General features: G+C 35.7%; 4 protein-coding genes across 5 annotated transcripts; 1 reads left to right on the top strand and 3 right to left on the bottom strand.

Moving 5' to 3' along the window:
* Positions 1–7,965: 7,965 nt before the first annotated feature.
* On the bottom strand, positions 7,966–51,009 carry LOC103500868 (vacuolar fusion protein MON1 homolog). Its single transcript, XM_008464312.3, has 14 exons — positions 50,291–51,009; positions 35,595–35,674; positions 35,424–35,495; positions 35,256–35,295; positions 23,655–23,756; positions 23,340–23,461; positions 22,688–22,820; positions 22,504–22,595; positions 21,303–21,384; positions 11,708–11,772; positions 10,684–10,983; positions 10,465–10,556; positions 9,792–9,856; positions 7,966–8,239 (listed from the first exon to the last, which is right to left on the bottom strand). The coding sequence occupies exons 1-14, from the start codon at positions 50,828–50,830 to the stop codon at positions 8,144–8,146; spliced, it is 1,881 nt and encodes a 626-aa protein (XP_008462534.1). The 5' UTR covers positions 50,831–51,009; the 3' UTR covers positions 7,966–8,143.
* LOC107992036 (uncharacterized) lies at positions 27,364–30,228 on the bottom strand. 2 transcript variants are annotated; one of them, XR_007815778.1, is made up of 3 exons: positions 29,122–30,228; positions 28,226–29,033; positions 27,364–28,125 (listed from the first exon to the last, which is right to left on the bottom strand). XR_007815778.1 is itself a non-coding variant. In XM_017047616.2 (2 exons), the coding sequence occupies exons 1-2, from the start codon at positions 29,336–29,338 to the stop codon at positions 28,735–28,737; spliced, it is 516 nt and encodes a 171-aa protein (XP_016903105.2). In that variant the 5' UTR covers positions 29,339–30,228; the 3' UTR covers positions 28,220–28,734. The 2 variants fall into 2 exon arrangements, 1 of the variants encoding a protein (XP_016903105.2); XM_017047616.2 differs by lacking the exon at positions 27,364–28,125 and having other exon boundaries at positions 28,220–29,033.
* Positions 51,010–63,591: 12,582 nt separating the features above from the next.
* Positions 63,592–70,602, top strand: LOC103500857 (pescadillo homolog). Its single transcript, XM_008464300.3, has 13 exons — positions 63,592–63,835; positions 63,961–64,046; positions 64,653–64,907; positions 65,019–65,144; positions 65,329–65,413; positions 65,500–65,610; positions 67,796–67,889; positions 67,990–68,246; positions 68,597–68,704; positions 68,811–68,932; positions 69,475–69,694; positions 69,811–70,035; positions 70,341–70,602. The coding sequence occupies exons 1-13, from the start codon at positions 63,794–63,796 to the stop codon at positions 70,422–70,424; spliced, it is 1,815 nt and encodes a 604-aa protein (XP_008462522.2). The 5' UTR covers positions 63,592–63,793; the 3' UTR covers positions 70,425–70,602.
* Positions 70,603–129,123: 58,521 nt separating this feature from the next.
* LOC103500846 (uncharacterized) lies at positions 129,124–130,168 on the bottom strand. The gene has a single exon (XM_008464291.3). It carries the CDS (start codon positions 129,964–129,966, stop codon positions 129,463–129,465), a length of 504 nt encoding a protein of 167 aa, XP_008462513.1. The 5' UTR covers positions 129,967–130,168; the 3' UTR covers positions 129,124–129,462.
* Positions 130,169–144,179: the final 14,011 nt, after the last annotated feature.

Consider the following 144,179-nt stretch of genomic DNA (forward strand, 5'->3'; position numbering starts at 1 on the left):
GAGATGAAAGGTAGAGATATCCCACTAGGTGTGCCAATTTGTTCACACGAGATTTTCCACGAAATTTGATTCGTGGAGTTGAACTTGTGTTGATGTTGTATTTATGTTGATTTGATGCGATGTGGTTCGATCTCTAGATTTTATTCCTTTTATTCTGCCTCGGTTGGACGCTTACGATTGATTTAAGGAAGCGAGTGGAGCACGTGATGTTCTTGAAGTTGGAGTCTTGGAAAAAAGTTTAATCTTCGAGAGTGGTCGACTTCAGGAGTTGAGGAGTCTTCTATCTCTTTGAGAGAATTATCTTTAGACCTTCTAGGGTCAAAAATTTCCAAACCCCACAAATAACGAGAACTCTTCTATTTAGAGTTTTCTTGGGGCTTTTATGGACTTGGGCCTGATCAGACCAGACCCATAGGCTCAATCACATTACGCTCAATCACATGGTGGCTCAATTAAATACGCCAAGTAAATAATATTTAATTAAACCAAGTTAATTAATTTGATTCAATTGTCATAATAAAGACATGTGACGTCATAATAATTAATTTGATTCAATTGTCATAACGCCAATTTGTCTTTAAATTTAATTTGAAACACATACTAATTTTTAGTTAATACCAAATGGAATTATTTTAATAAATCACGTGGCAACTTGTGATTGGTTCCAAAATTTCTTATTCAACAACATCCAAAAGCTATATCTAATAAAGTTAATCAATACCAATCAGATTTCATCGATAATAATAATAAATATTGAACCGTAGTACAAATGGATAAAAAAACCTTAATTCTTTACAATTTTAAATATATTATAATTCGTTTTTTAATTCTTTAATGATATATTTAACATTGGCAACACAATTATTAAAAAAAACAATGGTGCAAAATACTGAAGTTATTAGCAAATAAATTTATTTGCTATGATTTTTCTTTTTTGTTCGATTCGAAATGAATTTCAAAATTACGAAGTCATAGTCATACTTTTTTTCTTTCTTTAAGCTCTTATTTGTTTTCTCTTTCAATTATATCTTTGGTTTTGTTTTAATTTAAGAGGTGGCTTAAAAAAGAAGTTATGGATCCTTTTTGTCATTACAATTACCTCTACTGCCTTCCTTTCTAAAATCTTTTTATTTTAATAAGTGGTTTTTTCATTATAAATTATTAGCTCGGTTGTCTATGCTCGCCTTCTCAATTACTTCCTCACGGTGTTCTCAATCCAAGGTTTTTGTTAATAATACCATTCAGTTTAGTTATTTTTGTATTATCCTTTATTCTTTTTTTTTTTTTGTTCTCCTTTGATTTTAGCATCGTGTTGTATTTTTAAGCAATATTCTCTCGTCATTGTATTCAATATAATGATCTTCATTGTTTTGTTCATCGCAGGTGTGTCAAAAAATAAAAAAAATAACTCGAAACTTATGGCCATGGAGACTACATTTTTTTGGTATTGTCGACCACCAGTTATAGGTGAGATTTGGAGCAAGTCAATATTTGGCATTTACATGCCACGTGTCATTGACTTACTTGTGCTCTCTATTTCTCACACGCTTCTTCTCGCTCTATGTATCTATAGAATTTGGCTCATCTTCTACGAATTTAAATCACAAAGGTTTTGCTTCAAGTCTAACATCTTCAACTATTTCTTATCTTTGTTGCCTACTTACTTTGCCTTTGTGCCTTTGTTTAAATTGATCGCCAAAATTTCAATCTTCAGTTTAGATGCCCAACAACCTGGATTTGTCCCATTTGAGGTATACCTAATTTTCTTTTCCTTCTAATACTATTCTAATTCCTTTTTTTTTTTTTTTTATTTTACTTCAATGAATAGGTTAAGATTTATTAGCTAAATTATTTCACACAGTTTGATGGAAAAAAGAAAAAATAAAGAATATACTTCAAATATGAGAGACGAAAGAGAAGAAAATTGCTTGTTTCTGATTTTCTTTTTGGTCAGGTCAATTTGAATGAAAAAACGTCTCAACCTATTTACACACCTACTTTAAAGTTCAAGAATCAAATAAACAAAAAGTTGAAAATTGAGAGGACTAAATAATTAATTATAAGAAACTTAAAGATTTTTGAGTTAGAATTTTGTCCCGATTGGTTTCTACTTTTTTTTTTCTCTTGTTCGGTAGATAATCAAACCTATGGCCTCAAATATAATTGTATAAGTTTTATGTCAGTCAAATATGTTCATATGAGTTGTTGAACATTTCACTAACTTGATGGGGTGAATTTTATGGTATTGAACCGACCAATATTAATTAAGCCATTTCTTCTTTTTATTATCTCAGGTGGTTAACTCGATAATTCAGGCTCTTATTAATTAAGCCATTTCTTTCACTACTTTTTATTATTATCTCATGTGGTTAACTCGAGGATAGCAAGAAATTTGGTATTAGAAAGATAACCAACTTGATGACTTCCGATATTGCAGCACTTGAGGTACATTCCAATTTTTTAATTGAATTATAGTAATGCATTTTGCTTTAGTTACCTTAGGACAGGGTCATGCACATTATTCAGTATTTCAAAAGTTTCCTCACATTAATGCTTCCATAAAAGTAATGATAATTAACGAAAGTGAATATTGGTGCTAAATCGAGTTATAAAGTCTAGAATTAATGTGTTGAAATTAGAAAAGTTGATGTATGGGGTGCAGAGATTTTTAAGATAAAGTTTTTCGATAAATGTGAAAAAGAGATAAAGTTGGTAGTAAATCACTTTCCTTTTTGTTAGTTTGAATCATGCACATGACGATACTCTTGAAACAAGAGTTTGTGTGGTGAATGCTTTGATGACCATGATAAATTCTATGGTATGGATGTGTGAGTTTTTTTAGTACTATTTTTCTATTAAATTTGATCTTTTGTTTTTTTTCTTTCTATTTTTTATGTGAAGAGAATGTGTAGAAATAATTTTTATTATCAATTGTTATCTTTTTCTTCTTGTGTTTCTCATTGAATAAATTTCTAACAATACTTACAAGGGTAATTCAATATATATCCAGAATATGACCAAGTCACTTCACGAATTATGGTCATCTATATTTCGTATAACAGATGCAATGGTTCTCATTTACCAACGATTAGGGGTTTCATCACTTCTTGGTGCATCATTGCTTATTCTTTATCGATGTTCAAACGGGACGTTTTTAAAGCATTAAAATTTTGAATGCTCAATGTGTAAACCTGTAAGGACATTTAGGACCCTGAGTTTGTCATTATAATCTAAGGGTTATAATAGTTTAACTATTTTAGTATGTAGAAACGACTTTGACCCACTCTTACGATTGTAAGGCTACTTTTGTCTAGCAGCCTTGTTCATCTGTGATTACTTCTGCATGAAAACAATTATATTGTTTAGTTCTTATACATATTAAAAGTTTAAATCATAATTAATCATGACAAGTTGTTCAATTGTTCACCTGGAATGCACGGCTCATGTAGTGGTCGCAAGGAAGTGTCAATCCTCATCACGTCCCACCAATAGGTTGGGTAGGTTGGCACTAAGGGTAAGCATCGAGCGGTCGGGTCGGTTTTCCAACTAAACCACCCCCGAACCGACTACAAGTCGGCACGAAAGTTGGAAAACCGGCTTGAGCCGTCGTTTCCAAGAAAATCAGCCAGTCCAATCGTCGATCGGTTCGGTAGGTTTTTCTTTTCCTTCTTTTTCTTTTCTTTCTTCCTTCCTTCCTTCCTTCCTTCCTTCCTTTCTCTATGTGTTTCTTGCTTTCTTTGATAAACGATTTTTAAAAATAAGAATGACTTATTTTTCTTTTTAATTTCAATAGAAATATCTATGTCTCTAGTCTCTATGATATATATTTTATATTGTCTTAAAATCATATATTTATGTAAAAAATATAATCTAGTTCTATTTATTTCAATTCTTAGTTCATAATTCTTACACAAATCAATAAAATAAACAACATAAAAATAAGAATGTAAACTAACATACTACCAAAGTGAAATAAAAAATACAATTAAGAGTTACAAATACATCATAGTTCAATTCACTTCACCACATTACTATTAAGAGTCACAAATAGTCAAACATAAACAAACACTATGATAGTCTAGTAGTCGATAGAAATATTACAAGTCTTGAATCATAATTAGTTAGTAATCGCCTAGTCGGTAATTGATAATTTATCAAAATCTGAAAGGTCTTCAAGTTCCTTTTCATTTTTCATAACCACCCAGAATCCTACATAATCAATATCAAGAATTTATTAAATAATTTAAGATTTCACTAAAGTTACACAGTACAACTACAAAAGATATCATGTAAAGATTTGAATAATACCTTCTTCAAATTTTGAAGCCTCTTCCAATTCATGCTGAATTTGAAAATCTATTAGATCAGAATTTTGCCAATTTTGAGTACATATGAGAGCCTCCACTGTTTTAGGAGCCAATGAGCAACGTGATGAGTCAACAACACGCCCTCCAGTACTAAAAGCTGACTCAGACGCTATAGTAGAAACTAGAATAGCAAAAATATCTCTAGCCATACGACCAAGAACCTCAAATCGATCACTGTTCATCTTCCACCACTGTAGTATGTCAAAATCACCTTTGGTCCTAACATTGGCTTCCAACAAGTAGATATCAATCTCCGAAGACCCCTGTTCGAAAGGTGTAGTAGCATCATCTTCAAATTCCTCAACAATCGTGTCGTAGACAAAATCTTCACCCACGTTTTCATTTAAATCAAAATCAATATTAGCATCCAAGCTTGAAACAGTTTGTGTACTAGTTGTACTAGTACTAATACATCTTTCAAATGTGCTCTTAGTTGCTAATACATACTAGACGTTAATTGAGTTATGCTCATTTTGACTATAACAATAATATTTATGTACATTGTTGTTAGTAATCTTAAAAGTGTTAAATCACATTTTTCACTTATTATCATTCCAAAATATATCATTAATCACCCCAAATGAAAGTAATAGTACACTTTAATAATTGTGTTTTAAAGACATAAGTGGATTGTCGTAAAAGAACTGAGATAGTAAGGACTAAAATTATTTATTTTAAAAACAATTAGGGAAGAAGTAAATATTTTAATTCCTCGCGAACTTGGACCTTTAGATACTAAATTAAAGATATAAAAATAGAACAAATTTATAAGTTTTGACAATTAAAATAAAACTTAAACTTGAGAATAATATCATTTAACAGCGTGTCAAAAGGTAAAAACAAGTAAGTAGTATACTATAATTTAATATAGACAAAAGTGAACTTAATTCGATAGTAAGTATATGTCCTTAAACCTTAAAGATGGAAGGTTCGATCTTTATCACGCAATTATCGTTGTAAGGACAAATTGCAAAATTCATCTCTCAAGTATGCTGTTATTTGCAATTACATTTTTAAACTTTCAATTGTGAAATTAAACCACCTAACTTTTACAAGTGTTAAAATGGGACTCTCAAATTTATAATTATAGTAAAATTGAAAATTGGACACATATGTCGTAAAATTAAACTCTCAAACTTATAAAAATATTATAATTTATTATACGTAAGTTTGAAGATCTAATTTAACTCAATTTAAGAACTAAATGTTTTAAATTGAAAGTTGAAGGCACTACTATAGTTTTTAGAATTGACCCAATATTTGATATTGAGTTGAAGAACGAAGGAACGTGTAAAATAAATAAATAAATATGCGAAAAAGAGAGCAATTAATGAAAAAGTGATGGGATGCAAATTAATGATTTGATGGCCTCACCAGTAAACATTGGAGAAACGTTGGAATAGTTTAGTTCGTTTTTTGGTTAATTAAGACACCGCAAACATGGGTGTGCAACAATCCTCCTACCCTCCTTCTTACTTTCCAATTACATCTCTTATTTTTTCCTCTCTTCTTTATAACGTTGGTCCCACACACAAAGAATATGTTAATATCTTTAAAATGAAATCCAATTTCTCTCTCCGTCAACTTTATTCCCTAATGATTAAAGTAGGTTAAATTATGATTTTCTTGAATTAAATTGAAAACCAATTCATTTTAATACAATAGTGGTAGAAAAAAAGGTGTAGTTTATTATCGTGAAACTAGTCTCCCCTTTAACAAATTTTTAGATTAAAATCAATACGACTATTAGTTTAAAAAGCCTCAAAAACTATATAAATTGAAATATTCTCCAAGATTTTAAATTCATCCCTAAGGCTTTAGTTGTGTCCATTAACTTTCAAAACTTTCTAACGAGTAAAATTTAGGATAGGTCAAGCAATGAGTGAAAGAAAGGTTTTAGAAAACTTATTGAACCCAATGTTAAAAGCAAATATCCTTGTTCCCTTGAGACATACTTGAAAAGTGCTACGGTCTGTTAAAAACAATATTGTAAACTACATAGACTAGAATTAGATACACAATATTGATTGTAAACTACATAGACTAGAATTAGATAGACACAATCTTAAAAATTTAGTAATGTCTTAAAAGCTTCTTACAATAATGAAATTTTCTATTCAGATCATCAAAAGCCAAAGGACCGAACTTGTATGGTGAAGTTTAATAATCACATCATCCAAAACTAACAGGACCAAACTTGTATAGTCTGACCTTAATAATACTTCTTAGTAGATAATTTGATTTTGTTATACTTTAAACCAATATGATAGCAATATTTCGTGTTTGCAATATAGATTACAAAATATTGCTTGATTAACAAGCTCTCAATAGCTGGATGACAATAAATTCTTAACCAAACCTATTATTGGGTATGAGAATTCAATGAATCCTATATTGCAAATTTACAATTAGAATGATATATGCCTTTTTATCTTACTCATGAATTATTGTTAAAATCTTAACATATGATCAATAATAATTTCATATTCGATTATATAACTTCTAAGTTTGAATTGAAATCACTAGTAATGTATGACCTTTTAACCAAACAATTCAGCTAACAAAAGAAGAAAATAACATAATAAATAGAAAATAGAAAGAAGGGAGAAAAACAAGTGAGCTACATATGTTTTTAAAAAATAATAACAACTACATGAGGTTAATGATGTTACTATCGTCCCCAACAATAGCACCATTATACTTGTTGGACATACCTTGTTGATTTGACAGAACATAACAAATAGAGAATAAAAAGAAGAGATTAAAGAAGTGGGCAAATTGAACAAAATAAAGTGACAATTCACACTTTTTTATTACATACACACACATACACACACACACATATATATATATATATATTAAATTCATTGTCCCTTTACTACTGTATTCTATACCTTTTTCAAAGCCACAATTACTATCACACAATAAATTTGAGTGTTTAATTTATTGGTTAGAGTGCCCAATGAGAACTTCAAAAACAAGGAGAAAAAAAACATACACGTATTGGGTGCTCCATTTTAAAAAGAAAAGTCCTTTTTCAAATATTGATAGATGATCTTTAAATTTCTAAATTTATGGGAAATACTTCTTTTTCAAAAAGGCAGATTTAAGGTGGAGGTTCGGATCCTTTTGGCAGGCTAAAAAGCAAAGCAGAACCAGAAGTTGACGAAAACCCACTTAAATGTTCAGTTCCAACAATCATAGAAAGGGCAAACAGTAGAAAGGATTTTGTTCTCTTGGAAAGAAAAAAGAGTTGAACTAGAAATCTAATCCCCCAAGTGAAAAAAAGCTTTGTAACTCAGAGCCATAGGGGGGGACCTGCATTTACACACTTGTGGTCCATAACCTCTACATTTAAATCATCCGAACTCAGATGAGATTTCGTGTACAATCATCAACTTTAACGTACATTATTTCAACTCCAGGTTATAACATTCTCCCAGTTCTAATGACTTCATACCACATGCATTTCAACAGATTTAAACCCTCCATTCAAAATTGGAGGTTAGAGCATAAAGATGCTTAGTTTTTCCCTTTTTCTATTGTTCAATGTCTAATTGGTAAGAACTATTGGTAATAAACCTACCTGTATAATACATAGCAAAAGAGCTCTTCATTTCATAGATTTTCACTAATATAATGTATACCTATTTTTCCAATAAATGGAATTAAATTGAATACAAGTTTTTTATGAGCTAGCCTACTCTACAATAATAAAAGGCAAGACCGTGGATGTGTATAAACATGAATACAAAAAAACTATAGTACATGGAGTGTTACCATGAAAATGGGCTCGCACCCAGAAGAAAAACTTCGTTTTCAACATCCTTGATCCATTGACAAACTCGATTGCAGATCTTTATTGCCAAAGCCTGTGAAATCATAAGTTCTACAATCAGAAAAGCTTTTTTTCTCCCAAAGGAAAACAAATTCACATTACCAAGGGAAACATAATAAAAAGGCAACAGGCATACACAGACAAATAAAGGGAACAGTACGGGGGAAAAACAAAAAATTAGAAGGGTGAGTTCCAGTGGACAGTAATAGAGAGAAAAAAGGAAAAAGCAAGGAAGAGTTAAAGAACAAGGGAGAGGCTCCAAACTCTCTCATTTAAGTCTGTCCTAAAATGTCCATTTGAGCACAAACAAGAGCCCGCGAAGTTTTCCTTTACTATGAAGGAGGATTCAGAAAACCTCTACCAGATCGCCATCATCCCAATATAAGCAGGGTCAGAATCAGAGTAGCATTAATAAGAGTGTAGGTACACTGGGTGTTTTCCCTTGTTTCCAAGGATAACGATCTTCACTTACTGGTAAGCTTTGTTGGCGCCAAGACCAAACTTATTATGGATTAACACAGTTTTTTAAGTCAACAAGCATGAATTCGGATGGATTAGTGCACGGAAAGCTTGATAATCAAAACTATGGTTGGGAAGGGAGAGAATCTAGAAAAAAAAAAAAAAAAGCATCTTCAATGGATAAATCTTTCGAGTCCATTAGATTTAAGTCCTCCTCATTTGTTCTCTTCCCAAATCTTTAGTTGATTTTTCTTTACAAGAGATATGCTTAAACTGGAATGCCTTTTATTTCCATGGTAATAGTATTTCTTTACTCCCTTGCGGAGTTTGTAATTTTTTATTTTTTAGCACTATTAATACTTTAATGTCTGAAAAATTTTGTTTTCATTCTTTTCTTTCTTGTCAAAACAAGTTAGAGTGTGGGCGCAAAAAGTCGGCGAAAGAAATAGTAAAGTACTAGTGTGGGTGCAAAGTAAGACTTGCTGCTGTATAACAAAGTACGCAAAAGAAATAGTAAAGATGACAACAATGTACTTATCAAAGCCTAATATTGAACATGGATAAAACCGAAAAAGCCATGTGTCTAATATGAGTGAACAATCAAAGAGATGGAGTTTTATTTCTTTTCGCAGATAATGAAATCAGAATTGACGACAAGAAAACTCCAAAAGGTTGATCTGTAAAAGAGACTACTCAAATTGGAATCTCTATAAGCAGATAAGCCAACTAGATACATGAAACAGAAACCTCCAAATAACTCATAAGGTCTCCAGAATATCTTTCAAGATTCTTATTTCTTCGATCTTTCATTCCCTTCATTTCAAGTTTTGAAGGACAAAAATATTCATTCACAAAGACCATGTATGCTAAACCATGTCCAAGCACCGTTTTTTAAATTAGGAGTTAATCTAATTATACTGTTCAAGTATTGAAGAGTTGAGCTCCTAATAATTAAAGTTCATCTTGTATTGTTAGCAATTTCGAGTTTGGAACTTCCAAACATCAATCAAAATTGCTGTTCTTTTTCTTTTTAACAAACTAAGATCAAATCAAAATTCCCCATAACGACATTCAAGAAAGAACAAGAAGTAAGAACATGGTCGCCATAAACCAACAAAAAGAAATACCTTATCAGCCAATGGATCAAATGCTGCATAAAGCTCAAAATCTTGGGTGACCCAGCAGAGTAGAACTGTAAATAAAAATCATCATTAGAACTTGAATGCCATTGTGTTCACATATCTTTATATCTAAGCAAATAATGGGTTTAAAGCAGCTAAAAGAGACACGGGCTACTCTTTCCGCTATTGCATATTTCAAACCTAAGCATACCCCTGATACAAGATTCTGCAAATTAGAAGGTATTGGTTCTTATTATATAAATATCTGTCAGATGTTAATGCCACATTAATAAGATGTTGGACTTGGAGCAGACTTCAATTAAGGCTTTGGAAGGCTAAAACTCCAATAAAGATCAAACTTCTTATCAAGACATTGGATTGGCGGTAAACGAGATGTAATAAACAGAAATTGATTGAGATGGATTATCAAAACAAAAATATAAGAGACAAACTCAAGTCAAAAGAAAACATCTGTTCTGATGTAAAGAAATACAATGACGAAAAACAGATATGGCACTGTGGCAGAAAAAGTTATGAATTTTAAAGAAAAAACAATAATAATAATAAAGGAAAAGAAAAAAAACCTTACCATCAAGAGTGCAAGTGCAGTACCAATTATGCAAAAATAGATTATTAAATGAATCCAATTGGAAATGTCAAAGGAAAACAACAAACGTACCATAGTTTTCATCTCTTCTAAACTGGGTCTTGTGAGGGCCAATTTCTTTATCATGCATAGAAGCATAAATATTTTGGTATGCTCTGTACAATCTGCAACAATAAAGAAATCGAAACAAATGCGTGAAGAAATAAAATTTATCTAAAAAACCCTTAGTAAGAAGGGCTTCAAAAAGTATCGAAGTGTTACTGTATGGTCTTCGAAATTTGCCAAAAATACCTCTTTTGTTGTTGACGGCTGGTAATTGGAGATGAAAATTCAGAAGATACATACTGATCGAGATATATACTGCGGTAAATGAAATGCCACAGACCACCAGGACCACCCATCCCAGCATTAGATTCCTTGAATCTTTCCGGAAATTCTGATGGAGCTCTTTGTTGGCCCAAATGAGATGTAGTTCTATAACGAGGTAAAGAATCGACAGGCACATCTCCAACATGCATCCCACCATCTAACATGGATCTCTGAACTTCACTAAGAACATTGGACTTCAAAAGGACAGTCTCAATACGAATCCTTTGTTGTCACCATTTTTCAAAACATGCATAAAAGGGAAAATAGTATCAATTATCAATGATTGAATAAGTACCAACAGAAGTCTTTGAATAACAAGAAAGATTGCAGTAATTGTTGGTTCGAGTTTAAAATAATCAGAAAGGCACAATGAGGTTATCGTTGGCCAAAATCTAGACAGAATTTTTAGTTGTCATTCTATGTTTGCTTCAATATGCATTTTAATCACGGTATCTTATACAGTGCATCACCCTAACTTAAATACATGATAAAGAGGATCAGATAAAATTTTTCTTGATAAGAATAAAGTAATTTGCTCAAAGTTAAATGCAATTTAGAGTTGGCAGGACAGGACTTCCATGGTTTAAAGAAAACAAGAACATTATAGTTGGTAAAAACAAGTTCCATTTTTGCCTAAGTTGACAGCCAAATGAAACTCTAAGGAGATGTTTGGGGAGCTGGAATGCAACTGGGATTACTAGTAATTTGAGGGGTGTTGGAATACAGGAAGAGTCCAGGGCAAAATGAAAATAGGTTGTGAAGCGTGAAAACGGTAGAAAAAAGATCGGGTTGAAAACAGAAGGAACGGAATAAATTTGGTATTACAAATCAGGCCCAAAATGTTCAGTCAAACATGGGTTTTCAATTACATTATATTACAAACCCTTTACATTATGAGCCATCCAAACACACTCTAATCGTACAGATACATGACAATCCAATTCACCTGCATTCTTTTAAGTGATAGAAGGAATCTGAATTAGTTGTAAGGAGCATCAAGTAAGTGTTAACCTGCCACAAGACATTTATTCCGTCAATATGCAGTGAGGATAGTATATAGAACAACATAATTACTCATACAAACTATAAAACCGATTAATTAACAGAGCTCAATCGATGAAGAACAACACAATATTTGCATTCTTCCAAATGACAGCAGTTTACCCAGGAAATAATTAGACACTAGTGTTAAATAAGAGTGAAAAACAAACATGGTATGTAAAGTTCTGTCTCTCCTCTCCTCTCTCCTCTCTCCTCTCTCCTCCCTCCTTCCTCCTTCCTCCTTCCTCCCTCTTTGACTTCTCTCTTTCTGGTGACAGCTGCCCTCTGACCATGCACCAAACTTCTCTGGCGAGCGCAAGACAGTTCATAATTCTGGCGAATTTCAGTTTATTGTTTCTGTGTATTCAAAGTTAGAAATGGATGTCGAAGGATGCAAAATAGACAACCTGTCCTACATTTGGCACAAGACTGGTATTTTCTAGGTGGAAGACGTCAACGCCAACAAAAATCTACCAATTTTGAACCCACAGCTTATTTGGTTTCTTGAGGTCATTTCAGAATGGAGTTGAAGATCAGAAGATTCTTATTTTTATAAAAAAGAAAAAGTTGAAAAGGGAAGGGTAGAAGTTTCTAAATTCAGATCTGAAAAAGGCTGGATATTGAGGTGCCTTGTCTTGCCTCATACTCGCGGAAGATCTTTCATTCATGTCCTTCTATGTGCAGATGATAAGAGAGGTAACATACTTTTACATTTTGGTGGTATCTCATCAATCAATCCGCCCAGCAAGGTTTGTGGAGATCTCTTCATATATGATTTTTCCAATCCTGTAGATATGGTTTGTTTAAATCAGGTTATGATTGATGAAGAAATTCCTTGTCAAAAGTTAGGTTTCCATCTCCCTTCAAGGTTGAACTCGAACCTTCAAAGGAATCCTTAGAAGGTTGATACAGACCTCATCGGAGTTTCACCAAAAGTCCAAGGAAGATTCTGATTACAGGGAGCAATCTTGTCAAATCTCCAGCAATTGTGAACTCCGTTAAAGGTAGTTTGCTGTTATTCGCTAAGGCGTTAAGTAATTCAGATGACCGTTCAAATTCAGAAGGGAGCAAAAGTATGGAAGATGAAGAGGTGCAATTAGTGAGAAAAGAGAAAAATCCTGCTGTGCCACCTGTCTTACCCATTGAATTCCAAGAGCCACTCGTGAGTAATGATCTGCTGGCTAAGTCCTTTTCGGTACCTAATAGGAAGTTAAGAGTTAATTTTGCAGCTAACAAAAGACTAAATGCCAAAACGCCCAATTTTTTTAAATTTTCAGCAAAGGTAGCCTATCAGTCACAAGGCCCTCTTACAAACACTTTGAGCTCCTCCTACAGCAGATCGTTGCCCCCAAGTTTATTCAGTTCCGTTAGTTCCTCGATCATTTGACACTACAAAATCAAGCAAGACCTTGTCCAGAAAACACTCAAGTAGCTCCTCCTCTTCCCTCTCAAAATCTTCTTTGTCTTCTTCATCGGGCAGGGATACCTCAAAACAAAAGACCAAGCGCCAACCAAATGTGAGGAAATACTCACACTTATTCAAGCCCTTCCCGAAGTATTTTTGTTAGAATTAGTAGGGCTTTGCCCTCATAGTATTTTTGGAAAGAATAATATATAAGATTTTATTTCCTAAATATTTCCTAGATCTTTTCCTTTCTTACTCCTATTGTACTCTATTTATTCTCTCCTTTGTACCTATTGTATTCGTTCATAAGAAAAATAATAAAAACTAAAGTATCGTGATTTTTCTCCCGATTCTCGGGTTTCCACGTAAGTCTCGGGTTGTTGTTAATTGCTTTCAATATGGTATCAAAGGAAAGCAATAACGAAACCCTAGAAACTAAAGAATCGTGACGATGAGACTGAGGTTAGAATAGAAACCAGTAACGATGAAGATGAATAGAGTCATACAAGGAAACTTGATGAGTATGATCCCTCTCTTGACATTCCAATTGCATTGAGAAAAGGTACCAGATCATGCACTAAACATCCCATTTGCAACTATGTTTCCTATGATAATCTCTCTCCACAATTTAGAGCGTTTACAGCAAGCCTTGACTCTACCATAATACCAAAAAATATCTACACTGCTCTAGAGTGTCCTGAATGGAAGAATGTTGTTATGGAAGAGATGAAGGCTCTTGAAAAGAATAGAACTTGGGAGATCTGTGCTCTACCCAAGGGACATAAAACTATAGGATGCAAATGGGTGTTCTCTCTCAAATACAAAGCAGATGGTACGCTTGATAGACACAAGGCAAGGTTAGTTGCAAACGGATTCACTCAGACCTATGGTATTGACTATTCAGAAACCTTTTCTCCAGTTGCTGTGAACAAAGATTGGCCTCTATACCAGCTGGATGTTAAGAATGCTTTTTTGAATGGAGACCTTATGGAGGAAGTCCACATGAGCCACCCGCCAGGATTTGAAGACCAATTTGGTTAGCATGTGTGTAAACTCCAAAAATCCCTATATGGTTTGAAACAGTCTCCGAGAGCATGGTTTGACAGATTCACTACCTTTGTCAAGTCCCAAGGGTACAATCAAGGGCACTCTGACCATGCTTTATTTACAAAGGCTTCCAAGACAGGGAAGATTGCTATTCTAATAGTTTATGAGGATGACAGTGTTTTGACTAGAGATGATCAAACAGAAATCAGTCAACTAAAGCAGAGAATGGGTGATGAATTTGAAATCAAGGATTTGGGAAATCTGAAATATTTCCTTGGAATGGAGGTGGCCAGATCTAAAAAAGGTATCTCCGTGTCTCAGAGAAAATACACCCTTGATTTGCTAACCGAGACAGGTATGTTGGGATGTCGTCCTGCTGATACTCCTATTGAATTCAACTATAAACTAGGAAACTCTGATGATCAAGTTCCAGTTGATAAAGAACAATATCAACACCTTATAGGTAAATTAATTTACTTATCCCATACTCGTCCTGATATTTACTTTGTTGTGAGTGTTGTCAATCAGTTTAAGCAGGCTCCCTATGAGAAACATATGGAAGCTGTTAACAGAATCCAGAGATACTTGAAAAATACACTTGGTAAAGGGTTGATGTTTAGAAAAACAAATAGAAAGACCATTGAGGCATATACTGACTTAGATTAGGCATGATCTGTTATTGATAGAAAGTCTACCTCCAGTTATTGTACCTTTGTTTGAGGCAATCTTGTAACTTGGAGGAGTAAGAAGAAAAATGTTGTGGCCAGGAGCATTGCCGAGACTGAATACAGTGCTATGAGTCTGGAATATGTGAGGAAATTTGGCTCCAGAAAGTCTTGTCAGATCTTCTTCAGGAATGTGAGACACCATTGAAGCTTTTTTGTGATAATAAAGCCGCTATTAGTATTGCTAACAACCCAGTTTAACATGATAGAACTAAATATGTTGAGATTGATCGACATTTCATCAAAGAAAGACTTGACAATGGAAGCATATGCATTCCGTACATTCCTTCAAGCTAACAGGTTGCTGATGTTCTTACCAAGGGGCTTCTCAGACCACACTTCGACCTTTGCGTTAGCAAGTTGGGACTCATTGATATTTACGTCCCAACTTGAGAGGGAGTGTTAGAATTAGTAGGGCTTTGCCCTTAGAGTATTTTTGGAAAGAACAATATATAAGATTTTATTTCCTAAATATTTCCTAGATTTTTTCCTTTCTTACTCCTATTGTACTCTATTTATTCTCTCTCTTTGTACCTATTGTATTCGTTCATAAGAAAAATAATAAAAACTAAAGTATCATGGTTTTTCTCCCGGTTCTCGGGTTTTCACGTAAGTCTCGGGTTGTTGTTAATTGCTTTCAATAATTTTGTTAGAAGAAAGAGACCAAAGGAAGTAACTAAATCGAGTCCCATCAAGGAAAAGTTGTTCCCTGAGCTGAATCATGGTGTTTTAGAAAATTATTGTTCTAAAATCCAAGCTAGCTAATAGGTTAGATTCTTATTCCTCTCATCTTCAACACTTTGAATACTCTAGTTTCTTAATGCCTAATTGATGTAACAACTTCAAGAATGCAATGTTTTTTCTATCTTTTTATTATTATGAAAGGGAAGCCAAATGGCCTATTTATACAAAAATGGAGGGCTGGTTGGTTATCAAGAAACCGTACAAAAAATAAAACTATATGTTAAATAACTAACAATTAATTACAACTCCTACATCAACTCCACCCAACCAACAGAAACAAACTCGACTCTGAGTTTGATTAGGCAAGTTGGAACTGATCCAGGGGATGGTAAGGCTACATGTCGAAAACGTTGAAAGTAGAACTAATCTTCATGGTTGGAGGAAGATCAATGCGGTAGGCATTTGGACCCAACTTGGCTAAATTAGGAAAAGGACCAAGCTTTTCGTTGGTGAGTTCAGAATGTTGTATGGTAGGTAAACGGTGCTTTTTTAAGTGAATCATAACGAGGCTCCAACCTAAAAAACGGCTGGCCGATGATGGATATCTGCCTAAAGTTTGTAGGAGGCAGTAGAAGCTTCTAGATGTCAACAAACTTCTTCGTGAATTTGTTTGACACGATCAACCATAAGGGTTGCTTCAACACTAAGATCAACACAGGTATATTGGCAAGGTCAAGTGTGAGGCGGGGCACTTGGGTTTAGAAGATTTCAAAAGGGCATTTGCCCATGGAGCGGTTGAACATGTCGTTGAAAGCAAACTCGACTTGTGCAAGAATGAGATCCCATTGACGAGGCCTATCTCCACTTAAGCAACGAAGTAGATTACCAAGAGTACAGTTGGTAACTTCAATTTGGCCATTCGTTTGGGGGTGGCTAGTGAAGCTAAAAAGAAGGTTAGTGCTGAACCATTTCCATAGGGAGTGTCAAAAGTAACTTATGAACCTAACGTCCAGGTCAGAAACAATGCTCTTTGGTATGCCATGTAAGCAAACAATTTCCCTAAAAAAATATTAGCAACATTCAAAGCATCATAAGTCTTCTTACATGCTAGAAATATGCCATTTTGCTAAAACAATCGCAACAACCGAAATAGAATCATAACCACGTTGGGTTCTAGATAAACCAAGGTCAAAATCCATAGAAAGGTCTACCAAAATATTTGTGGGAATAAGGAGAGGGTAGTAAAAAGCTTGGTTGGAACTAGATCTTTTAGAGCTTTGGCATATGAAACATCGTTTAACAAAATTAGCAACATCCTTCTTTGGTTGAGGGCAAAAAAAATTTCAGGCAAGTGTTGTTAAGGTTTTGTCTCTACCAAAGTCGCCAGACAAACCACTAATATGAGCCTCCTTTAAAAGAGATTCCCTAAGGGAAGTTTGTGTTATGCACAGAGTGTCGTTTTTTAAAAGATAACAAATATGAAAATCATTAGCCGGAAGGTGATTGGAGCATTTAGACCAAATGTATTGAAAATCAATATCAGTTGAATATAAATCTTTGATGTGAGAAAAAGTAATAATTTCACTCTTAAGTAAAGTTAGAAGAGCACCTTTGCAGCTTAGGGCATCATGTAAGTGGTCAACATGGGAATCATGAGTTTGGCTATATATAAGAATATCATCAAAGTAAACTACAACAAACTTATTCAAATATTAATTCATGAGGCGCATAAAGGTATTATGAGCATTGGATAAACCGAATGGCATCACTAACCATTCGAAGAGACCCTAATTAGTTTTAAAGGTTGTTTTCCGTTTGTCCCCTAGTCAAATTCTGATTTGGTGATACCCACTCCTAAGGTCTATTTTGGAGAAGATAGAAGCTCCCCCTAATTGATCTAACAAATCGGGTAGTCCAGGACTTGGAAAACGATATTTGATAGTAGTTTTGTTAATAGCTTGACTACCAATATAAAGTCTCCGAGAACCATCCTTTTTTGGGGCAAGTAAAGTTAGGACTGCATAAGAGCTAAGGCTAGGTTGTATATGACCTTTGTCCAAGAGTTTTCGGATTTCTATGTGGAAGGTGTATTCATTAGAACTCATTCCATAGTGGGGCAAATTAGGTAAGGTGCTACCCGGTATAAGGTCAATTTGATGTTGAATATTTCAAAGGGGAGGTAAGTTAGTAGGTTCATCTAAGAGACGTTGGGAGACCTGAGGATGTAGTTCTTGGTTGGGGTGTGATGGAATGGCATTTTCTTTGACTACAAAGGCTAAGGAGTAATGTGGTTTAAGAAGTAGAAAATCTTTACCTTGAGATAAAAGAAAAAGTGGTTTAGAGGAAGAAAAGTGTACCTTATTTGGCATTATGGTTGTACCAAGGAATAGAAGAACAACTTTCTTTCCAGTCCAGCTGAATTCATAAGTATTGTCATGACCATTATGTATAACATTGTTGCCATATTGCCAGGGATGGCCAAGGAGAATGTGGCACACATCCATTTCCAAAACATCACCAACAAGTTGATCTTGGTAGGGGTTGCCAATGGAAAGGGGAACTATGCAAATTTCGTAACTGTTGTTTCTCCTTTCTTTGTTATCCAATTTACCTTGTAAGGATTGGGGTGTGGCTCGGATGTGAGATTAAGAGCATTGATCAACTTTTTGAGACAATATTTTGCTTCCACTATCAATGACCACTTGGCAAACTTTCCCATTAATTGTGCACCTAGTGCAAAAAAGTGCATGTCATTGAGAAGGAGTTTCAGATTTGGGTGTGATGAGAACGCGTTGGAGGACACAAGAGAGCTGATCACCATCATCGGGTTGCAAGAATTCAGGGTCATCCAAAGGGTTAGTTTCATCAAGGAAGTCCTCCCAACATCAGCCTCTTCAAGTGCGATAGTTTTCCTTTGAGGGCACTCATTAGAAGGGTGTCCTTGCTGCCTACAACGGTAACATTTTCCAAGAATGGTGCGCTGATAAGGATTGGTTGTTCATTTGGCCGCAATTGCATCATTTCCCTTAGGATTGACTTATTTTTTAATACCAACAGCTGTCTTTGATTGTTCTAGATCAACTGCAGCGTGTTGAGTTTGCCAAGGGGTTTCCGCTGAATTTCTTCGAAAAGGTTGAGATTGCAGCTGTTGGTGATCCCAAGGTTGCCTTTTTTATAGGTTCTGATAACTTTTGGAGCAGAGCTTCTTCAATTGTAGTGGCTAGAGAAATTGCATCGGATAAGTAGGCAATGGAATGTAATTTGACAACTTTTTTAACCTCATCTCAAAGGTCTAGCACAAATCTTGAGACCACATGTTGTTCTATTTCAAGCAAGTTGTTTCGGGCTCCTAAACAATGGAATTCTTCCATGTAGTCAAAGATGGAACGATTACCTCGTTTGCAAAGTTAGTATCGATAATATAGTTGTTGTTGATAATTGATAGGAAGGAACCGTTTCTTCATTAGTTTCAAAAGTTTTGGCTAAGATTTGATGGGAGACTTACCATGGTAGTGACGATTGATTTCTAATTGGTCCCACCAAGCCGAAGCACCTTTTGAAACTTAAAGGCCACCAATTTAATTTTCTTGTCATCAAGAATGTGGGCATATTCAAAGAAATTTTCTACCTCTAAAGCCCAATCTAAAGAATTCTTCCGTATCCATTCGGCCGTCAAAGCTAGGAAGATCAATCTTCATCTTGTACTCCATATTTTCTTGATGAAGGTTGTGTCTCCCTTGATTCAATCCCATTCTACCACAAACAGTATGGTAATAATTATCTCCTTCACTTGAAGAGTTGGAATCTTGCATTGTAAGTTCTCCCCGAATGTGTTCTTGTGGTAGGAATCTTGCATGATACAAGTTTCTTGGATTTGGTTTGTCTTCATCCTTATTTCTTGAAAGCAAGCTTCACCAATCTTGTTTTTTCCAGGGTTTCTTGTAGGATTTTCATCTTTATTAACCGCAAAATCAATGTTGGCAGCTCTGTCATCACCTGAATCTTGCTTTCCTTGGATTCGAATTCCACCTTTTAGAGTTGTTTCAGCATGCTCTCGGTTGATTTTACCAGATTGGATGCTCATGTTTTTCAGAATTTGTCCCAACATGGAGCGGATTTCACCTATCTCATCTTGTATTTCACTTACTGACTTCGCCACATTTGTCAATCTAATATCCATGGTCTTTACTGAAGAGGGAAGCTCCCACATCCATGAAGATTGATCCAAGAAAGAATGCGCAATGGATCTTCGCTCTGATACCAATTGATGTAACAACATCAAGAATGATGTAACAACTTCAAGAATGAAATGTTTTTTCTAACAAATTCTACTAAGTCAGTTTCTAACTCCTCTCATCCTACGCAATTTAAGTACTCTGAGTTTTCTTTGTCCAACTCGAAGGTGAAATTTTTAGGGGCTCCCCGACCCTCTAGAAAGAAGGGTGAGTACTCTTTCGACTCTCCTTTCAGGGTTAGTAGTGAGGAAATGGAGCATATTGATAATCAGCCGAGTTTGAGAGTCAGAGACATTTTGAGTCTTTAGAAACAGATCTTAATGCCCTATTCCACTGCAAGGAAGACCTGAATTTTTAAAAACTGCTTCCTGCTACTCGCCCTTTTCCCTAGTCTTGCGAAATACAAGATCATCTAAAGCCAATAGTTGCTGATTGCGGATTTATTCTAGTTTGATTCTCCTGGTGTTCATCATAGTCCCTCCAGTTGTTAGACCAACTTCTGTCTTTCCCTGATTTCTCCCGAATGGGTTATTGAGTAAAGCTTTGTTGTTTGTGGTAGCTTGCTTGATATTGTTTTTGTGTTTTGTCTCCGTTTTTTTAGCTTGCCAAAGTGGAGTATCTTCTGAGTTCTTTTGGAATCAAGTTCTGTTTGTTTTGGAAGATTTATTCAAGTTCCTCTGGGTTTTGGATGGCATTGACAAGACAGTTTTGGGGCAGCCGGTTGCTTCTCTTGGCGCTTCTCTTTCTCATCTCGTCTTGAAGATTTGGGCATGCAAGTTTTTATAATCGAATGGGCTTCACTTGAGAGAGTTTTTAAGCTTTGTTTTGTATTTAGCTTTCTACAGATGTATCGTCTCGGAGAGGCTTTGTTTTGCTTGTTACTTTTCTGTTTGAATTCGTTTTTTAGGTTGCCATTTTTTGTGTCGCCTAAGTTTTCATCTTAGACTATATTCTCCCTAGTTCTTCTGCTCTTAGTATAATACGAGCATAATACTCTTGTACTCTGATAACTTCCTTAGTTCTCTCTTCCTTCCTTAGCCTAAAGAGGCTTGTTTCCGTTTTAAAGAAAGAAAAAGGTATGCTCTCTTCTCCATCTCTTCTCCATCACTAACGTAGTTATAAAATACCCCCCACACTTGCATCGCAAAACTTTCATGACAATATATTTCCCTCCTGACATGCTCATTTTGGCCAAACTTCAAGGAGAAATTAGAAATCAAATTTAAATTGGAGGAACCAAACGTGTCAATTTTGAAACATCAATGACCAAATAGAAACAAAATTCATATCTCAAGGAACAAGAGTGTTACCTATTAAAACTCGGGGACCACATAAAAAACTAAATTTAAATCCTAGATGAAGTGTATTTTACCCAATAAAATTTGAAGTATTAGTCTCACTCACATCAAAATAATGAACATATGCATACAAAAATGCCATAGGATTGTATCTTGGAAGGCATATTGGAGAGAAAGACTCGGATGTCCTGCATTACAAGGGAGGAAAGATAAAATGAAAAAGTAGTCACTTTCTAAATGAAAAAAAAAAATGCATGAGAATACAAAAAGACAAGCCCACAACTAAGAAGAGCTTCAATTACCAGAAGGGACTCCACAGAATAGTGTCTAAGTAACCACTTATTTATTGATAAGACGTGTCAATTTAAGATATTCCACATCAACCAAATCGAAGATATCTAAAGCATCCACAGATCATTTAGTCAATGACATTTACACATCAGAAGAACCTAACATGCAGTTGTAAAAAGACTGAATCTTGACAAACAGGGGAATGGAATGTAAAACAGAACAGACAATAGAAGATGGTGAAGAAACCTGTTCGGAATTTCAAGAAGACATCAACGTTGCCTTTTAAATCAAATGAATATCTCATAGTAACGAAAATAGCTTAAATCTAAGAAAACGGGAAACTTCAATCTATCATGTGATAATGTGCTTGTGTATTCACATGCATAGATATAAGCATGTAAAGCATGCATGTGTATAAGAAACGTTACAATCTCTTACATGGAGTAGCAAAGGTGTCCAAAGACGGCAAAGAAATAAGGACAGAACATTACCACCACAACTGTTTTTATATTAGAAACAGGACCATGTCACAAAAAGGAAAGCCAAGGTGCAGAGGCATGAAGCCCCTCCCCCAAAAGAACTGAAACATCAAGGCCTTCCAATTGTGGAGAACTTGAGCAAGACCATAATTACCCAAGAAGAAAAAGAAAAAAAAAATTCATGTCTCGAGTCCATAAAGCATGAGGCTTTTTTCCCCTTTTTTATAAGAAACCTGAAATAATATATTGAACAAAAAGAAAACAAGGATATCCTAAGAGCCGAGAGCAGATGACTCCCCTCAGAAATAGAAGCAAAATACAAAAACACCAATCATCCTGAAGGATAATGGATAAGAGCAAGTTACAGAAGATTTCTCGTAAATCATGGCACCACCCTCACCGCACATTGTTACAGAAAATAAGAAAATAGATAGACTTACCAAACTTGTGCCAAAGTAAATTTATTGAGCTTACATTGGATGCAAATTTGGTTGTCTAAATGACGGAGAATAATATAACCTAAAATTTGAAACTTACCTAAAGGATTCTGTCGACATCACAAAGTTGGCAAGTAGTAACATATCATCAGGATGGAGAGAAGCTTTTTGAGCACCAACAATACTGATAACCTGCAATCTAGATCTAATTCTTATAAATTCTATGGAGAAAATGATGTGTGGAGCCAAGGGACACCAAGGGGGCCAAGAAGATGAAAGATCACCTTATGTTTGCACATTAAAATTGCAAAAAGAATGCCTGAATCAGCAACATCTTGCAATATTGCACCTGCAGCTTGTCTTGTACCATAAGCAAGAGGAAGACAAGTGTATGCATGAAGAAAAGTAGCAGGGTTCCTGAAGTTGGATGAATCAATTAGAACTAAGGAAAAAAAAAACATCCAAAATGAAATTCTACTGCCCCTCACTGATACATGATATCAAAAAGTTCAACCACCCGAACAATACTTGATGATAAGAATAGTTGTAAATACATTTTATATGGAGAGAAAAATAGAACTAATACACTGACTCAAAAAAATAAATAAAAGCCAAAAAGAGGGGGAAGTTGCTAGGTTACGTGTGTACATAATAACATAGATTATCTTAAAATCCATATACACTGCTATTGGTATTGACGCAGAAACTACAATATTTATTTAACAAAAATGTGAAACCATGTCCAATATTTCCATTCAAAATCCTAGTCAATAGATGCCTTGTAACACTGGAGAGGTCTGGATGGTTCCATCTTTTAGCATAATGCAGAACAGAATAACAGTTCAAAAAAGAGCAGCAGTTTACATGGAGAAAAAGAACAGGCTGTGTTTCCCATCCAGAAAAACATATAGGTAGGTCAAGAGTGCTGAAACTAACCAACCAAATGAATGGATGAGAGAGGAGAAGACAACATCCGTTCCTCCAAGAAGGGAAGTCATATCAAACTTGGGATTTCTCTCAAAACATCTATTTACAGACTTTGTTAGAATAAGTATCATCTGCATGCACGTATTACAATATATCAAATATGTGAAGAAACCATGACGGCAACAAATACTTCGTTCATAAAAACTTAAGCATACAATGAGAAAGATTATCACTTGAGTTGCACAGAAAAGCAGCATGTACAAAAGCTAAAGACCAAAGAAAAGAAGAAATATTTCAATGGGTTACAAGCAAAACCAAAGTTACCTGACCATATATAAGTTCCAACTGGCCTCTTAATGATTCATAAGGCTCTTCTGTGCAGCTGATGCAAACCAAGTAAATTGGACCCTTCACAAGAAAAACAACCTGGAGATGGGGAAATAATAACCGTGATTTAATATAACAGAAGCAAAATATGAAAGTTGAAAGAAGAAGAAAACAAAACAAAATAAAAACAGAAAACAGGATCTGTTCCTCCAATTTCCAGTTTCACTACAAAAGTACATTCGCGCTAGAAGACAATTTTACAAGCATAGATAATTCTTTGAAAATGAAGAAACAACATGTGCATACGGATAATTTAAAAGATACGGCGTACCTACAAATTTTGCACACACATACATTACTCTGGTTGATATTGGTGACAATGCGAACACCCTTTTTCAGGTTTTAGTCCATCTTTTTACTTATTTACTTATTTTTTTTAAAAAGAAACACACTCGTACATTAATAAAAATAAGAGCTAATAGCTCATAGTACAAAAGGATTATACAATGAGCAAATGCTAAGAGAAGGATCAACAAGTGCACCCGGACATCTCAACTAGGTTGACACCCGCATAGTGTCACAATCGTAACCTTTCAAACACAGAACGGGCGATTGTGCGGCACTTGTTCTAACTAGGTGAACAAGTCAGCTGTATAAAATCCGAAAGTCGCGAACAAACTCACAGTATGATGTAGCCTCCCTTCACGTTTTGAGAGAAATTGGTTTTATAAAACATGAGAGAAAGAAAAGCATTGAAAACATTGTTAAAGAAAGCAGTGAAGACTGTTAATTGCAAAGAAAACTCAGATTGCAAAGAGTACAACAAGGCTTGGTCGAGGATTCAACTACTATGTCTCCCCTATAGTACATTTTAAACTTTTTTAGCTTTGACATACTTACATATGAAAAGTACAAAGTGCCACACCCTAGGTCAGTGACAACAAAAGGAAAGCAATAAACTAAACTAAGTACAAAACATAAAAATAAGGTGATTTGAGAATGTTCGGGCATGTGGCCATAGGCAAACAACGCCTTGGACAAGCATGCTCGTGATATTCTCACCTACTTAAACAATTAACGACCCTGTCCACTGGCGAAGCTAGAACTCTTCAATCTTCTGCTTCCACGTCAAGGTCTTCAACACGTTTCCAACTTGTTTCTTACATGGGGAGGTTCTTCGTACACAATCGTTGCGCTGCTTGTCGTCGAGGTCTTAATGGTAGGTTTTGAGTTGCTCACATGAATTACTGGATGGATTTTCATCCATGCAGGCAACGCCACCCTATACAATGCATTTCTATCTTCTTGAGGACTTCCACAGGTCCCTCATATTTTCTGACGAGACGTTGGTGTTTATACCCTTTGAATCGAACTTGCTCCGCTTTCAGCTTGATGAGGACTTGATCTTCTGCACGAAACTCAAGAGGATGCCTCTTCTTATCAGGCCACTTTTTCATACTTTTCGAGGCTTTCTCTAAGTAAGCTCGAGTGATATCTGTCGTCTACTTCCATTCTTTTGTAAAGTTGTGAACTTGTGGATTTTTCCCTGCATAAGGATGGTCAACAATATGAGACAATAAGGGTTGTCTTCCACTTACAATTTCAAAGGGACTCTTCCCCGTTGACGAGTTAGTTTAAGCGTTAAAACAAAAAGAGCCACATCCAATAACTGGACCCAATTCTTTTGTCTCACATCAACAAAATGATGCAGATACTTCTCGAGCACACAATTGAATCGTTCAGTCTGGCCATCAGTCTAAGGGTGGTAGCTTGAGGATATGTCCAAGCTCATCCTCAAGAAAGCAAATAACTCAGTCCAAAAGGTACCAATGAATCTACCATCCAAGTCGCTCACGATGCTCGTCGGGACTCCTCACAACTTCACGACATGCTTAAAGAATAATTGTGCAATAAATTCAGCAGAACATAGTTTGGTAGTGGGGATGAAAGTGGTGAATTTAAAGAACCGATCAATGATAACCAAGACTCAAGGTCACCCACCTTTAGGAGATGGGTAATGAAATCCATGGAGACACTCTCCCACAGTCTCGTCGAAACAGGCAAGGGTTCTTCCTAGCAACTTTCGCTTTCTCGACCTTATCTTGTTGGCAGATGAGGCACGTCTTTGTATACTTCATGACTCATCTTGCATATTAGGCCAAAAGTAGCCTTTTTTCAATAGCACATACATCCTTTGCCAACCAGGATCGCTTGCCCACTGTGTGTAATGACACGCATGCAGCAACTTTTTCCTCAGGTCACCTACTTTCGGAACATACAATCAGTTTCCTCTCGTCAATAACAAGTCTTCTTCGACCCAAAACTGCCTTGTTTTACCATCTTTGGCTAGCGCAAAAACAGCTTGGGCAGAGAGATCCTTCTGGATAAATTCCCTAATGATGTCGCGCATCGATGCATCAACTTTACTCGTATGCATAGGGGCTAGCAACACAGGGCCGCATGTTGGCCTTTACGATTGAGAGCATCGGCAGCTTGATTGTCAGTTCCTCTTATGTGCTCGAACTTGAAGTCGAATTCAGTTAAAAATTCTTGCCACCTCAATTGCTTAGAGGTCAACTTAGGTTGGTTGAAGAAGTGACAGTTATCGCTGTTGTCAAATTTCAGCACGAATGGTGAACCCAGTAAATATTGCCCCTAGGCCCTCAAGCAATGGACCATTGCAAGCATGTCTTTCTCGAAGACAGTATACTTCCTCTCAGCACTATTAAGCTTACGGCTTTCTTAAGCTATTGGTGACCCAAGCGTGTCGATCTCAATTACAAACGACTTAGATACGTCAACCAATCTGAGGACACGACCCCACATCACCTTTAATTCGTTAAAAGCAGTTTGACATTCGATTGGCCATCTCCAAGTCGTACCTTTCTTCAACAACTCAGTCAATGGTGCAGCCCTTCTAAAGAATACTTCAATGAACCAGTGATAGTAATTAGCCAATCCAAGAAAGGAACATAACTCTGTCACGGAAGTAGGGGCTCTCCATTCCTTAATAGCTCGCAACTTATCTTCATCATTTGAATCTTTCCACATTCGATGACATGACCTAGAAAATTGATACATTGTTGAGCAAAAGCACATTTCTCTTTCTTAACATATAACTAATTCTACTAGAGCTTGTGAAAGACTAACTGAAGATGGACCTGGTTTCTTCAAGGCTAGAATTGAAAACCACAATATCATCAAGATAAACCACCACAAACTGATCTAAATACTCGTGGAATACCTGATTCATCAAGGTGCAAAAGGTTGCAGGGTCGTTTGTCATGCCTGACGAGGAACTCGAAGGCCCATACCTTGTTACATAAGTAGTCTTCGGTTCGTCCCCTGTGCTTTCCGAACTTGGTAATAGCTCGACCGAAGGTCAAGCTTTATAAAGTATTGAGCTCTATTCAATTGGACAAACAAATCATTCATGATCGGGAGAGGATACCTGTTTCAAACTATAGCCTTGTTTAAAGCTCTGTAGTCTATACACCGTCGGAGCAGTGTTTTTAAAGGCTCAAGGCGCACTAAGGCACAATGGTCCTTTGGGGCCTAGGCGCAAGGCGCACAAAAAGGCGCGGGCTTTTTTTCATGAGGCGCATTATATATATATATATATATATATATACACATACATACATACAAAATTGAAAGGACAAACAATGTATAAAATATAAGTAAATAACCCATGTAGAAATGAGAATTAACTCTAATGTATAAAATATTATAATATTAGTTTTCTACCCAAAAAACAAAACACAATAGAAAACTAGTCAGAATTCAACAACAATCAAAATAAAAGTTCATTCCTAAAGATCAAACTCATCATCACTAAATTGATGCTCATCTTCATTCACTCCTTCGTTGGACTTATAGCCATCGGTATCTTCTTCTTCCTGATCAGAGTCATCCAAATTTATTTGTTTGGGTGTGGGTTGTGTAGTAGACGAGGATGAACATGAAACATTAGTCGCTCCTGAGGCCCTAGCTCTAGAATAGAAGGTTGGTTCTTTTGCTCCGACAGCTCTTGAAACATCACCCCACGTTAAAGTATCATCGTCAAATACCAGCTCACCCTCCTCCTCAAAATCATCATCCAATCTTCCAATCAACCATTCGTTACTATCATCAATATCTCTTAAAGAGATGGGATCAACGATATCTCGAAGGTTGTATCGACGTTTTAATGCTCTATTGTATTTGATGAACACTAAATCATTCAAACGACTTTGAGCAAGCCTATTTCATTTCTTACTATGAAGCTACAAAATTAGAAAATTTCATTGTCACTGTCAGTGAATCAACAAAATTACATTCGCATGTAAAGGAGAGGAAAGCTAACTAACCTGCTCAAACACACTCCAGTTACGTTCGCATCCAGAAGCACTACAAGTAAGACCTAAAATTCTCATAGCAAACTTTTGCAAGTTTGGAGTTGATTGTCCAAAATTATCCCACCATTCCACTATAGGTACAAGGTACAAGGTACAACGTACAAACAAAAAATATATATTAATAAAATAATTATTGTTGAGTAATCGACTAATCGGTTAGTTGAAATTTACCTGGAGATATTTTGTCCCTTTGTCTGATTGCTAAAGGTTGTCCAAACAATGCTTCAGCTCTCTTATACTTGCTTAGTTCTGCAAGTATTTTATCTTGGACGTCTAATGAAGCAACCATTTTTGTTATGCATGAGTAAAGCCCGTTAACTATTTCATCATCCTCTTGGATGCTAGGATTCGAATAATAGAATGACGGGTTTTAATAATACCCCGCTGCATGCAGAGGACGATGCAACTGAAGCTCCCATCTTCTATCAATTATGGTGAAAATGTCCTTGTATTTTTCTTCATTATTATTGAACGACTTAGCAATAGTTTCTTTAGCTCTATCCATGGCCTCATAAATATATCCCATAGGTGGCTTCTTTTCGCCATCAACCAACCTAACTCGAACTAGTGGGCCAGATACTTTAAGAGCAAACACAATTGTAGTCCAAAAACTAGCCTACAAAATAGTCTGAACTACTCGCCTTCCTTGTTGCTCCTTACTCCATTTGCTATCCTTCCATTCATCTGAAGTAAACATCTTCCTTAAGTTGTTCTTTTGATGATGTATACTCGATAATGTAATGAAAAGCAGTAGCAAAGCGTGTCTTGGCTGGTCTAACTAACTCCTTTTGGTTAGTAAATTGTCGCATCATGTTTAATAATCCAGGATGAACATAGATGAAGTTGCTAATCTCCATGCCTCTTTTCAATGCTTTGCGAATATTGGAGATCTTGTATATATCCTCCAACATCAAATCTAAGCAATGAGCAGCACATGGAGACCATATTAATTGTGGTCGCTTTGCTTCTAACAATCTCCCTATTAACAAAGAAAATAAGTATACATTTAGCATAGAACTCACTAAATCTAACAATCTCCCTGTTAGCATAATAGTTTACATTCTTACCTGCCATCACATTTGCTGAGGCACTATCAGTAACTACTTGTACAACATTTGCTTCTCCAATGCGCTCTACAAAATTGTCAAGTAGCTCGAACATCTTCTTTCCATCCTTCACATAAGATGAAGCATCGATGGACTCAATAAACATGGTGCCCTTAGGAATATTAACTAAAAAGTTAATCAATGTCCTATCTCTTCTATCGGTCCACCCATCAGCCATAACAGTGCATCCAACCTTAGCCTGCTTTATGGCTGCTCATCAACTCATTTGTTGCTTCTAATTCCTTCTTCAAACATGGGACTCTCAACTCATGATATGTTGGTGGTTTCAATCCAGGACCAAATTGCCCAATTGACTCAATCATAGGGGCAAAACTATCATATGTGCAAGCATTCAAAGGCACTCCTGCATCATAAAACCATCGAGCAATTCTTTGGATGGTGCTCCCTCATTTCCTTCTTGTACGCTGCATTCAACGAAGTTTGTTTTCCTTTGTCGTTCTATCTATTTTGAACCCCAGTTTCTAGATTGGGAGTAAAAAATGCATCCATTGAACCCTTTCGTCTTGACATCTTCAAGCTCGAGCCACTTGATGTTGCTCTGTTATTTACACTAATACTCCCTTCATCTTCATCCTCGATACCGTAATCTTGTACATCAATGTCCACAATCAAATTTCTTTGTTCTTTGATCTCCTTTTTCTTGGACATGTAATCTTTAATTTCTTCCTTCACATGATCCGGACATTTTCTACAAGCTGTGGCACTTCTATAACCACCAACGAGGTGTTGTTTCAATCGATACACCCCTCCTTTTGTTACTTTCGAACAAAATCCACAGACAAACGTATTTATATCTTGGTCATTTTGCAATCGACCATATTTCCATGCTGGATCTTTTTTAGAACTTTCATCAGCCATGTTTTGAATTCTTTGTCTTCTCTTCTCCTTTGTTTTTGCACCAAAAAACAGAGTAAGGGCAGCAGCAACACCAAGGATTGTTTTTTAATAAGATTGGATGGAAAAAGAAAAAGAAGCACCAAAAAACAGAGTAATGGCAGCACAGCAGCAGCACCAAAGGAATTTTTTTTAATAAGATTGGATAGAAAAAGAAGAAGAAGAAGAAGAAGAAGAAGAAGGTGGTCGGTGTCGTGGCCCTTGCCGGCGCCGCCGCCGGTGACAGAATTTCCGCAGAAAGGGGCAGAAATTGTACAGAAAGGGGCGGAATAGCAATCGAGGAAGGAGTTCAACGAAGGTCGTTTCGTTGTCAGCCGCAGAAAGGGTCTTGAAGTCGAGCCGTCGTTTCGTTTCTTCACACCCAAGTTACACGTAATAGGTAAATATAATATGTAAAACGATATAAATTTTTTTTATTTTTTAATTACAGCCCAGCCCACATTATAAAGCCCGCGCCTACTGCGTCTGGAGGAAGGCGCGCACCTCTTCATCGTCGCCTCGCCTCTCCATAGGGCACTTTTGCAGGTCTGATAAATCTGATAGCCAACAACTCGTACGGTTTCCTAAGCTCAGCTAACTCAAGTGGAGCTATTCGATAAGCATTCTTTGCTAGGGGGTTTGGTTCCTGGGACAAGCTCAATCTCATGATCAATCCCCCGTCGAGGAGGCAATGACTTTGGCAGTTCAAGTGGCATTATATCAACATATTCATTCAAAACTTTTTGGATCTCTATTGAGACAGTCCCAGTTTCAATTTGTTCATCCACCAACTGGATGGCCATAGAGGTCGACTCTTCTCTACTGAGTCCCTTTTCAGTTGCAGAGCTAAAATCATTCACCCCACTCGGTAAGACCACTATCGATACTGCTTGTTACTACCATATATTAAGCCAGAGGCACGGGAATGACTTTATTTTGCAAGAGGAATTCCATATCGAGTACTACGTCAAAGTCATCCATGTGAACCACGACTAAATCAACATCTCCTCTCCATTCGCCTAATTTTAGAGATACCCTTTTCGATACTCCAACAATTAGCAAGGCTTTGAAATTAAAAGCTTACATCTTGCTTGTGTCTTTTTCGATTTTCGACTCCAACCGACATGCTTCTTGTTCATAAATGAAATTATGAGTTGCATCTGAGTCTACCATGGTGCTCTTTGCGGGTTTGGAGTTTACGATCACGTCGACAAACATGAGTCCCTTTTTAAAAGCATCCTTTTCATGAAAAGCCTTATTTTGAATTGCTTATAAAATTTTAACACACCCATTCAAGGGGTCTCCCCTTCATCTTCCCTTTCTACTTCTTTTTCTGCCTTTAAATCGTTAGAACACTGTAAGGAGGCTTGTAAAGCTGTCAACGAGCCTCGGTGTGGGCATTTGGCTACACATAGGGGACTCCACACAAGAAGCAAAAAATATGTCTCGTCTGATTTGAATTTGACTGATGTGCTCCTTGGAGTACTAGAGCTTGAGGTTTGCGATTTCTATTGTTAGTAAAGTTTCTTAAGGAATTAGGCTTAAAGACCTTATTCCCAAGATTTGGTGTGGTCACATTCTTCTTTTGGGACCCTTGGTCGCCACCATAGTCACACAATCTCTTTGCAACAAGAGCAAAGGCAAGATCTTGAACTTTCTGTTCTTATAACTTAATACTGGCCCACAGCTTAAGCCCTTCTACGAAGCAGAATACTTTATCATTTTCCGACATGCCTCAAATGTCCAACATAACATCAGAGAACTGTTTAACATACTCTCTAATGGTTCCTGTGTGTTTAACTTCCCGCAGTTTTCTTCTAGCAATAAATTCAACATTTTTAAGGAAGAATTAAGCCCTTCTTAAGGTCTTCCAACATATCAATGGTACATCAACCATTTCAAACGTCGTTAACTTTCAACCTCCACCAAAGCTTTGCATCTTCAAACAAATGCATGGAGGCTAATATCACCTGAGTTTCTTCAGAGTTAGTTCCACTGGCCTTAAATCACTATCCCATATCAAAGATGAAACTTTCAAGCTCTTTAGCATCGCGGTTCCCATTAAAGGCTTTGGGTTCCGGGATTTTGAACTTGCTCGAAACACTATATGCTTGATTCGAGATCTGGTTTCCCACTGCTCGCATCGTTAAATTCACTTGCACTTTCATCTCGGCCATCTCGGCCTTGATTGTCTCTATCGTTGCTCTAAAGTCGTCTGGCAAATCATTAAACAACTTTAGCATGATCTTCCGTGAACAGTCAAGTTCTTCAACATGCTCATCCATGAGTGCGACAGAACTTGAAGAGCTACTCCAACATTCAAAACTACCCGCTTGGGCCGTTTTATGTTTATCTAATTAACCCTCGACGTCAATTCATTTATGGGTAGTCCATCTACCCGGGTATTTAATGCGTCTATTTCTCCGACTTTTTCTTCCAACCCCTCCAGCTAAGTCTGGAGAAATCTTACTTCGTCTGGCAATTCTCTCAGATAAAGAATTGCTCTTCAATCTCAGTCAGTCGCTTAGACCGCGACTTCGACAGTTGTTTCATTGCCTACATAATTACGTCTCACTTAGCCAAGGAGCTAACAAAGCTCTGATACCACTTGTCACAATCGCAACCTTTCAAACACGGGACGAGCGATTGTGCGGTACTTGTTCTAACTTAATGAACAAGTCAGCCGTATAAAATCCGAAAGTCGTAGAGAAACTCGCGGTATGATGTAGTCTCCCTTCACGTTTTGAGAAAAATGGGTTTTGTAAAACGAGAGAAAAAAAAACATCGAAAATATCGTTAAAGAAAGCATTGAAGACTGTCAATTGCAAAGAAAACTTGGATTGCAAAGAGTAAAACAAGGCTAGTCGGGGATTCAACTACTATGTCTCCCCTATAGTACATTTCGAACTTTTTGAGCTTTAACAGGTTTGCATGTAAAAAGTGTGAAACGTCACACCCTAGGTCAGTGACAACAAATGGAAAGCAATAGACTAAACTATGTACAAAACATAAAGACAAGGTGGTTTGAGGATGTTCGAGCATGCAGCCATAGGCAAACAAAATCTTGACAAGCATGCTCGTGACACATAGCACCCTTATCATATCAAAAAAAAAGGAGACCAACCTAACTAATTAAACGTCGAAAGGCTACAAGCAGCCAATACAAACCAAGCAAACATATGATCAATCCGGCTTAAACAGAGCCACTACAACTCAAAATAATCTGAAAAAATATGAGAACAATACAAACAGATACAGAAAACTGGAATATAAAACTGGAAGAAGGAGACAGCCATCATAAGGGTCATCTAAAGCCAAAGTCCAGAATGAGAGCTTCAGTCAACAGGGAAAGATGAAAGCTTTCCAATTTAGCAAAATATCTTGTAGAGAGAAATCTTTGAATTGTTTACTGAGCGAGCACCACGAGGAGGCATTCAACCGAGCCAATTTGAAATTGTCCTTCCAGGAGGAAGATTTATTATGGAAGACCCGTTGGTTTCTCTCGAACCATATTTCTGCCAAGATTGCTTTACTGCATTACTCTATAACAAGGATATTGATTTGTCCAGAAGCGGCCCAATAAGAAGCTGTCTGACATTATTTTTACATTCTTTATCAAAGGACCAGCTGAGATCAAAGATATGAAAAAGCTTGTTCCAACACTTAGAAGCATACTCACAATCAAATAAAATATGTTGAAGGTCCTCTTGAGATTTGAGATAAAAAGGACAAATATGGGGTGATAAATAATGGGTGGGTAGTTTCTTTTGCAACACTGAGGAGCCGTTTAAGCTGCCAAAAATCATAACCCATATAGTTATATTCACCCTCCTAGGGCTTTTGGATTTCCAAAGGCACTTAACCAAGAGAGGATCCGATGGAGAGGCGGGAGCTAAATGTTCTGAAAGTGACTTTACTCAAAATTCCCCATGATGTTCCAAAGACCAGCTTCTTTTATTGTCCATATTGGTTGGTCTTCTTCCGTCTAAGGATTCAAGCAGAAATTGAAAATCAGAAATTTCCTCCTCTTTAAGCAGACATCTAAAAATAATGGACCAAGAGGAGGAAGAGGAGTCCCAATAATTTGTAACCGATCCTTTGGGAGGTAGGGCTATTCTGTAAAGGCGCGGGAATTTGATCCACAAAGCAATGCTGTTCATCCATGGATCCAACCAGAAAAGGATTCTATCTCCCTTTCCCACCTTAAAAACTGCCAATATTTCCACTTTACGCTGCTGCCTAGAGATGCTTATCCAAGGGCTTCTTAAACTTGAGGATTCTTTGCCGCTTGTGTGCCAAATGAAGGTGTCACTATCGTGGATGCTTCGAACTACCTTGCACCAAAGGGAACTAGGCTCATCCAAGAATCTCCATCTCCACTTTGCTAGGAGAGCCATGTTTCTAATTTTCAGCTTGTCCAGACCGAGTTCTCCATCACCTTGGCTTTTGGTTACTAACTCCCATTTCACTAGGTTGTTTAACTTGCTGTCTATATTGCCTTCCCAAAAAAATTCCTCATGATTCTTTCAATGGAATTAATAACTTTTTCTGGCATGAGAAAGGTAAACATAAATAGGTGGGGAGGTTGGAAAGAACGGATGAGCAGAGTATAAGTCTTCCCCCTCTGGATAAATTGAAACGTTTCCATTTATTTAACTTTTTTTTGTACTCTATCCAGAACGGGCTGCCAAAAATGACCACTTTTTGGATATCCTCCCGAAGGAAGACCTAGGTACATGAAGGGAAAATTTTCTAATTTGCAATTTAACATAAATGCCACAGTGGAAACCTTGCTGTACATTATATTAATACCACAAATGGCTGACTTCTCCCAATTATCTTTTGACCGGAGCACCATTCAAAAATTCCGTACGTCTTTTGTAAGTTTTTAAGCATATCATCATCAAACATGCCAACAATGAGGATGGGAATGGAATTTATTCCCTTTTTCCACTGGTAAAAGAAAGATATTTCAGAACTACTATGATTTCTTAAGTTGGGTCCCACTCTGTTAGCACATTCCCTTGTGGCATTAATGAAGTGAACATCAAGAGGGCATGGCATAGATGCTTTCTAACTCCTCTAAATCACCTAAAGTTAAAAGAATACGCTACTCAAATAAGGCGAAAGCCAACATTGAAATTAACCAATTAGATATACACCCACACATATAAATAAAATTAAAGAAAAAGAAAACAGACCTGGTGTTTACCAGCTCTAACCCATTTGACACGATCACCCCTGAAAAGGTAATTAATTAATCAGAAATTTGAAACATTGATTCAGGAAACATTACTTGACATTTTGAATATCATAATGCTTAATAATTGTAAAACTCATTGATAACATAGCAAAGTCCAGCAACTTGCCCATCCTCCACAAAGGAAATGATTGCCTGCAAACTGGCTGAAAAACCTGCTAGTTTGTGCTCGTCCCCGTACCTGGACGCCATTGATTACATTTAAATAAGCTCCCAGTAGAAGGATGAAAATTATAGTGCTTTGGAGTTTAAACGGATAAAACTGTTTACAAGAACAAACCTGGAATAAATAGGCTTTCCCGAATGGCTCAAAATAAAGAAATGCTTCTTCCTTTTCCTCCACGATATGGAAGCATCATCCTGAACTTAAAGAATTAACTGATCAGGGAAGTTGTAGTAACAATAATCAATGTCTGTTAGGTTAGGTCAGTCACCGCAATGAAGCAAAAGTGATGATAGTCTTTCTTGGTAATTAGAACGATATAATCAAAGGGGCTATACTTTCAAAGCCTGTACGTACATTAATAACTACTGATGACTAGGTTTAACTATAAACAAAACATTGCTCCATGCCACATACAGTCAAGTCAACATGTGTGTACGAGACTCTCCAAAACACTCAGTAATAGATTGACAAGTAAAATTTCAGCACACTACCATCATTCGAGAGGGTGCTCTCTCAAAAAAGACTAAACCAAGAGAGTACAAAAACCTGTCCTCAGCATCAACAGCCCAACCCCTAAAATAGTGTTATTCACCGCCTTACAAAATGATTGGCAGCTGCATGCCTAACACAAGACACTAAACAGTTCAAATTACCCGTTAGTTTGGTGCAGAGGATGGTGAATTCTCATTTCTACCCCTCCTTGCATAAGAATGTAGTACTAGAGGTCTAACAATACCCGGGGTGAATGACTTCCTTGTCCTCAAAAGGAAGAAGTCAGGAAACTGGTCCTTTATAAAATCAACACTTTCCCAAGTTGCTTCATAAGCTGGTAAGCCAGTCCATTTAATCAAAACTTCATCTTCATGAGAATCTTCGTTAACACGGTAGGCAAGGAGTTCCTCAAGAACTGCTTTCCATTCAAATTCATCGGTAAGTTGCAGAGGTAATGGTCTGATGGGTGCAACACTACTTAGTGCTAGCTTTAGTTGAGACCGTTAAAAGCAATAAAGAAAATAGACATCGAGTTATGTGGAAACCCGAGCACTGGGAAAAAAACTACGATCTGACATTCTTATTAATTTCTCATATTAACAAAAGATACAAAAAGGAAAATAAATAGACAACAAGCTTATGATAAGAAAGGAAAGGTAACTAGGTAAATTCTTCCTTGTGCTAAGCCCACTAACTCTAACAAAGACATATGGAAACCGCGATGGATTGTTGCTTCCTCCGGTCATTGTAATTTACAAGCAACCTTTCCATATTTCCCAATGATCTTGTAAAGGCCAAAATACTTAGGTGAGAACTTCTCGTTAGGACATTTGGCCACTTTGGTTTGTTGTTAAGGTTGAAGCTTGAGATAAACCACGTCGCCAACATCATACTCGACTTCCCAGCAGTGATGATCAGCATGATTTCATTCGACTTTGTGCCTTTTGGAGATGATCTTTAAGTTATTGCAAGATAAGATCCCGCTCTTATGATTGTTGATCTAACAAAGCGTAGGTTGCCTTTTATGAGCCATAAAAAGTGTTAGAGTTAGTAGCGTTTTGCCCTAGAGTACTTTTGGAAAGAATAACATATAAGATTTTATTTCCTAAATATTTCCTAGATCTTTTCCTTTCTTATTCCTATTGTACTCTATTTATTCTCCCTTTGTACCTATTGTATTCAGTTAATAAGAAAAATAATAAAAACTAAAGTATCGTGGTTTTTCTCTCGGTTCTCAGGTTTCCACGTAAGTCTCGGGTTGTTGTTAATTGCTTTCAATATGGTATCAGAGCAAAGCAATAACAAAACCCTAGAAAATAACCTAGGAGAAACCCAGATCGAAACTGAACCCGTCACTGCCGCCGCCGCCATGGAGAAACTGCTCCAGAACCTACAGAAACCGCCGATCTACCCAATGGGAGTGGTTCCGCATCCGTACGCGCCGCCGTCTGACCAGAAGGTGATGCACGCGCCGCCCGTGTCCGGCTTGTGGGCCCACACGCCGCTGCCGTTTCACGTCACCACCCAGCCCGTTCTCTTCTACGCGCCGTCAGATGTCCAACCGTCAAACCCCTTCGGCCATCCGCATCCTCACGCGCCGCCTATGAGCTCCGGACAGCAACCTTCAACCGTAAATCTGTCAAATCTGTACAGTAAGCATCCGCTGTACGTTGACTCTTTACGACAACCGCTGTTTTCTGGTAACGGAATTGATCAACCCCAGAACAGATCGGACAATGAAGCGGGCGAACCTTCGACGCATTCCAAACCAACCGAGTTGCCGATGTATTCCAAGAACCCGATAACTTCGTTCCCTAATTTACCGTCAAATTATATAACTAGCTCTTTGGGTTCGTCTACAGGGAATTTTTCAAGAGAAAAATTAAATGGTCAAAATTATTTTTCTTGGTCCCAATCAATAAAGATGTTCCTCGAAGGTCGACACCAGTTTGGCTTCTTAACTGGAGAGACTGTACGTCCTTCACCAGGAGACGCCTTGGAACGACTCTGGAAAGGAGAGGACTCATTTATTCGGTTCATGCTGATTAATAGTATGGAACCACAGATCGGCAAGCCTCTACTATATGCAGCCACAGCAAAAGATTTGTGGGATACAACTCAGACCATTTACTCAAAACGACAAAATGCCTCTCGGTTATATACACTGCGAAAACAGGTCCATAATTGCAAACAAGGGACTCTGGACGTAACTACCTATTTTAACAAGCTCTCTCTCCTCTGGCAAGAGATAGACTTGTGCAGGGAGACAGGCAGCAAGATCACTCGTGAGTCGCATTGTAAAGCTATCTTCTTACCTGAATCGGTTTATTTTCAGGACATGAGCTCGGGGAGGACGATTGGCACTGCCCGACATAGCAGGGGACTTTACATCCTTGATGATGATACCTCATGTAGTAGTTTGTCTAGGGTTCGTTTACTGTCATCCCACTTTAGCACTTCTGAACAAGACTTAATGTTGTGGCATTTTCGACTGAGCCACCCAAACTTTACATATATGCAATATTTATTTCCCCACCTTTTTTCTAAACTTGATGTCTCTTCTCTATCTTGTGATGTGTGTATCCGGGCTAAACAACATCGAGTCTCTTTTCCCTCACAACCATATAAACCTACACAACCGTTTACCCTCATCCATAGTGACGTTTGGGGTCCTTCCAAGGTCACCACCTCTTCGGGAAAGCGGTGGTTTGTAACTTTCATTGATGACCATACCCGTCTTACCTGGGTCTACCTTATCACAGATAAATCCGAGGTTCCATCCATTTTCCAAAACTTCTATCATACTATCAAAACACAATTTCATACAAAAATTGCAATTCTTCGAAGTGATAATGGTCGGGAATTCCAAAATCATAACCTTAGTGAATTTCTAGCCTCCAAGGGGATTGTTCACCAAACCTCGTGTGCCTACACTCCTCAACAAAATGGAGTGACCGAACAAAAAAACCATCACCTTGTGGAAGTAGCCCGTTCACTTATGCTTTCCACTTCCCTTCCATCATACATGTGGGGAGATGCTATTCTTACAGCCGCTCACTTAATCAATAGAATGCCTTCTCGTATCCTCCACCTTCAGACTCCCTTAGATTGTCTTAAGGAATCTTACCCCTCTACTCGTCTTGTTTCTGAGGTTCCTCTTCGTGTGTTTGGGTGCACCGCTTATGTCCATAATTTTGGCCCTAATCAAACCAAATTTACCCCTCGAGCTCAGGCCTGTGTGTTTATTGGGTATCCCCTTCACCAACGCGGTTATAAATGTTTTCACCCGCCGTCTAGGAAATACTTTGTCACTATGGACGTTACTTTCTGTGAAAACCGACCCTACTTTCTCGTTAGTCATCTTCAAGGGGAGAGTGTGAGTGAAGAGTCTAACAGCACCTTTGAATTTGTTGAATCTACTCCTATTACCGTGTCTGACATTGATCCTCGTCCCATAATCTTACCCACAAACCAAGTTCCCTGGAAAACATATTACAAAAGGAATCTCAGAAAGGAAGTTGGGTCCCCTACTAGTCAACCGCCGGCTCCAGTCCAAGATTTCGAACCTCCTCGAGACCAAGGTATGGAAAACCCTACAAAACCTTGTACTAATAATACGATGAGTGAGAATGACAAGTCTGATGTTGCTGTTCTTGAAAATATGGAAGAAAAGAACCGTGAGGATGAGACTGAGGTTAGAATAGAAACCAGTAACGATGAAGATGAATAGATTCATACAAGGAAACTTGATGAGTATGATCCCTCTCTTGACATTCCAATTGCATTGAGAAAAGGTACCAAATCATGCACTAAACATCCCATTTGCAACTATGTTTCCTATGATAATCTCTCTCCACAGTTTAGAGCGTTTACAGCAAGCCTTGACTCTACCATAATACCGAAAAATATCTACACTACTCTAGAGTGTCCTGAATGGAAGAATGTTGTTATGGAAGAGATGAAGGCTCTTGAAAAGAATAGAACTTGGAAGATCTGTGTTCTACCCAAGGGACATAAAAATGTAGGATGCAAATGGGTATTCTCTCTCAAATACAAAGCAGATGGTACGCTTGATAGACATAAGGCAAGGTTAGTTGCAAAGGGATTTACTCAAACCTATGGTATTGACTATTCAGAAACTTTTTCTCCAGTTGCTAAATTGAATACTGTGTTAGAGTCCTGCTATCTGTTGCTGTGAACAAAGATTGGCCTTTATACCAGTTGGATGTTAAGAATGCCTTTTTGAATGGAGACCTTGTGGAGGAAGTCTACATGAGCCCCCCACCAGGATTTGAAGCCCAATTTGGTCAGCATGTGTGTAAACTCCAAAAATCCCTATATGGTCTGAAACAGTCTCTGAAAGCATGGTTTGACAGATTCACTACCTTTGTCAAGTCCCATGGGTACAGTCAAGGGAACTCTGACCATACTCTATTTACAAAGGCTTCCAAGACAGGGAAGATTGTTATTCTAATAGTTTATGTGAATGACATTGTTTTGACTGGAGATGATCAAACAGAAATCAGTCTACTAAAGCAGAGAATGGGTGATGAATTTGAAATCAAAGATTTGGGAAATCTGAAATATTTCCTTGGAATGGAGGTGACCAGATCTAAAGAAGGTATTTCCGTGTCTTAGAGAAAATATACCCTTGATTTGCTAACCGAGATAGGTATGTTGGGATGTCGTCCTGCTGATACTCCTATTGAATTCAACTGTAAACTAGGAAACTCTGATGATCAAGTTCCAGTTGATAAAGAACAATATCAGTGCCTTGTAGGTAAATTAATTTACTTATCCCATACTCGTCATGATATTTCCTTTGCTGTGAGTGTTGTCAGCCAGTTTATGCAGGCTCCCTATGAGAAACATATGGAAGCTGTTAACAGAATCCTGAGATACTTGAAAAATACACCTGGTAAAGGGTTGATGTTTAGAAAAACAAATAGAAAGACCATTGAGGCATATACTCAGATTGGGCAGGATCTGTTATTGACAGAAAGTCTACGTCCGGTTATTGTACCTTTGTTTGGGGCAATCTTGTAACTTGGAGGAGTAAGAAGCAAAGTGTTGTGGCCAGGAGCAGTGCTGAGGCTGAATACAGAGCTATGAGTCTGGGAATATGTGAGGAAATTTGGCTCCAGAAAGTCTTGTCAGATCTTCATCAGAAATGTGAGACACTATTGAAGCTTTTTTGTGATAACAAAGCCGCTATTAGTATTGCTAACAATCCAGTTCAACATGATAGAACTAAACACATTGAGATTGATCGGCATTTCATCAAAGAAAGACTTGACAGTGGAAGCATATGCATTCCGTACATTCCGTCAAGCCAACAGATTGCTGATGTTCTTACCAAGGGGCTTCTCATACCACACTTCGACCTTTGCGTTAGCAAGTTGGGACTCATTGATATTTACGTCCCAACTTGAGGGAGAGTGTTAGAGTTAGTAGGGTTTTGCCCTAGAGTACTTTTGGAAAGAATAATATATAAGATTTTATTTCCTAAATATTTCCTAGATCTTTTCCTTTCTTATTCCTATTGTACTCTATTTATTCTCCATTTTACCTATTGTATTCAGTTCATAAGAAAAATAATAAAAACTAAAGTATCGTGGTTTTTCTCCCGGTTCTCGGGTTTCCACGTAAGTCTTGGGTTGTTGTTAATTGCTTTCAATAAAAAGTAATAACCGGAGAAAGTCTTCCATAAAGTGCCTAGTACGGAGACATTTACAACGAAACATGGAATGTGGTATTGTACCATAATTCGGTCCAATATAAGTACTCTGCCCAACTTGTTGGTTTTTCTATGCAAAAACACCTCTAATACGTTTCCTGTTCCTTGTTAACGATCTATGTTTGGTCACCTATTTTGGGATGGTAAGTTGTAATTCTTAACTTTGTACCTTGGACATGAACCATTTCACTTCAGAAATGACTAATAAAGATCTTGTTGTGCTTCTCGAGGTAGTTCTTCCTCAGCCTATATGCCATTGCTCAAAGTTCTACCATAAATCCTTGATCTTAGGTCTCCACATCTTTTGTAAGGTGATGTATTTAGTTGGTTATGTTTTAACTGTGTTGGTTAACATTTGACTGCTTTAAGTCTTAAAAAATAGCTGCTGGAATTTAATTAGATTTTGTTAGCTGGTTGTAAAGGTGATAAGTCACTTTCTGTCCTTAGTATAAAAGAATATTAATAAAAGAATAGAAACTTCAATGTTAGTTGTTCAAGACTTCTCCAAGATTCATTGACTTAGTATCAAAGCTATGTCCTGGTCAATCATCTTGGCGAAAGGTCTAGTGGGACATTTTGGCATTGACAAGACCTACCAACTCCTTAGCGAAAGGTATTATTGGCCACAACAACGTAGGGACGTGACAAAATTTGTCAAACGTTGCTATACATGCCAAACTACAAATGGACAGCAGCAAAATAGGGGCCTTTACACCCCATCACCTATTCCCAAAGGCATTTGGGAAGACTTGTACAGGGATTTCATCCTAGGCCTGCCAAGAACTCAACGGGGGGTATAATTCTGTGCTTGTGGTAGTTGACTGATTTAGCAGGATGTCACTCTTTTTATCTGGTAGGAAAACTTCGATTGTCGTTTATGTAGCAACCTCTTCTTTGAAGAAATTGTACGTTTGCAAAGAATACCTAAATCCATAGTGTCCAATCGTGATGCAAAATTTCTAAACTATTTTTGGAAGACTCTAGAAAAAATTCAACATGGCACAAAAATTTAGCACTACAAGTCACCCACAAACAGATGGCCAAACCAAAGTCACCAATAGAACTCATACAGCCTCATAAGATGCATTGGTGGAGACAAACCTAAGCAATGGGACCTTGTCTTAGCACAAGCTAAGTTCGCTTACAATCACATGAAGAATAGATCAAAAGGAAGTCACCATTTGAGATTGTTTACAATAAATTACCTAGATTAACCATAGATCTTGCTAATATTCCTTCTAATGTTGATCTTGGTATGAAAGCCGAGAACATGGCGGAAAGGATGGCAAAATTACACAAAGATGTAGCAAATCAACTTGAGAAGATGAATGAAGGCTACAAGAAACAAGCCAGCAAACATAGAAGATTCAAGGAATTCAAAGAAAAAGATCTAGTCATGGTATACCTTCGAAAAGCAAGATTTTCAGCTGGAAAATACAACAAATTACAACCAAAAAAGATAGGTCCTTATAGAATAGTGAAGAAGTTCGGCGACAACGCATACAAGATTGAATTACCCAGTCACATAAACATCAATCCTATCTTCAAGATAGTCGATATCTTTGAATATTCTCCCCTTGGGCAAATTTCTACTTAAACTTGAAGACGAGTTTTCCTTAGGGGGAGGCAATTTGATCTATTTAGTTGGTTATGTTTCAACTGTGTTGGTTAACATTTGACTGCTTTAAGTTTTAATAAGTAGCTGCAGGAATTTAATTAGATTTTGTTAACTGGTTGTAAAGATGATAAGTCACCTTCTGTCCTTTAGCATACGTAGCTGCAGGAATTTAATTAGATTTTGTTAACTGGTTGTAAAGGTGATAAGTCACCTTATGTCCTTGAGATAAAAGCTTAAAGCTTAGGCTGTCATTTTTCAATTCAGAAAATATTAATAAAAGAATAGACTTCAATGTTAGTTGTTCAAGACTTCTCCAAGATTCATCATAAGGTTTTCAAGGTCACTTCTCGCTTCATTAATGCTGGATCTCCCTTTACTATCACCTTTTCGTGTCCACTCCCAATGATTAACACTAAATTTTCATTAATGTTGGATCTCCCTTTACTATCACCTTATCGCGTCCACTCCCAATGGTTAACACTAAATTTTTCCAATCCACGGTTGTCATTCCGAGCATGCACAACCACTGCATTCCCATAATGAGATCAATTCCACCAAGATCCAGTGGTAGAAAGTTCTCTTTTAATGTAAGGTTCAGTAAGGACCACCACTTACCGGCAAATTCCTTTTCCGTGAACTGCAGTACCCGTGCCCATGATTACTCGTAGTTTGTCGTCTCCACCACTGGTAGTTTAAGACGCTCAACTAGTCAACATGCTAGAAAGTTGTAATCGTATCAGGATTTGAAATTCCAACCACAGTATTGAGAGATAGCTCGACTATTTTTTCCACCATCTCTTCTTTTGACTTGTCATCATGTTCTTCCTCTACTTCCACCTCCACACTACGTTGTCTACAACCAACAATCTCAACTCCTTGCTTTTGCAGTTATGGCCAACTGTGAATTTCTCATCACATCTAAAACACAGTCCTCTCTCTCCTTGACTGTAGCTTGACATCCGACAATTTCTTGAAAGGATTATCTCCCTTTTGAGTTGGCGGTGAACCGGATAATTACCCATCTGCCAAGGGGACCCCCTTTCTCCCTTCCTTTTCCTTCTTGTAAGTTAAGTTTTAGTAGTCATCATCAACAATCTCCGCTTAAATGGAAATATGAGGGTTTTCTTGTGGGTAAGGATTCAATCCACCTTCCCTTGCTCCAATTTGCCAATGACACCCTCCTTTTTTTGCAAAGAGGATGATCAAATGCTTCTCAAGTTAAAGATGCCATTAAACTCTTTGAATGGTGTTCGAGCAGAAGGTTAATCGGGACAAATCAGCCCTTAGTGGTGCAAATTTAAGTGAAGATCACTTGTTTCAAATAGCAGCCTGGATGCAAGGCAGAAAAATTACCCATCCTTTACTTAGTTCCCCCCCTAAAGGCTACCCTAGGCGAAGGGAGTTTTAGCGACCTGACATAGATAGAGTTCACAATAAATTAGATAGATGGAAGACCTTCAATATCTCTAGAGGAGTTAGACAAACCTTATGCAATGCGGTCTTGGCTAGCCTTCCTATATACTATCTATCTTTGTTTGTTATTCCAAGTAATGTGGCAATTCGTTGGAAAATTCACGAGGAACCTTTTGGGAAGGCTTTGCTGGTGGCAAGATCAACCATCTTGTAAAATGGAGCTTGGTTTCCCTTCCATCAAAGGATGGGGCCTCGGTTTAGGGGGCATTAAAATTCACAATTCAGCTTTGCTTGCTAATTGGGGTTGGAGATATCAAAGGAGGATTCAGCCCTTTGGAGGAAAATTATTCATAGCATCCATGGCAAAGATGCATTTGATTGGTTTACTTTGGGCAAGTCTGAAAATAGCATAAGGAGTCCTTGGGTTAGTATCTCTAGAATGTGGAGGTTGATGGAGCCACTAGCCCTCTTTAAACTCAACAAAGGCAGCAGAATTGGCTTTTGGACAGACTTATGGGTTGGTTCCTCTACTCTTAAAGATTTTTTTCCATTGCTTTACAAAATTCCTTTACTACCACACGGCTCAATTGCTGATCATTGGGATTTTGTTACCCTATCTTGGTCCCTCTCCTTTAGAAGCTTGAAAGAAGAGGAAATAGCAGAATTCAGCTCCTTATTCGCTCTCCTTGCACCAGAAAAAGTGTTCAATTCGGAAGACTATAAGGTTTTGTCAATTGGCCAGCAAGGTAGATTCTCAATTAAATCTCTCTTGGCCCACCTGATTTCAGCCCCCTCGATAAAAGGTTTTTTAAAGCCCTTTGGAAGTCAGGCTGCCCACGGAGAGTAAACATTCTGATGTAGATCATGCTTTACGGGTCTCTAAATTGTGCATAAATTCTCCAAATGAAGTCCCCCAATAGGTGCCTCCAGCCTTTGATATGCCCTCTCTGTTTGAAGGGTAATGAGTCATTGCTCCACCTTTTTCTGCGTTGTCTCTATTCTTCCTTTTGCTGGAACAATATCTTCACCATCTTTGATATTGCATGGGTCTTTGATGTTTCCCTTAGCTCCTCGGTGCTTCAGCTTTTGGAGGGTCCGTCTCTACCTAAGAATCCTCAGATTATTTGACTAAACATATTAGAAGCTCTTCTAGCCGAATTGTGGTTTGAACGTAATCAACAGATCTTTCACGATAAGCAAAGACCAAGATCAAAAATTTTCTGCTCCGCAGAACGCAATGCAACAGCTTGGTGCTCTTTAAACAAGGAATTTATAAATCACTCCACTCAAGATCTTTGTCTCAACTAAGCAATCTTTCTATCTCAACCAGCCCCCTAGGCCCAATTCTGATTTGGTGTTTCTTGACTGCATTTTGACAGCTTCGTTCTTCCCTCCCTGGCCGGCCTCCCTTGAAGCATAGTTTTATGTTTTTCTTTTGTCTTTGTTTTACACAGTAGCAGCTTTGTTTTGATCTATAGGCTCAGCCTTTGTACTGCATTGTTTGCCCTATTTTCTTTTCTGTACTTCTCTACTTTCAGATTTCTGTACTAGGCTGGACTTTGCCTCCATTGTATTTTGGCTCTTTATTTCTAGTCTTAATTAGAGTATGATGTTTTCGTGCTAAGGGGGTGTCAACCTAGTTGAGATGTCTGGGTCCACCTTTTGATCCCCTCGCTTTATCACTCTCTAGGCTTCTTTATTTCACTCATTATATAATTCTCTAGTACTTTGAGTTTCTATCATTAATAAAGAACTTTGTCTCCGTTTCAAAAAAAAAAAAAAAAAAAAAAAAGTGAAGAAGTGTATGGACTGCCTCAATGACTTTTGTTGAGTCTCCTAAAACCGACCCATAGGGTGCCGCCTCTATAGCTTTGATGGGCTTCCCTAAAATTGGTCCAAAATTGTAGTTTGATTTTGACTGGGCTAGTTGGATTTTCCAAACCCAAGTCGACTTACCATAATAATGTTTTTGTCCTCTACTCTTTGGGTCGCTCTCATTATTTGTCCCAAGCCCATGGGCTCGTAACAAAACACTTCAACCCTAATTTCTAGACGAAATCCATTTAAGAAGGTGCTTTCCAACATTTCATTAGTCAAATAGAGTAGGGGCGTCGACAGAGCTTCAAATTGTTTGCGAAGCTCCGACACTATACCATTTGTCAAATGCCCAGAAATCGTTCACATAGAAATCCTGCTAGGCCCCCAATCTTATTCACGTATAATAGGAGGAATAAGAAAATACATGAAGCCAGTGAGGGAGAAACACGTGGAAGTGGGGCGAATAGCCATGAAACCAATGAAGAGGATGCACGTGGAAGTGGGGAGGAAAGCAAGGAGATCAGGGACTAGCAGGTGGGGACCACAAGTTAGTTAGTAGTGGGAAATTAAAAGGAGCAAGGGGGAGCAGAAGGAGGTACAGAAATTTTGGGTGAAGAAGAGAGAGGTTGTAGTTCTTCCTTGCGAAGAAGAAGACAGAGTCCAGGTTCCTTCGTTCTTGGTTGCGTTTTCATTGTTGGTTGTTTATTGTTTTGGTTTCCCAGATCGTTATCTTGATTTGCTGTTTTTATTATTCTGAACGTTGTTGTTTACCGTGTGGTTGGTAATTATAGTTGTGTTTTCCTGACTATTATCTTGGAGTTGTGGTGTCTTTTGAGCTTTATTTTGATTTAGATATTAATAGAGGTTAAGGAACCAATTGGTATCCTAACCGATCCCGCCTATGAAGGTCAAAACTTATCCAATAATCGTCTTTTTAAATCATTCCAGTCAGTGAAAGATTCTCTATTTCCAGCCCACCGGTACGAATGCAATGCCACTCCAATGAAGCTTATGGATGTTATGGTTATCTTCTCTGATTCTGATAAACTATGAATATCAAAATACCTCTCTACACAAAATAGCCATGTGTCTGGATTTTCTCTATCGAACACTAGCATTTCCACTTTTCTGAACTTGCTACGGTCTTCATATCCTTCTTCAACTTTGGAGCATTGGCTTCCTTCTCCTTCTAAATATTTTCTTTTTACTTGCAATGGTTTTTCTGTTGATGGCTACCTTGCACTCATTCCTTTTGCTAATGAGGATATTGCCTTCTGGATATCTGTTGTGATGACTCTTTGATCCTCGAACTTATGGAATATCACCCTAATACTCCGTTGTTGTTTTTTAATTACCTTCCTCTGTTCTTCCAATTGTGGAAGAACCCTTCCCTTTCTACCACTTCCTTCATTGTTGCATCCAAATCGGGTAGCTTATTAATTTCTTCCCTTGATTGGCTTATAGTATGTTCTGCAACTCAATTCTTTCCTGGAGTCATTTTTGTGCCATTTTATTTGATTTTCCAAGGATGTACCGCTATGATACCAATATGAAAACCTTTATTTTTTTGGATGAACCTCATATGATACCATTGTACGATACTCTCCAAAAATACTCGGTAATAGATTGACAAGTAAAACTCAGTACACTCCCACCATTCAAGAGGGTGGTCTCTCCAAAAGACTAAACCAAGAGAGGACAAAAACCAGTGCTCAATATACAACAGCCCAACCCCTAAAATAGTGTCATTCACCGCCTTACAAAACGATAGGCAGCTGCACGCCTAACACAAGACATTAAACAATTCAACTTACCCATTGGTTTGGTGCAATAGATAATAAACAACTACACATGTGACACAAAATAGTAAACAACTGAAATCACACATTAGTTTGGTGCAGAGGATGGTGAATTCTCATTTCTACCCCTCCTGCATAAGTATAAAGTAGTAGAGGTCTAACAATATGCTAGCTAACTCAATGACTTGAAATTCAAGTGCATAAAGTTAGGTTCAAAGAGGTAGTTATCTAGAGTCTAAAAGTGAATAGATGCAAATGAGTGTTGAAAACACAACAAATATGTGTAAGTCAACAAAAAGAAAGAAAATGATAAATGATAATAATAATAAGGGAGTATGTAGAAGGGAAATAACTAAGCAATTTATTCATCATCCATGAAAGACAACACTGAACAATTCCCCTCAAGATAGCAAGAAAACTAGCATGTCACGAAATAATATCCTGATTATAAACAAGGTTATCGATTATTTTGATGAAGCTTCACAACTTTTAATGAGGAGGGAATCGTATTATGCTAGTGAAAATGAAACCTTATAAACCTTTTTTTCTTTTCGATAAATTCAACAATTTTCATTGAGAAAGAATGAAACCTTACAACCCTTAAATCAGAGAGGATTGATGCAAAGGAGGTAAAAGACATTCTTTCAGCTATACACTTGGCTACCAACCCATTTAAAATCATTGCTAATAGGACTTAAAGTGGCCATTCCCTTTCTTTATTGAGAAAACAAACATTCACTGAAATGATTAAAAGAACAATAAAGAAAGCCAGACAAACCCACAATGAAAGGGAGCCAACATAAGAAAAACAAAGACTATCAAATATTACAAAGTGAATTAGAACGACACCTACCCTAAGAGATCCATCAACCCTTCTAAAGATTTTCTTGTTTCTTTCAAGCTAAATGATCCACAAAAAAGTAACAAGACAGAGCATTCTTCTCTTATCCTGAAATGGCAGATGAAGAAATACATCATCATCTGCTACACTTTAAGCTATCCTAAATCAAAATTGCAAATTAACTACTATTGCTGAACAGCACGTTGTCCAAATCTTCTTTAAACACATTTTCACAACATGCACTACCAAGAGCGAAGAGCCAAACATTAGTGACGAAGACCTTTGGTTAAAGTTGTGAATCCACCAAATTTTTAAACTTGGTTTATACCCTCCAGTGCAAGGGAATAGAAGAGAAACGTATGGAAATGAAGGGCACTCGACTAAGATAAAAATGATTTGCACAAGATAGAGGGTCATAGTTCCGTACAAAGGTACTCCTAAACCTAGGGCAATGACTTAACCCATGAAGAAGAGAAAACAAAAAAAAATACATCAAAACTTTCTCATTTAAAGAATGGTCTCCTAAGATCAAAGTTGCACAAGGTGGAATCTACATATAAAGAAAGAAAAAAGGCTACAAAAGCGTACTACAAAAATGAAAGATGAAAAAGACAAGGGAAAAGAGAATATGAGGGACCTAAACAATGGTCTTCCAAAAATTGAACGAGTAGCCCATCCACGATGGAAAATTTCCCGCACTTGGAAAAACAAGGGCGACCCAAAGAGATTTCTTTCAGCAAGTTCCTCAAGGTCCCTTTAACCACACAAACCAAGACCCACCCCAACATAATATCACCCATATTTTCTCACTATAACCTTTCACTAGAAAGTATTCGATTCTAGAAGGAACCACCATAGCCATGTAGCTAGAAGAGCCAAATTTCTAAGCCTCAAATTTCCTAAAAACCCAGCCCACCCTCCTCACAAGATTCAGAGACAATGTCCCTTCTAACCAAACATATAATGGAAACAGTTACCAAGCAAGTCACAAACATCAATATCCATTCATGATCTACTCTAATGACAATGAGAGGCATGGAGTTCAAAATTCTCCAATCAAACAGTCGTCAACAAGTAGATAAATCACAGTACCTCATCACCATGCCGCTTTCCAGGAACCCACGAGGGTACAGAATTCGAATTCTCACCATCAGAAGCGTCATCTCTCAGCTCCTGTATCTCATCCTCAGCAACTCCATCCATCTCCGACCTCCCGCTACTAGCACTGCTGCTTCCTCTTTCACCTGCATACCCACTGCTGCTAGGACTAGCCGGTCTATCCACCTCAATCTCCGAATTGGTCCTCCCCCACACAACTCCAGCACCATCCGAACCCTCCGTCGCCCCCTCAACCACCGAAACTGAATTCCCCCCAACATGTTCTTCAAAAACTAAGCCGACCCTCATTTCCTCGTCACTCTGTTGAATTCCAAACATAGACCTATCGGCCTCGAATCCATCTGAGACGCCATTGACATCATCTTGGTCAGAGAGGAGCTGGGGATGTGGTAAGGTCAATGCTAGAGATGCCAATTCTTCTTCGAGAGGTTTAGGTGGCGTAGAGGGTGATGTTCTGGGGTTAAAATCGTCGAGTTCATCACTGGATGATAGTGAACTCAACCCACAAGACATCTTTGGGAATAGAACTTGAATCGTTTTCCGATGGAAAGCTCTAATTTTGCTGATCAAAGAGAAGGAAATTGAGTGCGATCAAAGATTCGTGAAAGCCCATCGCTGAGATTTTCGCCACTTGGTGGGAAGGATCCGAGTGGCACTGTTTCGGGTCGGGTCCATTTGCCCGTACCCACTTCCCATTCCCCTATATCTTCCTTTTTCAAAGAAATCTTTGCCTAATATTAAGCCTCATGTTTTCAAATATATCAAATTTAGAATCTATAAATATAGACTCCAGTTTTGGAGTATGGGGAGTTTAGATTCTGTTGTATAATTTGGAGTTATAAAGTCTACCTTTGAGTGTTAGTTGTTTGGTCTAAAGTTATGAAGTATGTGTTTAGGATGAGAGCTGTGAAATCTATATTTTAATTCTGTTTTATTGTTTTTATTAGTTCTCTTCTTTTTCCGCTTCTTTTTATAAACATGGACTATAGAAATTTTGATGAATATTACTATATTTTATAGATAGTTTCAATATTTTGTTGTTTGTTTTTTAAAATGTCCCTTATAACCTTTTGATTTCTTAATTTATTTTCATTGTGTCAATTTTATAACTATTCAAGTAGGCATAATAATTAAGATTACAACACAAGTTAGATTTAAAATACTCCTCTAATTGTTTAATATCTGGGGGCAATAAAAGACGATTACATTGTCATTTTAACAAAATATGTTTGTATTACAAGTTACTTTCACAAGTTTGTAATATAAATATATAATTGCCCAAAGGATGGAATTACATCAACAAGAAAAACTACTAAAATATATAGTGGCAAGGACATATAAATAATTATATCCAAAATGATTAAAGATGTAAATGGTGGAAGCCTTTCCAAGTGTTCGATGTAACTCTCTAAATTCGAATCGCCTTTGTTCTAATAAGAAAGATCCACACACGAACTAGAAATTCGATTTTTCGAATTTGGAATTTTTTTTTTGAAAGGTATTGTATTAAATGCAATAGAGGTTTGAACTCGGGACTTTTTGTCCACAAATACATACAAGTGCTAGTTGAGTTAATCTCGTGTTGGCAATCTCATGGAATTTCGACTAGTGGAAATTTCGACCCTCGCTTTTCTCTCTCTATGTCGAACAAATTTTCATCTTTGGCATATTTCTCAAATAAAATGTCTAACGTCTTATTTATAGGTTTCCTAATAAGCTTCCAATTCTCCAATTGCGCTTATTAATTACCCAAAGAAAAATGTGAGCTAGTTCTTTCGTGTGTGATCCGTTAGGTTAATTTAATATGACAACGACTCATAACTCGTTTTATAGCCCATAAGTCATAATTGGTCTCTAGCAATTATGGCTACCCATATTAAATTAAGTCGTTGATTCAACATAACTTAATATAATCATTACTTCAATCCTTTTATCACGTGATATCTATAATTGAATATAAGATATGGACAAAATCACTTTATCTAATTCAATTGCTTTCTCGATCAATAAGCATACCGAAATAATAAATGACATTAATACTCTTAGTAATTCATTTATAATACGACCATGCATTTCCACAGTCAAGCTTAATTGAGGGACCCAGAGATATCCCTTCGTAGCAAAGGGATAAATTCCATCTTGACTAATCATTGTTCACTACATAATTTATAATAAATTCGAGTACAGTCTTTATAATTATCTGATTAAATATAACGTTAAATTGCATCATAATAGATTAATTATGTTTGACACTATTATAATCTCGGGTCTAAGGATAAAAAAAATCAATTATTTGTGACATGTGTCCATGTAATAATCTAAAAAAAATGTCAGTTCAATTCTTATTTTCTGATAAGAAAATATGATTATAATTTATGTCTCTATATATATATTCATCCCAGGATTATTAATTATAACTCATACTAATTTTAATTTATTATTGTTCCCACAATAATAATATATTAGGGATATTTAGAATATAATAACATATTCATGGATATTATTATACAATAACATGCGGTTATATAATAATGAGAATTATAATTTTTATTAAATAATTAAACAATAAACCAATTATCCATAAAAAAAAGTTATAGAGCACAATAAAAAATCGTCAGTTTGCATGCACCTGGTCGTATGAAAAAAAAAATCTAACATTTTAGTGTGGTAAGACGTTTGTTTTTGCTTCCCTGTTGGTTGAAGATATTGCTCCTATGACTTATGCACTAGTTGGTGTGTTGAGCATTTCTTTATCGTATGCATGGGTCATGCTATTGACTTTGGGGGGCATTGGGACATAATAATCTTGTGATTCTTCCCTCATGTCTACATCATTTCGACCCCAATTATCTCCAACATTAGATGTCACGCTACTAAAACTTGTACATCTGCTCCAGTTGCTCTTTCCTTTCCAAATACGAATGTCAACTCTTGAAATCGAGGGAATGACTTGTTCAGTAGTCCTTTTGAACTAAGATGACTCTAAATTAGTATCAACTTCCGATACTACTTTTATTGAATTTAAATTTGTAACCCCACCTTCACCCAATCATTGAATACTTACTTATTCACCTCAACACATTTAAACTCGTCGTTCCATATGAACCCCTACAACTTAGTCCAAGCATCTATGAGATTGCGTTATAGCATTTCTTTAAGCTTTTTTATCCTACATTTAATAGTTTTCGTTGATACGATAGTACAACCTAGTAGCTTATCTCTCAACAATCGATGTAGATGTTGCAAATAGTTGGGTTGAAATGTTCCATTGTTTGACCTCCATCAACCATCCTAGACCATTGTGATAAGACATTCCACCAACTTTGCATCCTAAAGATTATTTCATGTAATTTGGATTACTAATTTCTCCAACCCAATCCCTGAAGGGACGAAACCCCTTTGTACAGCGGAACAATTACAAAGACCTTAACCCAATTTTAATTGGAACCTAAAAATACTAATACATTGGTAAAATTTAAATTAATTATGGCTAAACATGTTTTCAAGAAAAAAAATACATAGAATAACTTACAATCGTTGACGTCTCTGAATCTACTAAACACCAATTTGGAGCACCACCACTTGGAAACATTCATATTGATGGTTTGTGGGAACCAAATTGGAAGAGAAAATTTTTCCTAAGAGAAAAAAATTCAGAGAGAATGGGAGAATTTTTTTTTTACAAAAGAAAACGTTATGTGTATGCGTACCAGTAACTCCCTCTTCAGTGAAGAAGTGGGAAGTTGAGAGAAAAATGGAGACATGGGAAAACCACCCACGTTCAATAAATTATTACAACACAAGCATACAACTTACAAATTAAAGGATATTATAAAACGTAAGCTAACTACTGATACTGCATGGTGTCAAGGGCATACTTGTCCAAGGTATTATTTACCCATGGTCGTATGCCCGAATACCCCTAAATCGTTTTATCTTTATGTCTTGAAAGTAGTCTAGGTTAATTCTTTCGTTTTCGTGTCCCCGAGTCACAGTGTGACATTTCGACTTTTTCATATGCAAGCCTGCCAAGGCCAAAAATCTCAATATGTACTATAGGGGGTACATGAGTAGTCCGACACCCGCCCAAGCCTTGTCGCACTCTTTGCAAGCTAAACTATTTTCTTTGCAATTGATAGTCTTCAATGCTTTCTTTATGATGTCTTCAACTGTTTACTTTCTCTCTCCCGTTTTATAAAAACATTTTTCCGAGAACGTGGAGAGAGGTTACATCATACCGCGAGTTTGTCCGTGGGTTTCGAATATCGAACGGCTGACTTGTTAACTGAGTAGAACAAGTGCCGCACAATCGTGTTTGAAAGTTATGATTGTGACAAGTGGTATCAGAGCCAAATCAGCTAATTGACAGTAAGACTAAAGTATGTCGTCGGTGGATCCATCGGGTAAGGCCCAGAGAGACCGACTAGCAGAGCTAGAAGAGCATATGCTCTACCTAATCGAAGTTCCCGACTCCATCTGCTACTTGGAGTCCCGTGTTGAAGAAATTTTTGAGAAAGTTGGTACGGTTGGTGCGGTAGCTGGCTGTGTCGAAGGGTTACCGATACAAGAGTTGTTGGCAAGAGTCGACACCCTAGAAGCAAACACAAACGTCAGAAGAACTGTTAACTACGAGCGTGGGGAAAATTCATCGGGTTTTGCTGTCTACATTGAAGAACGTGTCAGCGAGCTAGATAGCTCTCAGAAGACACTCTTAGAGATGATAAACGGCATGTCAGAGGATTTTTAAGTTACCCTCGATGTCATTAAGAATGAAATCACAGACGAGAACGCGAGGCTGAATCTCACAATGCGAGCAATGGCAAACCAAGCTCCAGCTGGAGGAGCAATTCTGATTAGCAGAGTAAAGATCCCGAAACCAAAGCCCTTCTGTGGAGTTAGAGATGCAAAGGCCTTAGAGAACTATACTTTTGACCTCGAACAATACTTCAAGGCTACAAACACCGTTACCGAAGAAGCCAAAGTGACATTGGCAACGATGCATCTGTCTGAAGATGCCAAGTTGTGGTGGAGGTCCTGATACATGGACATACAGGAAGGGCGTTGCACAATAGATACTTGGGACGTCCTGAAGAAAGAACTCCGCTCGCAATTCTTCCCCGAGAATGTGGAAATCCTTGCTCGACGAAAATTGAGCGATCTAAAACACACTGGCAAGATTCAGGAGTACGTGAAACAGTTCACAGGGTTGATGTTAGACATTCATGATATGTTAGAGAAAGACAAAGTCTTCTGTTTTGTCGAAGGGCTGAAACCGTGGGCAAAGGCCAAGTTGTATGAACAAATGGTTCAAGACCTCACGTCAGTGTATGCAGCAGCCGAACAGTTGTTCGATCTAACAAGTGACTCTCAATATGTGAGACATCACCAAAGTTCCTCACCTGGAAGGAACAGGAATAGTCGTCCAAGTTCTTCCAAAGTTGTTGGGGGAGACTAATGTCCTGGTAAAGACCGCAGACCTCACCAATCAAACACAGAGAACACATGGCGAAGGCTGAATAATCGAAGCCCACCTAAACGTCCCCTCAGTTGTTTCATATGTGGGAAGCCACATCTGGTAAGAGAATGCCCGAATAAAGCCGACTTCCATGCATTTTAGGCCTCATTAATCGCAGATTCAGATGATAAGTCAAATCAAGATGAGGATGAAGTGGGCCAGATAGATGGGGGTGAGAAGACTCGAATAAGGGCCATAAAGTACATGTCGTCTCTCCAGAAAAAGTCAGGGGAGAGAAACGTACGAGTGGAAAGGGACTTATTGTATGTTGGCACCTGGATCAACCAAAAGCAGACTAAGAGCACTATGATTGATTCTAGTGCAACTTACAACTTCATAACAGAGGCAGAAGCTAGACGTCTAAAGCTCCGTTGAGAGAAGGATTCAAGAAGAATGAAGGCCATGAATTTTGTTGCCCTACCTATCGTCGGACTAGTGAAGCGAACGACGATAAAATTGGGAGGATGGAAAGGCCCTGTAGACTTTGTGGTTGTAAAGATGGACGACTTCGATGTAGTATTAGGAATAGAGTTCCTCCTTGAATATCAAGTCATACCAATGCCCTCAGCCAAATGTCTAGCGATTACCGGATCTTTCCCCACGGTAGTACAAGCATATATTCGTCAGCCTAACGGGTTTAAAATGATATCGGCCATGCAACTAGATGAGAGTCCCGCCCAAGAGGAACCATCATCCGCGATAATTCTGTTTGGGCCGTTGGAAAAGCCAGGGGAGACAGTCCCCAAAGACACTCTGTGTGTCTAAGAGAAGTGACATGATGTGCTGCCAAATAGTTGGCCCAAATCCGTGTCGATGCGAAGGACGATCGACAACGTGATAGAATTGTTGCTAGAGGCAAAAGCGTCTGTGAAGAATGCTTATCGCATGGCACCGCCGGAGTTAGCCAAACTTCGGAAACCATCGAAGATGTTGTTGAATACAGGATTTAGTAGACCTGTACAAGCTCCGTATGGAGTCCATGTCCTTCCCTTAAAGAAGAAGGACAGAAGCCCACAACAGTGTATTGACCGCCGTATCCAGAGTAAGCTCACAGTTCGTCGCAAATATCCACTCCTCGCACTCACCAGGTTGTTTGACTGCCCATGTGGAGTGAAGTATTTCCCGAGGTTAGACATCCGATCGAGGTAACGTCGAGTAAGAACAACGAAGACAAAGGGACTCGAGACAACTTGTGTCACTGGACATGAAGCATACGAGTTCCCCGTGGTGCCACTGAGTCTTACCGATGCCAAGGGGGGAAAGTGTTGTTCTGTGCAGAGCCAGATAAACGTGCTGGGTCATGTGGGGGAGTGCCACCAAAGTGGGTTGTTGAGAGAAGAAGACACTCAATGGAGTGGGATCCTCGAGTGTCAGGCCGCCTTCAATGGTTTGAAGCAAGCCTGGATCGAGGGGCTAAGTCTTGGGGTTGTCGATACGACCAAGACTCCTAAAGTTGAAGCCGAGCAATTCAGCTGTGTGTTCGAAGAATATATGCATCATTGTGTTGATGGCAGACAAGAATTGGGTTCAGCTACTGAATGTAACCCAATTTGGTCGTAGTGCTCAAACAGACTCGCTGATCAAGAGAAGTCCGTTTGCGATTAAAGGTAATAGGCATTATGTATTACCGCCGCTCGCTGATGGCCCTTATGTAGGGGATCGCCCTCAAGTCCACAGAGTTGGACAGGAATGAAAACAGATGGCCGACATCGCTCGAGTGTGCCTGAAGAAACTTTAAGGCCGATGGAGATAAGGGTAGATCAAAAGCGATGCCCCTTGAGTTCGAGTGGATGACCAAGCTTCCAATTAACGGTGCACCAATGCCGTACGATTATCTGTCAACCTGGACCTGGAGGAAGACAAAGAAGTTAAGGAAGTCCTTGCTCACAGAGTAAGGACTAGTAGAAGGCCCACGAGGGAGATACATAAATTCCTAGTGAAGTGGAAGAAGCCCCCCGTGGAGGTAATAAGTGGAGACATGTCGAAGACCTTGAAGCGTGGACGCAGACGACCGAAGAGCTCCAGCTTCGCCAGTTTATGAGGACGTCAACCATTTAAGTGGGGGAGAATGTCAAGGGCATACTTGTCCAAGGTATTATTTACCCATGGTCGTATGCCCGAATACCCCTAAATCGCTTTATCTTTATGTCTCGAAAATAGTCTAGGTTAATTCTTTTGTTTTCGTGTCGTCGAGTCACAGTGTGACATTTCGGCTTTTTCATATGCAAGCCTGCCAAGGCCAAAAATCTCAATATGTACTATAGGGGTACATGAATAGTCCGACCCCCGCCCAAGCCTTGTCGCACTCTTTGCAAGCTAAGCTATTTTCTTTGCAATTAACAGTCTTCAATGCTTTCTTTATGATGTTTTCAACTATTTACTTTCTCTCTTCCGTTTTATAAAAATATTTTTCCGAGAACGTGGAGGGAGGCTACATCATACCGCGAGTTTGTCCGCGGGTTTCGAATATCGAACGCCTGACTTGTTGACTGAGCAGAACAAGTGTCGCACAATCGTGTTTGAAAGTTACGATTGTGACACATAGCACATCAAGTACTTAGCGGTGACTTCCTCTTGTCTTGTCTGATGTCACTTATTCGCTTAACCTAGAGATGTGTAAGATCCGAGCCTAAAAAATAAAGAGAATCTTGAGGCAACCATCTCGAGTAAGAAGGAAAGCAAAAGGTAAATCTCGGTGCATCTTGGGGTTGTGATAGACCGAGATCGAAAGACAAAAAAGGTAGGGAGCAAATCTCAGGTCATCTCGAGGTTGTGGAAGCCCGAGATGCAGAATAGAAAGGTTTTAAGTACGGGCCTTGGGCCATCTCGGTGCTTGTTCAACTGAGATTGGATGTAGAGAAGCAGGATTAAGGAGATCTCAGGCAATCTCAGGCATGAGTCCAATCGAGATTGAGGGTCAAAGGGAAAGATGAAAGGATCTCGGGGCATTCTCGGGGTTGTGCTAGCCAAGATTGAAGACATGAAAGGGTAATTGGTGATCTCGAACCAATTTCACCCAGGATCACTAAGAGTTAAGTATTCGGTGGAGTTAGAATCAAGGTGTTTATACATGCAAAGGCTTAGAATTTAAGTAAACATGAGTTGACAAGTAGGGGTGTAAGAATAACTTGAATAACTCAACAACACGAACTACCCAACCCATATTATATGGGTTGGATTAGTTTAAAATATAGGTTGGGTTAAGTTAAAAATTTGGGTTTTTTTTTTGGGTTGGGTTGGGGTTGAAAATTTTGTGTTAACCCAACCCAACCCGAATTATTAATATATATATATATATATATATATATATATATATATATATATATATATATAACAAAGCGACAAAACATTTACACTGTATATAAGAATTCTAAAAACGGAAAAAGCCTACAGGCCCACAATGGAAAATAACAAAAATGGTCTATCAACAACGCGCGTAATATATTGGTACACGATCGTTTAGATTTGGCTATTATTTGGTACACGATCGTTTAGATTTGGCCAAATCTAAACGAATTATTTTTTTTTAATTTTATCGTTTAATTTGGTTACACGATCGTTTAATTAATTGGGTTACACGATCATTTAGATTTGGTCATTTAGATTTGACTACACGATCGTTTAGATTTGGCTAAATAATTTTTTTCAAGATTCTTTATACACGATCTTTTAGATTTGGTTACCATAACCTAAACAACATAAAAAAAGAGAAAGAAAATAAGAAATACGATGCATGCAGCGAAAAAAAAATAGAAAAAGAAGAAAGACGATAGAAAGAAATTAGATTTGGCTACCAGTAAAAAAAAAAAAAGAGGAAAAGAAGAAAGATAGAAAGAAATCGCAGCGGAAAAAAAAAAGAGTAAAGGAAGAAAGACGATAAAAAATTTGCAAAGAGAAGAAGAAATATGGAATATCAAACTTGAAATATTTAAAAAATGATTAACTTTATGGGCTTTGTTACACGGGTCGTAAATATTTTAGTAGTTTGTTATATTTATGAAAATTTCCCTTATATTTTAGATATTTACTATTTATTTAATATTTATTGATAATGTTTGAAATGTTGAACTTTTATAATAAAAGTTTGAAACTTTGAATTTATGGATGTTTGAATTTTTTGATGTAAGTATTTATCGGTACAACAATTTTAAACCATACAAACATTAGGAATTAAAAAAAATATAACCCAACCTAACCCAACCCATATTTTAAGGGTTAGAGTTGGGTTGGGAATATAATTCAGGTTATTCGAGTTACTAACCTGACCAACCCGACCTTTCCAACTCAATCCATTTACACCCTTACTAACAAGTTTATAAAAGTTTAAGGGTGACTTAATTAACTTAGGATTAGTATAGTATAAGTAAAATATTTAGACAAGAGAAAATAGGGTTATTTTGAGTTTTTGTGAAGAAATTATTTAAGAGTTGTGCTGTTAAGGAGCTATCCAGTGAGAATAGGGTTGGGCAAAGCATTATGAGTAAAAAACCTTAAGTTTGTGAGTGATTTTTAAAGAAAATGAAAAGTTTTCCAAAGTTCTTCCTTCTTTTGAATCATGTATATAGTAGAAAGCATGTTGTCGTTTTATACATGTTTATGTTAAGTTTTGATTCTGGAAAGCATGATTTCAAAATGAAGCTTTTATGTCATGCTTCAAGTAAAGTTCATGTTTATTGATTGTATTGTATGAGATTAAAACAAAAGCAGAATTCCCACCTCACATATGGGGTGGGGATGGAGAGAGGGTGGGGATGAGGAATGAGATATGGGGTGGGGATGGAGACGGGGTGTGGCATTCTTGGCCCTTCCCCATGGACATCTCTACATATTAGAGGCAAACATGATATTATCAAAGTCCACCTCACATCACATATACGACCTGTTTTCAAAAAAATGTTATTTTTTTTCGAATTTTGCCATAAATCCAAGGGCTAACAAGAAGAATAACAAAATTAGAGGTTTATTTTGAATAAATGACAATTTTATTTTTAAATTGACAAAACAGCAAAACATAAAATTTTTAAATAATAAATGGGAGAACAATGCCTTAAATGTCCTTATCTAATTGACAAATGTAATTTATAAATACATTTTTAACCGAATCTACAAATGCCCTATAATTAATACAAACTATGCACCCACCATTCATTATTTGGAGTTTGGAAGCAATTGAAATCCTTAGCATCTCTTTCTTCACTTTGGAAGAAAATAGCCTACATGGCTCGGGTAACAAAGAAAGCAACTCGGACGGCTCAATAGGAAGCAGACGATGCGAGCGGCTTGGATAACTAGAAGATCAGCTCGGATGGCGCGCGACTTGGGACATGACTGCTCGAGGACGGAAGCTTCTTCAACGACGAGGAGAGCACGTCCTGGTGCGACAACGTGCTACGGAGAATGATGGATGTTGCAACAAGCTTACCTGAATGAGAGATCGTGACAGCGGTTGGGTTCATGGAGATGCAACGATGGCAGCCAGAGCTTCGTGGACAAACATCGGTTGGAGCAGACACAGTTTGCTTGCTTCAAATTCGGACGTTGCGACGCAAAGGAGATGGAAAAGGGAGCGGCTCGGGGTATGGTGACTAACGACGAACAGGAGCTTGACGGAGAACTAAGGTGACGGTGGCGGCTTCGACGAATGAAGGGAAATTGTCGTCGGAGATATGGGTGGAGAAAAGAGAGGCAGGGGCGACGACAACCGTGTGATTTTAAAGAAAAAGAAGATGAGAGTTGGGGGGTTGCAGCTGAGATGAAGAAGATGATGATGAATTTAGGATTTAAAAAATGATATAATAATAATAATATAATTCATATTATATTATATTATATTATTTTATAATATTATAAAATTTATATTTTTTTTTCTTTTTTTCCTTTCGAAACTTAAATAATTTTAACACCCAACAAAATAAAATCTTAATGTTGAAAATTTTTACCTCAAAATTTTGACATTAGGAATTCAAATTAAGAATTTGTATTATGTATGTTTTTTTTCGTAAATAATTTAAAAAATAAAAATTGATAAAATTAGAATATCCATTATCTTTGGCATAATTTTATTCATTTAATTAAAATTAATTTATTTTTGTATATTTTTTTTTTGTAAATAATTTGAAAAATAAAATATAGTGAAATTAATGGATTGTCCATTATCTTTGACATAATTTTAGGAATTCAATTTAAGAATCCAAAACTAATACACAGTATTTTGTACCCTAATAATTACGGGAGGTTGAGGCATATCTTTAGAGATTGTTGGAACAATATAATATTTGTTTTGATTTAGTTAAGAATTATTGTTTACAAATATACTGTATTCGTGATATGTGATATTTTGTTTGATTTTTTTTTATCTAAACAAATACACTATATTTGTATATGGATAATTGTCATCCGTGGCATATGAGAGATGTATATTAAATAATTGTTTTATATAAGATACAAACTAAATATAAGGACTTAAACATTATATTTGACATAATTTTACGGTGTGATATATAACAAATACTATTGTTGGCATAATTTTAGGGATTTAAAGTAATAATCTTAATTAAATTAAGGTGTGCAATTTGTATTTTACAAATTCAAACATTATATTTCTATTTTACTCCATACAACTCTTGTATGGAGTAAAATTATGATGGGAATCATATATTCGGTGACTTATAGTTGTTGTATACTCCATAGATTCAACAATGGTTATATGTTTTTCTTTTTACTCTACTATGCGTTTTCTATAGCTCTCAGTTGATGTAGTGGTCGAGTATTAAGAAGATATCCATTATTTTAGGAATAGTTTAAAAATAGAAAATGGTAAAATTAATGGATACTGCATTATCTTTGCCATGATTTTAGGAAAGGATTCAAATTTGAATCTAAAATTAATTAACTTATGTATATTTTTTCGTAAATAATTTTAAAAATAAAAAATGGTGAAATTAATGATATGCATTATCTTTGACATGATTTTAAGAAGTGATTCAATTTTAAATATAAAATTAATTAATTTATGTATATTTTTTCATAAATAATTTAAAAATATAAAAGGTCAATTTTGAATATAAATTTACTTAATTTATGTATGGTTTTTTCGTATATAATTTAAAAAATAGAAAATGATGAAATCAATGAATATCACATTATCTTTGACATGATTTTAGGATGTGATTCAATTTTGTATTTAAAATTAATTAATTTTTGTATATTTTTCCTTAAATATTTTAAAAAATACAAAAGGTCAATTTTGAATCTAAAATTACTTAATTTATGTATGTTTTTTTCGTAAATAATTTAAAAAATAAAAAATGATGAAATTAATGGATATTACATTATCTTTGACATGATTTTAGGGATAAATTCAATTTAGATAAAAAATTGGATATTTGAAGTTATTTTTCATTAATTTATTGATTTTTATACTGATAATTAAGGAAGGTTGAAACTAATGAATAATTTTTTGATTTAGTTAATAATTATCTTAAGTGTGTATTCATTGGAATATGCGATATTTTGTTTGATTTTTTTGATCTCAACGAATAGATAATTGTCATCCAAAGAGATACTTTTTGGACAGAAAGAATGGAAAAGTTATTCCGGCAGTTAAGGCAAAATAATTCAGACTATTTTTCCTTTTTTTTTCCTACGCTTTTTCCTAAATCCAAATGAACCACCCAATTTTGCGAGTTGGCCCAAACTAAAATCCACGCGAAAGCCCATTTAGGTGTTCACTAGGGCAGCCAAGTCCGGCCCTAAGTTTCTACTCATACGCTTTTCTCTCCTCTCCCACTCTCATATTCTCTCTCTTTTTTTCCCTCTCTGCAGCTGCCGCCGCCGACGTCTCCTCCTCCTCACCACTACTTCTCTTTCTTCTCCTTTTATGCACTTCCTCCATCTATGAACTCTCCTTTAATTGAGTTCTGCTAGGTTTAATTCCTTCTCTTCGATTCAGCTACAGAAAAATGGTGAATAAAGTCACGAGGAAGAAGCATTACAGGCCGCCGGTAAGTTCGTTTTTGTTTCCATGTGTTTTCGTTACTGTTAATTGCTGATATTCGGGATTTTCAAGATGTTCGACGACCAGAATGTTTTGTTTAGCTTTCTTTTCCTACTTTCCGTCGTTTATCAGGGGCAGAAGAAGGAAGGTAACGCAGCGAGATATGTGACCAGGTCGCAGGCTGTCAAGCAGTTGCAAATTGGTTTGCCGCTTTTCAGGTATTTTTTATTTTACCTCGCATGAATTGTATGGTATTAGTATCGATTTGGCTTTGTAGTTTTGCTAGTTTTGTAGCTTAAGTTGGAGTTTCATCTGAATTCGTAGTAATCGCGAGGATGAAGTGAATAGTTCTGTTTGCTCGTATATTACAAATCTGGGAATAATTTTGAGTTATTTTCTACATATATACACGTTAAAGCTGGGTAAAAAATTCATTAGAATCATCGATGGTACGAAGTAAATGTTCTTGTGTGTGTGTGTTTTTTTTTTTTTTTTTAAAGATTGAACATGTTTCTCTTTAATTGTAAGTACCTGATATGAAACAATTGTGTGTCTTACGTTGATTGAAAATAATCATTATTGAAACAATCAGTATCATACTTAGTTGAAAATCCTTTCTCTGTTATTTTTTTTCGGGCTTGGTTTTTTTATTCCCTTTGTATTCTATATATTTTTTTCTCAATAAAAGCAGTTGCATTCGTTGAAAATAGTGTCTTAAGATGTTATATCGAAGCTGGTTGAATTAGGGTAACTTTGTATAACGTGTATCTTGATTGAAAATAATCATTATTGAAACAAGGATTTGGTCTTTATTATTATGACAGGAAATTATGCATTTACAAGGGAATATTTCCTCGAGAGCCAAAAAAGAAAGTTAAAGGAAATCACCACACTTACTACCATTTGAAGGACATTGCTTTTCTTCATCACGAGCCACTTTTGGAGAAATGTAGAGAGATTAGGGCGTATGAAAAGAAGATAAAAAAAGCTGATGCAAAGAAGAATAAAGAGCGTGCAAACTTTCTAATAGAACGCAAGCCTACATATCTATCCGGATTACTCAGAATAATAAAGGAGAGGTTTGTAAAGTTTTTTTCCCTTCCTACTAAGAGAATTAAATATTTTGTTTTCATTTTCATTGCCCATATTAATTTCTTTCCATTTGTTCTGTGCTACGTTTGCCCTTCTAGGTACCCAAAATTCATTGATGTACTAAGAGATCTAGATGATTGTCTCTCACTGGTACATCTATTTGCGGCATTACCTGCTCAAGAGAGGTTAAAGGTTGAGGCAAAGCGCATTCATGAATGTCGGAGGTTCGTATATACTGGCCACAAGAAATTTTTATGAATTACAATTATGTGTTGTTGTTTTTAATTAATTAATTATTATTTCTTTAAAAAAGTTGTGAATTACTATTATTTATTTTTACTATTTTGAACTTTTCTTGTATTATTGGCATGGTAACAAAATGAATATTCCTTTTATATCTTTTGCTAGGTTGAGTCATGAATGGCAAGCATTTATTTCTCGAACTCATAAACTACGAAAAGTATTTATATCTGTGAAAGGTATCTACTATCAGGTATGTCAGGAGTTATATTGTGATATTGGATGTATGTGAAGCATTTTATAAGCCAAAGCATTTTCTTACCTCTGTTGTTTGTCTAGGCTGAGGTAGAAGGTCAAAAGATTACATGGCTCGCCCCGCATTCACTGCATCAGATATTGACTGATGATGTCGACTTAACTGTTATTCTTAACTTCATGGATTTTTATGAGGTACTTTGGTCCTATGTAGTCTTTTCAGTCATTCTATTTAAGTTTTTGGTTCGTCTTATTAGCTGTCTTTCCTGTGAACATTCTTGTAGTTTTTAGTATTATTCTTTTGGATGGAAGTCATTACTTTTCATTGACTCCTTTTTGTGGGCTTGTTTGTTGTATGCTCACACACTCGTTTTGTTTATTTGTAATAACTTTGTCAATCTAAATGTATAACTAAAATATGCACAGAAAATGCTCTCTTCAAGGAACTAAACTTGGAGAGATGGAATATTAAAAGAAGAAAACAGAGGAACATGATATGTATCAAAATTAACTTTGTTTGATAAAATGACTTTCATTGAGAAAGAATTAAAGAATACAAGGGTGGCAAAAAAACCAGCCCACTAAAGGAAGGGGTACCAACTAAGTAAAATGTTTCCTATAGAATAGTTACAAATGTTCGGAACCGAAGTCCTAGGAGACACGTGATCTCTAAACAAAGACCAAATCTCACTATGCCCCTCTCTCTACCCCGAAACACCCTATCTTTCCGTTTGCCCAAATATCCCAAATAACCATGCACACCCCAGCATGCCATAAAATTAACTATAGATCAGTTAGTTTTGTAGTAGGGGAGTGGTTTATTTCAAGGTGAGGCAAATTTGCTATTTGTTATATTCAAATGTTGAAAACAATAATGGTTAGGATACCTGGGGATGTAACAAGATCTTGGGAATAGTTTTCTTTGGGGATGGTGTGGGCGACGAACTACCTTGAAGCTAGTGTATACTTGTTTTCTCCTCTTTTTTACATTGGTTTCTGACAGAGCATGTGAAAACGACCTGGGCAAATAAGAAATTGTGCTACAAGCAATGTTGTTGAGGCACAATTGGGTGCTCGCCAGAGGCGAGTGGTGAGGCCTTAAAGCCTTGTTCAATTGATCAACTTTTTTTTTTTTTCAAGAGAAGGAAATTCCTCTCCAATACTCTGATTAAGAGGAAGTATCAAAGTTAGCAAAAGTAAAATTACAGAAAAGTCAAGAAAGGAAGAAGAATTAAAGGAAAAGAGAGTCAAAGAAGTAGAAACTAGATCAAAGATGTTGCGTCTCTCTTTTTGTTCATTCACTTTTTAGCAGTTTATCAAAAAAAAAAAAAAAAGAGAGAAAAAAAGATGAAGATGAAGAAGAAGTAAAGGGTTGTAATTCAGAAGAGGAGTAGTAGCTATACATTCCAAGAAGAATTGAGCACATGGCTACAAACATTTAAGTGTTTGATGGAAATAAAGAATTGCTAGCTGCAGGCTAGCCAAACTGTCAAATGACAATATTTCTACTCTAATAAAGTCTACTCATACCACTATCTTCTTTCCTATTTAAAAGCATACTTATTTATATCTTTTTTCAAATTTTTTTTCCTCAAGATTATTTGAGTTAATTTCTTCCTAATCTTAAGTATTTTTTAATTTATAATATTATTATTTATTATTTTATTAATTGTGTCTCGCTTTAATCAGGCGGCGTTTTTTGTTGCCTCTTGCCTTGAGGCAATGAGGCGATCAATAAGTTTGTCCGTAGGGTGTGCCTTGCACTTTGAATATACTGGTTATGATTTATGAGTAGTATTTTTTATTATATAAGTAGTGTTTAGACCAGTTTATGTGAATTTCATAGGACAACCTACTTGAACTTGCAACATTTAGTTGTCAACAAGGATATTAAATCCTAGGTAGGTGGCCTCTATGAATTGAATCCATGATCTCTTAGCCCTTTGTTGACAAAATATCTCCGTTTAACCATTAGGCCAACCCATTATGATTGTGTTACAAGTAGTTCCAAGCATGAATAATTGAGAAATATAATATTTTTTAATGCATGTCACATTCCATCCGGCATTTGACACTCCTAACATTGAAGATTATTATTCCATTCAAGCCAAATAATTTGGTCTACATGATGGATATAAAAAAATCTAGATGTGCCAACTACTAATTGGTTATTGTACAAGCACAATCATTTTTCCATTGGATTAGAAATAAAAAAACTGCAGTGTTCTATTTGTTTGGACTCTTAATTATTCAATTCTAATGAGGAAAAGAGGAAAAAAAAGTGTAACGCTCATGCACCATGTTAATTTTCACCTATTTGGAATGTTTTCCTTCTTGTTTCTGATGTTCACTAGATGCTTTGAAATTATTATGGGTGCAGAAACTTCTTGCCCATGTGAACAAACACTTATTTAACTCAATTAATTTGGAGTACCCTCCGATTCTGGACCCTCGTTTAGAGGCTTTGGCAGCAGGTGATTTTGATGTTCAGTTGAAAAGATTATCAATTCGAATTTCTGTAATCTTATTCACCTTATCGTTCTCATTCGTCATTATTATTTTGTGAATATGCAGAATTTTATGCTTTGTTAAGATTCTTCGATGCCAACACCAAAACTTCCTTAGTAAACCCTAATTCACCATTTGGAAAAGTAGATGCCGAAGACTCTGAGCTTAGACTTGCGCAGCTTCAACACCAGCTTCCCTTAAATGAGCCAACAGCGTTGATGCATCTTGTTGAAGATGCAGCTGGTATGGATGAGGACGAGGATGAAGATACTCGAGAATGCAAGAAACTTTTTAAGAATATGAAGTTCTTCTTGAGCCGGGAGGTAAGATTATGTTCCATTTTGTCATACTGATTGAATTAATTAGAGAATTATGAGATAGAATTGTGTAAGTAGACTCTATGCAGTAATTTGAAAATCCAGTAGAAGAAAAATTCAAAAACTCTAGAAAGAGAGGTTTCAGAGACTGGAGGGAAGATGTATCATATCCATAAGCGTGTTACTAGATAGTTAGTTGGTGGATATTGAAAATGAAATTGTCATCTTTTTTTCAGTCTCTACTACCATGGATATTAGATACTGGTAACTGCTGTTTCAATAACCGATGCCTCCTTTCTAGAATCTGGATCTTATGGTTTACTATCTTTCAATGTTATCCCAACTCCCATGTTTAGGTTCATAGAGAATCACTGCTTTTCATCATTCCTGCATTTGGTGGCATGGTTTCGTGGGAAGGAGATGGAGCACCATTTAGGGAATCTGAAAAAACCATTACCCATCAGGTTTGCCAGTAAATATGACGCATTTGTGTTGCTTATATATGATATGGTTATAATACTTGGCCTCCTGCAAGTCTTTTCATCTCTTCCTGAATGTTTCTAAATGCAGATTGTTGACCGGTCAACACAGACTCACAAGTTCCTCTCCAGAGACTATGTTCAGCCACAATGGGTTTTTGATTGTGTGAATAATCGGATGATCTTACCGACTGAGGATTATTTGGTGGGAAGGTACTTCCATTTTTTAAAATCAATGGAATTTGCTTCTGTGAATTATCTAATTACTCGAGTTTCCAAGTTCTTTGAGGAATGTATTCAGATGCTCTTTTAATATAAAGCAACTCTATGAATTAGAAGTTTGTCCATGTTTCTAAAACTTTTTTTCTTTTCAAAAAAAAAAAAAAAAATAAAACAATTACCAAGTAACACACCATTTTGTTGTTTTCAGGCTGCATTTGTTGTGTCTAAATTTATTTACGTTCATCAACTTCAGAACTTTCAAAATTAATTAAAATGCATTGGATTCGAAACTTTCAGTAAATTCAGAATTCGATGTTTTTTCAAGTGATAGATATAGTATCTTAGTAGTTTTGAAATAAAAGATTGTTTTTTTGGATGTAATTAAATGAATTATTTTAAAAACCCACTCTTGGATTTTCTTTTCTATTTTTCTGTGTACATACTTCATAACATAAAATTTAGTATATATTTTATTTTTAAGCCTTATTATTTATTCTTTCAAATTAATATATCTATTTTCTAAACACCCACAGGGATCCTCCTCCACACTTGTCACCTTTTGTTGACAATGATGCAGAAGGATACGTTCCTGATTATGCTGTGACCCTTAACAAGTTGAAGGCGGATGCCAAAAATGAAGTCTTGCCATTGCCGGGAGTAGGGAAAGAAGATTTGGATGATCCTCAGAAATTATTGGATGCAGGTGTCATTGATCGAGCCAAGGCTATCGAAGCTGCTGAGATGAAACAAAAGGTATGCTTTTGCTAAATGCTACCCACCGAACAGTGGCAATGCTAACATTTCAGTCCAACTGCTGCTTAAACTGTTGTGTACACTCAATTTTGTTATTTGTATTTTCCCCAATGCAGATGATGGCTCTTGAGAAAGAGTATCATGATGAGTTGAAATTGGAGCTTCAAGGAGGAAAGTATCCTTCAGCTATTTCAAAGCTTGATAAGCAGTTGCCTGATCAGGAGAATGAGGGTGGTGAGGACACCAACCTCCCTGATTATCAACAAATGGCCGAAGATACTGATAACTTGTCGAAGGTTATGATGTCTCGGAAGAAGAAAAATCTTTATGAAGCTATGCAGGTATGATAGTGCTTGAATTTTTTTCTTAATAGTCCTATCATAAACATACATAATTGGGCTCTCGCTTTTGTTTTTTGTTTTTGTTTTTGTTTTCCGAGGCCGTTGAAGGTATATGCATCCATAGGATGAATATACACAACCTTAATTTATTCTTCATACATATTACTCTAAGTCATCTGAGAACCATATTTTCAAGTCCCAATTTAATTACACATTACTCTATCCATCTTTCTAAAAAAACAACTTTCACGTCTCTTTTCAAAACGTTGTTTTGAGTTCTGAGAAATTTCTCTTATTGTTATCAGATTGGTAAAAGAACGAAGAAGGGGAAAATTGATCTTCTGCATGAAAGGAAGAAAAAGCATAAAGAATCTCACAAATCGCAGTAAGTCATTGGCAACCACAATTTTGTCCTTAATCATTTGTAATATTATATTTTAGATGGTTGATTAGGTTGTTCAAAGGAATCGTACTTTGTTGTTTATGTCTCTCTTGAAGGTTCCTAAACTTTATGTTTCTGTTTTTATAGAATTTTTAACACCAATTTACTACTTTATACTTTTAGAACTCCTGAATCATTTTAAAAACCCAGTCCATGCTCTATCACCCCGCCATTCTCCGTGATATAGTTTGATGGATTTAAAATTATGAGTCGATGGAAAGTTTTCCGTAATTCTTGGCTTCCCAAAATAGTATATAAGAATGATTAAATTACTAAATCATTTTTGACGAATCAACCTAAGGGCTAGTTTGAGTTCAAATTAACGAGAATTTTGAGTTGGGTTGGTTCGTGAGTTTTATCCAAAATAGTTCAAACTCAGAAAAATGACCGTTCTTGAATTTTTTAGAATAGGTGCATTTAGTTCTTAAGGTTTGAAACCAACATTTTGTTCTGACTTTTGTACTCTATTTTGCCATCATGCTACTGCTTTTTTTTTTTTGGTATGGTTGATGACGAAGGTGAATACATTTATGTCTCGTAAACTTTTTTTTTGGTATAGTTGATGACAAAGATGAATTCACTTCTTTCTCGTAAACGATCAAAATCAGTTGAATCTTCACCAAAGGCCAATGTTCTTTTTTGTATAGGTTACGGCTAAGATTGGGTTATATTTTCGTCTTTTTTCTTGATAAAGAGTGGAACTAAAATTGATCTTCAAGCCACCTAAGCTTGAGTTCGGTACAAAAGTCACCTAAAAAAAAAAAGAACCGACTGATAAGGTGATCTTTCCTAATGTTTATACGTTAATGATATTAGTTTCACTATTTCTTTATAATTTATTCAACTTCTAAATTTTTGTGAACACTCTGGATTGAAAAAATATAATATTAAAATAAATAAAAATTAGGATGAGAAATTGTCATAACATAATATTGAAGTTACTTATAAAATTATGAGATGAATTTTGTTATATTTTGTAAATAGTTTGTTTTAATTTAAAAATATTTTAAAAAGTAAAATTCTACCAGAAGATTTCACTATATTGGTGGCGGATTTTCAATAAAAATGCTGACAAAAGGTCCATTTACATAGAATGATTACATTGTGATGCGTTTTATTAATCTCTTAATTGTTAAGAAATTATCTGGATTGATTAATATTTCGATTAGGTTTTTGAAAAGAATTTAATTCTTTACCTCGGTGAAAGATACGAAGAAAAATAAAAATTCTCTAAAAAAAAATCTACGAAATGATAGGAGATATGACTTGTTAAATTCTCCAACAAAATAAAAAAAGAAAAATTAGCGAAGGAGGAAGATTAATGTTTACAAAAATATAATTTGCATCTAGAATTACATATTTTCTATATTACCACCTTGAGATATGGTAAATCTGGTCCAAAAAGTTTTTATTATCACGTTGAGATGTCTACGAGGCGGAGTTGGGGTGCCACTCTTGGTCCCAATAGCCTCCTATCCCGTTCTCCATCTCCACAAATTTACTCACAGGAAACGGAGCGAGGATTCCGCAGGAAAATATATTCCGCTTTTGTTTTTTGTTTTTATTTTTTTAAGTCTAATCTCATATATCTTTTCTAATCTACATTTATTTGAGATACAAATTTTCATGTTTTCTTTTCTATAGAATATTATTAATTTTCTTATTTAAAATAATTTAAATGTCAAATTCTCATTGTTTATATAAATAAAAATTTAACTATTTTAAGATCCATTTAGAAATCCATCCATAAATTTTAAACATCCATACAAAAAAAAAAAAAAAAAAAAAAAAATCAAAGATTGGTCAATAACTATTCTAACAATGTCTTCAATTGAATCGTATTTTTTAAGCCCAACATATTTTTGAAGAAAAGTTTACAAATCATAGACAAAACATATACTTTTTAGGAAAAGTTCACAATATAGTCAAAGCTAAGTCAAGCCATCAATGAATTTCATCCAACTTTGTAGGAAATGGTTCCTTGAAAAAATATCTTACAAATTAGTAGAAATCAATATTTTAAAAAGAATAATAATATGCAAACTTATAATTTAAGTCATCTTCTAAATTTCGATCGTGAAGAATATTTTCCAACACTTTAGCAACAATAGGAGTATGCTTATCTATGTGAGCCATGTGCAGAAAAATTAGATCTCAAATTGTAATCAATAAATAAAAGTTTGTTAAATAATTTGAACAACAATATTAACTCATATCTTTAGCCCATAGCCAATCTCAAGTACACATCAAAACTTCTCATGAATTTGAGAACGATGTGGGCCTACATGTCTACCACCAATATTTAATGCAGATTCAAAAGCAACAGTAGTGATAGGAACTACTAAAATATCTTTTACAATTTCGTACAAAACATGATACTTAAATCAATTCAATTTTTACTATTGCAAAATGTTAAAGTCTTCCATTCTTGGTAAAGAGACATCTAAATAATGATCAAGCTCTAATTTGACATTGTCAACATCATTCTCCACATTAATAATAAAATCTTCAAACTTGAGGTGGTAATCTTTCCTATTAGCAAGAGAAGTTTTACTACTACTTCCATCTGGCTTTGAAGTCGAATAAGATGTGGATGTAGAACGTTGAGGTTCTTCTACTGTACTTGATTTTGAACTATAAAACTTTATCAAATTACAACACAATTCTCTAACACGTTTAATTTCAACAGTATAATGAAATCCATAGATTTGAGGAAAATAAAACTCAATCAATCTCATCTTGAATCTACGATCTAATATTGTAGCTATTACCAACACACCATGAATCACATTCCAATATTTTTAAATCTTGGAAATCATTCTTCACACCATTACTTGTATCTCCTCAACATCAGAATTAAGCCACTTAGAAGTTCCAACCTAATTTCACAAACTTCTTGAAAAGAAAACTTTGGAGGTTGGATAACTCGACCCTGAAAATAATTCAGTCATTAAGTAAAATGGTTGTAATCTATCACACATTTCTTTTGCAAAATCCTAATATATCTATGAAGTAAGACAAGTGTAACACCCCAAATTAAGGTAAATTTATTTTAATTATTTTAAGTTTAAATTTTGATTTTGGGTGTTATTTAATGGTTAAATTTTATTGGAACTTATTAGATATTTTGGGAAAATATCTAATTGTTTGTATTTGAGAAAAATTGATTAATTATATTTGATAGTATAATTAATTGATTTTTTTAAAGTTAAAATAATTATATTATGTGGATAATATAATTAGATAAGAATTTTTATTTTTGGGAAAATAAAGGTGATTGGATTGGAGTGAGAGGCAAATTTAAGTTTAAAGAAAAGATTTTGTGGGTTTTAAATGAAGTGAGAGAAGATTTGTTTAGTTTAATTGGGAAAATAAGGAAAATAATAATAATAATAATAATAATAATAATAATAATAATAATAATAATAATAATAATAATAATAATAATAATAATAATAATAATAATAATAATAATAATAATAATAATAGTTTATTATTATTAATAAAGCCTCGGGAACATCAATCATCTCCTTCATTGAGAAAAGAAAAGAAAACCCTAGCCACCTTCTTTCGCCTTCGCCGCCACCTCTCTTTCATCTGTCAGCCACCGTGTCCGTCACCTCCTCAATTGTCGGCTGTCTTTGTCTCGATTCGTCATCGTCTGTCAGCCAACATGCGACCGCTTAGCTGCATTCTGCACGTGATCGAGTTGCGTCTTCAGCCGATCACCCGACCCCAACAGCTTTTCTCTTACGATACCAACTGTAACGACCTCCAACTCCTTATACTAAGCCGAAGTCATTACTAATTTAAAAGATAAATAAATATCATAAATTTTAAAATATAGAAAATAAAACAAAACCTCAAATACTCATTAAAGTCATAAACAAATGTCTGTAAACATAAAATTAAATAAAATCCTAACTCGGGTCCTATCTAGTTTTAAAGTAAAATATATAAAATAAGATAAAATTAAAAGTGCATCAAGTCAAATGTCATAAAGCGGAAGCAAAAATGATCTCTATGGCTTGCCACAGTCACTTCTTGTCCGTCGCTAGCTTCCCTCTGCTCTTACCTCTACCTCTGCCTGTAAAATTAAACAAGAAAGGGTGAGTATAAAAATATACTCAGTAAGGGATCCACTACTAGTCCCGCTAGGTGCTTGTTAACTTCCTATTAGAGTCCTGTAAAGTGGTACCCCTGAACTGACACATTTCCGAACACGTGCAAACTGTGATCCCATAGGAAAAAATCTGGTCTTCGATGAATCCAAAGGAACACCTAGGACAAACTGACCTTTAGTGTACCCGAAGGAAATACTAAGACAATCGAGCTGTGAGTGACTCCGTCGAATCATTTATAGTCATGTCTATGTCAATGTCATATTGGACTGGTAATCTCATTGGACTACACAGTCATAAAAAGGTGGTGATCCCGAGGGACACCCATGTGGGTATGACTCTAATAGAATAAGCTAACAGTAACCCTATCCATAGCATGTAACATGACATAACATCACCATAAACATGACATAACATAACAATCGAGCATACTTAACCAAATATTGTAATCATAAGCATAACGCAGTCATCTTCATCAACATACTACCAGTCATAACATGACATCAGTCATCAACATCAATCATCAATACAATGTCAGTCATCATAAATAACATCGAGTTATGCAATTTAGCTATCATCCATGCATAACCATACACACATGCGATCTCTTAATTTCAGTTGAAAGTCTAGTAGTAGAATCTCTTACCTAAAAATTAGTTAAAACCGAAGGTAATCTTAACAACAAGGTCAAGCTTCCAAGGAATAATCCTTAACAGTAAGAGTAAACTACCAAGTTCAATAATTTAACTCGCAGATGACTAAGGATCCAAAAATTCAGTTGGTTTAATTTACCCAAAAGTTGAGGCCGAAATTATTTTACACTTAGTTGGAAAAATTTCCAGCTCGGTTTCCAGTTAAATCTAACCAATTTAATCCAACATTCCAAATTTCATTAATTTGAGTCAAAAGTCAATATTTGTTGGGCACTAAACAAAACCCACTCAAACTTACCACAAATATAGGTAAGAGCCAAAAATTGGTCAAATAGGGTGGAAACAAGCTTGGCAGCATAAATGGCGCGACTCGAAAGTGGAGAGCAACTTGGTTGGTGTGTGGCTCGGGAGTGGCAGCCGCGTGGAAGAGCTGCGACGAACGGCTGACGCGGCTGGGCTTCACCGGTGACGCACAGAACGCCGACGACTTGATGGAACAACGGACGGTTGGCGAACGCGAATGACAAGGATGGAAGTGAAGAGTGGCTCGGGTCGAGCGATTGACTGAAGATACAACTCAGTCGATGTGTAGCATGCGGCTAAGCGGACGGTTGCTGGCTAACGGACGACGACAAACCAAGACAGAGACAGTTGACGACTAAGGAGGTGACAGACGCGGTGGCTAACAGACGGAAGAGAGGCGGCGGCGGAGGCGGAAGAAGGTGGCTAGGGTTTCCTTTTATTTTCTCAATGAAGGAGATGATTGATGTTCCTGAGGCTTTATTAATAATAATAAACTATTATTATTATTATTATTATTATTATTATTTTTCCTTATTTTCCTAATTAAACCAAACAAATCTTCTCTCACTTCATTTAAAACCTACTAAATCTTTTCTTTAAACTTAAATTTTCCTTCTCTCCAATCCAATCACCTTTATCTTCCCAAAAATAAATATCCTTATCTAATTATATCATCCACATAATATAATTATTTTAACTTTTAAAAAATCAATTAATTATACAATCAAATATAATTAATCAATTTTTCTCAAATACAAATAATTAGACATTTTTCCAAAATATCTAATAAGTTCCAATAAAATTCAACCATTAAATAACACCCAAAATCAAAATTTAAACTTAAGATAATTAAAATAAATTTACCTTCAATTTGGAGCGTTACAACAAGTGTATAGTCGTTCACGTTGTTTTAGACGAGGAAACACATCCTTGTGTCCCAAAGCAATTTTTAGCATCACATATGTTGAATTCCATCTTGTAACACAATCAAGACCTATTTTTTTAGTGCATGAAATTTGTAATTGATGAACTCCTTCGTCAAAATTTTCTTTCGTTTTTTTGAAGAAATGGTCTAAAAATAAATAGTACCTTTAATCTTCTCTATACCATTCAAAATTATAGTCAAACCATCTTTCACTATCAAATCCAAAGTGTGTGCACAACAACGAATGTGGAACAAACTTCCATGCAACCAAAGTGTCCTTAAACTAACCTTCTTAATAAAATGTCAACCATTGCATCATTTGTTGAACGATTATCTACTATTAAAGTGGAAAATTTATGATCGATGTTCCAATTGAATATACACTCTATTAATGCTTCAGCAAGTAAATATCCAGTATGTGGATGCGACACATCTACAAACCTCTTGTTACGTAATAATATGTTAAAATGAAAACTAATAAATGTTGAACAAAAAATAGATTATAAGATAAAAGATTTAAATTAAATTACCTAAAAAGTCTACTTTGCAAGACCCAAGAATCATCAATAAAATGTGCAGTGACTGACATGTATACCTTCTTTTGGATTGTCACAGTTCACATATCTGTAGGAAGGGCAATCCTACTTTTGTTGCTTTCATAAAACTTCATTGTTTTAATTCTCTCTTCTTCATAAATTTTTGTTATATCTCTCCTCATTGTGCTTCTTGAAATCATTTTAAACATTGATTGAATACCACTTAAAAACTTTCTAAATCCTTTGTGTTCAGCCATGTTTATAATATATTCATGTAAAATATGCCACAAGCAAAGTCTTTTCTAGAAGCTTCATAATTAAAGAGGGTTGAATTTGACACTAATTTTTGAATTTGACACTAATTTTACCTCATTGGTTTTTGTAGGTCTTAAGCAAGATTGCCTAATGTCTCTTTGTCTACGTAAAAGAAAATTTTTGAAAAGATCATGTAAATGTTTTATTTCATTTCTAGATTCTCCTCCTAATTTTTTTCCACAATAGTTATACATTGCTTTCATGGTATCATTTATATTTTGTCTTTTATAATGATTCCAAACATATGTCAATCAACTACTAATTAGTAATTCCTCATCATCATCACTGTAAGGCCCATATCTGAGAAATGGAGTTCTGTTGAAGAAGAAAGATGCCGATAAGTGGGGTGGTTCTTCCAAATTGAAGGGAATAATCACTTTAAAGATAAAAAAATCGAAAGGAAGGAAGTTGCACCGAGAAAAGGCAATGGAGGAAAACTTGGCGTGACAAAGAAGTCTTATCGTGGGAAATGTTAGGCGATTGAGGGAAGTGATGCGAAGAGAAGTTAGAAAAAAAGTGGGTGGTTGTAGCTTGTCAGAGGAAGAAAGAGGTGAAAAAAAAAGCAGTTTAACTTCCCGAGAAGATAAGACAAAAAAAAAGAGTTTAACTTCCTGAGAAGATAAGACAAAAAAAAAGAGTTCAACTTCCCAAGAAGATAAGGCGAGGAAAAGTTTGGCTTCCCATGGTAATAAGGTTTATGTCTCAAGGGAATGTCAAATCGAGAGATTGACTATTGGCTTTGTGTCAAGCTTGGTTTGGCTGCATAATGCGGAAAAATGGTTAAGTGTTGCATGTAAAGTTTTAGTTCTGAACTGATGGGTAAAGAAAGTAACCAGTGCAAAAGGTTAGTATATATTGGAGCAAAGACCTAAGAGAATTATTGTTATTTGGAAGTTTTGTTAAGAGGGTGTAAAAAGTTGAGTTGCTTGTTAGAAAGTTCTAGGCGAGGGAGAAGTGTTCGAGGAAGGAAAGGACCAAAAGCTTTTGTGAGTAACCTTCTTAAACCCTATACTCCTGCGTGAGTGACTTTCTTAATTCTACACTCATGCGTGAGTGATTTTCTTAACTAAACGCTCCTGCATGGGTGATCTTTCTTAATACTCCTGCGAGGGTGATTTGCAAACTAATATTTCTTAATTGATTCTTCTAAGTCTGAGTTATGCATAACACATTCTCTATCTTTGTGTTATGATTGCCATTGTTGTTTGAAAAGAGAAAATGATTGTTTTTTATGTGCTGATTATGATGAATGCATACAAACCATTAGCCTTATTCCTATCAAGTGAGTAGTGCTTATACGGTGTGCGTATAATGTGAATGGCATCGTGTGGATGACCGATGCAACAAGAAAAAAGTGAATCAAGAAACTTCCCAGAGGTTGTGGATAAAGTGAACATGACAATAACTTAATCACAAGATACTGGTGAGAGTGAATCGTAAGAGGCTTGGTGATGGGAAGGATTCATGTTCTTGGTGGAAAGGAATAAGATGAGCTAACGTAAGATTTCTATGATTTACGAAATAAGGCGTTAGAAGACGCCTTTGAGAAAAGAAAATATTTTGTGAGACTTGTATTCCCAAAACAGTTTTCTAAAACTCTCACTCACTGAGTATTTGACTTATGTGTTTAAGTTTCCCATTCCTCAAGTTATTAGGCATTGAGACTAAGTAAGAAGAGGTAAGATGGGGTGTGGTGTGGAAAATTTGATCAAGTTATCCGTGTCACGCCCCACCCTGCCAGCCACTTCCTGCGACTAGGTGGAGGTGTGCTGCCTAGACACCTAACAGTACCACTTCATGAGATACAAGTTGAATGCCTAGTAAGTGAAATTAAGGACACTACAACATATAAAATTGGCAATTGAAAACGAAGCTTCATTAATAATTTGATGATATAGTACATTCAATACGTTACATGATTCTCATTACAAAACTACTTAACATCACTTAACACCACTTGGACTTCTCCCAACTAGTCACTATATGTTATGCAAGTTGACAGTGGGCACTACCAGGTGATGCTTTCAAAACTGGGGCACAGTAGGTGACCAGGGGTGCAAGCTGAACACTGGATGTTTTTTGCTACCTGAAGGGGGGATGAAAAAAACATTTAAAAGGTTAGACGAAGAACGTTTAGCGAGTAAGATCTTTGATCAATACTTTTAATGTATCAAGTTCTGTGTTAAAGCATTATAGGTTATTTCGCCAGATCGTGTAATATAAATCGTGTGGAGATCAGTCATGACTCATGCATGAAGTTCCACTTACATACAACGTGTATATTCGATTCATCATATTTTTGTCGTTCAAAATCATTCTTTACAGTTAATTACATCGTTGTACCATTCCTCAGCTCGAGCATTTACCAAGCTCTTTTGCCAAGTTGTAGCTATGTAGAGTAATCTCAATACATTTAGCAAGTCTCATCAATTCCATCACGTATAATGCGTCTTCCAATGCTAAATCACACAGCAAGAAAAGGGCATCCAATACCAGACCACACAGCAAGTATGAGACATCCTATTCAAGATCACACAATATGATAGGACATTCTATTCAAGATTATACAGTATGAATAGAGCATCTTACCCTAGCGATAAGCCTAATAATGACATTTCCAACGTGTAACACAAGACTCAGAATTTTTTTTAAAAAACACTCATACTAAAAAATATGTCTTCGATTTTTACAATAGACTCAGACATTCTAAGAATCAGAAGTCATAAGAAAAATCATGTATTTTATGGCTTCAAAAGAATATGCATGTATAAAGAATATTAAATGCATTTTTAAAACCATTTTTATATTTCGAAAAACATTTAGATAAGAGGAACCACTCACAATCATGATCAACTAACTCCTTCGCCTAATTCTTAACTTAGGAGTTTTGTTGTATTTTCTTGCAATCTTTGTCGGATGTCACCGTGTCTTGATTCTGCAACACCTAAAAAATCTTCAAACTTTTCTATTAAGGGAGCTTAGGGTGAAAAAAAACTCCATAATGACAGGAATTTCTTTATTTATAGGCATTTCTTGTGAGGTTTCCCCATGTGGAAATGATTACTTTTGCTAGCAGCGAGGAGTGACCCAATATTAAAATGCCACATGTCTCTGCCATATCCTTATCTTGGATTCGGATTTGGGGTGTTGAGGTCGAATCCATCGCGACCACTTGGCGTTCTTGATAACCTTTATAAGAAGTCCATAGTTATGTGTGCCCATATCCACTCAAAACTTGGCAGAGGGCACAACATCCTGACCATAGACTCAACTACCTCTCTTCGCATATTTGGCCACTAATAATAGGATTTCAAGGTCCTGAACATCTTAGTACTTCTAGGGTGCATCGCATAGGCCAAACTATGAGCTTCTTCCAAGATATCGTCCTTCATTACCTTAACATGTGGGACACATAACCTCTTTTTTTTTGTAATGCGCCATCACTCTTAATTGAATAGTCTGATCTCCTACCGCATCGCAATTCCTCCTCACTCTTTCTTAACACAGGTTCTTTAGGTTGTGATTTAATAATTTCCTCCTGAAGGGTGGGCTTAACTTGAAAGAGTGCCAAGAATTTCTAGCTGTTCTTATGTTTAGAATCGCATAAGAGTCTCTTAATTCCCTTAGCAAGGTTATTCTCCCCTTATTCCCTTGCTTGGGGCTCTTTCTACTTAATGCATCTACTACTACGTTGGCCTTTCTAGGATGGTATGGGATCATGCAATCATAATCTTTGATATGTTCTATCCAATGCCTCTATTTTAAATTTAGTTCTTTTTGATAAAAAATATATTTCAGGCTCTTGTAATCAGTGAAAATGCTACACTTTTCTCCAATTAGGTAATGTTGCCAAATTTTCAACACATGAAAATTGGACACAAGTTCTAAATCATGCATTGGATAATTGCGTTCGTGTACCTTTTTTTGTCTAGACGCGTAGGCTATCACCTTTCCTTCTTGCATCAGAACGCATCCCAAGCCTTGGTGAGACACATCACAAAAGATTTCATATTCCTTTTTGGGTGTCAAATGTGAGGATGGGTGCAGTAGTAAGTCGGTGTTTTAGCTCTTGAAAATTGCTCTCACACTCGTGCGACCATTCAAACTTCGTTGTTCTCTTGGTAAGTGTTGTAAAAAAGGAATAACTAGTTTGTAAAATCCTTCCATAAAACACCTATAGTAACCTGCCAAGCTAAGAAAGCTCTAAACTTCAGAAACCATTTTGGGGTATTCCCAAGTCTCAATTGCCTCCACTTTTTGCGAGTCTACCTTTCACCCTTCTGAAGATATGATGTACCCAAGGAATATCACTTGGTCCAACCAAAACTCACATTTATGAAACTTTACAAATAGCTTTTCTTCTTGCAAGGTGTGCAACACGATCCTTAAGTGATTCACATGTCTTTTCGCGTCAGAGGAGTAGATTAAAATATCATCGATGAAGACAATGACAAATTGATCTAAGTAGCGATGAAACACTCTGTACATTAAATCTATAAAAGCTGTCGGGGCATTGATCAATCCGAAAGGCATTACCAAGAATTCATAATGCCCATAACGCGTTTTGAAGACTGTCTAAGGTACATCTGACTCCTTAATCCTTAGTTGGTGTTAGTCGAAATGCGTCGGAATGCAAGTCTGTTTTGGAAAATATTGACACTCCTTTCGGCTGATCCGATCATTTATTTGTGGCAATGGGTACTTGTTTTTAATTGTTACCTCGTTCAATAGCCGGTAGTTAATGCACAATCTCATTGATCCATCCTTTTTCTTTACAAACAGAACAGAGGCTCCCTATGGTGACGTACTGGGACGAATGTAAGCTTTTCTAGAAATTCCTTCAAATGGTATTTCAGTTCTTTTAGTTTGCTTCGTGCCATGCTACAAGGGGCTTGAGAAATTGGGGTAGTCCCAAGCACAACTTCAATCGTGAATTCAACTTCTTTCCTAGGTGGAAACCCACCCAATTCCTCCGAAAACACATTAACGTACTCGCAATAGGCACTCTACTTGGATCACTTTGTGACGCTTGAGTATCCACCACGTGTACCAGGTTAGTGGCATGCCTTTTCTTCATTAACCTTCTTGCCTTAAGTACTGATATGATCCCTATCAGTTTTACCTTCTTATCGCCTTTGAATTTGACTTCAAACCTTTTGGGATCTCTTAGTACTACCTTCTTATTTTAATAATTTAATATCACATGGTACTTGGTTAGAAAATTCATTCTCAAGATTACATCCAACTCGTCGAGTTCAAAAAGAATCAAATCAACCTTCATCATAACATCCTTAATCTTGACTTCGAATCCCTGCACACTTGTTCTACTACAACTACTTCACCTGAAGGTGTGCAAATCAATAATTCACTTTGTAAGGATTCTACTTTGTGATCAAAGAACTTTGCATGCTATAGGGAAATAAATAAGTGGGCATCTCCATAGTCAAATAACCCAAAAGTAAAAGAATAACAAATCATCAATCAACCTGAATTGTAAGCAGTACTTCTAGCCTGGCTCTGAGTCATAGCACAAACTTTTCCTTGCGACTTAAGCTTGCTAGGTCCTTAATAATTTGTAGAATAACAAGGTCTAATCTATGAGAATAGAAGAAAACAAGGGAAAAAGTGCGCAATTTGATCAATATGTGAATAACATGATACAAAAGAACCTCATCCCTGTTTTATTGTGTTTTAGTGCTCTAATAGCAGGATTTTAGGCAAAAGAAGTGAAGCTTGACAATATAACGGTTAGACAAGAAAACGTGTACAACCAACGTGCCGATAGGCAATCAAGCTAGACGATCTGAGGTACTAGCAGACAAATTTGGTTGTCGTGAATGTTAGAAAAAGGGTAAAAGGACATATGTGCAACATTGATATAGCTTTTTAGAAGCATTAATGATGCGTGGGATGTCCTGTCAACATCAGTCCTTGATTATAAATAGAGCCTCTCACTTCAGAACAGGGTATGCACATTTGGAAATAGAGCAAGTTCATACATCGTTCGTCTTTTCCCTTCCTTTAAGTTTTAGTTGAGAGCTTAGAACAAAAGAGAGAGAAAGTTCATCCCCTTCATCTTCTCCCTCATTAATAGACAAAAATTAGAGCCAAGGAGTATGAGAAAGCATATTCTTAGGCGTAACACTTCCTTATGTATCCTAGTTTCTATCTTTATTGTATTGTTTTATAAGATTGACATGGCTGAAAGGCCTAAAAATATTTTTATGAATATAATGCATTTCTTCTTCCATTCTCCCATCTTTCTTTTACTGTTTATGTTCAATCTGTTTGGTTAACTTGCAAGCAACGAAATGTGTTTTTAATACGTAGAGGATCATAACGTCTGCTTTATAAGTTTTGTTTAGTGAAATGCAATGTCAAAATATTGTATTTTCGAGAGAAGAACAATGATGTTGATTGTAATCACCTGATAAGTGAGGACATGCAATTAGCTAAGCAAGTGGCGAGAAGATTGTAGTGATACAATCTTGTTGCCAGTTTATCCTTTGCATACATTACGGAGATGCTAATGTGTGCGACGAAAGCATCGAGAAGTTGCTCGTTTAATCAAGGAGAAATTAATAAAAATGTATCCAAGATGATTAGATATAAATCATATATTAACTTTGTATATTTGGATCTTGAGAGGCGAGCAAGTATGACATTAGCGCCTAGAGTTCACTCGCCCTAGTTTAAAGTTGATATATGCCTTATAACGCCTTGAATTATTAAAGTACAATTCAATGCGATTAGATTATTAAACTATTCCTTCCTCGCCATGCCTAGATATAAGTTTAATTTTCATTTTCATTATCTAGCCATGTTCACCTTGCACCGCCAACCACCTTAGTATAAATAGTTAGAGTAAAAACATACTGTGCATAATCTTTAGTATATAGTTATACTGCATGATTTAGTGACGTGATAAGATAATTAGGAGCCTATATTCCTTGTGTTCGACCTTGGATTTACCAGGAAACCTCTCTTTGCTTACACTTGGACAATAGAGAGGAAAGCTTTGATGACATGCATATCTTTAGAAAGCTAGCAACACATGAATAGGAATGCACCTTTTAACATATAACTTCATTCATTCGCTTAAAAGTCGCTCACTCAAAGCCTAGCATGACACATCCACGAAAGAAACTTATGCATAGATTATATAATAAGAAAGTTTTTGGCGGTGTTGTCGGTGAATTTAATGTTTTCCTTTTTAACTTAATTTGTGCTCTAAATAACATGCAGAAGTTCTGTTTCAGTTAAATTGTGTGTGTTAGCCGAATAATGTGTGAACAAGTTTATGAGTGATAGTGAACAACTAGAATTCAGTCCAAGAACAAAATCCCACTTACCTAGCTCATGATCTAGACAAACCCATTAGGTCACATGCTTCACCAAACCTATATGATTTCAAATTCGAAATTGTATATCTCTCATTTGGCAAGAATGCCAGGTTCAAAATTAAACCAATCATGTTTCAGATGAGACAGAATGCGGGGCAATTCGGAGGACACCCACGCGAGGATCCTCTTGATCACATTCGCAACTTTTACTCTATATGTGCCTTTTTCAACATGTTGGGAATTTTGGAGATGAGCTGCGTTTCGCGTTATTTTCATTCACATTACGTGATGAGGCAAAACGTTGGGCAAACTCTCTTGAACTCTTGGAATTTATGTCCTAAAACTCGTACTTTGTTATTTGATTCAATAAAATTTTTGTTATTGAATGCTATAATCTTAAAACCAATAAATAAAGGTCCCGAGGCTATTTTACTAAGTTTGTCAATACACTTGAACTTTATGTAGAGACATAAACATGGATTAAGTTCGAGTTAATAGCCCAAATGGTCTATAGTGTATGAATAAGGTTGGACACCTTATCCTGGAAAAAGACTATGGATGCGGCCCGCTCCGTAGTTAGTACAAACGATGTAATCCTGAATTGTTCATGTAGAGACATGGGAGTGGGGGCGTCCTATGTAAATTGTTTGCATAAGACTAGAACCATGAAATAATCACTTTTAGTTATAACGCCGTAAACTATAAATTGACTGTTTTAATTATAATAACCTAGGTAACTTGATCTTAATCCTGAGCTAACTATGAACTTTTGTTCATTCGGTAGTATCCTTAGATCTACATAGGTGAGGGCAGCTCATCCTCGCTGGCCTAATAAGCCTCCCATTTCAGGGATAAGATCGAGTGAATAGTTAGGGACATAGGGTGCAAGATGGAATTCACTCCTACCCACTTCTGAGATAGTAAATAGGTTGTTCCCTTAAGGACTGAATCCAAGTCTTGGAAAAGGGGCCCCACCTTCTCATTGGCCCAAGAAGGATTCAGGTTTAAAAGTTGGACCTTAATTAAACCAATTGTTTAATAGTGGATCAATGGGTCTTAAGGAGCAAGATGTAATCTCGGGGGTAAAATGGTATTTTGACCCAGTCAAGATTACGAACAACCAGTGGAGGATCAACGTACTCATCATGGTTATATCATGTGGACAGAAATATATCTATAGTGAGGGGAGTGCAACTAAGAGTCTTTAGTGGAATGACTCTTTAGTTAACGAATGTTGATTAAGCTTGGTCTAAAAGAGTTTAGTCAGTTAATCTCGAATTATTGGAGCCCATGATCTATAGGTTCATTAGGTTCCCCTACTAGCTCATATGGATTTAACTAAGAACTATATGTTGGAATAACTCGAATTGTTCGAATTAGGTAAAGAGAGAGAAATCGACAAGTGTATATGATATAAGTCGGTAAATATAACTTCAAGCTTTATGTTTAAATATGATTTAAATAAATAAGATAAATGATAAAAATATGAATATGGATTCATATTTAGAAGCTTGGAAAGTTTTGAAACGGTCAAAGTTGTAAAAGTCAACATGTTGAGCTTGGAAACTTTTAGACTTTGACCGGATTTATATTCAAATATGATTTGAATTTTAGAAAAATGAATGCGGATTCATAGTTGGGGGGTTGAAATTAGTCAAGACGAATAAAATAGCAAAAAGTCAAAAAGTTGACTTTTGACTAAGAAAAGTCAAAGTTTGACTTTGACTTATTTGGTTAAATGACCAAATTGTCCTTTGACTAATATATTTATTACTAAATATTAGTGAGAAATGTGGTAGCTTGTAATGAACTTATAAGCACTAATTCCATTAAGGGTTAATAGATTAATTATGTGTTGAGATTACATAAAAGAAAATTGCATGTATTTTGCATGTAATTTTCTATATAAACTTCCATTTACAGAATGAGAAGATTATGATGAAAATTTCATAAAAAACTTCTAAACGATACACCTTCCTCCTTCTATCTCTCTAAGATATCCTTTATAAAAATGAGTCCCACAACTAGGTTCTTAGCCTGAGATTAGTAGGTCAACATAGTGGTTGTTCTTTGCTCGTGATCTTCAGGCAGAGAAGAAATTTTGGAACGAAGAAGAAGTTGAGAACTACAAAGGTAAGCTCATCGTTTACCTTCTATATTCTTCGTTTAGATTTTTTGTTTAGTTACAACATGTTAATTTCTAAATTGTTTAGATGCATATAGAGTAAAACATGATCCTAGTCTTCCGCTGCATGTTTCTCTGATGTTTTTTTTTCCATCATGAACAAGGAGAGGTTTCTACATGGAAAGACTTAATAGAAAAATTCATGAAGTTTTTCCCGCCCATTGAGAATGCAAGGAGAAAGTAATACCTTATGACCTTTTAGCAAAGGGATAGAGAAAATCTGATTGATTCGTGGAGAAGATTCAAGAGGATGGTGAAGGGATATCCCCATCATGGCATTCCTGAATGTGTTCTGATGGAACAGTTTTGTTTCGAGTTGAGTGAGGATACACAACAGTCTGTTGATGCTGTGTTTATTGAAAGGATGCTTAAAAGCCCCTATAACCAGATAAAAACGACGTTGGATGCTATGGTCAACAACATCTAAGAGTGGCACGATGATGGCTTTGGCTTGCGGCAAGAAAGAAGTGGGACGAAAGAAAGGAACAGCGATAGGATTGGAGATGGAGTAGAGAGGAATACAATGGTGGGACTTCTAGATCAAGTTGCCGAAATGAACAAGCTTTTACAATCTATGGTGTTATCGCAAGTAAACGCCGCGAGAAGCTCTGTTCAAGCGGTACAACAAGTTGTTGAATTAGGTTGTGTGGGATGTGGAGGCCTCATAATACCGATAGATGCCCACTAAACATAGAAACGGTCGCCTATGAAAAGAATGACCCTTACTCAAACACTTATAACGTAGTGTGTAGGGATCATCCTAATTTTAACTAGGGGGTTAAGATCAAAACACTCAAAGGTAGCAGGGTGGCCAAGGAAATCATCGCGATGAAGCATCTAGCTATCGCAAAAAACAATATAATGATAGGCCACATCTTTCAGCTCCACACCATCAATAAGCCAACAACCCTACTTCATCCTCATTCCAATCAATGAAAGCCCTACTCCATGAATATATGCAGAGGAATGATGCTCTTCTGCAGAGCCAGGCTTCATCCATAAAAAATCTGGAATTGTAGTTAGAGCAATTAACTAGTGATTTCTCCGGTAGACCGAAAGGATCACTCCCAAGCAACACTGAAATGCCAAATTGGGTGGGAGGATCTGGAAAGGAAAAGTGTCAAGCAGTGACATTATGAAGCAGAGGGAATATGACCATCCACGAATCTGATCCTAAACGTAGAAAGTGTACTTCTACATCTACTGCCGAGATTAGCAGCTTAAGTAACAATTCTAATCCTTCAAATTTCTCTTTAACTAATGACGTTTCTTTCTTGTAGAATAATAACGTACCAAACAAGGATTTGGAAATCGTGAGTGAGATGAACAACGAGGCGAAGCTTCTACCCAGGTAAAAAGCTCAAACCCTTTATTGTCTCCTCCGTTTTTTGATCGTCTGAAGAAGAAAAGCGACGACCAACAGTTTTACAAGTTTTTAGACATTTTGAAGCAGTTTTACATCAACATTCCATTTGTTGATGTGTTAGAGAAGATGCCTTCCTATGTTAAGTTCCTGAAAGATATCTTGATGAAGAAAAGAAGGATGAATGATTGCGAAACCGTGGCTTTAACGTAGGCAAGAAGCGATGTCTTAAAAATGGGGTGTCAGAGAAGATGACAGAACCTGGTAGCTTTACAGTACCCCACTTGATAAACGAAATGGATTTGGGTTGTGCTCTATGCGACCTTGGAGCGAGCATCAATGTGATGCCTCTTTCTATCTTTAAGAAATTAGAGATAGGGGAGGTTCAACCTATGCACAGAGGCTCCAATTTACTGACAGAACCATCACTAAAGCAGAAGGAAAAATTGAAGACATTTTGGTAAAGGTGGATAAATTTTTATTTCTTGCAGACTTTATCTTTCTAGACTACGTAGTTGATTGAGAGGTGTCAATTATCTTGAGGTGACCATTCCCGTCAACTGGTCGTGCCCTTATAGACATCCACGAGGGAGAGTTGACAATGCATTTTAATGATGAAAAAGTTAAGTTCAACGTTGTTAATGTTATGAAGTTCCCTGTCGATGATGAAAATTAAGCGCGATAGAATCCCTTGAGTGGGACTATTGCGAGGAGGAAGCCTACCATGAGCTGTTCAACATTGAAGAATTTTTTAAAGAAAGACCACTTCCCCTACCTTTCATTGACCAAATGTTGTAGGCTTGCTGGAAAGGAATTCTACTATTTTTTAGATGGTTATTCTGGCTACAACTGGATCACGATTGTACCATAAGATCAACATAAGACAACGTTCACATGTCCTTATGACATATTTGCATTTCGTCGCATGCCTTTTGGCTTCTGCAATGCACAATAAACATTTTAGAGGTGCATGATGACTATTTTCTCAAGCTTCTTGGAGAGATCAGTTGAAATCTTCATTGACGATTTTTCAGTATTTTGGGATTTCTTCAAAGAATGTCTGAGTAGTTTGGAAGAAGTTTTAAAGAAATGTGAAGAGACACGACTTGCTTTGAACCAAGAGAAGTGTCATTTCATGGTTAGAGAGGAAATCGTGCTTGGACACAAGATCTCCAACGCAGGATTAGAAATGGACTCCATGAAGATTGATGTGGTGATCAAGTTTTCGAAGAGACGCGCTGACCTTGTGTCAGACGCATTAATTGACATGACCCCAGTAATGATGGCTTTTTGGCTTATAAATAGCGAAAGAAAATCCCTTAAGACATTTATGAAAACCTCAAAATTTTTGGGTAAAAATCCCTTTCTCTCAAACCCTAAGCTTTTCATCGAAAAACTCATTTGCTTGCTGTAATCTTCAATGTTAATTTTATCCCTATCGAGTTCCAATGGCTGATCAACAACATAAACATCCCAAAACAACTCTAAGTTTATCCTAAGGAAAGATGGTTGATTCACGCATTCACCTGCCAAACAATCAAAACTATCTAAACACCGTGAGGCTTCATCCTAGAAACCCAAACCTGAGGGTTCTGGGAAGAAGATCTCTATTAAGCCAAGAATGCAAAAATATTCATCCCATTCTCGCTCCATTAGACTTGATTCGAAGTAAGCTTAAAGATCCAAGAGAAGCGTTGTGAACTCCACCCTTGAAATAAATGAGTGGATGAGGCGAGAAGAAAATATATATCATGGGTTAACTAATTTGGAACCTGGAATGGGTATAATGAGGCTTGATGATGATCAGTCTAAGTACAAGCATATGAAGCATAGGAATGGCAAGGTTATTTTGAGAAGCGGGGAACCCAATGAAAAGGAAGGAATAGAAGTGCCAGTGAAATTTTTTGATAAAATAATGAAGTTCATCAAGGAACTTGAAGCGTAAGAAAACTAAAAGGCTAAAGAGGAAAACATAAAAGGAAAAGAAAGATTAAAGAGGAAAAAGGAAGAGGAAAAGACCATGTGAGAAGAAAAGGCTGCGAGAAGAAGAGAGGATTAGAGAAGATGAGGAATGAAGGAAGAGAGAGTGCGCAAACAAATCAGGTATGATGGAAGAAAGGAGGAAGAAAGAGGAGGAAGACAGAAAAAGAAAAGAAAAAAGACGGGAGGAGGACGGCCGTCTCTGCCATGTATTTAAAGAGAAAAAAGAAGAATGTTGAATCTTTGGTGGAGACCAAAACCAAATTGTTCTCTGCCTAATTTTCTCAAATGGTCAAGTAAAAGAAAAAGGAGGCACTCGCAGACCTGAGCGAGCAAGTGAAAAATGTGGCAACGAGGAATAAGGCTGTCGAAATCAAAAGGTTGGCTGCTTGGAGGTTGTGGAGGAAGAGTTTACCAAAGAAATCGAGAGAATGAGTCTGTTGGAACTAAGGCTCATACTTGAAGAGCCTGGACTCGTAAGCACCACATAACCAAAGAAAGGAAAGAACAAGGTCCGATATCCAGGCCTGAGGATGTCCAGAAAGGCAGACATTTAACCGTTTAGGAGTTTAACAAGCTAATTAAAATTGAGAAGGGGCTGCTTCCATTCAATAGTTCTCTGCTCGATTTTCTCTATGGACCTATCAAGGCACTTAAATGAGAGAAGTTTTTTACAGGCGAGACAAAGGTTATGCTAGACATTGTTAACATGTTTTTTTGCGGTGAAGTATCATCCATAAGAGTCATACGTGATAGTGGAAGGGGAGAAGGTTTTACCGTGGAGGAAATTAATGAATTATATGGCCTCCAAAATGACCCAGATGCATACCCTGGCCAGAGGCTCATCGTAGAACCCACAGAAGGAGAAGGAAAAAAGATATTCTAGCTAATCGGGTGGCCAGAAGTGGAATGAAAAAGAACACCAATTGGGAGACTTCAACTTTACGCGCATCAATTAACAATGGAAGCCAATGTATGACTTTTCTTTATTAAGAAGAAGATCATCTCAACGCACCATGAAAGTATGGCTCTAATTTAGTACACATTGCTCCTTTACTGTATAATGGCAAAATAGTCGTTCAACTTGGGCTATGTGATGAATGAGGCATTTCTTGGTTGGATGAGGAACTCCAAAGGTGCCAAACCTTTCCCAACAATGGTGGAGAAGCCGTGTTTGAAGTACTTGCCCACCCTTGCGAGATGCCTATAGATTGAGATGGGTGGGAGGTGCAATTTAGCGAGGCTTAACCGCATGATTTTTCTCCATTAAAATAAGGAGGAAGAACGCTGCCAAAAGATGCATAATTGGGAGAGAATGGAAATTGATGAAGAAGTTGACACTTCTCCACCTCCATGACCGCTTAAAAGAAAAGCATCAACCTTAAGAGTAGAGGTTGGAAGAACCTAAGATAACCAACCTATGATTGACCCTCCATGAAAGAAGCGAAGAAAGCTTACAAACAAAAGGGTCATGGAAGATAACTCTCTCGCCGAATCCAAGCTCCAAAATGACACAGTACCCTCATCCTTGCCACAAATGGAAAATCCACCTCCTCCTTGCAGAGAAGTTAATATTTCTCCTCCACCACCGAAATCTCCCTTACCACCTAAATCGCCATTCTCCCCTAGCCAGCGTAGTTCTTGACTGACTATCTCTTCTAAAATCGACCTCCCTTATCCATCACATACCATACCTTCCTCGCCTTCCTATTCCCCTTCTCCATCCTACTCTTATGAAATTCCTCCCATTTCTCTCAAATTCCAAACTCCTTAAAGCTCTCTTCCACGACAAATATCTATGTCGCCAAGCAATGCTCCATCCAATCCACAAATTATTAACTCAGACCTTGAGCATCTTAACCTAAATGTCTTGATCGTTAACTTATCAGAAAGGGAGGAAAAGCTAGAGAATGTGGTAGAGAATGCAACGTCGCTTAACCTTGACCTTCAGTTGATCGTTTATGACCCACTATTCCAAGACGTACCTGTCTACGAGGATGCAGGCGAGACGAGTTTAGTGAGAAGAGCACAAATAAAGATAAAGCCCTTGCAAAGAATGAAGGTGAGTTTCATAATTTACTCCTCAATGTAATTACGGAGTCTATGAATGCAGCTTTCAAAGAAGTGCTCTTGGAGAATGTGGCAATGAAATTTATGTTAAGCTTAAATTAACCTGTACCTAGCAATGATGATTTCTCTAGCAAAATGAACTTAGTAAATATTTCTTGTTTCTTTAGGCGAGCAAGCTTTACCTCAAATCTCTTTTATAACATTTTTCAAGTTCATCTTATCATTCACTTTTTTTGAAATGAGGACGTTGCGAGACTATAAATTTGGGGGTGCACTAGGTCTGAGTCAAAGTTTTCAAAAAATCAAGAAACCCTTCATTTTCATGCCTTAATTACAAAAAGAAAAAAAAAACTCATTCTTTTATTCTAAATTCAATTGAAATAAGAACTCCTATGTTGCCGCCTCTCACTAAAAGTTAATAAGAAACAAAGCTTCATCAAAATCTGAGAGTAAAGAAATAAATGGTTGAGGAGAGGAACAAACTCATAGAGTACCTATGATTTCCCACTTAATGCCTAACGTAAATAAATAACTTAGCTAATAAAAGTTGTTGCAAGAAAAAGAAATGAACTAAGAATTTTTGGAAACAACGACCATTTCGCAAAAAGGGGAAATAAGATTTTCTAGAAATGAGCAAGGGTACTTTGAGACTTAAGCTTGCCACATTTAGAATCTAGAAATATTTTTAAGTTTAGAGTAAGCGAAGAAAAGAAGAAATGCCAGAATGCGAGATAGATTAGAAAAGCATTTTGAAAGTTTTGGCGATGTGCATAAAAAAATCATGGTTAGAATCCTGAGATGATGCTTAAAGACAATCATTATTCTAAATTATCGGGTGTGATAACTTGTAGAAATACAAATTATTGTAGTCTTTTATGTAAAATAATGAGGTCTAATCGCATGAGAATAGAAGAAAACAAGGGAAAAAGTAGGCGATTGGATCTATCTGTAAATAACATGGTACAAAAGAACCTCATCCATGTTTTATTGTGTTTTAATGCTCTAATAGCAGGATTTTAGGCAAACCAAGTGAAGCTCAATGATATAACAGTTACGCAAGGAAACGTGTCCAACTAACATGGTGACGGGCAAGCAAGTTAGACGATCTGAGGTACTAGCAAACAAATTTGGTTGTCATGAATGTTGGAAAAAGGGCAAAAGGACGTATACGCAACATTGATATAACTTTTCAGAAGCATTAATGACGTGTGGGATGCCTTGTCAACATTATTCCTCGACTATAAATAGAGCCTCTCACTTCATAACAAGGTATGCACATTTGGCCAGAGAGCAAGTTCATGCATCGTCCGTGTTCTCTCTTCCTTTGAGTTTTAGTTGAGAGCTTAGAAAAAAAGAGAGAAAGTTCATCCCTTCATCTTCCCCCTCATCAATAGGCAAAAATCAAAGCCAAGGAGTATGAGAAATCATATTCTAAGGCGTAACACTTCCTTATGTATCCTAGTTTCTATCTTTATTGATTGTTTTGTAAGATTGACATGTTCGAAAGGCCTAAAGTTATTTTTGTGAATACAATGCATTTCTTCTTCCATTCTCCCATATTTCTTTTACTATTTATGTTCAATCTATTTGGTTAACTTGCAAGCAACGAAATGTGTTTTTAATACCTAGAGGATCATAGTGTCTATGTTATAAGTTTTCTTTAGTTAAATGCAATGTCAAAACATTGTATTTTTGAGAGAAAAACAATAATGTTGATTGTAATCACCTGATAAGTGAGGACATGCAATTAGCTAATATGGTGGCGAGAAGATTGTAGTGATACAAGCTTGTCACTAGTTTGTCCTTCGTATACATTACAGAGATGCCAATGTGTTGGCGAAAGCACTGAGAGGTTGCCCGCCTTAATCAAGAAGAAAATAATATTAATGTATCCAAGATGATTAGATATAGATCATATCTTAACTTTGTGTATTTAGATCCCGAGAGGCGAGCAAGTATGACATTGGTGCCTAGAGTTCACTCGCCCTAATTTGAAAATATATGCTTTATAACACCTTGAATTATTAAAGCACAATGCCTTGTGATTAGATAATTTAACTATTCCTTCCTCGCCATGCCTAGACATGAGTTCAATTTTCATTTTCATCATCTAGCCATGTTCACTTGCACCGCCAAAGCACCTTAGTATAAATAGTTAGAGTAAAAACATATTTTGCGTAATCTTTACTGTATAGTTATACCGCGTGATTTAGTGGCGCAATAAGATAATTAGAAGCCTAAATTCCTTGTATTCGACCTTGGATTTACTAGAAAACCTCTCTTTGCTTACACTTGGGCGATAGAGAGGAAAGCTTGCGCAACATGCATATCTTTAGAAAGCTAGAAACACATGAATAGGAATGCACCTTTTAACACATAACTTCTCTCATTCGCCTAAAAGTCGCTCACTTAAAGCCTAGCATGAAAAAAGCACAAAAGAAACTTATGCATAGATTATATAATAAGCATTCCTTTGACTCAACTAGTCTCGACTTTGACTTTATCTAGGCGGTAACGCTGGTTGACTGATTGTGACATGGTGTGTGGATTACTTTGATTCCCAAATTACGATAATATTTGACAAAATGTTCTAGTTGACCACAATTGAAGCAAGTCTTTAGAAAACCAAACCCTTTCCTCAAAGTTTGAATTCGACCTAACTACTCGTCCTCTCGAAGGCACATTATCTGTTCTTACTAAAGAAATTCCGTTTCCCTGACTTCGATTTTGCCTCTAGAATCACCCTTCATAACATGTTTTGGATCTAGATGGACTGTGAGATAAAGTTTTGAAATATCCTCACTGTTGAATGTTTGGTGCATGACGCCTAACCTCACTACGTCGTTCGCCACCCCCCTATACTACTAAAATTTTGACCATTTGTGTTTCTCCTCGAAACTCAGTTTTGCCTTTCCTCTTCCATGAATCTTTCACCTCATGGTAGCCTTCACCAATCTAGAGAAATTCGACCAGTCCATGCTAGCCGTCACAGGTGCTTTGATTTCTGTCTGTAAGCCTTCCTCGAACTGCTTGTAGTTATCAACTTCATCAATTATAAAGGCTAAGCGTATTTAACCAGTTTAGTAAAAATTCTCATATTTTTCCACGATCATGTCGCATTGTATTAAATTCATAATTTTTTTCCTCTTTGTGTCACAGAAGGATTGTGGGTAGAACTTGTCCTTAAACCCCATTTAGAACTCTTCCCATGTTATCGAGTTCACCTGCGAGCTCTTGCTACGTAGGGGGTCAACCAATCCTCTCCCTTGTCTTGCAGCAAGAAAGTTGCTAGCTTCCTTTTTCTTTCCTCGGGAAAACCACCAGCCCAAAGTATTTTTCCGTGAGGCTTAACCATTTCCCTCATCCGTTGGATTAGTAGTCCTTGCGAAGGTCGTTGCCCCCAATGCCTTTAACCTCTCAATGCTGAACCTCTTATCGAATATTGGAGGAAAGCGATCCTCCATGCCTCACCTCCTTGTCTCTTATGGGTTATAGACATTTTGTCAGATACTTGCGCCCTTTGGCGCTCCCCGTAGCTAAAACATTCGTTGTTACTCACATGAATCGCCTTGGGTTTCCTCGAGGTGCCATAATCCCTATAAGGCATCAATACATTAGACTTTCATACTAGCACGCGACCATATATGCATGACCCTACATGCTTTTATACCACCTGTCATACCCTTCCTTTCCAGCCACTTCCTGTGACTAGGAGGAGGCGTGCCACTTATATACCAAACGTGTACCTTTCCGGGAGATACAAGTTGAATGCCTAGTAAGCTAAACTAAGGACACTACAAGAAAATTTAATGTAGAAAATGGGCGATTGGAAAGAAACTTCATTAATAATTCGATGATATAGTACATTCAGTATATTACACGACTCTTATTACAAAACTACTTAACACCACATAACTCAACACTTGGACTTCTCCCAACTAGTCACTATATGCTATGCTAGTTGATAGTGGGCACTACCAGGTGATCGTTCAAAAGGGGGGTACAGTAGGTGATCAAGGCTATATGCTCATCATTAGGTGTTCTTTGCTACCTGGGGGAGGGGGTGAAACAAACATTTAAAAGGTTAGTCAAAGAATGTCTAGTGAGTGGGATATTTTATTAATACTTTTAATGTATCAAGTTCTGTGTTAAAGCATTATAAGTTAACGCCAAATCGTGCAATACAAATCGAGTGGAGATCAGTCATGACTCATGCATGAAGTTCCACTCGCATAGAACGCATTTATTCGATTCATCATATTGTCATTATACAAAATCATTCTTTATATTTAATTACATCTTTGTACCCTTCCTCAACTCAATCATTTACCACACTCTTTTGCTGAATTGCAGCTATGCGAAGTAATTTCAACTCATTTAGCAAGTCCCATCAATTCCATCATGCATAATGCGTCTTCCAATGCCAAATTACACAACAAGCAAATGGCATTCCATACCAGATCACACAGCATGAATATGACATTCTATTCGAGATCACACAACATGAATAGAGCATTTTATTCTAGGTCACACAACAAGAATAAGGTGAAATGTTGCGTAGGGTACAAGGGCCATCTTATTTCCACCGTAGCAAATTTACACATTCTTCAGAAATCATTATTTCTAATGATAAGCCTAATAATGACATTCTCAACGTGCAACATAAGACTAAAGAAATGCTTTCAAAAACACTCCTACTAAAAATACGTTTCTAATTTTTACAATAGACTCAAACATTGTAAGAATCGAAAATCATAAGAAAAATCATGTATTTTATGACTTCAATAGAATATATATGTATGAATGATTTTAAACACACTTTTGAAATCCTTTTTATATTTTGGGAAACATTTAGATAAGAGAAACCACTCACAATCACGATTGACTAGCTCCTCCACCTAATTCTTATCCTCAGAGTTTCCTCGTATTTTCTTGCAATTTTTGCCAGATGCCGTCATGTCTTGATTCTCCAAACACCTCGAAAAGCTTTGAACTTTTCTCTTAAGGGAGCTTAGGGTGAAAAACAACTCCAGAATGACAGAAATTCCTCTATTTATAGGCCTTTCTGGTGAGGTTTTCCCATGTGGGAAATGATTACTTTTGTTCGTGGTGAAGAGTGGCTCAATAATAAAATGCCATGTGTCTCTGTCATATCCTTCTCTCGGATTCAGATTTGAGGTGGTGAGGTCAAATCAATCGCCAACTTCTAGGCTGACATTGCAACAAGGGCGTCTTACGCTGCCCCCTATTTCTTATCGCATAGTACTCCATATTGTATAGGTCTTCACTGCGTAAAGTTTTATCGCGTGAAGGCAGTTTGTGATCAGGGTCTTACAGCTACTTTCTTCTTATTGGAATTTCATTCTCAAAATTCAGAAAGTCTCATGAGAATAGTTTTGGGTACCTTATCTTAATTAGTTCTTCACTCTCCTAGGTGGCTTCTTCGACGTTGTGATTGCTCCATTAAGGACTACCATAAAATTTTAATGCGGAATGTGGACATAGATGAAATATGGGAACTTTCATTGATATTTCAAAACAAGGTACATTCAGTACTGGATATAACATTCTTTACAAAACCAATAAACACAACTTAAAACAACACTTAGACACTCTTTGCCTAGCTATTATATGTTATGCAAGTTGACAGTGGCCATTATGATGCGTTCTAAAAAAGGCACAGTAGGCGATCAAGCTTGCAAGTTTAACACTGGATATCTTTTGCTACCTGGGGGGGGGGGAATAAAATAAAACATTTGAAAGGTTAGACGAAAACACCTAGTGAGTGAGGTCTTATCAACACCTTCAAAAAACCAAGTTTGCCTTAACGCATTATAGTTATTTTGGCAAATCAAGCTATATAAACTAATATGTAAGCCCATTGTTGTATCTTTAAAACAATCATTCAAGGCGTTAGGCATTTTTCAACATTTCAAATTTTATCAACAATTCATAAATCACAGGAAAAATCAGTTCTTTCATTATTCATTATATCTCATAGTATGCATTTCACATAACATATTCTTTTTCGCAGAATCATTATGCCTGTTCAATTACATATTTGTACTATTTCCTCAGCTTAAGCGTTTACCACACTATTTTGTCAAGTTGCAGTTAAGCGGAGTAATCTCAACTCATTTAGTAAGTTCCATCAATTCCACTATGTAATACACCTCTTCCCATGCCAGGTCACACAACAAGTAAGGGGCATCTCATACCAGATCACACAGCAAGCATGAGACATCCTACTCAAGATCACATAGCATGGATAAGGCACTATATTCCTGAACACATAGTAAGAAATATCACACAACAAGGATACGACATCCTATACTAGATCACATAACAAGTATGAGGCATCTCACACTAGATCACATAACAAGTGTGAGGAATCTCATCACATAGGGTAAACAAGATCATCTCATCTCTTTTCCTCATTTCAATCCATGTTTAATCTCATTCATTTATAAATCACGTGCATTTTAAGAAATGGAAAAACATAAGAGAAATCATATAACTCATAGTTTTCAAATAAATGCATTTAAGGATATAAACACATTAGAAGTCCTTTTTATTTTTGAAATCACTTTTTAAGCAGAACCACTCACAATTACAACATTGAGTTGCTACCCTTGAGCTTCTTTGCACTTTTCGGTCGAGTTTAGGCTTGATTAGAATCTCTGGGAAACCTTGGAAGTCCTCTCTAATTTCTCTTAAGTAAACTTAGGGTAAAAGCAGCTTCAAAAGGATCAGAATTCACTATCTATAGACCTTTTTGGTAAAGTTTTCTATGGTGGAATGATTACTTTTGCCGGCGATGTGAATTGGTCTAGTGTTAGGATGCCACATGTTGCTACCATATCCTTATCCTGGATTTGGATGGCAAGATTAAATCCATCACTGACTCTCCTACGCGAGGTTAACATCATTCCTTCTTGGTAAAGTAAGCTTCTATCGCAGCAAGAATCTCCTGCGTAGACTTTTCTCGATGCTCAATAGTTCTTATTGCATAGGTTATCTCTACCGCATGAAGTCTTATCGCGTAAGGCACACTGTGTTCAGTGTCTCACAATTCTTTTCGCCATCCTACGTGTAAACTTACAAGCATAGTTAATCAGGCATGGTGACTTATGTAAACATTCTCTTAACATTATAAATGTAAGCATTCTCTTAACACTGTAAAAAATATTGGAGGTGACTATTTTTTTATTTTGTTTTAAAACTAACCCTTTTGAGAATGTTCATTGTTCGCTCCACGTCGTCCCAGGAACCTGGCGACAACAAACAGTTTCTTTATTATTATTATTATTATTATTATTTATTATATTATTATTTTGGTTCAAATTTTAATGTGTAGTTTTGGATAATATCTTGTTGTATTTAGTTTCCATTATGTTCTTGTTCTTGAACACCCACTTTGATTTGGGGTTTAAAAAACATGTTTCTCATGACTTTTGAAGGTTGTTTGGGAACTTTTGGTGGAGTTTGTGTTAGTGCCCAGTCAGTTTGACTTGGTTTCCAACGAGGATTTTGGTAAGTTTTGTTGCCATTATGTGATTCATTGGATAGCCATTAATAAAAAATTTTGGTATTGACTTAATCTTTGTGTTTGAAAGGTTTAGAGTTGTTTTCCATTGAGATTTAGAAGGTCGTTTCGTCGAATAAGTGTTTGGTTCTTGTTGAATGAGATTATTGGATCAAACCACCCTAGTTAAGATTATTTCGGTTTATCTAAGTTCATTTGCTATTATTCGGGTAGTTGGGTGATTTAGATTATGCTCTAATTGTTAATTATAAAGGCAAGCTTTTGTATTGCCTAAATTTCTATTTACCACCTACCATGAGCATTATATAATTTTGTAATCTAGATTCTTTGTTCAAGATTGTCTTGTGTCATGAACTAATTTAAACTTCTTTTATATTCTTTGAAGTGTCAACGTAGCTTCTAACATGTCGAATTATTTTCTTTGTAGCCTTGAGTTGATATTGGACTCATTCAAACACTTCACAACAAAGATCCAAGTTTGTTTCGTTGAGTTTCATGTGTTACAATTTCACTTAGGTCTGTTTGAAACTCTTTCTAACTATTGTAAATAAGGCATTAAAGTTTCGAAGCTCTTTATGAGAAATTTTTATTTAGGTCCTTTTGGATGAGCTTGTTGAATTTTTATTTTATTCACTATCTCCATTTCCCTTTGTTTTCTTTCTCCGATAATTTGTAGTCCAACTCCGAATTGCAATTTTTATCGAAGTACAAGTTTAATTTTACCTTAATTTATGTCTCGTTAGTTTACTCAAATAGGCCATGTTGTATGCAAAAAAGAAAAAAAAAAAAAGAAGAAGAAGAAGAAAGAAAAAGAAACCTTGGAAGTTGTAGGTTCCATGATTTGGTGGAAGCACATAATGTTTATTAGTCTAATTTGAATTAAAGGTGCGTATCTATTTTTGTCAATTAAATTTTACCTTTTGTAATTTGTTGCTCTTAGCATGTGCAAGATGGTTCCACACTTATTCTTCTTTTTAAACCAACAAAGTTGAGGTTTAATGATTGTGTGTTGTTTATTTGTAAGTTGGCTTTTAGGATGATAAAAGTTTCAATCACGATACAAATTTGGGATTTGCTTCACTATGACCATGCTCTTACTTGGTATCACTCTGCGACCTTATCTTTCCACTTTTCCATTTTTCTTTCTCGTTGTTTGTATTTCATGTTTTATATTATCAATAGCTTTAGGCTTGATTTTCATGTATACTCAAGATATTCTAGGTATACTTAATTAGTAAATATTTTACTTAAAATTTTGATACTTCTCTTGAAGCTACTTTCTTGTTGTTGGTTACTTTTCCCTTTTATAGTGGTAACACATTTAGACATGCTCAGTAATTGAGTCTTCTTGGAATGTTGAATGGGTGGAGGAGGGTGTTTTGAGATTTGCTTAACATTTATTATTAATTTTGTACTCAATATTATGCAACTAGATAAGTTGGATGCGTTAGGGTTGGATTTAAACATTATTTGATTTTTAGAGGTTCAATGTTAATCTTTATTATTAATTATTTATTCAATATTAAACACCTAAAGCTCGTGCTACATCTGGCCTGAATGAAGAAGTATAAACCTTATTGTAACTTCACATGTGGTAATTGTTGTCTTGCTCGATTTCTCTTTTGTTAAGGCTTGGAGAACCCTAAGGTATGTTATCTTAACTCTTCAAACTCTTTGTTTATGTCAACTTCTAAGTCTCCTGCATCTTCATTAATTTAGAATGGTTGAATTAAAGTTTAAGATTGTGTTAGGCTGTGTAAACTTCTATTTGAAAAGAAATTAAGCGATTAGTCAAGACCAAAACCATTGTAAGTTACCTTAAACTTCTATTCGGGTAAGTTTATACTATAATTTTAATGTATTAAGGTTCTTTGTGGTGGCAGTCATCTTAGACAGAACGATGAACCATAAGACCTCTTATATTTTGGTGAAAGGTAATATTTATAAAACATACTCTTTGAAACTTTAGTTCGACTGGGTTGAATTAGAATAAGTGTTAAATTGTTCTGACTATCCTATAGTTATGGTAGTTTTGCATATATTTTATAGGCTTGACATTAGAAGAAATATGGCCTATGATGTCAGTTTGATGTTAGTTTTTAAAATATAGATATTTAATGTTGGTTTTAAACCAATATCAAAGATGAAGGTACAATGTTGGTTTTAAACAGACTTTAAAGGTACCTTTCTTTAAAAATCGATATTAAAGGTACATTATTGATAATTTTCATTTTTCAATTTAATAAAAGCAATATATTTACCAATCTTCTCCATTACTTTCTTCTCTCATAACCTTCTTCTCCCCTAAACTCTCTCTTTCACACCATCTTTTCCATTATCCTTTAAACCTTACAACTGCCATCGTCATGCTCCACCACCTGTTGTGGTCGCGCTCGCCGCTCCATAATCTGCCGTCGTGCTCGATGCTCCATCATCCGCTAGTTAGGCACACAATATCCTTAAAGCTTTTTCTCATTTCCAAAAGATTTCTTCTCTCTTCTATAACATTCCCTATTGAGTTCTCTCTCCTACGACTATGTTCATATGAAACTTCTCTGCTTACTATTGCGCGTCCACATCTTCAGACACTACCAATCCTCAGCCATCTCTAAGCTTTGATTGCCTCCTACTCCAAACGTTGGGTTGTTGGTTTTTCTCTAAAGGTGAAGTCATTGTGATAAGGAAATTGAGACAATTTAATTTGGGATAAAATTTAAAAATTTTATTAAGGACTTGAAAAGAATGAAGATAAGGGCAAAAAGTAAGTTTAATTTGAAGTGAGGGGCAGTTTGGTCATTTTCAATATATTATTAGTTATTTTAGAAAAATAGAAAAAACGAGGAAATGAAGTCTTCTTCTTCGTGAAAGCCGGTAACCTCCCATTTCTGGAAATTTTTTGAGGCCAACTCTCTCCTTTCGTCATCATCTCTCCCTATCTCTCCATCGCTCTCTTCCGCTCACCATCTCTCTCTTTCATTGTCTATCATGCCACGACCAATAGGCTATACACCTGTACGTCGATGAGGAACCCCTGTTGTTGATACCCCACGAATGCCAATGCCCAGCCACCCCCTCGTGCAGTTCGATGCACCAAACGATAATCAGCCGCCACATCACACATCATCCACATCAGATTTGGAAACGCAACATCGCTTTTATCTAGTTTTGTCTCAGTTACTCGTCCCTCCATTGCTTCAGTAACAACTCACACCGCTAACGTGGGGGATTTGAGTAAACCTTAGTTGCATCGATTCCTCTCATTCGATCTTGCTGTCAAAATTTTTGTAGAATTTTATAATACTTGTTCTATAGAAGTTTAGGTTGAAAAAGTTTGTATTTGAAAAGTGTTTTCATGCCACGACCTAGGTTAGAAGGAAAAACCTAGAACGAGGTGTGGTAATTTGGTATCAGAGCATGATTTTGGGGATCCAAAGGGTTATGAGCGGGAGTTTTGAGGATTCTAAGGGTTTTACATTAGAAAGTTGGAATGAGTTAGAAATGTCTGAGTAAGTTGCATAGAAACATACCCATTGTGGCTGACGACTCAGACAACCTATTAAGGAAACGCATGACACTTCTAGTGGTTCGGGACGTGGGGCTAAGGAAGTTGAAGATGAAAACTAATCACCTCAAGCTGGGAAGATTTAACGAGTCAACGATGTCCTGTTTAACTCAAGAAATTGTTGTTGGTATGAGAGTTATACCAGATAATTTCGATAAGGACTGAGGAATTAACTTTTGAAGGCTCTAAGAGTAACAACATTTAAGGGACAACGAGACCCACACATGCAAAAAGCTGGTTGGAGATGATATAGAAATGTTTTAGGTTAAAAGCTGTCTAGATAATAGAAGGATCGAACTTCCCACTCTTGTTTTAAAGAAGAGCAAAGGACTGATGGCGTTGTACTAAGTTACGCCTTTGTGGTAAACTAGTATGTTGGAAAGAACATGGAAGAGTTATCCATGATAATTTTATCGAGGTCATCCTAAGATGCCAAATAGAATGAACTTCTAAAGCTTGAATGAGAAGTTATGTTTGTGGTAGAATATGAAAAGTATTACAACTGGTTGTCCAAGTATGCCATTTTAGTGCTTTAAGATGAGATGGTCAAATGCCTAAGATTTAAGGATAGTGTGAGTGGGGAGATTTGTGTTCATGACGCTGCTAGTGTCGAATGAACTTATTTTTGCTAAACTTATTGATATTACTATGCAAGTTGAGAGAGCTCTTATTGGAAACAAAGGCTGAGAAATAAACAATAAGAGGTGCTCGAGTAGTTAATCTTTCAAGCTTATTAGTGGGTGGCTTAATCTTGGAGTTTAACGTGATTATTGAGATAGATGTATGTCAACATATCACACCACTATATAGTTTCTATCGTAAAGGAGTGATGTTTAAGTAACAACGTGAAGTTGAAGTGAGTTTGAAAGGTAATACACAAAATTTTCCTACATGTGGTATTTCTGTGGTTAAGAGCGATGTAGTTATTAAGAAATAGTGGTACTACCTACTTGGCTTATGTAATAAATGTCCAAGCCAAAGGGTTAAGACTTGAGAATGTTCCTATGGTAATAAGAGTTTTCAAATGTATTTTCAGATGATATATAAGTATTACCACCAAGAGAGAGATTGAGTTCTCTATTGATTCAGCATTGGTTTGGCACTAATACCTCAAGCACCATACAAAATGGGTTCAATGGAGTATAGGGAGTTAAAGACTCACTGCAAAAACTAGTGGAAAAGGGTTACAGTCAAACAAGTGTGTTCTTATGGGGTGCACAAGTTTTATTTGGTATAGAAGAAAGAGGGCACCCCAAGGTTATATATTGATTACAGACACCTAAACTAGGTAATAATCCATAATAAATATTTAGTGCCATGTATTATTGATTTTTTTGATTAGTTAAAGTATGTCTTAGTGTTCGTTAAAATAGTTGAGAGCAAGATATCATCAATTAAAGATTGAGCCAAGTGTACCAAAGATGATCTTTAGAATGAGATATGAGCATTATTAGTTTTTTTTTTTTTTAATGTTGTTGGTTTGATTAATACCAACTGCCTTTATAAACTTAATGAACTGAGTATTTCAATCTAGAACAAATTGTCACTGTGCTCATAATAATGTATTACTTATTCTAAGGGGAAAGGAAAACATGAAGATAAATCTTAGAATATTGTCATAGATATTATAAGGCAAGAAAAAGTATGATAATTTTAGTGCACGTGAGTTCTGGCATAGACAAGTAACGTTCCTTGGTCATGTTGTTACAACCGAAGGTGTGCTAGTGGATCCTCGAGAAGCTGAAGTAGTATGTAAATGGAAGCAACCCATAACAGTTACTAAAGTATGTGGTTTTCTTGGGTTAATTGGATATTACCAACATTTTATAGAAAGATCTTCAAAGTTAGCTCTTTCATTAACTGTTCGACCAGGAAGAACTTAAAACTTATATGGATGAATATTGTGAACAAGTTTTCAGGAAATGAAGAGACAACTTGTTTCCATGCCTATTTTTCACTTCTGATACTTGATGTTGTGTTTGAAACTTACAGTGATGCTTCTCATCAGGGTTTAGGTTGTGCTCTATTGTACAAAAGTAAAGGTGATAGCTTATGCTTCCAAATAGTTGAAGAACATGAGTGTAACTATGCAACTTATGATGTGGGAATAACCACGGTAGTGTTAACATTAAAAATGTGGTGATACCATTTTATATGGAGAAAAGTGTCATATCTTGATAGATGATAAACTTATATATCTTTGGTCAAAGGAGTTAAATTATACATAGAGGATATGGTTAGAGTTGATTAAGGATTTTAACCGCACTATTGATCACCATCTAGGAAAATGAATGTAAAAGTTGATGCCTTGAGTAGAAAGACAACCCTTCCTCAAGTTTCCTTGGAGGCCATAAGTTTTTCTTTGTCTTGGAACAAAAGAGCGTAATGCATTGTTGAGTCTGGACTCTTAGGAAATTTTACTTCCACAATTTTCGGATAAGACTTACTCTTGTTGACAAAATCATTATAAGTTGAACAAAAGATGAAGGTTTAAAGCAAACTAGAGGATCAATAAAGTAAGGGTTTCAAACAAACTATGATATAAAAGGTGATGGAGCAATAACAAGATATAATCAATTGTGCATTCCGAACAAATTGGAGTTAAAGAATGAAATGATATAGAAAATTTAAGTCTTAATTTATACTATGACTTCAAGAAGCATTAAGATGTATTAAACTTTGAAACAATAGGTGGCATCAAATGAAGCGAGAGATAGTTGGGTATAACTCAAAACGTCTGATTTGCTAACAGTTTGAACTAGCTAGACAAAAACAACAGAACTATTGAATCCAATTCAACTACTAGAGTGGAACTAGAAACAGTTTATGATGAATTTTTCTTTTGGATCTACTTGAACATAGAGAAATCACAATGGTGATTGAGTGAAAGTTAAGAGACTGGCAAAGACAACATGGTTTTTTTTGCCATTACATGTCACTTGTCCTTGGATGAGTTTGGCTAAGTCTATAACAAGCTCTAGGTACTAAACTAAAGTTTAGTACAAACTTTTATCTTCAACCTAATGGAAAGTCAAAGTCAACGACTTCGACATTATAGGATATGTTACAAGCCCGTGTTTCATAGTTTAAGGGTAACTAGGACCCACATCTCTAATTGATGGAATTTGATTGTAACAATAGTTACAATTCCAACATTTAAACGACTCCCTTTGAATTTTCTTGTAACAATATTTTTGTAAGATGAAGTAAGGGCGAGGAAGTGACTTGGCCAAGAATTGATATAAGTCCCCAATGAGACAATGGCGGTTATTGGAGACAAAAAAAAAAAAAAAAAGCTCAATATCGCTAAATATGTAGATAAATTTGGATTCGGTGTTAAAGTTTTCCCTTAATCTTCTTTGAAAAGTTGTGCTTGGATCTTGTGAGATATTGGAATGTATTGGACCATTCACATATCATTAAAGGTTTCTTATGGAACTTTTTAGGATTCATCACACTATGTGTCAATGCCAAGTAAGTTCAGATTTTTCTAAGATTCTCAAGACAAAATTTGTGCATTTGAAGAATAGTGTAACTTATGAGGAGGAACCATCACAAATTCTTGACTAGAAAAAACAAACACTAAGGAACAAGGTCATTCCGTTAGTAAAAGCTCTTTGGAGGAACCATGCTACGAACGAAGAAACTTAAGAGAGCAAACAGGCAATGAAAACTCGATACCTACAACTTTTCATTTAATGTAACACCCCAACAAATTTGATTTCCTTTTCATTATTATCTTAAGTGTGGATATAGAAATTTCGAATTTATTTGAGGAACTTGATTATTTTGACCTTGTGATTAATTAAGGTTTAGAGTTATAATTATTTTGATTTGGATAATAATTGTTTTATTTGGAAAATAAGTTTGGTAAAGTTATTTGTTGAAGATTAAAGATATTTGGGTTGAGGAGAGAGAGAATTGATTTTTGTTAAAGATAATGGTGAGATATTATTCGAAAAAAGAAAAAGGAAGAGAAGAGATTGATGTGATTGGTTGGAATTGAGATTTTTGAGGAAAAGGAGTAAAGCATTAAATTAAAGCAAAATAAAATAAAATAAAAGGTTTTATTTTATTTAAATGGGGGCATTGGGATGTGCAATTAATGCACCATCACCATCATCTTCACCAAAGAGAAAAAGAAAGAAAACCCTAGCAAGCTGCCGTCGCCGCCCTCCGCCAGTCGTCGCGCCGCCCTCCGCCAAACACCGCCGTCGGGCGTTCACTGCAGATCAACCTGAACAGATCAGTCGAGCCGTGTCGCCACTGGTCTCAAGCAAGCCGATCCGCTCCGCGTCGCTCCACACCTGATCCGCTTCGCATCGCTCGGCCCCGATTCGCTCCGCGTCGCTCCGCATCGCTCCGCATCGCTCCGCAGCCGACTCACGAGCCGCATCCCCCTCCGCCACGAAACTAGTCATCGCCCAGCCGCGATCGTCCGTCGGAACCGAGCGCTGGTAGCTGAAACCGAGCGCCGTCGATTGAAGTCGCAAAGCTGAGCCGCGTCTCTGTTCCACGTAAACCCCGAGCGACCCACGTCCAGTCGCTAGTCGAGCCGCTAGCCGAGCTGCGTCCATCCGCTAGTCGAGCCGCGCCTTCCAGCCGCGCTCGCGTGCCTGCTCCATGCCTCAAGTCGCGCCTCCGCCGTGTTCGTGAGCCGAAATTCTTCAAGCCGAGCCGATCCCACTTTTCCAGTCGAGCTGCCAAGCCGATCCTTGCTTTTCCAGTCGAACCGCCAAGCCCTTTTGAGCCACCTAGTTTTTGGTCCTTTACCCACCTGTCATTGGTAAGTTGGTTGGGTTTTTGGTATACCTAATGAAGAGTAATTCTGGTTTTTAAATAATTTAATTTTGGATTAAATTAAATTATCTTTCTGAAAGGGCCGGTTGGACCAATTGGAGTTGGAGCGTGGGACTTCTCGACTTAAAGGAAATTATTACAACCTTGATCTTGGGTAAGTTGCTTCGAACGACTCTTTGACTTCGTTTCCATGAAGGTTAGGTTATTAATTGTTGTTCCTAACCATTTAGGGCCTCGCTGCTTGGAAAGCACACTTTTTCTTGCTGTTAGGACTCGTCGAACAAATCTCTTACCTAGAGATTTCTACTACTAGCTGTACGACTAGAATCATGAGACCGCATACATTTCCAGTTATGCACGTTCAGGACTAGACTGTATAACACATGTAAATTAATGAGAGCATGATGTGACTGATGATGTGGTTTGATATGATGGCATGGTATAGTGTGATGACGTGGCTTATTATGACTGTATGTTGGATATTGTGATGAGATGTGAGATGATGATTAGATTGATATGATTACATGATGATGTTATGTATGTGCATGCTATGGTCAGGGTACCTATTAGCTTAGCCTATTAGAGTCGTACCTGCATGAGTGTCCTTCGGGATCATCACCAATTTAGGATTGCATAGTCCGACGGGACGCCAGTCTAGTATGGATATAGATATGATTCGAGTGATTCGACGGGATTCTCGCAGCCCGATTGTCTTATTGTTTCCTCCGGGTTTGCTACAGACCAGTATGTCCTAGGTGCTCCCCCGGGACACCAAAGACCAAATTTTCGTTCCTACGGGAGCGCATATTGCACGTGTTCGGGAACGTGCCAGTTATTGGGTACCATTTTCAGGACTCTAATAGGAAGTTAACAGGCACCTAGTGGGACTAGTAGTGGGTCCCTTACGGAGTATTTTATACTCACTCTCTCCATGTCATGTTTTTCAGGTAGAGGCCGAGGAAGGGGCAAGTGCAAGCTGGCGAGCGACCAGAAGTGATCGTGGCGAGCCAAGGGATTTCTGCTTCCGCTTACACCCCGTTTTAAACATTTAGTACTTGAGTTTTATTTTTCTTTATTTACTATGTCGTTTCTTTAAAAGTAGATAGAGCTCGAGTAGGATGTTAATATTTGTTTATATTTCGCACATTACCCTGATTTGATTTTTATAAATAACATTATGAGGTTTTATTCATTTTAATCAAACTTTATGACTTAAATTATGGTATTTAAATTTAGTAATGACTTCAGCTCAGTATAAGGAGTTGGGTCCTTACAGTTGGTATCAGAGCCCAGTGTTTTAGGTTCTGTAGACTGACTTACGATGTAAGTCTTTGTTTTGTTTTGGTTTTATTTTACCCTATGGCTATACGGTCCTTCGTCACTCGCCAGGTATGTCTCAAAGCCTTGCTAATATTAAGATTATAACCTTGCCTAAATAGAATAAACATAGAAATTTGAGTGTTATGTTCTTGTGGTGAAAGTTTTTACTGGTGAAATTTAGGGAGAATACTGCCACGTAGAGGTACACGCTGAGGAGGTGGTAGGGGAGGCAGAGGAGCCGATCGTGGCCAGCAGGAGGAGCAACCTGCTGTGTCAGCGGTCGACCCTAACGCACCGGTCACCCAGGCGGATCTCGCCGCAATGGAGCAGACTATCAGAACATGCTGCAAGCTTCTCTAGCCCAGAAGAACCAGGCCGCCCCTGTTCAAGCCCATACCGTCATTCCTCCAGCCCCTGTAGAAGCTCAGCCCTCACCAATTCAACTGTTGTCTGAGGTCAAACACTTGAGAGACTTTAGGAAGTATAATCCTAAAACTTTTGACGGATCCATGGACAACATCACAAAGGCCCAAATGTGGTTGACGTCCATAGAGACTATCTTTCGGTACATGAAGTGCCCAGAAGACCAGAAGGTGCAGTGTGCGGTTTTCTTCTTGGAGGATAGAGGCACCGCCTGGTCGGAGACTACTGAGAGGATGCTGAGGGCGATGTCAGCAAAATAACCTGGGAGCTGTTCAAGGAGAACTTTTACGCTAAGTTCTTCTCTGCTAACGTGAAGCACGCCAAGCTGCAAGAGTTCCTAAACTTTAAGCAAGACGACATGACCGTGGAGCATTACGACGCCGAGTTTGACATGCTATCCCGTTTCGCTCCCGATGTGGTAAGGGATGAGGCTGCTAGGACCGAGAAATTCGTTAGAGGTCTCAGACTAGACCTTCAGGGCATCGCCCGAGCCCTCCGGCCAGCCACCCATGCTGATGCACTATGCATAGCACTAGATTTGAGCCTGCATGAGAGAGTTGATTCGTCTAAGGCTGCCGGCAGAGGGTCAGCCCTGGGACAGAAGAGGAAGGTTGAGTCGCAGCCTGACGTGATATCGTAGCGAACTCTGAGGTCAGAAGGTGTCTTCCAGAGGCACCGATGGAAGCTTGCAGCAGCTGGGAGAACTCTGAGAGAGCTACCCGCCTGTACTACCTGTGGGAGAGTCCATGGAGGTCGTTGCTTGGCCAGGAGTGGAGTTTGCTTAAGGTGCAGACAACCAGGACATACCGCTGACGCGTGTCCTCGAAAACCCTTTGAGACGACACCGCACCAGCCTTCTGCTTCCCAGTAGGGAAGAGTTTTTGTCACTACCCGTCAGGAGGCCGAGCGAGCTGGTACAGTGGTGACAGATACGCTCCCAATCTTGGGGCATTATGCTTTTGTACTGTTTGACTCTGGGTCGTCCCACTCATTCATATCCTCTATGTTCGTTCAGCTTATGGGTTTAGAGGTAGAACCATTGGGTAGTGTTTTGTCTGTTTCTACTCCATCTGGGAAGGTCCTGTTGTCTAAAGAAAAAATAAAGGCATGTCGGGTAGAGATAACGAATCATATGTTAGACGTGACCCTACTAGTGTTAGACATGCAGGATTTTGACGTGATTTTAGGCATGGATTGGCTATCGGCTAACCATGCAAGTATAGACTGTTTTGCTAAGGAACTCGTCTTTAACCCTCCATCTGGGCCTAGTTTCAAATTTAGGGGGCAAGCATTATATGTATACCCAAGGTCATCTCAGCCATGAAGGCTAGTAAACTACTCAGCCAGGGTACTTGGGGCATCTTGGCAAGCGTAGTAGGTACTAGAGAACCAGAAGTTTCCCTGTCCTCCGAACCAGTGGTAAGGGAGTACCCTGATGTTTTCCCCGATGAGCTTCTAGGACTTCTGCCTCCCATGAAGATAGACTTCGCCATCGAGTTAGAGCCCGACACAACTCCTATCTCGAGGGCCCCTTACAGAATGGCTCCAGCCGAGCTAAAGGAGCTGAAGGTACAGCTGCAGGAGTTACTGGACAAGGGTTTCATCCGACCCAGTGTGTCACCTTGGGGAGCCCCAGTGTTGTTCGTGAAGAAGAAGGATGAGTCGATGCGCCTTTGCATTGACTACAGAAAGCTGAACAAGGTGACAGTTAAGAACCGCTACCCCTTGCCTAGGATTGATGACTTGTTCGATCAGTTGCAGGGAGCCACTGTCTTTTCTAAGATCGACCTGCGATCAGGCTATCACCAGTTGAGGATCAGGAACAGTGATATCCCTAAGATGGCCTTCCGTTCAAGATACGAACATTACGAGTTCATTGTGATGTCTTTTGGGTTGATTAATGCTCCTGCGGTATTCATGGACTTGATGAACATGGTGTTTAAGGACTTCCTAGACTCGTTCGTCATAGTTTTCATTGACGACATTTTGATTTACTCCAAAACTGAGGCTGAGCATGAGAAGCACTTGTACAAGGTTTTGGAGACTCTTCGAGCCAATAGGCTGTATGCCAAGTTCTCCAAGTGTGAGTTCTGGCTGAAGAAGGTATCTTTCCTTGGACATGTGGTGTTCAGTGAGGGAGTTTCTGTGGATCCAGCAAAGATCGAAGCGGTTACCAATTGGCCTCGATCGTCTATGATTAGCGAGATTCGTAGTTTCTTGGGCTTGGCAGGTTACTACAGGAGGTTCGTGGAAGACTTCTCACGTATAGCCAGTCCCTTGACCCAGTTGACCAGGAAGGGAACTCCTTTTGTTTTGAGCCCAGCTTGCGAGAGTAGCTTCCAGGAGCTTAAGCAGAAGCTAGTGACTGCACCAGTCCTAACAGTGCCCGATGGGTCGGGAAGTTTTGTGATCTACAATGATGCCTCCAAAAAGGGACTGGGCTGTGTTCTGATGCAGCAAGGTAAGGTAATTGCTTATGCCTCCCGTCAGTTGAAGAGTCATGAGCAGAACTACCCTACCCATGACCAAGAGTTGGCAGCAGTGGTTTTTGCACTGAAAGATATGGAGGCACTACCTGTACGGTGAGAAGATACAGATTTTCACTGACCATAAGAGCCTGAAGTACTTCTTCACCCAGAAGCAGCTGAACATGAGGCAGAGGAGGTGGCTTGAGTTAGTGAAAGACTATAACTGCGAGATTCTGTACCACCCAGGTAAGGCAAATGTAGTAGCCGACGCGCTGAGTAGGAAGGTTTCACATTCAGCAACACTGATCACCAAGCAAGCTCCCTTACTCATAGATTTTGAGAGAGCCGAGATTTTAGTTTCAATAGGAGAGGTTACCTCACAGTTGACTTAGTTGTCAGTGCAGTCGACCTTGAGGCAGAGGATTATCGTTGCTCAGCTAAATGATCCTTACTTGGTCGAGAAGCGTTGTTTGGTAGAGACAGGGCAAGGTGAGGATTTCTCCATATCCTCTGACGATGGCCTTACGTTTGAGGGACGCTTGTGTGTGCCGGAAGACAGTGCAGTCAAGATAGAGCTTTTGACTGAGGCCCAAAGTTCTCCATTTACTATGCACCCTGAAAGTACGAAGATGTACCAAGACTTAAGGAGTGTCTATTGGTGGAGGAACATGAAGAGAGAAATGGCAGATTTTGTCAGTAGGTGTTTGGTATGCCAGCAGGTGAAGGCACCTAGACAACGACCAACCGGGTTGTTGCAACCTTTGAGTGTGCCAGGGTGGAAATGGGAGAGTGTGTCGGTGGACTTTATTACAGGACTGTCCAGGACTCTAAAGGGCTATACAGTGATCTGGGTTGTTGTCGACAGAATCATGAAGTCAGCCCACTTTGTTCCAGTGAAATCCACTTACACTGCCAGTAAGTGGGGACAGTTATATATGACGGAGATAGTGAGACTGCATGGAGTACCTGTATCCATCGTTTCGGACAGAGATGCTCGTTTCACATCGAAGTTCTGGAAAGGACTTCAACTTGCATTAGGCACGAGGTTAGACTTCAGTACGGCCTTCCACCATCAGACTAATGGTCAGACAGAGAGACTGAACCAGGTTTTGGAAGACATGCTGCGAGCTTGTGTGCTAGAGTTTTCAGGGAGTTGGGACTCCCATTTGCATTTGATGGAATTCGCCTATAATAACAGCTACCAGGCTACTATCGGTATGGCACCATTTGAGGCTCTGTATGGTAAGTGTTGTAGATCTTCTGTCTGCTGGGGCGAGGTTGGTGAGCAGATGATGCTAGGCCCCGAGTTAGTTCAGACCACCAATGCAGCCATACAGAAGATTCGAGCTCGTATGTTGACGGCACAGAGCAGACAGAAGAGTTATGTTCATGTACAACGTAAGGATCTCGAGTTTGAGGTAGGAAACATGGTCTTTCTGAAGGTAGCACCTATGAAGGGTGTTCTAAGGTTCGAGAAGAAGGGGAAGCTAAGTCCACGTTTCGTAGGGCCGTTTGAGATACTAGAGCGGATTGGCCCTGTGGCTTATCGTTTGGCGTTGCCCCCATCTCTTTCTGTAGTGCATGACGTATTCCATGTCTCCATGCTGAGGAGGTATGTCGCAGACCCGATGCATGAAGTGGACTTCGAGCCACTGCAAATCAGTGAGAACTTGAGCTACGAGGAGCAGTCTGTCGAGATCTTGGCAAGGGAAGTCAAGAAGCTCCGTAGTCGAGAAATTTCACTAGTCAAAGTTCTTTGGCGAAACCATGGAGTTGAAGAGGCCACATGGGAGAGAGAAGAGGACATGAGAGCCTAGCACCCCGAGCTGTTCGAAGATTAGAACTTTCGAGGACGAAAGTTTTTCAAGGGGGAAGATTGTAACGCCCCAAAAAATTTGATTTCCTTTTCATTATTATCTTAAGTGTGGATATGGAAATTTCGAATTTATTTGAGGAACTTGATTATTTTGACCTTGTGATTAATTAAGGTTTAGAGCTATAATTATTTTGATTTGGATAATAATTGTTTTATTTGGAAAATAAGTTTGGTAAAGTTATTTGTTGAAGACTAAAGATATTTGGGTTGAGGAGAGAGAGAATTGATTTTTGTTAAATATAATGGTGAGATATTATTTAGAAAAAGAAAAAGGAAGAGAAGGGATTGATGTGATTGGTTGGGATTGAGATTTTTGGGAAAAAGGAGTAAAGCATTAAATTAAAGCAAAATAAAATAAAATAAAAAGTTTTATTTTATTTAAATGGGGGCATTGGGATGTGCAATTAATGCATCATCACCATCATCTTCACCAAAGAGAAAAAAAAAAAGAAACCCCTAGCAAGCTGCCACCGCCGCCCTCTGCCAGTCGCCGCGTCGCCCTCTGCCAGTCGCCGCGTCGCCCTCCGCCAGTCGCCGTGTCGCCCTCCGCCAGACACCGCCGTCGGTGGTTCACTGCAGATCAGCCCGAACAGATCAGCCGAGCCGCGTCGCCACTTATCTCGAGCAAGCCGATCCGCTCCGCATCACTCCGCCCCGATCCGCTCTGCATCGCTCCGCAGCCGACTCGCGAGTCGCGTCCCCCTCCGCCATGAAACCAGCCGTCGCCCAGCCACGACCGTCCGTCGGAACCGAGCGTCGGTCGCTGAAACCGAGCACCGTCGATTGAAGTCGCAAAGCTGAGCCGCGTCTCTTCTCCGCATAATCCCCGAGCTACCCGCGTCCAGTCGCTAGCCGAGCCGCATCCAGCTGCTAGCCGAGCTGCGTCCAGCCGCTAGCCGAGCCGCGTCCATCCGCTAGCCGAGCCGCGCCTCCCAGCCACGCCCGCGTGCTTGCTCCATACCTCAAGACGCACCTGCACCGTGTTCGTGAGCCAAAATTCTTCAAGCCGAGCCGATCCCACTTTTCCAGCCGAGCCGCCAAGTTGATCCCTGCTTTTCCAGTCGAGCCGCTAAGCCCTTTTGAGCCACCTAGTTTTTTGTCCTTTCTCCACCTGTCATTGGTAAGTTTTTGGTAAGTTGGTTGGGTTTTTGGTATACCCAATGAAGAGTAATTTTGGTTTTTAAATAATTTATTTTTGTATTAAATTAAATTATTTTTCTGAAAGGGCCGGTTGGAACAATTGGAGTTGGAGGTGGGATTTCTCGACTTAAAGGAAATTATTGCAACCTTGATCTTGGGTAAGTTGCTTCGAACGACTCTTGGACTTCGTTTCCATGAAGGTTAGGTTATTAATTGTTGTTCCTAACCATTTAGGGCCTCGCTGCTTGGAAAGCACACTTTTTCTTGCTGTTAGGACTCATCGAGCAAATCTCCAAGTAAGAGATTTCTACTACTAGCTGTACGACTAGAATCATGAGACCGCATACACTTCCAGTTATGCACGTTGAGGACTAACACATGTAAATTAATGAGAGCATGATGTGACTGATGATGTGGTTTGATATGATGGCATGGTAAAGTGTGATAACGTGGCTTATTATGACTGTATGTTGGATATTGTGATGAGATGTGAGATGATGATTAGACTGATATGATTACATGATGATGTTATGTATATGCATGCTATAGTTAGGGTACCTGTTAGCTTAGCCTATTAGAGTCGTACTTGCATGGGTGTCCTTTGGGATCACCACCTATTTAGGACTGCGCAGTCCGACGGGACGCCAATCTAGTATGGATATAGATATGATTCGAGTGATTCGACGGGATCCTCGCAGCCCGATTGTCTTAGTGTTTCCTTCGAGTTCGCTACATACCAGTATGTCCTAGGTGCTCCCCTAGGACACCGAAGACCAGGTTTTCGTTCCTACTGGAGCGCATGTTGCACGTGTTCGGGAACGTGCCAGTTATTGGGTACCATTTTCAGGACTCTAATAGAAAGTTAACAAGCACCTAGTGGGACTAGTAATGGGTCCCTTATGGAGTATTTTATACTCACTCTCTCCATGTCATGTCTTTCAGGTAGAGGTCGAGGTAGGATTAAGGGCAAGCTGGCGAGCGACCAGAAGTGACCGTGGCGAGCCATAGGGATTTCTGCTTCTGCTTACACCCCGTTTTAAACAGTTAGTACTTGAGTTCTATTTTTCTTTATTTACTATGTTGTTTCTTTAAAAGTAGATAGGGCCTGAGTAGGATTTTAATATTTGTTTATATTTCACACATTACCCTTATTTGATTTTTATAAATAAAATTCTGAGGTTTTATTCATTTTAACCAAACTTTATGACTTAAATTATGGTATTTAAATTTAGTAATGACTTCAGCTCAGTATAAGGAGTTGGGTCCTTACATTTAATCATTTCAACCGAATTTTGAGGACGAAATTCTTAAAAAAGAGGTAGTAACTTGTAAGCCCTTATTCCATTGTTCTTTTATTTATACTAATATTTTATAAATTGTGGAAAAAAACAAGTTTGAATACAATTTTAAATTCTCTAAAGATTAAGTCATTGTGAGAAGGAAGTTGGAACAATTTAGTTTGGAATAAAATTTGAAAAATGTATTAAGGACTTGAAAAAGAATGAAGATAATGGCAAAAAGTAAGTTTAATTTGAAGTGAGGGGTAGTTTGGTCATTTTTAATATATTATTAGTCATTAAAAAGAAAGATAATGTAGCGCCCCGAAAATTAAGATAATTTTTGGAAGATATTTATCTTTGTTTAATGAGGTTCCAAATAATGGACGTTATTTTAAAGATTTATTAGTTCTTTCATAGAAATTGGAGTTTAATTAAATAATTTTGGGTGCTTATTTAATTAAATTGGAGAAGTGGGTTTTTAGAGATTTGGAAATTTTATGTATATATGGATTTATATCCATATAACTGTTATGGAAAATGAAAAGGATAATTATATTTGTTAAAATATAATTTGTTGAGGAAAAGAAATGGTATTTTGGAAAGAAGAAGATTAAGATAATTATATTTGTTGAGATATAATTATTTTAGGGAAGATATTGTATTGTTGAAAGAAGATAAAGAGATTTATTTGAAGCGTAATATTTTGGAGAATGATATTGTGGAGAGAGAAAAAGAAATTTAAAGTAATAATTATATAATAGAAAATATAATTATGATAAGAAAGAAAAAGTTTGATTGGATGGAGATTTTAAATGAAGAAAGAGAAGATTTGTTTTGGAAAAGAATTTAAAAAGGAAAAGAAAGATATTTGGGAAAGGAAGGAGAAATAATAATAATAGTGATATTATTATTATTATAAATATCTCGTTTTACGTGCTATCATCATCTTCCTCCTCTTTAGAAAAAAAACCCTAAACGCCGCCGCCTACTTTACCATTCCTCACCGTCGACAGCCACACACCCCCATCGTCACCTAGTCGATCTCCATCATCTCCCCCATCTCCGACCGTCGACTGCTGCTTCCTTCAATCGTTGATCGTCAAGCCCATTCTCGTCTCTGCAAGCCGCCAACTTTTCGTGTCAGTTGTCTTCTCGTCTTCGCTTGCCGGTCGTCCATTTTGTATCACGGTTTGTCGCGTAGTCGAGCTGTCTGCCTGTCGATCTGTCAGTCGAGAGTCATGCACGTGAAGTCCAAGCGTCCCCCAGCCGCCGAGCTTCGTGCGCAAGCTCCAACCCGCACGTTCGTTACGCGAGCCACCCTAGCCGAGCCGTAAATTCGAGTCGCCCATAGCACTAAGTCGTAGCGCCTAGCTGTTTCTGCCTCAACCAAGTTGATTCCTCTCTATCCATACCATCTTGAGCCGCAAGCTTATTTTTGGTCCTTTTTCCCCCTATTTTACCCTTGGTTCATTTGGATAATACTTTGGAAAAATAATATGTGGAATTTTCCCAATAAGGTTTCAACCTCAACTTTGGGATTTGTCTATTTGAAAGCTTCGACTGTGCTAGATAGAGTTTAAACGTTTAACAAATCTCGAGGTAAGAGATTCTCCTACTAGACCTTGGAACTGATTTTAAGAGACTGCATGTATTTATGATTATGCATTGATGGTAGCTAAGATGCATAATGCGATGCTATAAATTCTGATTGGGGTTAAGTTGATGGCGATGATTGATGTTATGTTGTTAATCACTACTACAAATTTGGGTTTTAACGACGCAAGTTTTGCGTCATAAAGACTTTCAACGACACAATTTTCGCGTCATTGAAGCCACTGTCAAGAAAGACTATTTAACGACACTTTGAAAAATTTGTCACTAAATATACTTAGATGACACCAAAATTGTGTCATTAATACCTTTACCTTGACGTAATAAATATGTCACCGTTATCTATAACTCGACACCAATATATTGTCATCAATACCCTTATATTGACGCAAATCATGTGTCACTGTTATCTATACCTTGACACTAATATATTGTCATTAATACTCTTAGTTTGACGTTTTAAATGTGTCACCATTATCTATTACTCGACACGAATTTATTGTCATTAATAACCTTATATTGACGCTTTAAATATGTCACCATTATCTATACTTTGACACAAATATATTGTCACTAATACCCTTACATTGACACTTTAAATGTGTCACTGTAGTCTGTCACTCGACACAAATATATTGTCATCAATACTATTACATTGACAGTTTAAATGTGTCACCGTTATATATCACTCGACACCAATATATTGTCATTAATACTCTTATAACAATGCTTTAAGTGTGTCACCTTTCAATATAACTCGACACTAATATATTGTCGTTGTAAATATTTCGTTACACAAAATTGTTGTCAAGAAATGTGCTTTAATGACACTGTTTCTGTTTAATAAAAGCTTATATGTCGACACATGTTTGGTGTCGTTATTCTTCATTTTCGCAACACATATTTTTCTGTCATATATTTCTTCTTTCAAAAAAATTAAATACTAAATTTCAACATTATCCACATATCGATAATAAAAAATATAACTTACATTATCGGTAAAGATTTTACAATAATCCAAAAGATAATTTTACTGTAATATTACATGTATGTGTGACCTAATCTAATCAAACTGACGCATAAATGAGAACTTGATCGATACCATGGTCCATGGATTCTTCAACTACCTGCAAATTTGAAGAAAATGAACCTTAACCAACATTCATTACGAAAAATGCATAAGCATAAGCATAAGCATAAACATTAAGTACATGTAAACAAAAATCACCTTCTTAATAAGCAGACCAATAAACTTTTCAAAATAAGCGTCCAAAGTTCATACAACCAAGGTTTTTAATAAAAGACCCATAAGGAATGCAAAAGATTAAAAAAAAACACCGACTACATAAGCATAGTATATAAATGTTTCAAATGTAAGTTTTGATTCAATCTTTACAGACCAAGCAATGTTTTAGTTTGCATCAAGCTGAAACTTAGCATAAACTTACCCTTAGCCCCCCTCCTCTGAAGTAAATACAAAACAACATGATTCCTATAACATATGTCTAAGCGGATTGAACAAAATAGCTTTTCAATGACTACCATAACTGTAGAATAGTTAACACAACAAAATATCAAGTTCCTAAATACATGAACATGATTCCTAAAACATATGTCTAAACGGATTGCACAAAATAGATTTTCAATGGCTACCACTGTAGGATAGTCAAAGCAACATTCCTAAGTACATGTTAACATGATTCCTAAAATAAAATAGTTACGTTACGTTACAAAACATAAAGCACACTTACCTCTTTCTTTTACTAAATCCCCACCCACGTAAGTTATACAATTATTGTTTCATATGTAATATATTAACTTTCATTATTTGATCTCTAACGGAGTTCATGATAAATTAAGTTAATATCATTCTCAAAGTTATTCCAAGAACAAAAGTTGCAACCAACGTTATGAGAAAACAACAAACAATGTAACAAATAACAAATACTTTAAATTTTATATACTCCAAAAATTCAAATAATATATAAAATTCAGTTGCAAAATAAGTAAATATTAAAACTTTCTTACCATGAGGATTGGAAAGTGTTGCTATCAAGGATCTTTTATAGCTCATCTTCTATCAAATTCAACCCAAAAAATCAAGTAGACAATATATTGATCTAAATAATCCTTGTTTTTTCCTGGGAACCATAGCATAAGAAAACATCATCATTGACATACAACACAAAAGCAAATCTTTAATGGCTTAAATTGAGAAGTCCTAGTTTTGTATCTTATCCTCTTATAGTTTTTAATTTAGTTTATCACTATTCGTAAATGTTAAAATTAGATGATAATGAAACTTACATAGCATGATACTTCATAGATTGGCAGAAGTTCGAAAAAGCAAAAAAAGTCATCTAAGTGACGAAAAATGAAATTTTTTACTAATTGGAAAATGTAATATACTAGTTGCAAGCCAAGAACCATAAAATCCATAAATGAACATTATTCTTTCCAGTTTAAAATTTTTATATCCAATATGACAAAAAATAAATGAATTTTTCATACATTTTGCAATTATAGAAATTGAAAAATAAATAATAATAATAATAATAATAATAATAATAATAATAATTATTATTATTATTATTATTATTATTATTATTATTATTATTAGCAAAACAATGTGAAATATGACAAATAAATGTTGAGAAATAATACAGGTTGGCAAATGATTTGGCAAATAATACAGCAAACAATATAGTTGACAAATAATACAAGTTGAGAAATAATATAATATACAGATTGAGAAATACTATATTGGAAATAATATACATATTGAGAATAAATATATTGGAAATAATATAAAATAATATATTGAAAATAATATAAAATAATATATCTAATATAATATACAAGTTGAGAAATAATACGGGTTTGTGAAATAAATATCAAACCTAAAAAACTATTCTGTCTTTTAATAAATAGTAATCCAAAAAATTAACAATAGCCAAATTAAAAACCAAATTAAATCAATTGGCTTGAACATAACAAATTTAAAGAATATGGAATAAAATGGCCTAAATATGCTAAATTTGAAGCAACTATAAATTCAATTGGCCTAAACCTAACAAATCTAAAAGATCAAATGACCTAAATCTAACAAATTCGAAGAACATTGAAATTAATTGGCTGCTAAATTTGATGCAACAATAGATTTAATTGACCTAAACAACAATAAATTCAATCAGTAAATCCAATTGGTCTAAGCCTCATAGGCCTAACCCGAGAACGCCACCTGGTAGCCACTCCTCGTGTCGTTCGATTTGCCGACAACAATCAACTGCCACACGACACGTCATCCACGCAAAATTTGGAAATGCAACACCACCTTTGTCTGGTTTTGTCTGAGCTATGTCGTCGCTCCTTTGCTCTAGTAACAACTTACGCCGCTAGCGCGTAGGTTTTGAATAAATCTCAGTTGCATTGATTCCTCCCACTCGATCTTGCTGCAGGAATTTTTGTAGAATTTTATAATACTTGTTCTATAGAAGTTTAGGTTGAAAAAGTTTGTTTTTGAAAAGTGTTTTCATGCCACGACCTGGGTTAGAAGGAAAAATTTCGAACGGGGTGTGACAAGTTCTCTTGTATTAATTGAGTTGGACATAACTAGATGTCTTATATTTTGTTATCAAGGTTGTCTAAGAAGGTATGTACGTGAAAAAGTTTGTTGAAATTGAGTTTTGTGTAGAGAATTGCTCAGTCATCTAAACATGGATTCGTTTGTTAATTTTATATTTGAGATATAATGTTCTCTTGCTTGTGTAATTTAACAATGACGCTTTTTCTCCATTGGGTACTAAGAAGATTTCTCTCAATAACTGTCTTGTTTAGTTTGTTTCCATTTGTTGGAGCATATATTATTATTGACAAATTGAGTTACAAAAGTTGTTCAAATAAAAGAAATGAAATATTTTGTTTGTATGATTTGTTGCTTTATAACTTTGCCTTTTAGATTCGTTGGCTGCTAATCCAACTTTGAATTTTTTTCAATTTGATTCATAAGAACTGCTAACCTATTTGAAAGTTTCTAATATATCCTGATATATTCTTGTCAAATCTCAATAGTTTTTTTTTTTTTTTCTGGGATGATCTCAATAATAGCTTTTAGTCTTATGAAAGTCTTCACCATCTTACTCATATTTTGCATAACACTCAACTCTTTGTTGTTTGTTGCTGGCATTAGTGGAGATTCATTTTCAATGCAAGGTTTTTTGAAACAATATTCCAACTTTGGAAGTTTGGCCAAAATCTCAATGGTACAATCTTAACTACTTTTCTTCCTTTTCCTTTTCCTCGCTTTGTAGATAAGAATCAATCTATTACTTTTATTAGATGGTTGAATGACTTTGTTTTCAATTTGGTTAGTCTAAAATTGTTGGTTGATTTGTTGAGGTTCTTTGTGGTTGAAATTTATGGACTTTGGATCTAGAGAAGAAATATTGGGAGAGAGTCCAAGGTAACTGCACATTGCCATATGTACTCTATTGTTGTTGTCAATAGTTTTATTTTAGAAGGCTGTAATGATGTCTTTACACTTATAGTGAGATTGTGTTAGTCTATTTGTGTTTGATAGCTATCCAGCAATGTGGCTTTTAATAGCATCTAACCATAGCTTTTTTAATTTCTTTTTAATGTTAGTAGATGTATCAACTGGCTTATGAAATGTTAGGGATGTAACCATCCCAATGCAATAGCTGTTTTAGTGCCCCCTTTTGGTACTTTGTGCAGGGAATTTTCTCCTCAGCAAGGAACCTCCTCATTGTCTAATGAAACAAGCACTGGCAAAGATGTTTTCAGCCACTGTAGAGGTTTGTATGACATTATTGTTTTCTTCACATTTGTCTTCTAACATTTGATCTGTTATTTTAGTTTAAATACAATAATTGTCAATAAAAGTTCTTCATGTGTCACTCTCTTAAGTGCAACATTGCAAGATTGAAGACTTACTGGTGTTGACACTATGAATATGCAGTGTATTAATATTCAAAATACCATCATCGTTAGTAAATTACATATTGTAAACAGCAAATTGTCTGCATTTTACTCTTCAAATGTTGATAATGTTTTGGTTTTACAAGCTTATCTAAACAGTTTACTATCCGCTTCATTAGTTTTTGTGTTGTCTTTAGAAATGTATAAGTTGTGTATTATTAACAAAGTTTATCGATACTAGTTATGATAATGTTTGTTGCTCTACTAATGTTATGATTATAATTTCAGAGGGAATGTATGCAAGGAAGTCGCAGGCAAGGGAAGAGGTTAAGATGTTGTCTGAAGAAGATGAAGACGAGCATGGTGACACCTTACATGGGGCATGCGATGAGAACTATGCTTCAGATGAATTTTTGATTTACTGTGATATTTGTGAGAAATAGTTTCATGGGAAATTTGTTGTATGAAGAAATGCTTCAGTTTACCAGTTTTCTTGTGATGTATTGAGTTTTCTAAAACAAGGTAGTTTTTTGTTTAGGCTTGTTCTCAAAGGATTTTTTTCCTTTATAAACAAAATTGTAATGCATAGAAGATAACATATATTATTCAATGAGATATTATATGTATAGTTCTTTGTTATTTCTTCTATTAATAATGTGATTATGAAATGTTAATGAGGTAAAATGGTTTTAAAATAGCTAGTGAAACGCTTTGATAACGCTTTTCGAACAAAAAAAAACGCTATAAAATGTCTTTTATAGCATTTTTTCAATGTTATTGAAAACGCTAATGAAACATTTTACAGCGCTTTTCCAACACAGTAAAAAACGCTATTAAAATGTTTCGATAACATTTTTTCTCACGTTATAAAAAACATTTATAGCATCATATTTGTGCTATCGTAGGGGACATATGATAGCGTTTTTCATAGCAGCGATAAAATGCTATGAAAAGTCATGGACTTTCAATAACATCGGCTATGACAACATTTTGAAAACGCTATCGAAAATCAATGATAGTTTCTTTCGATGCTATCGTAACTGATATTTCTTGTAGTGTAGTTTTGCTTAGTTGCTTTTGTGCTTTACAAATGTAAGTTTATAATGTCAGTTTTATACCTACATTAAAGCAAGTTTTGTTGTAGTTTGAGTTTTAAGTCATACTTAGGTAGTTTAACTTATTTTGAGAGTTAAAGTGCCACTTAGACCCTTTTTAGAGTTTTTGTGGTTAGTTTTGAGTTAGGAAGGTACGCTTAGATATTTCTAACTTGTTTTGAGAGTTAATGTGCTACTTAGACACTTTTTAGCTTATTTTGAGTGTTAAAGTGCTACTTGAACACTTTTTAACTTGTGTTTTTTTTTTAGTGTATGTGCCACTTAAACATTTTTTAACGTTTTTTTAGAGTTAAAGTGTCATTTAGACTCTTTTTGAAGATTTTATGGTTGATTTTGAGTTAGGAAGGTACACTGAGACATTTATAGGTTGTTTTGAAATTTAAGACACCTAATAAGTGACTTTTATTTGGTTTTTAGTTTCTAAGTCACTTGAATAAGTTTAACACTAGTTTTCAGTTTGTAGGGTTGATTTCTGCCTCTAGTTCTCCTGGTAATAGAAAAAGGGATAAGGATTTTGGACGAGGTGAAACTTAGACATATTTCTTGAAGTTTCTACGTTGTTTTCAAATTCAAACTTTGTTGAGTTGATAAGTTTGCTATGTTACAGTCATATAGTCTTGTTGTTAAGGTGTTTATCATTTCTATCAAGTTCTATGTTTTTATAAGCTTTTTATGTGCTTATTATGTTGATCATGTGTGCTTCTTAATTTGGGTAACTTTGTATAAATAAAAAAATTACATTGCAAGAAATCTTCAAAATTGGTGTCTGTTCACACGAGATTTCTGAAGAAATTTGATTCGTGGAGTTGAACTTATGTTGATGTTGTATTTACGTTGATTTGATGCGATGTGGTTCGATCTCTAGAATTTGATCCTCTGATTCTCTTTCGCTAGATGCTTATGCTTGATTTGAGGAAGCGAAGCACGTGATGTTATTGAAGTTGGAGTCTTGCAAGAAAGCTTGTATCTTCAAAGGAGCTTCAATCTTTGAGGTTGTTCTTGAAGTTGGAGTCTTGGAAGAAAGCTTGTATCTTCAAAGGAGCTCCAATCTTCGAGGGTGTTCTTGAAATTGGAGTCTTGGAAGAAAGCTTGTATCTTAAAAGGAGCTTCAATCTTTAATCTAGCTTGTATCTTAAAAGGAGCTTCAATCTTTAATCTTTGAGGTGATTGATTTCAGGAGTTGAGGAGTCTTATATCTCTTGGGAGAATTCTCTCTAGACCTTCCGGAGTCCAAAAATTTTCCTCCTCAGAAATGAAGAGAACTCTTCTATTTATAGACTTCACTAGTGAGCTTTTATGGACTTGAGCCTAGTCTGGTCTATGGACCAATAGCCATTGACTCAATCACATGGATTTGGGTCATATTTAATTTTGGGCTAAATTAAGCTTATTTTTTTTTGCTCAATTGAATTTTAGCCCAAATAAATAATTTTTAATTGAACCAAAATAATTAATTTGATTCAATTGTCATAATAAAGACATGTGACACCATTAAAATTGTCCAATTTGTCTTTAAATTTAATTTGGGACACATGTCAACTTTTAGTTAGTACGAAATACAATTATTTTAGTAAATAACGTGTCAATTTGTAATTGGTTCCAAAATTTCTTATTCAACAGCATCTGTTTAGCATTCATTTTCGACAATTTTGTAGGTTTTTTAAGAATACATCGAGAATAGAAACATGTCAAAATGGAATATTAGTTTTCACATTTTTTTGTTAAGGATATATGTCATGTATTTCATTGTAATTTTTGACGTAATGGATTCTTATAAAACCTTGATCAAACGTTACTTTGACAATGTAATTTAACTTTACATTATCAATATATAGATCAATTTACAAATATATGACTACTTTGCATTCTTTAAATTGTATGAGAAATGATAAGGTAAGCACACCAATGAAAAGGCGAACCGTGTCTTTTTTACAGTAGAAAAATGTAGAATTATGTTATTACATGACAATAAAAACTATGATGTGATCAGAAAAATTATGAAGTTGAAGAAGTGTCAGTATATAAGTAATTATAACACAACAAAATTGTTACTAAAAGCCAATCCATGATACAATAAAATTATCATCAATAACGAAAATATCACAAAATTAAACCAATTTGGATCTCATCAATGACAATTTTATTGTGTCAAAATCCAATTGATAGTGACATGTGGTAAATGCAAGGAGAAATTGATTATTGATGTTAAATCAATGCCGTTTAAGAAATATTAACGAGGATGTGTCACTAAATGTACTATCTTTACAAGGGCTTTAAAAACGCAAAATATGAGTCATCGAAACCGTTTATGACAATATTTTGTGTCATTAAATTTCAGTTTTCTAATAGTATAAATATTTTATGATTTGGAAAAACTTCAAAAATAGTCTTTTAAACCATTCATAAATAGTTCTTTCATTAGAAAATCATATACTAAGCTTTAATCATAAATTGAGAAACTAAATTTCAACTTTCTTCCAATAATGACCAATTTTAATTGTTCTTATATATGTGTGGGTGTATAAAGCAAAGGTTCCCAAAACTTTATTAAATCATAACAAGTAAAACTAGTATTTTCTTTTTCCTTTTCCTTTTTTCTTATAAAGATTAAAACTTTATATATAAATTTGGTCCGCGAAAGCTTTGGACCTAAAAAAGTGCTTTTCTTAGAAATCAATCCACCATTTTCAACCAAAAAAAAGTATTTGATAAAATATTTATACTTCATTAAAAAAAATTAAGTATAATAAATTTTAATAGTTTTGTTACGTAAAATCTAAATAATTTATTAATTTTTTTCTATTTAAAAAAAAAGAGTTCAAAGTCCACAATTCAATTAAATGATTAAAATAAAATAAAAGTTTGTTCCTTCTTCTGGTTACCCAACAAAATTAGACCCTTTTTTTCCCAAAAGAGAGGTCCTTCTCTTTTCTTCCAAACTGGCCCCTCACACCACCACCACCACCAATAAATAAATCAATATTACTTAGTTAAAACTTTTTTCATTTTATTAGTAAAATCTTGTTGCTTATTTATTATTTTTATACCTTTATTCATTCTTAAACACATATAAATAAAAAAAAATATACATCGGAACATTGATATATCAATTAACATGAAATTTAAACTCGAATGATATTTACTTGTAATTTAGCACATGCTAAGACCAAAAGTTTAAGACATATATGTCAGTGTTTAATATTTTTAATACTTTTTTCTTCTATTTAATCAGTTCTAGTGAATTTAATAGTTTAGCCATTTACACGGCATTCTTTTAAATTCATAGATTACGGACTATCAAAATTAAAAGTTGTGAAATTTAAGTTTATATATTTTAAAAAGATTATGAATTTAGCAACTAAACTTGAAAATTATTAAAATAATTTTTGACTTGTTATTCTTGGGTGTTCATTAATAGAAGAATGATAAAACTTGGTCAAAAATAAGTTTAACTTATTGATATTTTCTTTTATTTTAAAGATGGAAGCTAGTTTGATCTTTTCCTCAAACATTTTTTTTTTTACAAAGAAAAGAGAGTGATATAGAATAATCAAATGATAACACTATTATTTGAGAAAAAGAAAATTGTAGATGTACTTAATTTCTTAATTAAGTTTGACTTTTAATATTAACAATTCATATGCTGTTAAACATTTAGTGGTTCAAATTTATCTTTTACTCTTTCATATATAAGATTTAAAGCTAGCCCCAGTCTAATTCTTAAGTTGACCCTTATTTTGAAAAAAATAAAATTCACAAATCTTCCAATTAAATCTTTTTCATTCATTTTCACATTTAAACATTGTTTTTTTTTTTTTTTGGGTCAAGTTAAACCCAACCTAAAAATAAAAATTGATTTGAACAAATATTAATAATACAATAACATTAAATTTAAACATTTAAATATAGAAATCAATAAATATTTTAAGAAAAGAAAAAAGGAATCAGTAAACTAAGCATGACTTAATATATATATATATATATATATATATATATATATATATATATATATATATATATATATATATATAATTAAACTCTAACCACCTTTATATGATTGAAGATGAGAGCTAAACAGTAGACTTAAATATAACAATGGGAACAGCCCCAACAATTCAAAGGTGCTTTTATATATATATATAATATCAAACCACGTTTAAAGACCCATATTGTTCAACAAGGACTAATATCTCAATGGAAAGAAAGGTCAATGTTAAATTAATCCAAAAATAAATAAATAAACATCATGAATTGGATTGGTCCACTAAAATTGAGACATGAGAAAAGATTTTTCTAAATTTTGGAATAATTGGAATCAAAAATCTATTCCCACTAGATTTCACTCTGTGACAACTAAACATTATAAGATCACAGTTGTACACCATTGAATAATGAATGCAATGTAAATTAATTTTAACTCTAAATACAATTTTGTACCATAAAAAGTTATTAAATAAAGAATAAATTAAAATAATAACTTCAGACCCCACTCATATTAAAATAAACAAGTAATATTAAATAATTATTTATTGTTACTTTTTTTACATTATTTAATTATCCAAAGTAGAAGATTTAAACGGGTGACTTCTTTATTAAACAAAATCAACCAAACAAACAAGAGAGATTAATTAAATAATTCTAATATACTTTAATGAAATTAAAAAAAAAGTGTACGTATTTATTATAATTCTTAAAAAATTTAAGAAAAATAATAGGGCATCTTTTCAGATCAAAATTGCCCAATAAATTATAATATTGAACGAACAACAGATAAAAAAAAAAGTACCAATATTGAATAATTAATTAAAAAAAGTATAAAATATTTCTATCCTTCTCGTGAAATTCAAAATACAAAATATTCCGAATTACAGATATGAAAAAAAAAAAACGATGATCGGAGCGATCGAAACACCGCCGAGATAGGGCGGCCAAACGGCGGAAAAATTAATAGAGGAAGAGGAAAGGATCAAAAATTTTGGTGGAAGAGAGATGGAAAGTCTTACTCATGGAAGGAATTGGTATATTCTATTGGAATATTCCGAGATTTTTTTGTTTGTTTTTCGAAATAATTGTTCTTCGTGTTTGTTCAAATTCAATCCCAATCCAATCAAATCAATCTTCGAATCCAGTTTTTTGCCAAATCGCATCTCGAACTCTGCTCAGATCTCTTCCTTTCAACGTTCTTCCAATTCCTTCATGAACCGAAAACGAAGCAATCCTCGTCTTCGCCAGAAATTCATGTGGCGGAACCCTAAATCGCTTTTCCTCGAACTCATCGCCGTCGTCGTCGCCGTCTTCATCCTCGAAGTCATCCCTCCGATTCTCGATATACTCGTTTCTCAGAATCTTCGACCAATCAGGGATGTTAACCGGCAGAGAGGCGGCGGAAACCGTCGTAACGCTACGGTCTCCGACGTCGACGGGGGAAATCCGCTTTGAGATTCGTGATTTGGAAGCCGGACGACGGAACTCCGGGGAGGTTCCGGAGTGCGGAGAGTTGAAGAGGTCGGACTCGTCGAAATCGAAAGCGGCGTCGCTACGGCAGTGGTCAGGTCCGTCACCGGCGGGAAGAAACCGGAACTTGGAGCGAGAGAAGTAACTCTTACCAGTTGCCATCAAAAGGGGAAAGAGAAAATGGAAAAAAAAAAAAAAAAAAGAATTAAAAACTCCCTCTGTCTGAATTGTGTTTGGATTTGTTGAATTGAAATGGAGGGATTTTGAAATTTTGGGGGAGTTGAGATGGTTAAAGAGGAATGGAGATTTTGAGGGCTTTTAAAAAGTTTTTGGGGGGGTTGAAGAAGAAGAAGAAGAAGAAGAAGTAATAAAGAAGTGGATAAGATTTTGGTGCAAAATTACCAAAAACTCCTTGGGTTTTTTATTTTTCATTTAGTTCCATGGGAAATTGACAATTTTATAGAATTTTGGAATTTATAATATAAATTTATACTTCAAATGATTCCAATTATTCTTTTTCCCCCTGATTTGATGCCTTCCTCTCTGTCACATGCCTTTATTCTCCCTTTTAAACTTCTTTTTTCTTTTTCTTCTTTTTTTTATTTCTTTCTTTTTAACCATTCTTTTTATTAATACCAATTGCAATGTTGTTTTCTAAAAATATTCTTAAAGAAAAAAAAATTACTCCCTAACACCATAGGCTACCCATTCATTTTGTACGCTCATTATTTGTTATATGATAAAACTAAAACACTTTGTTAACTTCTTTATCAAATCAAAGTATTTTATATATAATATTTTTTTATTCTTCCCTTTCATTCACAATTGTAAACAACCTAGCAGAATTAACCATAAATTCGTTAGTTACGTTATTGGAGGAAACTTTTAGATACGATGGTGATTTGAAATTTTGTTGCGATGATGTTTTAATCTTTCATTTATAATATAGGTTACTTTAATAATATTGTTTTAATAGAATTTTATTTTAAACAATTTTGAAACAACATAATATTTTTCAAATCAATAAATGTGGAATAGTTTAAATTATTTAGCTTGCATTTGTTTTTCAAGAATCAAATATTTTTGTAATATGGTTTTTGAGTTAATTTACCTCTTGTTTTGTTCCTAAGTTTTTAGGTTTTTGTCTAATAAGATGACAAACAAGGCAAAGTTACTTATAACTTGGACTTGTTGTGTTCATAAACTTATTTCTCATAAATCAAGTATATATATTAGTCTCTTAATTATTCTTTTACCTAAAAATTTACATGGAAGAACTTTTATGACTTACCTTTGTCCATTTTAAATATCAGGTTATGTATTCAAGTTAAGGTAAGTATCACCCGCATTATTTCTACACTTTAACATATATTCGAATTAGAAAAATATAAATATTCAAAGTTTGACCAATTTATTTAAATAATTATCAACAACCAATCATAGAGATAAAAATATTCCTTCACATTTGTCATATTCTCTAAAATAAATTAGAAATGTTTTTTCTTTTTGAAAAAGCGAGTGAGATGAAAAATCAAGCATTTGAATGTAGAAATGAATGTATAATTATTATGTTAAATTTGAATTAAAACAAGTATAATTAAACTAACATAGCATTTATGCCAAATAAGTCGTGAAATGAGAGTTTCAATTCCGCGTCTCATTTACTATATATAAAAAAAAAAAAAAAAAAACCAATAGAGAGACAAATGGTAATTCTAGATTTGTACGTAGATAAAGTTGTCAAAATTTAAAACAAGCTTTGTTGAATGAAAATGAAATTCACAGCTCACAATCGTTCTTGGAAAAGTCCTTTAAAAGAGTAATAGAATATCTTTATGTTTTACTTAACAACTTTCTTGCGTTATTTCACAATATATATTTTTTTCAAACATAGAATATTCTTAAAATAACAGTTAAGAAAAATAGAAACACCTTTGCTTACGCCATCGAACTTGAATTCCAATGTAGTATTAATTTTAAAACTCAAAAAATATAGAATAAAATAAATCACACATTTAGTTAAACATGCATGTATACATTAATTCCCGATGTTTTTTTTTTTTGGAAACAGATAGTTAATTAAATAATACCTTTTTATATGAAAGGAAAATCAATTATTCATTGACACTAAGTATTATTTAAGTTAATTTTCATAAATATAACAAAACACTTAAATATTTACGTTTCGTGTAACAAGATAAAAAAGTTCATAATATTTTCATAAATTACAGTTTTATCATAGAATAACGCTGATAATTTTTTACTACTTTTTCTTCTTCTTCTTTGCAATTTATTTATCTCTTTTTCTTATGATTAATTTCTTCATACTATTACTTCTTCTTTTTATAGTATTATGTAAATATTTACCAATTTCTTCATTTCCTCTTTCAGAACTTCTTTCTTCTTTATTTCTCATCTTCTCTTCCAAAATTTCTTTCTTCTTCTTCATTTTTCATCTTCTTTTTTTCTTCTTCATACAAGATCAAATCATTTAGACTAGGTACAAGGGTACAGGACCGTTTATACTTGCTACGAGATTGTTTGGACTTACTATAAGATCGTTTAGACTTTGCTGCGTTACAAGATCGTTTAGAGCAAGTAGAAGAATACAAGTTCGTTTAAACTTGGTACAAGGGTACAAGACCGTTTAAATTTGGTACAAGGGTACAAGATTGTTTGGACTTGTTATGAGATCATTTAGACTTGCTAAAATTGTTGTTAAGGGATCCTTGCTAAGAGATTGTTGTTAAGAGATCGTTTAGGCTGGGTACGGGATCGTTAGGCTGGGTACAAAATCATTTTTTCACGAGTGTATGATTGATTAATTGCGAGAGTATTTTTGTTATTTCACGTTGGGGGCTTGTGGGGTTTTTCATTTTTAAAACTTTTTTTATACGGTGTAAATATTTTCGCGCTTTTTTCTATTTTAAAATTTTGAAAAAATTCCTAATATTTGTTTGTTTATTTTAAAATTTTTTAAAATGTATAAAAGAAATATACAATTCCATATTTAGACATTTCTATATAATTCAAACTGGACATCTCCATTGACATTGTTGCTCGTGCCCAAGACGACGTGGAGTGACCGACGTTCTTAAAATGATTAGTTTTAAAACAAAATAAAAATCGTCACCAATCCTTTTTACTGTGTGATTGAACACTGGAATATAGTAAACACTTTTTAAATAAAATCATTAAGAATGACCTACGAAAACTAGAGTTGAGTTCGAGAGTAATTTGTATATGAGGAAGGTGTTAGCACCTCACAACACCCGTTTAGAAAACGATGGCCAAATTTCAAATCTTGAATTAAAAATATTCTTTAATTTTTTTTAAAAAAAGACAATGTCTTATTTTATCCCTCATTACTCTACTATTTGAAGCAATGATCTCATAAAATAAGTGGAAAACATTCCATCAATTAGACTATATTGAAGAAAATTTCCTCATCTCAAGAAAGTGAGAAATTAGTACAATTTCTCAAAATCCATCATAGGAATAGTCTTCTAATAAAGAGATTTTTTTTTTAAAAAAAAAGTATTGATTAAAATCATTTTTTCTTGGGATCAAATCTTGTACTCCCAAAGATGTGACCCCTCACCTCAAGAATTATAGAAAATCGAACTTCCAAATTTTCTAGATTTCTTCATAGGATTTTGTTTAAGTAAAACAATATAATTTATTAGATAAGATTGATTAAGAAACCTTATGAAATCATAGATTATTAGGAGTTTTTTTCAAAAATATAACAAAGCGGCAAAATATTTACCATGTATATAACAATTTCGAAGATGAAAAAAGCCCATAGGCCTACCATGGAAAATACAAAAAATGTCTCGTCAACCATGCCGTCAACAACACGCGCGTAATATATTTGGTACACGATCGTTTAGATTTGATCGTTTAAATTTGACTATAATTTAATTTTTCATTTCTTTCATTTAATTTTGTTACACGATCGTTTAATTTGGTTATGTTCAAACTTAATTACACAATCGTTTAGATTTGATCATTTAGATTTGGACCCAAATCTAAACAATTTTTTAAAAAATTTGGTACACTATTGTTTAGATTTGGCTAAACGTTTTTTTAATTCTTTTGGTACACGATCGTTCATTTTTTTCACGATTGTTTATTTTTTTCAAGATTCTTTAGTACACGCTCGTTTAGATTTGGCTAAACGATTTTTTTAATTCTTTTGGTACACGATCGTTTAGATTTGTTTATACGATGATTTATTATGTTTACATGATCGTTTACTTTTTTTACACAATCGTTTACATTTAGCTACTTCAATCTAAATTATTTTTTTCAAGATTCTTTATATACAATCTTTTAGATTTTGCTATTTTTTGTACGTGATCATTTAGATTTGATTACCCAAATTTAAACGACATAAAAAAAAAATAGGAAAAGAAAAAAGACGATAGAAAAAGATCGCAGAGAAAAAAAAGAAGAGGAAAAGAAGAAAGACGATGGAAAGAAATTGCAGCGAAAAAAAAAAGGAAAAGAAGAAAGACATGGAAAGACTAAACGACGTAAAAAAAGAATGGAAAAAGAAGAAAGACAATGGAAAGAAATCGCAGCGAAAAAAGAAGAGAAAAATAAGAAAGATGATGAAAGAAATCGCAGTGAGGAAGAAGACGATGAAAGAAATCGCAGCGAGGAGGAGAAGAAAGATGAAAGGACAAACCTGGAATATTTAAAAAATGACTAACTTCATGGACTTTGTTACACAGGCTGTAAATAGTTTTGTGTTTTGTTACATTTATGAAAATTAACCATTCAATTTTGAACATTTGATGAAAAAAGTTGTAACTTTAAAGAAAAATGTTCTAAATGATTTTAAAAACAAAGGTTTTGTGAAAGATTTTAAAACTTAGAGAATTTTAAATTAGAAGGATTTTAACACAATGAAAATTTTAATTAGAAAGATTTATAGATTTTAAATAGAAATCAAACGGAGGCTTAATAGGAAAATTAAATAAGTAAAAACAAGAGTAAAGAAGCATCATAACAAGCAAATATAAATTAGCATATTGAGATTTTAATAAAAACAAAATGGAATCGACCTCAAACTTCCAAAGAATCGATTTCCTCACCTCAAGAATTCTAAGAAATCAGACTCTCTAATTTCCTAGATTCCGTCGTCGGATGTTTTTAAAGAAAAATAATTTAAAATGTTAACAGATATAAACAATTATTAGTAATAACATATTAAATTGACCACAAAAGAAGGGAAAAAATATTAAATAATATATAAAAGACAAAAATATATTAAAGAAGCAATAATCAAGATGAGAAAATACTAATGAAGCAATAATCGATGCTATAAATAGAATTAAATAAATAAAAATGCTAATTATATATATAAAAAGTAAAGGTACAATATATATAGAACAAAACTTAAGAATAAATTAACAAAATAAAGACATAATAATAAATAAATAAAAAAAAAGATAACAACAAGGTCTGAAGAAATATGTAATAAATAAAAAAAAAACTATAAAAGACAAACTCACAAGATAATAAATAAATAATTATAAGAGAAAATAAAAGTAGAGAAATAAGAACAAGAATAATAAGCAAAAATATAATCAATTAGTCTTATTTTCCTTTTTTTTCATTTTTTTATGGAAATTTGAAGAAGTGTATATAAAATAATGAGAATAGTAAGAACAAGAAAAAATAAAAAACTCTGAAGGAAAAATAAACGAAATAATTAGAAGAAGAAGAAAGAAAAGAAAGAAATATTGAAATCCCAACACATTAAACTCACTTGTTGTTTAAGGTGTGGATCATTGAGACCAAAACCCTACTATACAACTCCAACTAATTTAGAGTTTTGTGTGTGTTGGATTCTTAAGGTTTAGGGGTTGTTAGAAGATAAAAATAGATGTAGATTTTTTTTTAAAAAAGATATGAAGGTTAGAAGTAGAGGATACGGAGGTTAGAAATTTAGATGAAGAAGAGAGGATGTGAAGGTGTAAAAATTTCTAGGGTTTTTCGTGTTGCATTTTCTTTATGTTGTGCTTTTGTGTCCCCCATGGATGAAGAAGAAGAGATTATTTATAGCCAAAATAATTTCTTCAAATGGCTAAAAATTCAAAATGGTGGGATTTTTTTGAATTTGAAAATAATACTAATTTTAGCATTCATATCAAAATGGCATAGAGCCAAAATTCAAAAAAGTTACCATATTTGATACTTCTTCACCTACCTTAATTAGACTAACTAATTGATTTAGTTACTCGAACCACTGCCTTGAAAGCAAAATTTGGTACAACCTTGGTGCTAAACCGCATATGTTGGTTACTCCCCAAGGTTAACACAATTTCCTAACTCAAACGTGCACTCGCTGAACTAGGAACGAAATCAAAGGGAAAAACTTGTTCAGAGGAAGAAATTAGGGTTTTTTTAAGAAAAAGAAAGAGCCCACCCACAAGATCTTTTCTTTAAAATATATCAAATGAGTGATCGTTTTAGAACTATAAAATGTAATAAATATATCATTATAATCATAAAAAGGTTACAATATTTATAACCATCAAAGTAATAATAGTTATTATTAATTTCCAATAGTAACATTAGTTATACATCAACAATGGTAGTCATTCCCAAACAATGATAGTCATTCCCAAACAATGACAGTCATTCCCAATCCCCCGTGAATGACTACCATTGTATTCTAGTTAAAATAGTAATAAAGCATTTTCTCTGAGCAAAGAAAGAAATAGTATAAACTTAAAGATCAATATCTTTCGATTTGAATTGATACATAGTGAGGTGGGGGCAACAATCCAATCAAAGAAAGTAAGTTACCTTTTGAACTTTTGATAACTATGGTTGAGAACCCCACAACACGTTTTACTTCTTAAATTTTCATCGATTCTACAATAAAGTCTATCACAAACAGACCACGCAAAATTGTGCTATTTAAGACCATGCACATAGAATCTCGATTCAATGTGAAAGCGCTAAAAAATGACAAGATCGAGAACCAAACAGGTAAGTCATAGAAAGTTCCTTACTTGCATATTAGGTAATATGCAAGTGAGAAACTTTCTATGGCTTATATGTTCAGTACTCAATCTTTTCATTTTTTGCAACTCTCTTCCCAATCAATTTTCTGAAACCACTAGAGTAAGGGTTGTTTCTATTTGAAGCAACCTTGTGTTTCTCTTGATGCAGCTCATAATAATGTTCAACTTCTCTCTTTGCACATTTTTCCTATGTCCCTATGATCATACTAGCTAAAGTGTTGAGACAATGTGCAGAAGTTGAGAAACTAGTGTCGACGCTTTAAATTATGTTTAAGTTTTCATTTTTACTTTGTATTATTGATGTAATTTATATTTGTACTACCTAGAACATGTACTTTTTTGTAATATTTTTCAATTTTAAGAATTCAATTTAGAATTTTAATATTTTTTTATTAAGTTTACATTAATTAATAAAAGTTAGAAATAAATTGATTTTTTATTAAATTTACGTTAATTAATAAAAAATTAAATCTGATAGCACTGTCGACGTCGCATACTAGAAACTGATGCACACAGTGACGTCGACAGTAAGGTATTTATGGCGTTGTTAACACGTGTCGGTAGTTATGCACTGCCAATGTATTGACCATGTTGGCTAAGAGTGCATCGGCGCCGACGACGTCCCGTTATCACATCGGGAGAGGCGACGCTGACGCATTTCTCACTATGTCATTACCAATGTCAGTTTCGGCGTCAACGTAGCCTCTACCGACGTGTTTCAGGAATCTATCGATGCAGTACTACGTCAACATATCCCCTCCTTCTTGTACGGCTAGATTCCAATTCCACCGAACAATTAAATTATAATGCTCTCGGCTGAAATAGGTCTAAGATCATCCTAAGTTCACCAATTAAACTAGGGGTGTAAGAATAACCCGAACAATCCGATAACTCGAAGTACCTATCCCATATTATATGGGTTGGGTTGGGTTAGTTTAAAATGTGGGTTGAGTAGGGTTGAAAATTTTGGTATTTTTCGGGTTGGGTTGGGTATCTGGTTGGAGGTTGAAAAATTTGGGTCAACCCAACCCAACTCGAATTAATAATATATATTATTATTTATTTAATATTTATGGATAATATTTGGAATGTTGAACTTTTATGAATGTTTGAAACTTTGAATTTATATAAATGTTTGAATTTTTGGATATGAGTGTTTATCCACGTCGTACAACAATTTTAAACCGTAAAAACATTAAGAATGAAAAAAAAAATAATACAACCCGACAACCCAACCTAACCCAACCCGGATTGGGTTGGGAATATAATATGGGTTATTCAGGTTGTCAACCTAACCAACTCGAAAATATGGGTTGGGTTGAAAATGTCCTTCAACCCAACCTCTTCAACCCAACCCAACCCAACCCGTTTACATCCCTAAATTAAACTCTTTCTTGTCTCTAGTCTCGACTGACACAACCCCGAGATAGCTCTGAGATCCTTCAAATTTCCTCTTTTACCTTCAATCTTGGCTGGATTCAAGCCCGACATTGCCCAAGTTTCCTCTAATTTCCTTCTCTTCTTCTAATGTCGATCGAACCAGTATCGAGATGGTCCCGAGATTATACTTTTGTCTTCAATCTTGTTCGAGATTTCACACAACTACCCAAAAATCCTTAAAGATCCTTCTTTGTTCCTAGTTTCCCTTGAAAACTTCCCTGAGTTTATTATATAGATTTCAAGCCAAAATATCAAGATTTCAAGCCAAAATATATATACTCATCTATTATATAGATTTCAAGCCAAAATATCAAGACGGTAAGATAATAAATCATATATATACTCATCCTTTCTCAGCAAATGTGAACATTATTCAAAAGATAAAACCTTGTCACAATAAATGAACCCCTATGGCAGGCTTCTACAACACTATTTCAGAAACTATACAACTCAAGAAAAAAAAAAACTTTACAACTAAATACCATATTGCTAATTACATTATAAAAGCTTAAAGAATAGATAAACTGAAACAATTTGAATTAGATCTTCACACACCATCAAATAAAGCTATCACAAGTATCATCCCTATTCATATGCACCAACGAAAAGCAGTAGTTTTTTAGTATTAAAACAAAAAAGACGGTTAATTACCACTCCAATTTAGAAGATGGTCAAAAAAATTCACTCACTCTAAAATAATAGCAAATATCACAAATTTCAATCATAATACAAGCAACAGAAAAACCAACGCCTAACAATTACCACTTTCAATCATCAATCCCGCATTAATCAACCACTAAACGAAAAACGAACGGAATCAAAAAACCATAAATTGCATATCTATCTATCTATCTATATATATATATATATATATATATATATATATATATATATATATATATATATATATATATATACCTTTGGTGAAAAAATCTAAGTAGAGCCAACCACGAGTGTTAGCAAGGGAAGGGGAGTCCTCTTTAGCAATCGATTCAACCAATTCATCAAATAGGTTGACAACCTTGCATGGTTTGTTAATGCGTGGAGAACCCAAAAGACGAACCGAGCACAAACGGAAGCCAAAAAGTGCAAGCAATTCCACGTAACTTGATTTCCAAAATTTTCCAAGGGTTTCGCTAGGGTTTTTAAGAAAATAATTTTCTAGATCAATTTGATCAACATTTGTAAATTTTGCTTCCAAATTGTTGGAAAAACAAATGTTGATCATTGATGTGGCGTGTCGAACCACTGCCTTGAAAGAAAAATTTGGTACAACCTCGGTACTAAATTGCATATGTCAGTTGCTTCCTAAGGTTAACACAACTTCCTAACTCAAGCGTGCATTCGCAGGAGTAAAAATGGAATCAAAGGAAAAAATTTACTCAGTGGAAGAAATTATGGTTTCTTTCTTCTTTTTTTTTTTTTTTTTTTTTTTTGAAAGAAGAAGAACGAGCCAACCCACAAAACCTTTTCTTTAAAATATATTAAAAGAATAATTTTTTTAACTATAAAATTTATTAAATATATCATTATAACCATAAAACGCTTACAATATTTATAATAATCAAAATAATGATATTAGATCTTTTATATTTGGTACACGATCTTCGACCAAATAACGGTTCGAAAAAAAAAAAGAGGAAGAAAAGAAAGACGATGGAAAGAAAAAAAAATCGCAAAAGAGGAAGAGAAGAAAAACCATGAAAAGAAAGGGAAACCTAAAACATTTAAAAAATGCCACATTCATCGACTTTTTTATTTTTTTATATGGACCGTAAATATTTTGCAGATTTGTTACATTTATAAAAAAAATCTATTTTTAATTAATATTTATATTCATATTAAAGTTAATAAATAATATTTTGTTTTATATTTTACGTGTGTTTATAGAAGCTATGACCTATATTTAATTTTGGGGCTGTTGCAAGAATAGAAAAAAATTTATGAAAATAGAGCCCGCGTCACTACATTTTTTAAATCGCAAAGGTAACAAATTTAAAAGCACATAATCATTTGATAGCTTTCTAATAATCCTCTGATAGCCCTCCGATAACCGTCTGATAGCCATCATATTTGCCATATTCGCAATATACAAAAAAGATGTGATATGAGTTGTTTTTTTCTAAATTTTTTTTGTGTCTTATACCATTTCCCTTTAATATTTAATACCAATTTTATATCTTTTGATTTATAAAAATATCGACAAATCAATAAATAACTTAATAACACTAATGTTGTACAAATTGGAAAAACTACCCCATTAAATTTCATATTTTAGAAAAACAACTTCAAATTTTAAGATATTTTTTTTGCACTAAATATAAAAGTTGAACGACGTATTTTGTATAAATGATAAAGTGAAAGTTGATTATTGAGAATAATTACAAAACAAAACTTTAACTCCAAAGAGAAAAAGAAAGTTAGTGATAACTATATATAAACTAAAATGGAATTTAGGAGAAAAATGGATGTTTTACCCTAAAAATGATCGTACCACTACCTTTCAAGAATTTTTGTAATATATTTATTTATAGGAAAAAGTTAAGTTGTAGTTGGAATGCCGTCTGAGCAAAAACAAAAACGACAGTATTGTTTAAATTAAAATTAAAAATAAATAATAATAATATATATATTATTAAGTACTATATTCTTCTTTTCCAAAATAAAAATATTAAATAGAAAAAGGGTATTGGAAATGGAAATTTGCAGAATACAACAGAAAGTTATAAAACAAAAACCGCGTTTGGGAAGGTTCTTACCATTTCCGTCACGTGCCAAGTGCTGGACCAACAATGACTGCCACGTGTAAGAACCACCATAAATTATTAAATCTTATCCTCGTAAGTAACAAAAATTTACTTTCAAAAAAGAAAAAGAAACCGCCACCAACCAAGGCAAGAGGAGAGGAGGGTATTTTGGGGAGAAGGGAAACTTGTTTTGTCTCATTCCAAAACCAAATTGTAGCTATGTGGTCCCCACAGCCAAACCCACATCAATGACTCATCACTTTTCTTTCTTTTTTTTCTTTTTTTTTTTTTTAAATTTCTTCTTCTTCTTCTTCTTCTTGGGTTGCTGTTTCCTTTCAGTACATTTTGGAAATTTGTCGTGACTTGATGTATGGAAGGTGGTCCCCACTTTCTTCCATTCCCTTGTAGATGGGTTTACTGACACGTGTTTACAATATTGCCACGTGGTGAGATTATAGCTTTGAGAGATCCATATTGCCACGTGAATGTGGGCCCCTTTGCTTCCCTGGAGCTAGTGGGTTTTGTCTCTTACACGCGTCCTCCAATCAATGTTATGTTATGTATATATTTATATTCCAAAATAAAATATATCTATTTCTTCCAAAAACAAATTTAATATCAAAATTGAGGGCCCTAAGCAAACAATGGCCATAACATAACAAACCCATAGGCCATAGCTATGGATATTAAAATACGTCACATATACTTCTTTTACTAAATTATGAAAAAAATACTATTTAACTTGTACCCAAAGTACTTCTTATTATTTTAAAACACATGATATTTCATTTCATTTTTTAAAAAATCTTTTAAAACTCTTTAAAATACAAAGCTATTATAAATATTATAATACTGAAAGTAAATTGAAACTTGGACTACCAAAACTACCAACTCTTTTGACCTTTTTCTCAAAGCTCTAATGTACGTGAAATTACTAGAAATATGAGAGATGCAACAATCAATATCAATCCAAGAAAATAACAAAAATGAGAGTATCAAATGTCAAAACGTTGGAAAAAGATGATTGAGTTGAAAACTACGAGAAGAAAATATATTTAGTAGTACAAATCAAGTTTAAAAGGTACAATCCAAATATAGACTTTGGATTATGTTACATTACAAGCCAATTCTAATACGGGTATCCAAACAATCTCTAAATATTTACTAAAAGTCGAGAATGAGGACAATTTTGAGAAATATTGTTTTTTTAACTATTAACAAAAATAGAGTAAGTTGAGAAGAAATGACAAATATAAGGTAGTTGGACAAATTATTACAAAAAATAGGGTAAATTTTCTTTTTCGAAGGAAGTCGTGTACGTACACGACTTCCATGCTAGTCGTGTATCCGGTACACGACTTCCATTGGACAGGTCAGTCCCACGTGGAATACTGACATGTCAACTCATACTTCAGAAGTAAAATGACATGCTTGTATTTTATAGAACTAGTTGACACGTATTTTGAACATTGGAAATTGAAGGACACGTTCTTGATATGACTTTAGTTTTGTCTTCTACTGATTTTGATCGATTGGTTTCGTCTGAGTGTGGTTATGATTAAAGAAATTGGCAAAATCATCATCTTCTTCTTGAATATTGGAAGTGCTTTCTTCTTGACCTATTACAGATGGAGAAGAAATTTGTTGAATAATAGTGTTGAGTTCTTTTTCATTTGTAGCTTGGGCCATGACGGCCATTAACTTTGATTTTTGAGTTATCTTTTGCAAATTTGGCTTCATATTGTGAGGCTACATTGAAAACCATTTTTTTCCCACCATTTAATTCAATATGTGTGGAAGAGGCGAGAGATTTCATTGGTCTCTGTAATAGGGTAGTTCCAACAGAAGATCCAAACGATATGAAAATAGTTTGAAAAACGTAGGATTTGATCAAAGGAGTTTGGGAAAATATTGATTTGAAACTTTCTAAAATTGGATATGGTAGGATAGCCTCATTTAGGCCAAAGATATCCCACCAACCATTAAACCATAATGAAAAATTTTAAATACAGGTTTTATCAAACATAATGAATCATCAATGATTAAAATTATTTAGCCAAAATACATTATACCAGGCTTGCTGATAGTCAGTATAGGAAAAGGTTTGGGGGAGAAATTGATGTGAAAATCTTTTTTCAGTGTAAATTGATTCCACTTTGTTGGAGTCAGAACTCCTAAAATCTTGATTTTTGAAAAAACAATTTTAGTAGGGTCTTCTTTATTTCTGTGGTGAGTTATTTCAATGGAATCCGTTTCTACGAGAATATATTCATAAAATAGATGAGATTTTTTAAGATGGTTTGGAATGAAATGGAAATTTGATGGAAATGTTTTTTGGACTATTTCCGATACGGATTTTGCTAAATATTCAGGTTCTTAAGGTTGTGATGAAAGAAGTTTGAGTTTTATTATGATAAGTAGAAGTATGATAGTGCATCGTTTTGGATGTGATTATTTCATAATTTTGAGAATTTGGTTGTTTGGTAATTGCTTGGGCATATATAGAAAGAGGAGTAGATGACTCCTCGATTTTTATTGTAGGAGGATTGATTCTTACGGCAGAAGGTTGTGAAGGGATGGAAGATCCCAAGAGTTTCTTAGGAGAAGGATGATAAATAGGGCAAGAGGCTCTGAAGGGATAAAAGATCCCAAAAGTTAAAATCTGTTGGATAATGGTATTTGTTATGGCTTTTTCTCCTTTTGATCCTCCATTGAATGTTCTACTTGAGTAAATTGATATGCTTGTGAGTAAGAGACTTTAGTTTGAGAAAGTGCATATTGTTGCTTTTGTTCATGCTCTCTCTTTTCCTTCTTTTCTTCTTTCTTTGTTGTATTCATTTCTCACTTTCCTTTTCTTTTTCACTCTCTCTCGCTCTTGTCTTGTAGAAATTCTCTAGTGAGATAATCAGAAAGGGAGTTAGTATTTCCATTTATAGCCTCTATTTTAAAATCAAAGCAAAAAAGTATTGATTGTCATCTGTAAAAGATTTTTCGAGAAACTAAATTTTTAACATCTTTTTGTAAAACATCTGTTGCAGCTTTGCAATCAACATGTATTAAAAAAATTTTGTTTATTAAATCACTTTGAATTTTGTTTATACATAAAACAATTGATAAAATTTCTTTTTTGATGGTTGAATAATTT

Source organism: Cucumis melo, chromosome 12 (genome assembly GCF_025177605.1).
Source record: "Cucumis melo cultivar AY chromosome 12, USDA_Cmelo_AY_1.0, whole genome shotgun sequence".
Lineage (NCBI taxonomy): Eukaryota > Viridiplantae > Streptophyta > Magnoliopsida > Cucurbitales > Cucurbitaceae > Cucumis > Cucumis melo.

Bases quoted from the DNA above. Each gene is read 5' to 3' on its own strand.
- LOC107992036 (XM_017047616.2), bottom strand. From the start codon at position 29,338: ATGGCTGATGGGTGGACCGATAGAAGAGATAGGACATTGATTAACTTT. The intron at 29,034-29,121 runs GTAAGAATGTAA...CTTTGTTAATAG, and splicing joins CTCAGCAAATGTGATGGCAG to GGAGATTGTTAGAAGCAAAG.
- LOC103500868 (XM_008464312.3), bottom strand. From the start codon at position 50,830: ATGTCTTGTGGGTTGAGTTCACTATCATCCAGTGATGAACTCGACGAT. The intron at 22,596-22,687 runs GTGATCTTTCAT...TCTAGATTGCAG, and splicing joins TTTTAATGTGCAAACATAAG to GTTATCAGTATTGTTGGTGC. The intron at 10,557-10,683 runs GTATTTTTGGCA...TTATTGTTGCAG, and splicing joins AGCCGTCAACAACAAAAGAG to ATTGTACAGAGCATACCAAA.
- LOC103500857 (XM_008464300.3), top strand. From the start codon at position 63,794: ATGGTGAATAAAGTCACGAGGAAGAAGCATTACAGGCCGCCG. The intron at 64,047-64,652 runs GTATTTTTTATT...TTATTATGACAG, and splicing joins ATTGGTTTGCCGCTTTTCAG to GAAATTATGCATTTACAAGG. The intron at 65,414-65,499 runs GTATGTCAGGAG...TTGTTTGTCTAG, and splicing joins TGAAAGGTATCTACTATCAG to GCTGAGGTAGAAGGTCAAAA.
- LOC103500846 (XM_008464291.3), bottom strand. From the start codon at position 129,966: ATGGCAACTGGTAAGAGTTACTTCTCTCGCTCCAAGTTCCGGTTTCTT.